This window comes from Periplaneta americana, chromosome 12 (assembly GCF_040183065.1).
Source record: "Periplaneta americana isolate PAMFEO1 chromosome 12, P.americana_PAMFEO1_priV1, whole genome shotgun sequence".
Classification (NCBI taxonomy): Eukaryota; Metazoa; Arthropoda; class Insecta; order Blattodea; family Blattidae; genus Periplaneta; species Periplaneta americana.
In genome coordinates this window covers 50,763,755-50,885,650 of record NC_091128.1, presented here as the reverse complement: position 1 = coordinate 50,885,650, position 121,896 = coordinate 50,763,755, and the positions used below count along the sequence as shown (strand labels likewise).

Below are 121,896 nucleotides of genomic sequence, written 5' to 3'. Positions count from 1 at the left end.
GATCGAAGAGCAGAAATGTGATGGTCCACCATAACTATGAATTGTAAAATTGGCTGATAAATATATAGGCCTATCATATCATATCATATCATATCATATCATATCATATCATATCATATCATATCATATCATATCATATCATATCATATCATATATCATATACAGAATATGTAATTACATAAAATCCGGGATCTGATAATGAAGCAACACACATTCCGTTCAAATGAAGGGAGAGTCATTTTCCTGCGAAATCGAACGTTGATGCATGTGATTTGTAGCCTGTAACGCTAGCGACCGTTACAGTATTGTTAACATTATCTCGTAGCAGTCTGTGATGCAGCACTTGTAAAGCATTGTACGCGGCACGTACGGCTAGAACAATGCTCTAGAAGACATTGTGACGTCACTGTGCCTGACAACCCATACGGCACACACAAGCCCGGTTACGTGATCCCCGGGCGACGGACGATGGACCGGTTCCACCTCGCTCCCTTTTACTTTTCTAGAGCATTGCCCCACCCAGCTCTACTCCTCACGCCGTCTCTTTCCGCCCTTTCGATCCCGAAATTTCCTTCTCATCAACTTCCACGTGTGACGTCACGTAAATTCTCCTATAAGAAGGCGATCGCGAGCTGGGGCCGCAGTTTCCTCTTGCTGTGCACGGTGTGACAGGAGAACCATGGGCTTCAAGGTAGGATGTGCTCCGCGCAGTGTGTTCGTCGAGTGGCAGGACTTCTTGTTTCGTTTCACGTATAACAAATACATTTGGGAATATTAATTCAGTGAGGACGTTAATTTAAAAAATTTCATGAGTAAAAGGACGTTTAATTTAGAAAGAGGGACAAATAAATATGGATATACCAACGGAAACAAAAAATATTTTTACGCGTATTGTTACAACATTCAACATTATTACACACGTAACATAATTTTCTTTTGAAAAATCTCTTGTTACAAAAATATAATATTTTGTGAAAATTTAACTGAAGCTTTTGCATGAGATATAAACACCTTTAAGGTTATTTAAGGTTATTTTTTCACAACTCAAACATCAGAACGTCCATTTATGCCAGATATTTCTTATGAAGATTGTTCATGATTGTATTTCTGATTTAAAATTTGTTGAAACCAGTAAACATTCACTGGTTTCAAAAACTATAAGAAAAACACGTCTGAATTTTTAGTAGAATTTACATATAGTACTTTTGATATAGAGTTAAAATTCACATCTGAATATTGTAAACAATTATAACCTTGGTTTAAGGAATTAAATTGCAGTATATGTATTAGCCCTGTTACAATATGTAACGAGCTGTAGTTTAACCAACAATATTTCTGAAAGTAGAACTTGTAGTGCCTTAAAAACTTGTGATGGAATATTATCGATCAATATTTTATGTAAAAAAGTAAAGTCATCTTCATTAAAGCCAATGCAGGTCGACAGGTTGAGGAAAGTTAGGGTTCCCACTTGTAAAATCGGCTCTAGATGTCAGTCCTACGTGCCCGCCTCCTTTACTCCAAAGAAAATGTCCCTGATACTCATTTCTGTTAAGGGCTGAGTAGACTTCAGGGCCACAGTGCGGCAGAAAGTATTAGATCATTGGAGAAAATCCATGACCTCATCGGGAATCGAATCCGCGACCTTCTGCATTTATTCGACTGGACATTATATATTTTACGTTTATATATATATATATATATATATATATATATATATATATATATATATATATAGGGTTATAGTCAGCTTGATGAAACGTGTACAATTTGTTTAGGATTTTGTGTAATTTTATAATAAAATGAATAGCTATCACATTTTCATTTAATATTCTAGTACTTGTCTGGAGACAAATTCACAGGATTTGTCTGTCCTGTAAACATGAAACTGTATTTCTTAAAATTCTAATAAAACATAACCCTAACATTATTACTTAATAATAACATTATTTATTAATTTAAACTCTTCTGTATTTAAGAAAATTAAAGTCTGGATAAATTATTATTATTATACGGAATGTAGGACTTCTATATAGTCGGAGCGTTGAATTAATTCCCAGTCGGTGTGAAAGATGACGCTTTCCTTTGAAGAGATAAGATAAGAGTTTTCTTACTAATTAGTAGGGCTAGGATTTTGATGACCTATAAATCATGAAAAAATGTCCTAAAAACAATGCATTTATGATCTAAAAATCTTTCAAAAATACCCTTAAAATGCCCTAAAAATTGATCTTACATAATTTTCTTAGTAGGAAAAGAGGTTTTGTACTACTTAATATTTAGACTAGTAATTAAATTAAATTCTAGTATTAACATTTAAGTTTATTTAATTTAACACATTATTTTCTAAGTAGTACGCTTCAATTAATTATTTTACCTGATGTAGTTTCCATGTAGTCTACCACAAGGCCACTTTTATCCGAACTAGCAGGTATAGAGGAGTCTATATTGAAGGAGCGGTTGGACTGATCCATTACATGGGGTGTATGCGTTAAAAGGGCAATATTTGTGTAGAAAAAACGATTAAAATATTATACAAAAAATGGGTATTAATGGACAAAATATGTAGAGGAAAATATCAAAGGAAATAAATATTATTTTACATTAATAATGGGGATTTATAGCCAAAATTAAATGAAAATGCCTAAAAATTGACCGAATAAAACAAAAAATGCTCTTATGAGGTGAAACAGGCAAAAAAAATGCAAAAAAATGCCCTAACAAATGTCTTAAAACACTCGGTTTATCACATAACATATAAATACTAAAGCAGCTATGTTTCTGGCTTACTAGAAAAAAGATGCAATTTCATCAAAATCCTAGCCGTATCAGACTTTCTCAGATGCCGCTCCAATCACAAGGAGCGACAACATATGTCTACCAATGATGTGTTAGCACTTGTAATTGGCCTGCCAATATCATGTATGGAACAACATTGTCACCTCAAGGTGATTGAAGATGACAAAATGTTAGTAATTTTAATTTTAATTATAAGCCATCTTAAAAGTGGATATTGGTGGTAGAAATCAATGTATTGTTATCAGTATAAAAATTATTGTAACTAGGGATAATCTTTACAACGACAATGTGACAACACCGCCTGATATTACAAGCATTGATGCGTGCTAAAAATATATATCCATAATCCAACAATAGCAAGCAAACATTCTGATGGGGGCAGATAAAAAAATTAAATCTTTTCCTTCCACAACGTTAATAATGTCAAAAGAAGTGCTTATACAAATTTTGGCCACTCGACCGCAATTACGAGGCCGTCCAGAAAGTGATTTTCCCTGGGGCCGTTTACAGAAAAAAAAGGACAATTGCATGGAAAGATTTATTGAAACAGATACAGCAATTGTTGCGCTATTTGTCAACATATCCTCCACTGGAATTGAGACATTTGTGATACCATGGGATCAATTTTTGTATTCTTGTGTCATAGAAGTCTGCCGCCTGGGATCGGAACCAGCGTTTGACAGCCGTCTGTACTTCTCTGTCGATCCCATGATATCTAAGACAAATGTCTCAATTCAGGTGGGAAAATAGCTCAACAATTGTTGTTTATTGTTAGTAAAATAACATGTACAAAAGTACAGTCTTAATTCTTCCCTGAAGGAGTAAAAACTCGTCTCAGGGAGTTATCTAAACACATACTTAATACAAACAAAGATAATTATTTGATACAAAGTGGATCAAGGAAACAAAATTATAGGAAAAAAATAACTTTAAAAATACAATTTCAATTTTAACAATTTAAATTATACAAATACATATACATATTAAATCAACATATATTCTTTAACAATTGAATTCCTAACGCTATTTTTGAAATTCCTGATACTAAAATTTTCCAAATTTGGGTATTTTTTAATTATTTTATTATATAACCTTGGACCAAAGCAGGTACCATGGCTAAGAGCAGTGGTTGTGAAACACTTTGGTTCCTCTAGTCGTATAAAATCGGATCTTTTAGTTCCATATTTATGATGATACAATTTGAATTTATTACGATAATAATAATAATAAATAATAATAATAATAATAATAATAATAATAATAATAATAATAATAATAATAATAATAATCTATACTAATAATAAATCTGTAGCCGAAATTTTTCTGGTAATTTTCGATTTTCCAAAAATAATTGGTCCTAACATATATAATTAACACCCTCAAATCGAAAATCGCTTTTTTGACATTTTTGTTTGTATGTATGTCTGTCTGTCTGTATATTTGTTACCTTTTCACGCGATAATGGCTGAACGGATTTCGATGAAAATTGGAATATAAATTAAGTTCGTTGTAACTTAGATTTTAGGCGATATGGCATTCAAATTACATTATTTAAAAGGGGGGTTATAAGGGGGCCTGAATTAAATAAATCGAAATATCTCGCTTATTATTGATTTTTGTGAAAAATGTTACATAACAAAAGTTTCTTTAAAAATAATTTTCGATAAGTTTTATTCCTTAAAAAATTTTGATAGGACTGATATTTAATGAGATAAATGAGTTTTAAAATTAAAATAACTGCCATCTAAGGCCGTGTAATGAATTAAAAAACAAATGACTTCGTCTGTAAGGGGCCTTGGACAGCAACAATCGAAAGCTATGAAAGATAGCCTACAGTTAATGTTTCTGCGTTTCTATGAAGTAATATCGGAAGCTAAATTAACCGATTTGTATAATTAATTATTAATTCACCATTGGAAAGTGTAGTTTCTCTAGATGGACATAATGCTATAATGTTATCACAGTAACTTCTGAGTGAATCGAGGACAGGTAAGATTAAAATAGATTCTTATGCACAGAAAACTTGATAGGCTATTCTGTATATTCGTTTCCTGTATTTCCTAAACTAATTTTTATGACCAAATGAGTTGTCTCTGGATAAAAATGATCGCAGTTTAATTTTTTAATTCAATTTAAATTAAGTAACATAATAAACGATTTATCCTTCTATCAAACACGAATGTTCCCTGGGTCAAATGTCCTATTTTAATTATATAATTAATTTATATTTATTTCTAACGGGTGCAGCGGAGCTCACGGGTACGGCTAGTAATAATAATAATAATAATAATAATAATAATAATAATAATAATATTATTATTATTATTATTATTATTGCTGTGTCTGTTTCAATAAATTTGTCCAATTAAATTGTGTTTTCTTTCTGTTAACGCCACCTGGAGAACTTATTTTTTTACTGCCCTCGTAATTGCGGTCGAGTGGCCAAAATTTGTATAACCACTTATTTTGACATTATTAACATGGTGGAAGAAAAAAATTTAACTTTTTTATCTGCCCCCATCAGAATGTTTGCTTGTAAGCCTGCCGCAGGGTATTAATTGATCGATTTTGCTGTACGAATTTGTGTATGAAACTTCCCCTGATATTACTCGGTTATCAATAATGATGTATCAACTAAGCGCTGGAGTGGTGTTAGTGAAATTATATTTAGCGCGATGACTCCAATAATTCTCCACGAGATTGCTTGACATTCGCCTTGCAGTTGTGAGAAGTCTCGGAAAAATCTCAACCTTACCGCATAGCTAAGAGAAGCAAACAGATTCCAACTCACCGACGTCCGAAAGGAGCACGAGTCCTGCCCCTCATGCTGGTGGCTCTTTTTTTTTACTTGGTTATTTAATGACGCTGTACCAACTACTCGATTATGTGGCGGCTGTTAAAAAATTATGGTTTATTTAACGACGCTCGCAACTGCCGAGGTTATAGGCCTATCAGCGTCGCCGGTGTGCCGGAATTTTGTCCCGCATGTCAGTAAATCTACTGATATGAACCTTACTTACTTACTGGCTTTTAAGGATCCCGGAGGTTCATTGCTGCCCTCACATAAGCCCCCCATTGGTCCCTATCCTGTGCAAGATTAATCCAGTCTCTTTCATCATATCTGACCTCCCTCAAATCCACTTTAATATTATCTTCCCATCTACGTCTCGGCCTTCCCAAAGGTATTTTTCCCTCCGGCCTCCTAACTAACACTCTATATGCATTTCTGGATTCGCCCATACGTGCTACATGCCCTGCCCATCTCAAACGTCTGGATTTAATGTTCCTAATTATGTCAGGTGAAGAATACAATGCGTGCAGTTCTCTGTTGTGTAACTTTCTCCATTCTCCTTTAACTTCATCCCTCTTAACCTCAAATATTTTCCTAAGAACCTTATTCTCAAACACCCTTAATCTCTGTTCCTCTCTCAAAGTGAGAGCCCAAGTTTCACAACCATACAGAACAACAGGTAATATAACTGTTTTATAAATTCTAACTCTCAGATTTTTTGACAGCAGACTAGATGACAAAAGCTTCTCAACGAATAATAACAGGCATATCCCATGTTTATTCTGCGTTTAATTTCCTCCCGAGTGTCATTCATATTTGTTACTGTTGCTCCAAGATATTTGAATTTTTCCACTTCTTCGAACGATAAAACTCAAATTTTTATATTTCCATTTCGTACAATATCCTGGTCACGAGACATAATCATATACTTTGTCTTTTCGGGATTTACTTCCAAACCTGTTTCTTTACTTGCTTCAAGTAAAATTTCCGTGTCTTCCCTAATCGTTTGTGGATTTTCTCCTAACATACTCACGTCATCCGCATAGACAAGAAGCTGATGTAACCTGTTCAATTCCAAATCCTGTCTGTTATCCTGAACTTTCCTAATGGCATATTCTAGAGCAAAGTTAAAAAGTAAAGGTAATAGTGCATCTTCTTGCTTTAGCCTGCAGTGAATTGGAAAAGCATCAGATAGAAACTGGCCTATACGGACTTTGCTATACGTTACACTGAGACACATTTTAATTAATCGAATTAGTTTCTTGGAAATACCAAATTCAATAAGAATATCATATAATACTTCTCTCCTAACTGAGTCATATGCCTTTTTGAAATCTATGAAGTTAATTTGTTACCTGTAACAATTATTAAATTACGAAAGTTTTATTTTTAACTTACATTTTAAATTCATAATTTAGTTTTAAGTTATATTAGATCATAATTGCATTTTTATTTTATATTATTTGCTGAATTTTACTCAATTCTAGCCCTACTGATTATACTTTATAAACAAATGATGGAGTAATGACAAGAAGAAGCTCATTCCATCTTTCACATAAATTCCACCCGACTCTAGGATACTCAGCCTATCTGTAGTAGGCAATGTGAATTTGATGTTAGCCGACGTGGTTCAGAATTCATTTATAACTAGTGTCCCTTTCAAGTTGTAAGTGGTGATCATACGCAACATAGATAAAGGGCAGAATGGATCGTGCTATTGAATTATTGCTAAACGTGTCCCTTGCTATTGCTATTTTCTTTTGAAATTTTGACCAGCGTATGAAACCGTACCCATCCAGTAACTTCCAGGGGCCCGTTTCACAATCCTTACAAATTACTAATTAACAATTTACCAATAACAAGTAAAAGATTACAAGTGCTTGTAAATTGTGTTTCACAATGCTATCTTATTAGTTTGTAAAGTTTGACGAACTTTACAAAATCAGCTAAAGACATTTACAAATACGCATTATTGGTTACACAATATCGCCAACGACAGTTTACAAAAATCGCTAAGAAGCAGAGCTAAAGTCGCTGTAATTTTACTACTATCGATACATGTGTTTATATTTTGTACTAAAATAGATTATTCTAAGCTTGCTGATTCATATTTCACCAACACAAAATATAAAGTATTGTTAAAGAAAATTAAAAGTATTTAGATTTTTATATATTGGCGACAATGGAATTTCCTGTGATGTGATTGGTCGAGTATACCAATACGTCTGTTACTGAAATAACCAAAGTTAGCAGTGTTAGCACCAAATTCAGTCAAATAAGTAAATAACAGATTTGGTCCACGTACAAATATGCAATTGATAAAATAATTACGTTTAACTACAAAATCAGGTTCATTTTTTGTGTTGATCCATCAGTATTTATTAATGTTGCATCCATAACCTCACAAACATTAGTGATCCCAGCAGCAGCATAAAAATTCTGTGCTATAGTAAATAACATTTTGGTGATCAAAAACCTGCCCCGAATTTAACTCTTAACAACATCAACTACCCTGTGGGCACTTTTGCACACTGATATCTTAGAAATTCCGCGCTTATCTGCTAACGCACAGAACTGACAGCTACTATGCAACCAATGCAAAACAATACAATTCTCGCTTTGAGATTAGGGCATCACTTTTCCCTTTTGGATGTTAGTTATGATGTCCCTTATCTTGTAGGAGAGATTCCAGCGAAACGGGACTCGAAACGACTACAGAATACCGCATAAGTAGTGTCGTTATTGCATTATTGAATTATTTATTTTTGGTGCAGGGAACTTCTTTTTTAAGTGCGAGTATTTATTAAATACAGTCTTCGTATATAAATACTTACGCGGTATTCTGAAGTATAGCGCGGGATTCATTCGAAACCTTTCATTAAATTCATATAATGATACGAACGTGCTATTAATTCTTGGCCGGAGAATTTTACGTATACGTTTTCGTTTGATTAGGCCTAAATTCAATATCTTCGTCTAAGTCATTAGAACTCCTTAATAACATCAAAACTGCGTTAGTTTAATTCTTAATATTATCCAGTTACTCAACAATTAATTTAATAAGTATTTCTTTATTGTATTTATTCATAATTTATTGCAATATCAAACTTTACACATCTCAGAGGTATTGTAGAAAATGTGCTAAGTTTACAAGTAAAGTTTACACGTTTGAAAAATTGCCCTTCATTGTGAAACAGAATACTTGTAAAGTGAGCAAAATTTAATTTGTAAAGATTTGATTTCTTTTGTAAAGTTCAACATTACGAACAAAGATTGTGAAACAGAAGTTTACAATTTACAAGCAAAGTTTACAATTTACAAAGATTGTAAACATTGTGAAACAGGCCCCAGAACGACACCAGTGTCCATTCAAGTTTCTTTCTACTATCATTGGGAAGGGGATCATCCTGCTCACCATAGACATGTACTATTACGATGTCATGTCGCATGAACATGTTTGGAAATATTGTCAATGTGTGTGCGATCTGCTTACGCCATTTTGTTTGTCAGCGAATAGTAATAGTAATTTTCTTTTTAAAATTCGAGGATCTACGTAAGGGTTTGTTCAATATACGTGATGTCTAAGGATTGCTTACTAAAGGGTCTGATTATACAGAAAATAGAATCTACTATTCAGATAGCGGAGTAAAAGAGTAATAATCATATTTGTGTATCTGAGTACCACTTTTTAACGGGGCTAAATCTTGCGAAGAAAACAATTGCAATGCTAATGAACTGACATAATATTCAAATAAGAATAACATTATCGAATTGAGTTGTTAATAAAAGTTGAAATTCAAGATAAATTCCGTAGATAAAGTAATAAGAAGAACAAATAAGGCCATCGATCTAGCTTAGCGTGAGTTGGTCTTCTGATCAAAGGCTGCCATTCTAGGGCACTGGTCCTAATTCCGCTTGGGTTGGTTATTTGTTTGGGGTTTTCCCCGGGATTTTCTCCAACTGCAAAGCAAATGTTGGGTAATTCATAGCGAATCCTCGGTATCATCTCGCTGCAACCAATTCCATCGACGCTAGATAACCTTGCAGTTCATACATAGTCGTTAAATAATAAATTTGAAAGTAATCGCAGAAACTAGATAAGAAATGACGCTAGTGATGTACAGTATCTGATGACGAAATTTTGTAGTAATTATTTAACATCTGAACTAAAATGTTTTTCACTTGTATCGTTCGTGTTTACGGACCTGAAGAAAGCTTTTGACAGAGTAGGTTGGAATAAATTTATTGGGATTCTGGAGAAAATTGATGTGGATTGGAAAGAGAGAAGTAATCTGTATATTAAACGAGTCAAAATCAGTATAAGAGAAGAAATGCCACAGGAAAGTGGAATAGGGAGAAGGGTACGGCAAGAATGTTCTTTATCATCTGCCATGTTCAACGTATGTTTGGAGGATTGAATGATTAACTGTTTTCAGACCATGGGAGGAGTGATAGTAGGAGGAAGTGTGGAATTGTATAGGACAGAAACATGGACATTACGATGAAGTGAAGAGAAAAGATTGGAAGTATTTGCAGAGTGGTTATAAAGAAGATGGAGCTTGTAAAATGGACAGACAAAATAAGAAACGAAGCTGTCGTATAAAAAGTGGGTGAAGAAAATTGCCTATATCACTGGCTAAGAAGAAACTGCCTACTGAATACTGGTACTGTCTACTGGTAAGAATGGTGAACGGGAGAAAAGTTGGGGGTAGAAGAAGATATCAGATGATTGACAACATTAAAATATATGGATCGTATGCGGAAACTCACAAGGAAACCGTTCCAGGTCATGCTGCTTGAATTTAACGAAAATGCATATTTCAGCTAATTTTCGTTCATTAAGAAACGTGGTGATAGTCGTTCGTTTCGCTTTTTCCTCGTTTATGAAATATAATTACTTGAAAATTGATGCTACTTATGCCGCTTCTTGAGTGCACTTAGATCCTCATAGTTCCGCGACATCGTATCACAGCTCTGGCATTAGGAATGCTCTAGTCTTATTTTCTTTTTCTCTTAACTCAATCACATTAATACAGTGCCCATGCTGAAATACAAATTCAATTTGAATTAAAACTATGTATTAACTATGTTATTCACTTTAAATATGATAGTGTGGATTCGAAATGAAGAGGTCGGGACAAAGAGCCATTGAACAGTACATAACCACAACTCTGCCACGCGTTTATTAGCATGTCTTCAGAACGGGTGAATGAAACTGGTGATATACAACAGAATATAATGTCATTATGAAGTCCCTATCGTGCAATGTGTCTGGAATGTTTTCATAGATAATTTTATGGCTGAAATGTCTTCGAATTACAATTTTATAGGTATTGCCTAAAAATATACACATCCAAAGGTTGCACAAATCTTGTAGCTTTTGGAGGGATAATTTGTGTTTTAATTGTCTTATTATGTAGACTTGTTTACTTCTTCGTCAGTAAATATATTGTAATTTATCTGACCACTCCAGGAATCCAGAAGTAGTAGTGTGTCTTTCTTAAGGGGTTAGGTACAGCTTACAGCAGCCAATTTTGGAAATATTCAACATTTTTTTCTCTATTACTGGATCTTATACAATAATGAAGATTGGTATGTGCAAACATTGTCATTCTGCTATATGAAGAAAAAAAAAAATTACAATAAAAAAAAATATTTAATTTTTTTTTTTTTCAAAATTCATTTCATTGTGCGGTGACGAAGCACTTCCCACATAACTCAAAAACTATCCAACATACTGTGATGAAATTTTTGTGAGTATTTATGCTTATTATATCTACAATATGATACAAGATCACTTTATTTATTTTAATAGATTATTTCATGACGCTTTATCAACATCTTAGGTTATTTAGCGTCTGAATGAGATGAAGGTGATAATGCCGGTGAAATGAGTCCGGGGTCCAGCACCGAAAGTTACCCAGCATTTGCTCATATTGGGTTGAGGGAAAACCCTGGGATAAACCTCAACCAGGTAACTTGCCCCGACCGGGAATCGACGCGCTAACCGCTACTCCACAAGTGTGGACTGCAAGATCACTTCTCTACATTTGATAGATTGTCTGATAAAAAAAATTCATTTAAAATGATCAATTATCAATACTTTCTTCTAACACAAAATAAAAAAAATATGATTTATAAAGGTATGTAGTTGAAAGAGCATGATATTGTAAACATGAGTTTCAGTAATAAAATAAAAGAGAGAGAACATGAAAAAGCTAACAAGTTTATGAATTATGAGGGTAACGCTTCATCATTGTACAGTGAACTGCCACCATTTTGAATATGTAAAAAGAATGTATATAAATATTTTTTTTTTTAATTGTAAAAATATTTTTTTCACATAGCAGAAGGACAGTGTTTTACACATACCAATTTTCATTATTATATAAGATACAGTAATGGAGGAAAAAAAAATGTTGAATATTTCCAAAACTTTTACTGCTGTAAGTTGTACCTAACTCCTTTACACCCGGGAGAAATACATCTCTTAACAATTTTCTCACGTGATTTTTTGTCAGTTTATCGGAACTACTTGCATCCACCACGACATTAAATGGCGTTGTTTTACTTCAGGTCCAAATTTTCCTTTCGGTTCTTGTCCTAAATTTCCAGCTTCATAGCTATGGATTCATAGGTCTGCGAATGAGTGAAGAGATGTCATGGATTGCACTACTCTTCTATTTATGTGAGTTAAGAGAAAAGAAAAATAGACTAGAACATTAATGCGCGAGCTGTGTTACAGTGTCTTGCAACTATGAGGATCCGAGCGTCCGGAAGAAGCAGCAACTTGTAAGTGAGAACGATTTTCAGGTCATTATATTTAGTAAACGAGGGAAAAGTGAAAGGAACGACTATCACCATGTTTCTTGACGAACGAAAATTAGCTTAAATATGCATTTTCATTAAATTCAAGTACTATGACTTGGAACGTTTCCCTTATAAGAGGAATGTGGAAAATAGGAAAGATTCGAGAATGTTGGGTTTGCAATGTAGGACCTGTTCTTGGGAAGAAAACTTTGAATAAATGAATTATTCTGGTGTGGCAATTCCAAAAATTTACAATTCGCAGCAAATGGAGTAAGTACATCCATTTTTATCCCAAGTAAGAATTTTGCTAATTTAACCTTTGTCACTTATTTAGTGCAGAAGGTTTCGGACATCTGCTAAGCGTATCGACAATTATTGGAGGGTAGGAATTGCTCGGGCTTGTTTTCTTATGGTTGAAATGATAATCCACCCAAGTAAAACAGAATAAACATATTAATTCATTGAATTCACTTGTAATATAAGGAGACCCCAAGGCTGAAATTTCCCTCTGAGGCTGAAACAGTCTCAGGAATAGCAGCCACTATTTCTAATTCTTTCTTTCTTTCTTTCTTTCTTTCTTTCTTTCTTTCTTTCTTTCTTTCTTTCTTTCTTTCTTTCTTTCTTCTCTTCTCTTCTCTTCTCTTCTCTTCTCTTCTCTTCTCTTCTCTTCTCTTCTCTTCTCTTCTCTTCTCTTCTCTTCTCTTCTCTTCTCTTCTCTTCTCTTCTCTTGCAATAGGAGTTGTCAGGAAGAGTTTCAATACAAGCAGATTTGAATTGCAAATGCACTATTAAAACTTGTTAATTACATAATTTTTAGTAGGTTATTTTACGACGCTTTATCAACATCTTAGGTCATACTGAGGATCACGTAAGAGTAATTCCTAAGGGCCGTATTCATAGACATTTTTAGCGCGGGCTTCCGGTGGATGATCAGCGTTTTTCGTATTCATAAACCAGTGTTAGCGATAGGATATGATTTGAATTCTGTACAAGTAACCAGTGGATAGCCGGGGCTAGTTTAGCAGGCTCGTAGCGCGTGCTGCGAAATGTCTATGAATAGCACCCTAAAAGACAATTTGGCCGTTTCTTCAGTGTTGCCAACTAATAATAGATATCATCAAAAGAGGATAAAATCACACAATGCCATGTACTATAATAATAATAATAATAATAATAATAATAATAATAATAATAATAATAATAATAATAATAATAGGCCTAATAATAATAATGTAGTATTAATAATAACGATGTCTTGCTTATTTACCACATCTCATCTTTATGTGGGGAGGTGTTTTCTAAAAGGTTCAATAATTTGTGAAAGAGTATATTTTTCTTCAGCATCTCTCGCACATTATGTTAATAGTTAATAGATTAGTGTGTGTTCTAATATAAAAATATATTTTGTCTGACAACATGAAATTCATTGCTTTGATTAAAAAGTTTACGAATCACGAGATCTAACCTAAAAATGTATTTTGTTTGATCGCGTAAAATGATTAGTATGAATTCCGAAAACGAATGCCACTTTGAAATGTACGCTGTAGAATATTTATTCCATTATTGTAATAAAAGTCTGAACACGAAAGAAATTAATTAAAATGTGAAATGGCATTTCTATCTATTACTCAAGGTCATGTATCATACGAAATATGTTATATTTATTTACACTTAGCCTACCTGACTCTAATCTTGAAATTGTAACCACAACACAAAACAACACGTACAATAGCTATTATGTATTAATATTAATACTCATATTAATGAATTATTAGTATGTTCAAATTTCACTAGCTTCCAGTAATGAGCTCAGAAATTTAGAACAATTTGAATTTTCAGAATTTAAACTACTGACAACGTGTGTCACTGCTGCCAACATAACAGTTATAAAATCACTACCAGTTGTAGTATGTCTCAATACCAAAATTCGAAACGAAGTTGGCAAAAGAAAATTCAATCTGCAAGCTAGAAAATCATCATAATCCAGTAACTTATGTAGTAATGGGGGAAAATGGTTAGGTTTCATCCTTAGGGTATTAAGTAGGCTGACCCGGACTATATTTAGCGTCTGAATGAGATGGTGATAATGGCGATGAATGAGTCCGGGTTGAGGGAAAATCCCGAAGACGACCTCAACCAGGTAACTTGCCCCGACCAGGAATCGAACCCAGGCCACCTGGTTTCGCGACCAGACGCGCTAACCGTTATTCCAAAGGTGTGTACGTTAATTACATAAGTGTAGTGTGTTTAGTCAACTGTCGGAAGACAGGCCTGAACCCACATGGCACCACTTATGAGGCAACCAGGCCAGAAGAAAATGGTCAGTTCCTTTCCTTCTCCATTGCATACATCGCCGATTAGCTACATATTACACTAATCAGAATACAGAGGTATGATTATGTTAAATACTTTTATTATTGTGAAAGCATTGAACTTAGCTGTGGATTGCCCTGACACGTTGCGCAACCCGCTGGAGCAGTCACGCCACGAGATCGCTTTCATTATGATCTGCAGCAGTTTATTGTTCTTGCACGAGGAAGCGCGTTAGGCACGATAAGAAAGCTGAGGCACAACAAAGAACGCTTCCTATAGTCTACCCAGGCAATGCCGCGTTCCCACACTCAGATCGCGAACTTGCATGCAATTACCTTCGCTGTGAAGCCAAGTTTCTCCTTTATTCGTCGACGCTTCGTATTCTTTCCAATTAACAAGAGCATTGCGTTATGAATTAGATCTGACGTAACTTTTCAGCGTGACGTTCAAGCTATTTTGTATGCATTCCGATCCTATTCTATCCAGGCGCGCTGTTAGTCGAATGACTGGTGTCGGTCTTCGATGCAGGATAACAGGGTTCAAATCCTGGTGAATCGGGTATCAAATTTTTGAAAATAAAAGTGTGTTTGGTAAATGCCTACACTGGATATCCTCTACCAGGATTCTCAATACATCACCATCACAATAATGTAAAATATAATCATATCCTTTCGTTCACCAATACGAGTAATAATGTGTATGTCGCAAAGAGTTCTACAGATTGAGCGTGTTGCATGTACAAGGGTAGCCTGTGCTTGAGATAAAATTATGAAGAAAATATCGGATCCTATTGTTAATTTTCAACGCCGAAGACTCGGAGTCAATTATCAGAGAGTCCAAAAAACTGAAAATTAGGATGGTAGACTATGTAAGGACAGATTTTCGCGAGGTAATTTACTATAGTCCGGGTCAGCTTACTTAATACTCTCAGGGTGAAACCTAACCATTTTTCCCCCATTACTACATAAGCTAGTGGATTATGGTGATTTTCTAGTTTGCAGGTTGAATTTTCTTTTGCCAACTTCGTTTCGAATTTCGGTACTGAGAAATACTACAACTGGTAGTGATTTTATAACTGTTATGTTGGCAGCAGTGACACAAGCTATCAGTAGTTTAAATTCTGAAAATTTAAATTGTTCTAAATTTCTGAGCCCATTACTGGAAGTTAGTGAAATTTGAACATATAATTAATTAATGTCAATATTAATATTAGTACATAATAGTTATTGTATGTGTTGCTTTGTGTTGTGGTTACAATTTCAAGATTAGAGTCAGGTAGGCTAAGTGTAAATAAATATAACATATTTCGTGTGCTACATGCCCTTGAGTAATCAAGAGAAATACCATTTCACATTTTAATTAATTTCTTTCGTGTTTAGACTTTTATTACAATAATGGAGTAAATATTCTAAAACATACATTTCAAAGTGGCATTCGTTTTCGGAATTCATTCTAATCATTTCACGTTATCAAACATAATACATTTTTAGGTTAGATCTCGTGATTCGGAAACTGTTTAATCAAAGCAATGAATTTCATGTTGTTTGACAAAATACATTTTAGTATTAGATCATACACTAATCTACACTACTAACATAATGTGCGAGAGGTTCAGAAGAAAAATATACTCTTCCACAAATTATTGATCCTTTTAGAAAGCACTTCCCAACATAAAGATGAGATGCAAGATAAAGATAAAGATAAGCAAGACATCGTTATTGTTAATACTATATTATTATTATTATTATTATTATTATTATTATTATTATTATTATTATTATTAAAGTACATAGCATTGTGTGATTTTATCCTCTTTTGGTGATATCTAGTATTAGTTGGCAACACTGAAGAGACGGCCAAATTAGTCTTTTAGGAATTAATCTTGCGTGATCCTCAGTATATTTCCGCGGCCATGATTATACTAATTCTCCCTTCTGATTACAACCGCCGTGTGAGGAGATGTTCGGCGTCATCAGCTAAAACTGTAGCACACCTTTCGAAATGTTATGGTATGTTTTATTTAACGACGCTCGCAATTGCAGAGGTTATATCAGCGTCGCCGGATGTGCCAGAATTTTGTCCCGCAGGAGTTCTTTTACATGCCAGTAAATCTACTGACATGAGCCTGTCGCATTTAAGCACATTTAAATGCCATTGAGCTGGCCCGGGATCGAACGCGCAACCTTGCGCATAGAAGGCCAGCGCTATACCAACTTGCCAACCAGGTCGAGAAAGTTAAGACGCCATATTCTTAAAAGGCACTTGAGATGAAAGCAAATTGAAGCAACTGAAAATAGAAATATGCTGGTCACATACAAAAGCACGCTCTTTGCAGAGGAGTGGTTTGTCGCCTGAAATTTATGGCGGTCATAGACGGTATTCATTCATTCATAATGTTCAGCCCAAGGGCAGGTCTTTCACTGCAAATCCAGCATTCTCCAGTCTTTCCTATTTTCTGCCTTCCTCTTTGTATCCGCATATGATCCATATCTCTTAATGTCGTCTATCATCTGTTATCTTCTTCTGCCACGAACTCTTCTCCCGTTCACCGTTCCTTCCAGTGCATCCTTCATTAGACACTTTCTTCTCAACCAGTGACCCAACCAACTCTTTTCCTCTTTCTGATCGGTTTCAGCATCATTCTTTCTTCATCCAATCTTTCCAACACAGGTTTATTTCTTACTCTGTCTGTCCATTTCACACGTTCCATCCTTCTCCATATCCATATTTCAAATGCTTCTATTCGCTTCTCTTTACTTCGTCGTAATGTCCATGTTTCTGCCTCATACAGTGCTACACTCCACACAAAGCAATCCACTAGTCTCTTCCTTAGTTCTTTCTCCAGAGGTCCTCAGAAGATGCTCCTCTTTCTATTAAAAACTTCTTTTGCCATTGCTATTCTCCTTTTGATTTCTTGGCAGCAGTTCATGTTACTGCTTATAGCACATCCTGAGTATCTGAAGCTGTCCACTTGCTCTACTGCCTCATTTAGAATCGCAAGTTTACTTTCTTTACTTTTCTTCCTATGACCATGGTCTTCGTCTTGTTGGCATTTATCTTCATCCCATAGCTATAATAATAATAATAATAATAATAATAATAATAATAATAATAATAATAATAATAATAATAATAGTGGTCATAATAATAGTGATGATGGTGGTAATAATAATAATAATAATAATAATAATAATACTAATAATAATAATAATAATAATAATAATAATAATAATAATAATAATACATTATGAGTATATACAATGGGAATTGCAAAATTTTTAGGAACACGATAAATATAGGTCTAATTAAATACGTAACTGGTCCCCAAGATTATAATACGAACTTGTATAATGAATGTAATAGTATATATCAAACATAAAGAAGAATGAAAAAAGTCTGATAAAATAAGCTTCAACATAACCAATATCTAAAACGAGAGTGCAAGTAGATAAAATCCAAATCCATATGTGGCTGACAAAGAGAGGGCATTTTCTTGGGGTAACCGACTTTGATAATTTTGTTTCGGGTGAAAGATAATGAAGAAAAATGAGATATAGCGAAGCTAAATTTTACGACGGTCAAAGGCTGCCGAATTATTGGCAGAGGTCGTCGCCCCTTTGCTTAACGTAAGTACGGTACAAATGTACGAAACTTTTTCCACTTATTCCCAGAAGCTCCAGTTATTCAGAGCTTAAAGTTCGAAATTTTAAATTGAGATATCTTGACTTCAGGAGCAGTCTGATTTTCCTTTTTCTTCTTTCTTCTTTCTTCTCTGTAATGCTATTTTGAATTATGGCTATTAATTATGAAAGTGTTTCCGTATTTTTGAAGTACAATAAAAAAAAGCCGCTCGCAGAGAACGGTTACATAAAGAGCTTGCTATAGGTGATATGCCGCGGATTATCAGTAATTCGATATGCCACAAACTACTGACGTGAAATAGTAGTAAATATAGGAAGTAAAAGTGTCATTTACTCATCTAAATTGAGAAAGGAGATGCTGAAACTGTCTGCATTCTTATTTCACACACTTGTCGCATCTGTATAAAAAGTGACGCATCACGGTCAGCTTACGTTCAGAAATAGACGCGCATTTTTTTTTCTGGTCATATTTCTTAATTCTTCGGGTATTTGTGGGTTGTTTTGTACTCTTAGTCCCGAGAGATCCCAAGAGATAAAAGTCACGTGGGATCGGGGATCGAAGAGACCACACATTCCTACTTATAATTCTATCCTTGAATAGTCGATTGTATGTGTTGTCGCAGAATCCTTTTGGAAAAAGGCAAAAACAGGTTCCCTCTTTATGAAAAATAGCTTAGGTTCTATTAACCAAGAACAACAGTGCTCCTGCAAGGAAGGAAAGACCTGGAGAGAGATGAAAGATATAATATAAAAAGGGGGCACACTTATGATTCATAATACAATCAACTCTGGTTATAGTGAACTCGGTTATAGTGAACATTCGGCTGTAGTGAACCTAAATCGTTGGTCCCGATCCGCATACATTACAAAGTAGGCCTACATTAATATCTCCGTTTATAGTGAACCCTCGCTTCGGTTATAGTGAGCCTTGTATCCTGACAAATTCTTATTTGAAGTCAGATCTTCTTGTATAAAATTGGAAGAATGTGTTAAGAACAACATTCTAAGTTTCTTACTCATTTAGTCAAAGGACAAAGGTAGGATTAGTGATTCCTAGACAATGAGCTGTACTGTAAATCCAGGCAACGCGTGACGATCTTGCCTCACTCCACCGTCGAAGGGTTGTTTTCAGAAACATTTCCATTATGACGAACAGCATCGAAACAACGGAAAATGAAATTACCTTCTTTTATTAATAGAGGACGAACATTATGTCGAGAGTATAAATGAAGGTAAGATTCCGATTACTTTCAAATTCCATCAAAACCCTCCCAGTTTCCATTAAGTGACCGAGGAAATTCCAAGGCTGAGTATGCAGTCTCACCATAACAGCGTTTGTCATTTCTACCTGATCAATATGTTTCTGATGTTCCAACAGTGAATATACTGTATAAAATGTCGAAGCGTAAAGTGTTTTCTTTGGAAGATAAGGCGAATATTACAAATTTATAAGTAACATTGAACGCGATCTTTCGCAAGCGGACATGGGTCGACAGCATAGTTTAAGTAAATCAACTGTAACAGTATACAGTGTAATCAATTCCACAAACATGAACTATTTTATTTTCTTGTTTACAATTCATTATATTTGTAATAAATTACGTAAAACAATATGTTACGTTGTTACTCTAAGAAATATTTTATCAATTAACTGTTTACGTGTAATTTATTTAGCATTATTTCAATCTATATTTATGTATGGTAATATAGGTTGGGGTGGAACTTATAAATCCTACCTTTATCCGTTAATTTTGCTACAGAAAAAAATATAAAAAATTTGTTTAAAAAAGCAGAAAGATTACCCATCTGAGTTGTGGTTTAAACATTTCAAAGTTTTCAACATCAAACGTTTTATTTTATTTTATTTTATTAAAATATTTTCATAGAAATTTTAATAACTTTGAAAGGTATATACATAAATGTAGAACTAAAAATATGAATTCTCTGCGTTTGTTTGAACCAAAATGTAAAACCAATGCAACTTTTTATCATAGCATGAGTCAAAGTCCCAGATTATTAAACAAATTTTATTCCAATAATATTTCAACCACGAATCCTCTCCAAATTAATAAAAAAATAAAAAAATAATGTATTGGATTTATAGTTTGGGCTTAAACATATTAAACACTAATTAATCTATATTCACTCTCAATTTTAATTTTATTGTTGTCTGTATTGGAATCCCCTCCCTCAGGAGGGAGTATCTTTCATTGTATTAATTTGTATTCATTTCAAACTTACTAGCAATTTCTTTAATTTCTTCTGTCATTTAAAGTCAGGGAAGAAACACTTCGGATTTAGTGAACCTCGGATATAGTGAACGAAATATACAAGTCCGCAGAGGTTCACTATATCCGGAGTTGACTGTATAGGTCTGGTGCTCTGTAAAAGTGTCATGAAATATCTTATCATATCAAGTAATGCAAATAAATATTACGATATTATTATTGAATGAACTGTTTGCATGAAGACATACGAAAAGAAATAAGTTACCTATTGTGACAAATATTAGTCCAGTAAAAGAACGATTTTATGTTCTTGACGTTCTAAGACGATACATAATAGAACGAAACGTACACGAATTATATTCTTACCCTTGAGAGTGTAATGCTTTGCGTGAGAGTTCATTCGTTGTTGGTGCAAGTAGAAAGTTTCCCCAGGAAGCGCTATGGTCACCTAGCACACCGAGTGCATCCGAAGGCGAAGGTTGACCGGTGATATTTACATTAAACAAACGTAAGTAAAATTACCATGCCCTTTCTTTCCGTAACCTTTTACTGTCTCTGTAACAAAGTATTGCACCATACAACCCGTGAAGGTTATTGCTGATTTGATTGCTGGGGGTAAAATTACAATAAATTTTACATCACGATTGCTCAGCTTTAAAGGTCTGTCAGAACATTGTCGATACAACGAAATTTAACTCAGCCAAATTTCAGTCTAACCGCATATGACTCCGAAAATGTTGAAAGAATAGGCTATCCTTTACATCACAGTACAAGCTCAGGCAGATATTGTGAAATATGTTGTGATCAAAACGTTTGCTCTGAAATTTCATCGAGGCAAAACAATACCCCGTAACATTTATCTTTAAATTGATTCCTTATCATTTTTCAGTGTTTCATTATCTCTGAACAGCTTTTGTAGCTTAAGAGGAACGTTAAAATAAAAGATTACAAATCGAAGTACAGTAAACTTCGGATATAGTGAACCTCTGCGGACCAGCATGTTTCGTTCACTATATCCGAGGTTCACTAGAACCGAAGTGTCTGTTTTTATACTACTGACGTTGCTGTACATACAGTTAATGCCAGTTTGGGTCAGACCACGTTCAATATCAGTACTAATGTTCGCTTTATCTTCCAACTTAAACACTTTACGCTTCGACATCGTGATGTTCACAGTTCGAAACTTGAATCTAATCTGGCCATGTAGGTAGTAGGCACTGACAGATTTCGCACCTCTTCCCACTAGAGGTATGCTATTGTGTACTCGGCCTTGGAATTTCCCAGGGTTTAGTTTTACAAAGATGCGGAAGGAAGGGTTGTTGACCATTATACTGTAATCCTTCTTGTATTTACCCCTTGGTTATCACTCCACTCCCTTTTACAAAAGGAAACATTTTCTCTTCCTATTCTTCTAATAACTTCTTTTAAAGAAGTCTTAACTAATCCTTCCTTTATCCCTCACTGCGTACACTATTCTCTTTAACATGTCCAGGAAGTTGAACGAATCCTTTATCTTTCAATGCACTTAAGGAGTAGAAGGTTTGACATTTTGTTCTGAACATATTCTTGGAAGTTTAAAGGACAAAGGGTTTCCTAAATTACCATTTTGGTCATTTTAAAATTACATTTTCTTGGTGAAGTTCTAGTGAGGGTTCGCTATAAACGGAAATATTAATGTACTCTGTAATGTATGCGGGTCGGGACCAGCGATTTAGGTTCACTATAGCCGAATATTCACTATAACCGAGTTCACTATATCCAGAGTTGACTGTATCTACATTGCTAAATACTGTACTGCGATTAGGTATTCCGCCTAATCCATGTGAGAAAAATTATAATTAGAAACAAAAATATTCACATTGTTTATTTATAAAGGGTGTTCATGTTATTCGGAAGGCTTACTCTCATCTCGTCCGTATTCGGCATTTTCCCGAGTTATAAGCAATTAAACACAGAATAAATATGGGAAATGCCTGTTACTATTTGGTTGAGAAGCTTTTATCATCCAGTCTTCTGTCAAAAAATCTGAAAGTTAGAATTTATAAAATAGTTATATTACCGGTTGTTCTTTATGGTTGTGAAACATGGACTCTCACTTTGAGAGAGGAACACAGGTTAAGGGTGTTTGAGAATAAGGTGCTTAGGAAAATATTTGAGGCTAAGAGGGATGAAGTTACAGGAGAAATGAAGAAAGTTACACAACACAGAACTGGACACATTGTATTCTTCACCTGACATAATTAGGAACATTAAATCCAGACGTTTGAGATGGGCAGGGCATGTAGCACGTATGGGCGAATCCAGAAATGCATATAGAGTGTCAGTTGGGAGGCCGGAGGAAAAAACCTTTAGGGAGGCCGAGACGTAGATGGGAAGATAATATTAAAATGGATTTGAGGGAGGTGGGATATGATGATAGAGAATGGATTAATCTTGCTCAGGATAGGGACCAATGGCGGGCTTATGTGAGGGCGGCAATGAACCTCCGGGTTCCTTAAAAGCCAGTAAGTAAGTAAGTATTCGTCCAGCACACGGCGGGCCTTCTTGATGTGACATAGCACGACGCCGTGCTTTTACTAATACAACGTAAGGCTTTATACTGAAAATGCTTCGGGCGAGAATCGAACCTTCAGCCGTGATATTTACGCATCTTTAAATCACATACTACACTGTACTTAGTTAACACATCCTTCTGCAGAAATAAATGAAATTTCTTAAAGGTACGTTTTCCTCGGTGCGACTATTGCGATGATCGTTCAACGATGATCGTGCAACGATAATCGTTGAGCACTATTTCTTTGTATTTTCTATGGAGCTGTTTTCCTCCGAGCGACTGCCGCGTCTCTAGAAAATACAAAGAAATAGTGCTCAACGATTATCGTTGCACGATCATCGTTGAACGATCATCGCAATAGTCGCACCGAGGAAAACGTACCTTTACGCCGGCTTTTCTTTCCAGTCCAGTATGAAACTGAAAAGAGGGGGAAATACAGGTTTCTGTTGAGATACTTTTGATTATATTTCCTTTTAATCCCTTACATTATACAAATCAGCTTTCCAAGGCCTGAAGCGATCGTATCTGCTCAAAAGCTGTTTATGCTTATTTTTTAATAACACCAGTGTCTTCTCTTTTCTCCGAGAAGAAGAACGTGATGAGCGTCTTGATAATTATCATCTTTTTCTCATTTCATGAAGCTCTCTAATAGTTCAAGTTAGTTTCTTTTCCTGCTTACATACATGACCACTTTTCTTCGACTCTCGTTATACTCATACTTTCCGTTTCTCACTTTTTTCAACTGATCAACCAATCTATGGTCAAATTTCTACGTGCGTCTTTAACATCCCTTGTTCATCGCCGTCATCGTCATCTTTAGTGTTAATATTATTACTAGGGAACGGATTTCTAGGTGCTAAAAAGATAGATTTACCACTTTATAAAATTAAATTTAAGGGGTTAGATACAGCTTACAGCTGTAAAATTTTGGAAATATTCAACATTTTTTCCTCCATTACTGTATCTTATACAATAATGAAAATTAGTATATGTAAAGCACTGTCCTTCTGCTATATGAAAAAATATTTTTAAGATTAAAAAAAAGTTATTTACATTTTTTTGAAATTCATTTCACTGTGCAGTGATGAAGCTTTTTCCACATAACTCAAAAACTATCCAACATTCTGTGATTAATTTTTTTGTATGTATTTATGCATGTCATATCTATAATATGATGCAAGATCACTTCTCTACCTTTGATAGATTGCCTGATAAAAAATAAATTCATTTAAAAATGGTCAAATATAAGTATTTTCTTCTAACAGAAAATAAAAAAAAAAATTTATTAAGGAATGTAGTTGAAAGAGTATTATATTGTAAACATGTGTTTCAGCAATAAAATAAGAGAGAGAATATGAAAAAGTTCACAAGTTTATGAGTTATGAGGTAAAAGCTTCATCACTTCACAGTGAACTGCCAACATTTTAAATTTTGAAAAAAAAAGTATATATAAATAATTTTTAAAAATATGTTTTTCCATATAGCAGAAGGACAGTGTTTTACACATACCAATTTTAATTGCTGTACAAGATACAGTAATGGAGGAAAAACATTTTGAATATTTCCAAAAATTTTACTGTTGCAAGCTGTACCTAATCCCTTAAGAATTTTAGAAGTTTATATAAAATTAACAATTGATAATTTTAATTTTAGTAAATATTTCATATTAGGCGAAATTTATGCACAAAAAACTGGTGCTGACAAAGAGTGCTACCGAACGTAATACTCAAATTCTTCAGTGAAAGAGACTGATTGCTGATTTCTTAGTTTAATTTCGCATAACGGGAGTGCGTTGACCCATTGACTTTTCACTAAGAGCAAGGCTCGAAGACATACCACCACTATCCACACTCTTCGGGCAATCAGTTCCGCGGATGCAACAGATGAAGTACTTAGGGATCATCATGAATTTTCATCTCACCTTTCGTGATCATGTCCAATCCCTTCTTCGTAAGACCAATATGCTGATATTTCATTCATTGACTGGTTTTCTACGCGGTTACTCCCCCACATAATTTTCGGCATTTTCCAAGTTAAATAAAGCCTTCACTGATCGAAGCCTTCTAACAGCTGGAGATCGCAACAGCCCACAGCCACTAGCACCGGGACCAGTGATTCACTTTCCGCGACCTTGAACCAGAAATACACTCTATGCTCGATAATGCAATTAAATGACTGCATTGCAAGTGTTTGGGTTTCATAGTTCATAGAAAAACTAAATTGATTTTACGTGTATCATTTATCGTAACTGTATTAACCTATAACAGGTAATTTGAGCGAACTCGAAAATATTTAGATGTAGAGCTTTGAATATTGCTTATAGATTCTTCCGGCTCTTACCTACGTGAATTTAGCGTGGTGTTTCAAAGTCTCTTTCCTTTTTTTATGAACTATTTCCGACAAATGTAGACGGTAATACTTCTTGTTCATACAGAGCACACTCCATACTGTCCTACGAAAGCACTTTTGTTGTTTTCATGTGGTGCTGTATTTTATTCTTTTCTTATACAGTTTAGTGTAACACAGCTGACTGACTCTCCTGCGCTTTATCATTATGCTTTTTCCTATTCTTTTTTACGTCCTTTTCCAGTAGGCCTATTCTTCGTTCCTGTTTTCCGTTCCCCATGCTCTTCTCTTTCATGCTTACTTTATCACCATTTGTTTTATTCTCCTTCATTCTCTCTTTCTTTTGTAGAGTAGACCTATGAAATTACTTTTGTTATTGTCATGTATCATTATATGTTATTCTTTTCTTCTGCTTTTTAGTGTAGCAGAAGTGGCTGATCCTCCTGCTTCTTATCATCATATTCTTCCCTATTCTTGTCTTTTCTTTTTACATTCTTTCTTACTATTCCTAGTTCCTGTTTGCCGTCCCCGTGTTCTTCTCTTTTATGATTGCTTCCTCACCATTGCCTCTTTTTCATCACAATGATTTCTTTTTTCTCCTTCATTTTCTCCTTCTTTCGTCATTTTCCTCTATTTTCATGTTCCTGAACCTTTTCCGTATTCTCCTTCTTCCTATACTTATTTCCATGAAACTCAAAGGAGGAAGAAAAACATATAACAGGCCTATTACTATTTACTGAAAATTGACTCTTGTATTTCGTTACATAAAGCAGTTTTCAATAATATTTAGTAGGTGATACATTTACAGTTATAGTTTATAATAATAACTATTGCGATCAATAAGAAGGATGGTGGCGTCAGACCTATTGCCATTGGGAACACTTTCCGAAGATCGGTATCCAAAATAGCTTGTGTTAGCGTCAAAGAAGAAATTAGTGCATATTTTAGACCGAATCAATTTGGCTTCGGTTCACCTCAGGGCTGTGAAAGTATTATTCACTAATTGCGCTCATTCATTTCTGCCAATTCTCACTCTGATAAAATCGTTCTTAAGTTAGATTTCAGAAATGCCTTCAATTGTATTGAAAGAGATACCATGTTGCAAGCTGTCAAACTTAAAATTCCACAACTTTTCCCCTATTTCTGGCAATCATACAGACACCCTTCTACTTAATTTTTTGGTTCTGATACAACTGTATTTCAATCAGGTTGCCAACAAGGGGATCCGGCTGGCCCTTTACTTTTTAGTCTAACAATTCATCCCCTTATTAAGGAACTTATTAGTGATCTCAACCTTTTTTACTTAGATGATGGTTGCTTAAGTGGAGCCCCTTCAGATGTTTTGCAAGATCTTAATAAAATCATTCAATTCGGTTCAACTATAGGGTTAGAACTTAATCCTGATAAATGTGAAATTTATTTTTGTTCTAAGTTAATCAACCTGTTTTCTCTTCTCTTAAAAAACTTGCTCCGGGTATTTTACTAATGTCAAAATCCACTTTAACGATTTTTGGATCTCCCGTCTTTTTGGAAGCTGCCGATCACATCGCTGAAGAAAAACTAATTTCTTTGCAATATTTCATCGATCTTCACATATCTTATTATCTCCTTAAAAATTGTTTTCTAATCCCTAAGATGACTTACTTTATGCCTACCACTCCTTTATGGCTTCTTTCATATTTCCTACATAAAGCTGATGCTCTTTTTCGATCCAGTTTGGAAATGATCCTAAATATAAGTTTTACCGATACTAGTTGGACTCAAGCCTCTCTCCCAATTAAATTTGGTGGTGTGGGCATTCGGAAACTTTCTGACGTTTGTATACCTGCTTTTCTTTCTTCTGCCTTTGGAGTTTTCCGTTGCATCAAATCGCTTTTTCCTTTATACAGTGATGCAGCTGAAATCTGTCATGTGTGTGATGCTCTGACTAGTTGGTATACTTCCTCACAAACCACTCATCCTCCTGCCCATCCTGAATTTCAAAAGCGTTGTCTTTTCCCAAAGAAATTTAGATAAATTCCTTTCTTCTTTCAAATCCGAACAATACATTGCACGTCTCTTAGCCCTTCAAGAGAGTGAGTCTGGAGCTTGGTTACACGCATTACCTTCTCCTCACATCGGCACTCTAATAGATAATACATCCTTTAAAATCGCAATGGCTTCACGCCTTGGTTGTAAACTCTGCCAGCCACACCAATGTATTTGCGGAGGAATTGCTGATATTTACGGCCATCATGCACTCAGCTGTGCGAGGAGCAACGGTCGCATTCCCAGACATACATCACTCAATGATATCATTAAAAGCTCTCTGACTTCTTGTGGCATCCTATCTCTTTTGGAACCACCAGGTATTAGTCGCGCAGATGGTAAACGACCCGATGGTCTCACCTTAATTCCATGATCTAGACTGGAGGAAAATTTTTTAATTTGGGACTCCACTTGCGTTGACACTCTAGCTCCATCTCACTTGCCGAATACCTCCAGACGCGCAGCATCTGCTGCTGAATTAGCCGTGAAAAATAAAGTCAATAAATATGCGCATCTTTTAGATAATTACATCTTTGTCCTCTTTGCTGTGGAGACCTTCGGTCCTTGGAGTCATGACGCTAAAGTTTTGGTATCTCAAATCGGCCAAATTTTGATCTCCATTACTGGTGATCGTCGTTGCACTACTTATTTGCGTCAACGCTTAAGTATTGCTATTCAACGCGGAAATGCAATGAGCGTTTTGGGTACTCTTCCAGAGTCCAGCCCTTTGGACGAACTTTTTCTCCTGTAAAATTTATTATCTCTAGGCCTATGTAAATGTTTACATTTAGTTTTTATATATGTGTAATTGTAACGGTGAAAATATTGTTAATAATATATATATATATATATATATATATATATATATATATTCATAAGTGTATATTATTTTTGGGAGTGTTTTTGTATACGCAGACACATTATTAATTTTGTTATAACTTTTATATCACCTTTATAAAGGTAAACACGCATTTATATTAATTAATATAGATTTGCTGAGATTTTTGAGAAAATTGTAAGTTGAGTCTACATAAGTTATTCTGCAGCCTTAATAGAAGAAAATAAAATTTAATTTTTTTAAAGTCAACGAAAAAGCCATATATCTTTTATACGAGGTTAGGTTATATTATTATACCCATAGGCTACATAAGTTAAGCATGTTTTAATAGTTTGCGTACTTCCTATCACATATGTAATAATTATCAAAGCATTGAACGTCAGCAGGCTTGAAAAATCTCGAATGAAAACTTATTTTCTTTTCGCATTTATATCAAACTAAATAATTCCTTAGGAACTTCGTTTTAATTCAGAGTTGTCCTATGCTCTGCTCTTACTTGGAATGTTAGAAAGGGAAATGTGGGAGTTCTCTCTAAATGTAGAACATTACGAAATAATTTTGCAGCAACCAGCCTTAGAAAGGTGCCAAACCCTCGACGAAAAAAGTTTCAAGTCGATTTACTTGTTTGTCTATAATAAAGAACTGTCTCGGCCCCACCTAAATGGGCGATAGCAACAATGAGCGTCCAGTGTTGTCAGTTTTTTAATGGAGGTTTATCTCGCTGTTTAAAATAATGAAGGAAGCATACCGCGTAGTTTAAACAATTAATAATCAGTGGCGTAGCATGAAATTTTGAGCAGGGGAAGCTAACTCAAGTTGTCTTTCATGTAATATGAGAAAACGTATTACAAAAACACAGTCTTAAAATAAATAGTAGTCAATGTCAAGTCAGCAGTCGAAGATTGGTTGGAACATCGTAAGTAACACCAATAAGGCATGACTTCAAATGATACGTAGTAAAATATGATTTCACGGTTTACACATATCTCTTAACAAATAGACAGGTATACGTATAACATCAGCTCACTCCCTGTCATACTTAGAGAAATCACAATATTAGTATCATTACGTAAGTATGCGTCTGTCTTTTGGTTGTGTCCTTCATTGACAGCAAGGGAGTCGGTCATTTCTTTTTTAAATCACACTTTTGTTCGTAAGTCAGTCTTGATAATACAATTGTCCAAAAAAATTCAAGTAAATTAGTGTCAGAAACTGTTATTTCGCTCATTATTTATTATATCAGCCACAATGCACACTAACACTTAAACTGAACACAACTGACGAAAAGGGATAACTCGGAAACTACTTATTTTAAATGTTAAAGCTAGCTTCTTGCGAGCCTTGCGACTAGGGTAGTTTAGTTAGAAAGGGATGGAAAATCTGCGGGGTGGATTACACAGAAGAAACCAGTCTGCTTGGAAGCTGGTGTGTGCAGGCTTCTTGTTTAGTGCTGCATTACAAATCATCCTGAGCTGCCGCATCACAATACTTAACTCGTAAATATAAATTCTATTAAAATTGATAAATAATTTTGTCCATAAAGTGCAGGTTTATTATGAAATTATTAACTGGGGAAGCTAAGCTTTTTAGCTTACATTGACGCTACGCCACTGTTAATAATACTGTTTCCAGCAGAATTTTATTATTACGCATTCTATTATTGCTGACTGGCTTGGTGATTGTTGGTGCGTTTATATTATTTTAACTTCAGTTTTTAATCTTGTCATATTCTGTTGTTGTGATATAGTATCTCCGTCTTAAGGAAAAATGATTTGTTAGATGTTCTTATATGTGTAACGGACTATAAAAACACATGAGTATTCTGACCAGTTGATTAGCTTAATTTAATTTTGAGTGAAATTGCATCCTTTGTATTTTTTACTGTATCTCTCCAATAGTTGATCTTACACCAAACTGACTATATAATCTAAGACAGGGATGCGATACCTACTAGTATTTCAGAGCGCGAGCTTTTTTAAGCTCTCTCCATAAGCGCGGAACTTTTCTACCTGAGGCACAAGGGTGTACAGCACATACGACGTTGCAGACCATGACAGATCGCAAGCGAGATTACAATACATATATTAATGATAAGTAGAAGGTTCAGTTTTTATATAATGAACATGGCGGTGAAGTACAGTGTTTGATAAGTAAAAAATATGTATACTATATTATTTGTAAAATAAAATGTCAAACGTCAGTACCAAACACAACACAACATAGGTATAGACATTATTCTGGAGAAGAGAGAAATTGATTTCAGACAAGAAATAATGCTGAAAAATTAAGAAAATCCGCGTTTTTGTTTTGTTTTTATAATCATAATTATATTTGAGACTGTTTTAAATGACTTAACCATATAATCATATGGGCCTATGACCACACATGCGGTGCGTGAGTTGAGACGAATTATTATTATTTTTTTGTTGTTTTTTATGCTGTTTTCTCGAATTTAAAATTTTAAGCAGTTTACTGAATGAAAAGCTCCTTGGACAACAGTTATTGTCATATTGGTCTGAAACTTCTCACAAAGATTAATTATGTTGATAAATAAAATTTAACTAGCATTTGTATGAAATATTAATATTAAGTTTCTTCGGGGAATATTCATATTGCACTTAGATTAAATATGCTGTAATGGTAAATTCATAAAGTTAAAAAATTTATTGTGTCTCTCTATTTAGACTGATCTCCAAAGCTAATTAATTTTTATTCCCATGACTATTTTCAAGACTTTGAGCAAATATGAACTAAACATTTTGAAAACTTTGACGCAAGGAGCCTTTTTAGTGATGTCAATATAAAAAATATAAAAAAATATATAATTTCAAAACTATTAGACTTAATGACACCAAATTGTCTACTGATTATATAATATTATAGATCTGTTTATATAGTTTAAATTGCACAAATTTTGGCCGAAAATTGTGGAAGTTTTAAAAATCATACATATCCCCTTAAATGATTGACCTCAAAAATTACGATGGCTCTTCAATAGCATAATTTAATCAGTTCGTGTTACATGCATCTCACAAATCACTCTAAGAAAACTCATTACATAATGACGACTGGAGAGTAAGGACTACATTTTCACAATCACATAATCAATATACTCTATTTCAATGTATATTGTCTTTATTATTTTCTCAACAAATACTCAAAAGTACTTAGAGATCACACACGTCGAGCATGTAGACCCTATTAGTTTCTCCTAACCAATGAAGTGAAGTATTTTACATAATAAATAATTGCTTTTAACAAGAAAATTGTTTACAAACAATTAAATTTTCCTATTTCTCTTTTTTGTTCTTAAAATCCCCTTCCTTTAAATAACTGCATAATTAGCCCTATTACATAGCCAGAAATTTAGTAACGCAAGTTATTGTAATAATCTTTATTCGCTGCATGTGCATGTACACCCCTGATGTCTACGTTACGACGCTATTTAGTGATGCGCTATGCGCTCGTGATCAAGGTCGAGCTTTTCTATCGTAGTTGGGAGCTAATATCGTCTCATCCCTGATCTAAGAGTAGCCCTACTTGAGAATACGTAGTGTTGAAATCTCACAAGATTGAGGATGGAAACAGCCACAAAGCTTATTCTTACAGTGGGTAATAATAATTAATTTGATTAATTATATAGTGATATGAAGTCTTATATGAGCAAAGAGTAAAGGACATATATTTTTTTTCAAAATTGAATTAGTATTTATGTGAATTTATGAGTATTCCAATGGATGACATTGGCTTCTTCTCCAGCAGAAAACCTAACACATTCGATAAGAGAATTACAAACTTTCACTGTCAGCTATGAAAACAGGGAACATTAAACTTGTTTAAGATGAAAGTCAGTTCCCAACAAAATAATATTTCAAAAGAAGAAGATTTTAATCCAGAATGCTTTAAAATATGTGGTATAATTTTGAAAACATCCCTTGTTGAAATTAATAGATTTACCGGTACAGTGTAACATAAGACAAAAATTAACATTTACACTGCTTTAATTCGCAATATCATATTCTACACAGCATCTTCTTAGATACAGAATAGTAAATTACATATGTAACAACTACAAATATATTTTACTTCAAATTGAAATTCGTAAAATTATGAATGCCAGTAACTGATTATGGATAACTCAACGAAGATATTCAACGAAATAGAGAGCAACAAAAAGTTAGATGTAGGCCTACAGTCTTGCAAACTATAACATGCATCGCAGATTCTTGTGTTATCACTATTCACTAAAGACATTAATTTCATAGTAACAAATTCGACTAGAATTCATTGACAATTACACAACGTATGGCCACAGTCTAGTATATACAGTCACGAAGCTTGAGTTGTGAGGATGCTAGGAACAATAGACTGTGCTGGTACTATTTCCCATTGTCTGTAATGAGGCGATATTAGCGATCCTAGTGGTTGGCAACTATCTATGGATGCATATTTACTACGTATTGAGTTTCGCGACTGTATATACTAGACTGTGGTATTGCATCGAGAATTGCTATTGGTAAAAAGATTTCTTCTTCTTCGATATATTTCAATAAACCTCTTAGAAAGAAAATAATAATGATCAAATTTTAAAAGGATAGAATTAGTTTATAGAACTGAAACTAACACAGTGCAATATGAACGTGATGCAATACGGAAGGTGGATTTACGTTACATCAAATTAAATATAATATAATTATGATGATGATGATAATAATAATAATATTGTTATTATTATTATTATTATTATTATTATTATTATTAACAGAAAAATGAGAGAATATTTGTAGTCGGAAAGGAGTAATATCAGGTAACTTTTCCTAGATACAACCTGTTCATCATCAGTTCTACCTGAAGTCGCCGGGATTCGAAACTAGGACTCAATCGTGGAAAGCAGAAGCTTTAGCAGTTCGACTATGATATATCTATAAGATATTACATATAATAATGATAGGGTAATGGAGGATTTAGTGAAGAACTTTTTCAGAACATGGGAGAGGTGATAGTAGGAGGAAGAATGGAGTGATTAAGGTTTGCTGATTATAAGGCGTTGTTGACAGAAGAGGAGACGTTAGTAAGGGATAAGCTACTGGAGCTAAATGACAGCTATGAGTAGTATGGAATGAAGATAAATACAAACAAGACGAAGACCATGGTTGTCGTAAGAAAAATAAAGAAGATAGACTTGCGAATTCTAATTGAGGCAGTAGAGCAAGTGAACAGCTATAAGCAGTAACATTAGCTGCAACCAGGAAGTCAAAAAGAGGATAGCAATGGCAAAGGAGGCTTTTAACAGAAAAAGGAACGTCTTCTGCGGACGTCTGGAAAAATAACTAAGGAAGAGGCTAGTGAGGTGCTTTGTGAGGAGCGTGGTATTGTATGGGGCAGAAAAATAGAAATTACGACGTAGTAAAGGGAAGGGAATAGCCTCCTGAGTTCTGAGAGTTTATGATGTAAGATTTATGTGCAGAAAGCCGAAGTATAGTATAATATACCTGTATTTGTGCCCTAACTGTAACCTGCAGAACTTTTTCCAGCATTTTTCCTCATTTGACTGACTTTTTTTTTGAAGTGTGGAATTACATTTAACTTTAAAAATAATGAAAGAAAAGCAAATGTCTCAGGATTCAGGAAGATAAAAAGCATTTGAAATGTGAATAGATTGGATTATGTGAAATGAACAGACAGAATAAGAAATGAAGCTGTGTTGGAAAGAGTGGGTGAAGAGCGAAGGATACTAAAATTGATGAGGAAGAGAGAAATGAATTGGCTGGGTCACTGGCTGACAAGAAACTGTCTACTGAAGGATGTACTGGAAGGAATGGTGAACGGGAGAAAAGTTCGGGGCAGAAGAAGATATCAGATAATAGACGATATTAAGATATATGGATCATATGCGGAAATTAAGAGGAAGGCAGAAAACATAAAAGAATGGAGAATGCTGGGTTTGCAGTGAAAGACCTCTCCTTGGGCAGAAACCTATGATAGCCCGCGGAAATCTTCCCCGTGCAGTAAGCTACTAGTCCACCACTACTTCAACCTGGACTCGTCGGGATTTGAAACTTGGACCCAGACGTGGAAAGCAGAAGCTCTAGCCGTTCGACTACGGTGTGTCTATATAATATTGTCTGTAATATTTTTAAATTCACTTAAGATGCTTCTGAAGCGAGATACTCAACAGAAAGATATATGTATCCGGAAATTTCTAGCTGCTTTACTTACTTCAGATCCATTCCTCGTTAATGAATTTTGTCGCCACGACAGGCTCGAGTTTTCACTTCGTGATCAAGTGATATCTCAGATCAAGGTATGAAGTCGCTTGTGTAACTTCATAAAAACCTGTTGCTTGCATCACTTTTTGCAAACGCTATTCAAACCCTGTTAGCCTGCAACTGGACCCACGCAGTTACCGATGTAGACAATTCACAGAGAGTTATTTTTACATCGAGTTTGTATCAGAGTAGACCGTATATTACTTTCTTTAATGTCGCCTGTATTTAATATAAAATGCTCTAGTTTATGTAAGCGTAACACAGCTCTCATCTTTGCTCATCTTCGCACATAATTTGTTTTCAGTTTTTAAAACGACTAAATAGAAAGCGACGCGACTTGGTGGTAGTAATAGTTATAGTAATAGTGGTAGCGGCAGCAGCAGCAGCAGCTGTAGTACTAGCATTATTATATTAGTAGTGGCAGACGTAGCAGTAATATTTGTAATATTAGTAGTACAGGGACATCACTTTATTTTTACTTCAATTTTTATTGTACCTGAGATTTTGAATGTACTTCATTCCCACCCCTTCTATTAGTAAACTTCCACCCGTCCTTCACACAGAACCAAGACCGCATATGCAGTCGTCCTCGTCTTACAGTCATAGTAAACAGTACTGAGTGAGTATAGTACGTTCCAGAAATATGGTCGCATTTTCTAATGACGAAAGAGCATTAAATCATATTCGCACAGGTACTGTGCGTCCGTTTGACTACATTGCATCCCTGTTTCCCCCACTCGTTTCTGTTGGCCCCTATGTAAAGGCTAGTGGTTGGACTATCTCAGCTCTTTTCTGAAAACATTTGCTGTTAGGAATTGGACGTCTATGTAATATTTATTATAAAACTGTTTAAAATAATTTTAATAAAAGAGTCTCATTAAGCAACAGTCACGTGATTTCCCCCTTTCTACGACCCTATGACACAACCACTTAGGCCGGAGGAAAAAAGACCTTTGGGGAGGCCTAGACGTAGATGGTAGAATAATATAAAAATGGATTTAAGGGAGGTGGGATATGATGGTAGGGACTGGTTAATCGTGCTCAGAATAAGGGACTGTTGGCGAGCTTATGTGAGGGCGGCAATGAACCTCCAGGTTTTGTAAACGCCATTAGTAAATAATAACAATAATAATAACAATAATAATAATAATAAATAACAGTAGAACCCCGATTATCCGTCACCCTATTAACCGATTGTTGGATTATCCGACTGTCATTCTCTCCTTTTTTGGTTGCAGAAAAAGTATTGAGTACTGCACAATACATTAGTACGTATTTTTCTTATAGAGAGTGATATTACAAGCCTTTGTCCTTACACATTATGATCTACTGTTCGAGTGACCTGTTTAATTTCTCTGCAAAACGTCTTTCAGAAGTGCCAAAAGAATACAGTATGTTGTGCTAAGTATCGAAGAAAAGTGCATATAACTGAGTGGTTTTGGAAAAGAGGAACTGTGGTTCATCTCACTTCGGAATACGAGATTGGAGTTACAACTGTGCGAGATTTAATAAAAGAGAGGATAAAGTGTATAAATTACTTAAATCTATAACATCAGACTTATAGTTTTCCTATCTTTCCACAGAAATCCATCATAGAAAGTTTCTTGACCCTTAGAAACACGTCATTGACATTCATTCATTCATTCATTCATTCATAGTGTTCTGTCACTGCAAACCCAGCATTCACCAGTCTTTCCTATTTTCTGCATTCCTCTTAGTCCTTGCATATGATCCATATATCTTAATGCCGCCTATTATTTGATATCTTCTTCTGCCACGAAATCTTCTCCCGTTCACCATTCCTTCCAGTGAATCATTTAGTAGGCAGTTTCTTCTCAGTCAGTGACCCAGCCAATTCCTTTTTCTCTTCTTGATCAGTTTCAGCATTATTCTTTCTTCACCCACGCTTCCAACAGAGCTATTACACTTAAAACTTCTGATCCACTACCTAATGTGTTAAAACACATGGCCACGGAGGAAATTACGAAACTGCATTATGCAACACTTAATTTATGAAAGTCGTCTTTAGTACGGATTATCCGATTTTTTCGATTAACCGTTCAGTCCACCCCCTTCATTACCACGGATAATAGGGGTTCTACATAGGAAATACTTAGATGCCAAAATAATTGTTATAAAGAGATAGGGCCATATTCATAGACATTCTTAGCGCGGGCTTCCGGTGGATGATCAGCGAACTAACGTTTTTCGTATTCATAAACCAATGTTAGCGATATGATATGAATCCTGTACAAGTAATCAGTCGATAGCCGGGGCTAGTTTAGCACGCTCGTAGCGCGGGCTAGCGAAATGTCTATGAATAGCACCCATAGATTCTGTCTCCAGTCAATCTTTAAATAGACTACCAGAATCAGCTCTCACAAAGTTTGCACTGAACACTGTTTCATACAGGTTGTGGCAACATTGCTGGCGATGGCGACGGTCGCGGTTGCGTACCCCGTGACGTACGTGCAGCCAGGCCCGCAGCACGGCCAGCAGACAGTGTCGCCGCAGCAGTACAGAGTGCTGCTCCAGCAAGCGCAGCCGCAGGTCGGGGCGGCTTTGTATCACCCGCAGCAGCAGCAGCAGCCTCAGTCTCAGTCACTCATCTACCAGCAGCAGCCCATCGGTGTCGAGCCTCAGCCTCAACCGCAACCTCAGCCGCAGGCCTACGCCGCTCCTCGCCCCAAAGCACGCCCCTTGCCTCCCCAGCAACCCGGAGCACAGCCCCTGCAGCAACCGGAGGATTACGACGTGAGTTCTGCTTTGCTAATGAATAGAGACTGCGCGAACTTAAAAGTTATTTACGTAACTCCTTAAGAAGGCGAGATTTTACGAGACGAGTGAGATGTTTACGGACGAGCCGACAGGCGAATTCGGAATATCGTGACGAGTACCGTCAAAACGTTTTCGTAAGGAGCTACGTACAGTATTTTGTTTCATACTATATAAAAATATTTAATATTTGTTGATTATTGTATGTTGGAGATGCACCAAATGTAGGCAGACAATACGCCCATTACAGGGCCCATAGTTCCGGTCATTGAACAAACAGTTGACGAGCATGAGAGAATTGTTGCGAATAATCATGGCAGCAGGTTTAAGATAAGGATATGAGATTTTAAAACAAGTACATAGTTTGGATAAAAAGTTATGGAAACGCTGCTGTCACATGACGATGGTGCGTTCGAGAGCTCCCAGCTGTGTGGACATGAACAAGGACTGTTAGATGAGTTAGTGCAGCCAGCGGCCACAGTACTCTGTCAATCTACTGCAGTGTACAGAGCGTTGACTTTCATAGGGATAGTGCGAGCGCCCTAAGACCATGTTTACAAAACTAGAGCAACGTTCCTGCATCAAAATTGATGTGGCACGAGGTCGTAGTGCAGAAGCAAGTTTTCAGGCACTGCGTGAAGCATGTGGCGATGCAGCGTTGCCATATCGCACAGTGGCACGATGGGTTAAAGCGTTCCGGAAAGGCAGGGATGCCGTTCAGGACAACCTCCGTACAGGACGACCCACGTGGAGGAGAACACAGTTCAACTCCATGCTTCCCTGTTGGATGCTGATCGCAGATGGACTGCGCGTGAGTTAGCATCGGAAGTCGGAGTATGTCACAAAACTGTGCTCCACATTCTGTACGACATTCTGCGTTACCGCAAAATTGCAGCGCGTTGGATACCCCATGACATTTCCGAGGTGCAACAATGGCACCGCTATGCAGTCGCACAGGCCTTGTTGGACCGGTACCAAAGGGAAGGTGACGACTTTCTTGGATGAATTGTCACTATGGACGAAACCTGGGCTCGCTCGTACAAACCAAACTTAGAACGTCAATCAAATGAATGAAAGCATCCTGGTTCTCCTCGTCTAAAGAAAGTGCGTCCTACACAAAGTGCTGTGAAGGTGATGTTCATTGTGGCGTATGACACTGATGGGGTAATACTGCACCACGCTGTACCTCCAAGGCAGATGGTAAATGCAGACTACTGCAGGTTCCTGCAGCACCACCTTCGTCCTGCGCTCAGGAGAAAACGACGACACTTGGTGGTACAGAACCCCATAATTCTTCATGGCAATGCAAGGAGTCGCACCGCTGCTGCTGTCAAGGACCTCATGTGCTGCTGGCAATGGGAGATTCTGGAGCATCCACTGTACTCACCCGATATGAGTCCATGCGATTACGATCTCTTCGCCAAAGTGAAAGAATCACTGCGAGGGACCCGGTGCAATACCAGAGATGAACTTATCCGTGCTATAGGACGGTCAATAAGAAACATTAACAAAGATGGACGCGCTGATGGTGCACGACGCCTTCCAAACATTTGGCAAAAAGAAATACTTAAGGGGGGCGACTATATTGAAGGTACGTAAATGTTGTACCCCTGTGAATAAAGCCATGTCAGAAATATGAAACTGTTGCCATTACTTTTTATCCAACCTTAGTATTAAATGTAGTAAATGCAATTGTAACAATGAAAATTATACAAGACATTTAAGGAACAGTGCAAGAAAGGTGAAACAAGTATTTATGTAAGTAGATTAATTTAGTTTAGTTAGGAAGTTAATGCGAACTGACAGAAATATCATGCGTATGTTTAATTTATTGATTTCAATTAGGTAAATTCAAGCTTATATATAATGCACATTACAGCTGGATCACATCCTATGGCTGCTACACTGCCTGCCCAATCAACGCTTATGCGCGAGTAAACGCTAGTTAGCAGGTAGTGACTTTACATATTATCACAGTCTAGTATATACAGTCGCGAAGCTCAATACGTAGTAAATATGCAAATATTAGATAGTTGCTCACCACTAGGATCTCTAATATCGCCTCATTACAGGCAATGCAAAATAGTACCGTCACAGTCTATTGTTTCTAGCACCCTCAAAACTCAAGCTTCGTGACTGTATATAGTAGACTGTGATATTATACTGATGTTAATAGCGGTCGGCAGGCAGTTACGCAGCTACAGGATGCGATCCAGTAGGCAGTGCTGTGAACTGAAGCTTTCCTATGTTTGTTTTTTCAGAAAAATGATTTGGAGTATATGTTTCGTGTTATGTTACTTTATTATTTTTAAATATTATATGTTGAAGTATAGTTGTGGTTACAGGAATAACATCCAATAACATAGACCCGTCCAAAAAAGTATGTCAAAGTTAAAATTTATTAATTATTTTGAGGAACGTCGTTTGACTTATGATAACGCGTAATATATATATATATATATATATATATATATATATATATATATATATATATATAACACTACTAAGATTTATTTCAAATCATCCGTCCTCAAGTGAGGTTGAGCACTGGGATCCGGAAATAACAAACATAAAAGATAAAGGGAAATGAAGCGAGCAAAATAATGATTCGATTTGTACATTAAAACAAAAATTTAGGTGTTGACATATAAATGATAGTGTAGAATTTGAAGAGAGGTCTTCAGAATTTCCATTACAATCTTCTGAACCTCATAAAAGGGAACTTTAAAGGATTTAAGATGTAAATTTTGGTAAACAACCCCTCGCTCCAAATAGTATGTAAGCCTGTAACATCCCAGTTATAAGCGAAATGCCATATTTTTCACTGAGGTATGGAAGACAAGGTACATATTTAGCTCGCTTGTCATCATTTATCTGCAGTGCCTGATTCGTGTCTCGCTGAAAGCAAATCGTAGGGTCTAAGGCCATCGCTTTCTGGGTTCTTCAATTGATGACAATTATATCCACTCTTCTTTGAGAATCATCTTCACACAATGAATCTCCTCATTTACCTCCCATCCTATGTTTCTTAGCAGGTTGGCAATTGCTGTACGGGCACGATGGTGTCTGTTGTTATGCAGTAGCTCTCCCTTCTTACAGAACCCCAGTACGTGGCCAAGTGTTTCGGTCTCGCTGCAACCGGCATGGCGATAACGGGTAGTACTGAAGGTTCTGCCAGGGACAGATCTCACTGCGGTGACGTTGCAAAACATCCTGATGGTATTGATGTATTCCGAGGAAGAATAATGTAAAATGAATATAGAAACAGGAAATAATGCCATAAAACAAGGAAAAGACTAATAATTAATTGAGACTTCTCATACTGGGTTTATCATGGTGTATTCATATGTTGGTAGTCCTGGAGTCCGGAAAGTAACTAAGTTCCATTTTCCTACTGGTTTGGAGTACGGAAAGAAGTAAAATTCGATATAGTACGAAACAAAGAATAATTAAAGCCTTAGAAATTTTATATATATATCCAGTCTTATATGAAAATAATGTCTACAAATTTCGGATTCCACAGACTTATAACTACTGCATTTGAAAAGATCCCAACAAATGTTATCAAATTCAATTGATTTTACTTCGCTATGGTTTAAATAGTGTCTCCAGCTACAGCTTAAGTGGACTCAGGTTCGATTCCTTGCAGAGGAATGAAAGTGTATCTCCGTTCCCTGGAAATATGTATCTCCTGTGTTTGTGAGGTGTAGTTTTATTTTAAGAAATAATTTTTCGCGATATTCACCACATAAAGAAGAAAATATAATATTTTTTGTTATGTTTAGTATCTGTTCAAAATTTTTATAAGAGTGAGGTACGAAAAGGAATTCAATTGAAGACCTGAGCAAAAACGGCCTAATCCTCATTTATTAAAAGAGGGGGAAAAAAAGTTTTTAAAATGCTATAAGATCAGAGCAATACGGCTCTGAATTGAAACTGTTTGAAACGTGAAGATGAAGTGACATTACGTGGGCGTTCTCCCATGTAATGGTGAAGGACGCTGAACATCTATGTCAGCAATTTCTGTGACTTACTTGCCCCTCCGAGATTAGCGGTTGTAATATCTTGTGTTGGTGGGGTTTATTACCCGTTAAAGGTTGTTGTTGGTGTAATTCTGTCACGAAATGCATCACTAAACACGATCGCATAACGTCTGAATCAGAATGTCGTGAAAAGTCGTCCGTGTTCTCAGACGGCCTTTCGAAAGCGGAAGCGCCTGTTGGAGTCTTCTGCACTCTTGTTGGAGCTAGCAGATCTTTCAATGACGAGACATTTTCATTCCAATGAGATGTTTTGAACACTCTCATTCACGTAACAAGCTTAAATCGGCTTCGTGTTGTATCACATCAATGTGACCAGACTATTGTGCAATCTCTATTTTAACTGTTTTTCACGGATGCATGTATCTTAACGATATGCAGTATACAGAATGTGAGGGTTATAAGTGCCATTATTTTAACTGATGATTATTCATGTCATAAGGAAGACAAAATGTCCTTACAATTTTTTTTCTAATTGCAATATTTAACTAATTATTAAAGTTTACAATATTAGGCGTTTGGCAACGTTGCTTGTTGGGGAGAAGGGGATTTAGAAGTATTCAGTACAGCTCAAGCGGGGAGGAGAGGGTTCAGAATAGGTCTGGGGGCGGAGCGATTCGGTTCGGAGCAGTTACTGTGACGTCATTACTCGGTTGAACCGAGTACAGTACAGAGTATAGGGATATCCTGAACTAGCACCAACAGATAGCGCACGTGTACTTTGAGGGATGCGCTTTGCGTGTGCATTTGTTTTCCGGTATATAAACATTGAGGATTTACGTAGTGTATTAGTACATTAAATACTCTTAAAAACAACTCAAAATGCCACATTTTTGTTGTGTTTCTATATGTAAAAACTAGGGAAAGCCTTTTGTCTTCATTCAAGTCCCGAAATATTCTGAATATATCCTTTAACCCTTAAAAATGTAACTAATTAAATTGCGCCTCGAAAGTACTAGCTATTAGACAAAGTAACTACTTCAAATAAGGAATTGCTGGCTACAGTTTCATTTTGTAAGAGGGAAAGGAAAAATTAATGAAAACATACACAACCTTGACAGCAAGCTATGTTAGCTTAGATTATAATCAGTACTTCTTGGAGTCTCCGAAGTTTACGCCAGCATTTTACGCCTGCAGTAAACTCTCGATTAACTGGGATGTTTATTATCCAGGACGATCCATAGTGAAATCCATTTCGTGAATAATGTTTTAATGTGCTGTAGACTAATTATTAAAACCATGTTTTTACTTCAAATTTTTAAAATCATCCTCCATAATATTCAAAACTGCATGTTCTTAACCTACAAAACACAGGAATAATCCTGATACTACTGCATATATGATCTTATCAAACATTACATTTGATCTTTCTGCAACTAGAGAAAAAAATACGAAGAATTCAATCTCGATAGTCCCTTCCTATAAAAAACACATTGGTGGCTGCAAATCCTGTTTTTAGCGTACGGTACTTACAATACTAATGATTAAAAAGGTAATATTCACCTTCGACAAAGTTCCTATATTTTTTATTTTTTTATTCGTGCATCTCGTTCTCAAAGTTCTCGTTTAGGTTCATGAATATTCAATTTACTCGTATCTATATTTTGGATACTGCAGATTTTCCCATCTATCTCTTAAGGAGAATCGCTCCGTATTATACAAGTTGACGCTATTATTTATTGTAAATTAAATTAAATCATGAGATAAGAAAATATTGAATTACATTAAATTATACTAGGTTACACAAAATAATTATAAATATAATTTTGACACTCATAGAAAGCCAACAAATGGGAGAACGTTATGAACTATAGCATATGACATAATATAGCCCTACAACATGTTGTGCCGCATGGAACGCTCCTGCCATCTAACGGTAAAACTTCGCATAAGATATCCCTATTGTACAAATTTTTGGCGGAAGATTTAAAATTTATATAGACTGAGTCGATTTTAGAACGTACTTTGAAAGTGAAACCAAGCGTGTTTTAAAAGCGTTGTAGTAAAGCGCTTTCGCTTTGCCAATTGACGAGAAAAAAAGTGCTTCTCTTCATTGCAAATTGGCGGTTGCAAATTTCATTTGCGCGATTAAACTATTTGCAGAGTTATTTTGTATGAAATGCCCATTTAACTTTCAGTGTTGTTATATATGACAGACGAAATAATATTGATAAAATAATTTATAATATTAACAGCTAATAAATTAACATGTGAGGTAAACGTTAAACGCTGCAGCTAAGTAAAAATGAAGATAGAAAGAAACAGGCTCCATGAAGCGCTGTCTAAAACACTTAAAAATAATTTACTATTACGGAAAGTGGATAAAATAATCATGAAACTGGAAATTTTAAACTGAAGAACATAATGTTTATTTATTTTATAACATTACTTCCCTTCAATACAACCATGTTCTCTTTGGTGAAGAGTAATGTAATTGATAAATTAAAGTAATAAGGTAACATAATTCGTAGAAATGAATACAAATAAAATGATGACTGATGAGGTCACACAAATTCAGTAAACACAAATAGAGGAAAAATATAATGCACTTCCTTTTTAACATATTTTAATATTAATAAACACTCTAATATGATGGTAATAATAATAATAATAATAATAATAATAATAATAATAACAACAACAACAATACTTACAGCTTTCAAGGAATTCGGAAGTTCATTGCCGCCCTCACATAAATCCGTCATCGGTCCCTATCCTGAGCATGCTAAATCCAGTCTGTATAATCATATCCCACCTCCCACAAATACATTTCAATATTGTCCTCCCATTTACGTCTCGGCCTCCCCAAAGGTCTTATTTCTTCCGGCCTCTCAACTAACACTCTATATGCATTTCTGAATTCGCCCATACGTGCTACATGCCCTGCCTATCTCAAACGTCTGGATTTAATCTAGTCTGCTGTCAAAAAATCTGAAAGTTAGAATTTATAAAACAGTTATATTACCGGTTGTTCTGTATGGTTGTGAAACTTGGACTCTCACTTTGAGAGAGGAACATAGGTTAAGGGTGTTTGAGAATAAGGTGCTTAGGAACATATTTGGGGCTAAGAGGGATGAATTTACAGGATAATGGAGAAAGTTACATAACACAGAATTGCACACATTGTATTCTTCACCTGACATAATTAGGAACATTAAATCCAGACGTTTGAGCTGGGCAGGGCATGTAGCACGTATGAGCGAATCCAGAAATGCATATAGAATGTTAATTGGGAGGCCGGAGGGAAAAAGACCTTTGGGGAGGCTGAGACGTAGGTGGGAAGATAATATTAAAATGGATTTGAGGGAGGTGGGATATGATAATAGAGACTGGATTAATCTTGCTCAGGATAGGGACAGATTACGGACTTATATGAGGGCGGCAATGAACTTCCGGGTTCCTTAAAAGTTAGTAAGTAAGTAAGTAATCATCATTGTACCGTGTAATAAATCTGAAACCGAAAAAGAATGCATATTGTTCAAAATAGACTACACATTTACCTTTATTGGCTGAATAACGCAGTACTAATTAAACATATATAACTTACAATTAATATATGTGTAATCAAATACATGTAAAATCGCTGACAAATGTATATTTGCATAATAGTAGCATTGCTGCATATCTGCGCATGTGTAGATAAGTGAGAGGGTTTGTCATGAACCTCTTTTCCTTAATGGTCTCAGACTTCAATTAGGTCTTTAGACATAATGTTGTACGAACCTGAGTGACGGGCGTGTCCGTTAATATATTCAGTACGGTAATGAAATGGTCCTCGAACCGGCTGACAGTTGGCTCGTGCGCGTTGGGCTGGACCTCCCATTACGAAACAGGCACTAGTCATGTCGTCTAATGGAGAGTGACGACCATGTGAAAGTGTCCTGCTATATTTTTAACAACGAGCATGGGGTTAACAGACTCTCTGTTTTAAACCCGGTATTTTCGCTATAACGCAGCTTAAATCACAGCTTAAAACTATGCTGAATAACTGAAACCCTAACACGATTTTATTATGAGCTTGTGTCCCGGCGTCCCGATAAACTTCCTTGGGACGTAGAATTGTCCCGTATTTTCTGGTTTTGTGTTTAACTTTTTTTTTAATTCTCAAACTTGAAACATGTGATTGCCAAGAAATCGATAGCTCTCGTTCACAAAAAAGTCTTACAAATTGGCAATACTGTCATGTTGCGAAAAAAGTGTCACTAGCGAACGTGACAAGAACTGTCTTACTATTGAAATACGTACTGTTTTGCATGGATAAACGAAAAGAATAGGTTATCTGTAGAAACTGTGAAAGTATGCTCATTGTTAAAGTGTTTTAGCTAGTGCTGTTGACCGATAAAAATATTTAATCGATTAACTATTTGAATTTAATCGATTAATCGATAGATTAATCGAGTTTTGATAGAGTTCAAAAATCTTTTAATATACTGTTAGGCCTACACAATTACTGTTAAATTTAATTTGTGTGCGGTGATAAGCATAAGTATTAAATGTTGTATATCTGTATATATATTGTATCGTTATATTACAAAACAACTATTTTAATTACTTACTAACATATTTATTATGAGGCTTATAATTTATTTTGTCAATTTCTCCTTGAATTTTTCAGACAAACAATTAATACTGCTTCATCAATGATTTTAAACATATGAGCGCATTCACATGCTCCGAATTAAGTGCCGCTCTACATTGTTTCCTGCAACACTAAACACGAAAATTTGTTTTTCTGTCAAGCACTTATCCACGATCGTTCAATTTAAATCCAAACGTTTCACCGAGTTTACCTCTCAAATTTTCATATGACATAATGGAGTTTACACTTTTCACAAACCACAGAAAACTGAATTTTTTTCTTTATCAAACTAAACACACAACCTTCATATACAGTACAAACTCAGTACAGAAACTGCAACTGCAAAACTACAGCGGTCGAAGCAGAAGACTGTAATCAAATTACCAGATTTTAGAAAGAGAAGAAGGTAGTTACGCTCTCACTTGCACACAGTGTAGACATGGCTATTTTGTATGGGATGAGGGGGACGAATCCCAGAAAAGTATGCATTCCATATGCTAGGAAGATGAGCTGACAACAAGGTGGAAGTTACTTGGAAAACCATAAAACTTAATAAGGGTTTCGCATTGTGTTTCAACTTTCAATAGAGGTAGACTAGGTCACTGTCCTCATATCTCCATCTCTTTCTGAACTGTTTGTGCAAAGATTTTTCCTGCGTTATCTGGTTTACAGTTAAAAAATAACACTACTAATGTGCTTTTAAGTAAGCAATTTCCGAGAGAGAAATATTGTCGGAATTTTTAGTATGACTTCGTATTAACAAAATAATAATTTATATCAACTACAACCGATTAATTTTAATCGACTCAATTCGATTAAATAGTTTTGATCGATTAATCTTACAACAGAAATTGATCGATTAATCGCTTAAATCCCACAACATTAGTTTTAACCCTACGATGAATGATGGGGGCCTTAGAGGCTCGATAGATCATTAAATTCCCTTTGAAGTGTACTAAATACTTGAATATAACCTTATACTTTCATGTAATCCTCGGAAATATATTAAATATCATACAGTACATGAACTTTTATCATCGTTGTCAAAAGGCAACAGGCCTTCCAAGCCCCCATATTTTATGATAATTTAGCGATAAATTTTCCTCTCATCTAGTTAATGTTGGTATTTTATTGTCACATAGTGGTAATTATAAATCGGTTAACCACCAATGCAATTCAAATTTCTTTTTATTGTGACAATTACAGGATTTTACATCTCTGAATTAGTATGTTATTCGTTCTTTGAAATGTGTGAATTTTATTCAGTTCATCTTATAGTTTTCTTTATAACATTCAAGAAATATGCAATTCATATAATTTACTTAATCGTTCTGTAAGAGCTATTTGCATTCTAAACATGGAAGAACAACTCATGCTTAATTTTCTACAGCCTTTACAGGTAGTGAACGTGATCCGTAAAGATCAGCTAGCATAAGTTGAAGTGGCGGTGGAAACATTACAGAAAGTAAAGGTAGATGTAATGTTTTGGCAGGTTGGTTAAGGAATGAACTAGTTTCAACGTATGGAATGGAATGGATGGCCCAGCACTGCGACCTGTTGAGATCTATTGCGCTAACCCTCGATATGGAATGAGTTGCATGCCACAGATCCCCTACGTGCACCGCCATAACCACATGACTCCCTTAACGACCGGTTCCTACAGCCGACAGAATCCATATACCATTCCTGCTTCGGCAACTTCCCCCAAGGCCCCTCTGTCGGTCCGAGGCGAAACTCCTCCCCCCGAGTAGGTCCGCCTCGGGTGTCATTGCAGAAGCCATCCAATATCGCTGAACTACATTCTACGGAGGCCGGTCGAGAGAGTCAGCAGCTTCGGGAGGCACCGGTAGAGTGATCTGAAAAACCAGAAACGGGATGATGAGGAAAGGATGATGGGGGAGGAAAGGAAGTGGCGAAGATGAGTGGAGTTCCAATCACCTGAGAAAGTTACCTGATTCATCCATAGGAGTGAGAGGAAAAACCCCGAAAAACCTCACCCAGGCAACTCGTCCTGACCGGGAATCGAACCCAGGACTTCTAGGTTCGCTAAGTTCGGAGTTAGACTCGCTAACCCCTCAGCCACAACGATGGGCAGTTTCGACCTAACTAGACAAGATAAGAAATTATATTTCATAGATGTAACCCAACATCGGAATTATTTCAACAGTACTCGTATATTCATGTGCAATCTGACAATAATTCAAATTTAGCCTACATCCTTCATTCCCATTTAAATAAGGTAAAGATCTAACATCAGAATTAAGAAAACACTCTCATACAATTCAAGAGTAATTATTTTTTATATATTTTTTAATTTATATTTATATATTTAAAAAATGCGAACTCCATATACATTATGGAAGGAAATACCTAACATCATAATACAATTAGTAATATTATCTACATTCAGATTCCATAGTACTTCTTAATATTTACGATTATTAATCATCCCTTCATACATATTAACAGCCAACTTCAATCATTAACAACAAAACAAATCAGAAATAAAATTGTATCTTATTGTCATTCCTGGCAAGAGTAGTTCCCAATGTGCAGTTATTATCAGGACAAAGGTTAAGATTAGCAATTTAGAATTTAGATTTAGTCAAGCCAATCATTAAGTGAAAACATTGTCGTGGCTAGAATTCACAAACTCTGAAATTACTGAGCTACGATACTTAATATCTTACGTAACTGGTGTGGTTACTAAGGTTCTCAAAAGGAGAGGGAACTATCTAGTCTGCTGTCCTGAGCTCGGAGCAACGACTCTTGGCACCTTCCATAACCTACCCTCAAGCTGGAGGCCGAAGCCAACATCGCGCTTGCGCGGAGAATCGAAAAACATATCAAATCGAAGTTCTGACAAATCGAAACATTCACAGACATACCGTTACAAAGTGACACGACTTACTCTAGAGTGCTGTTATGTCTCAGTGAGTGGATGAATATGTTTATGAATATGAATCTAGCACTGAATCAGAGAAGATAATGATCAGGAATATATGCCCACTTAGGTTAGGTTAGGTTAGGTCACGGTGGCTACGGGCGGGTTAGGACGACCCTTTGCACGTCGGCCATACTGAAGCCTATTGTGTACCCTGAATTGTATGGGATGAATGAGGATGAGGTGTACCAGCCCACCGGCTGCATGTGACCCTCACCCACTCACCCACTGGGGGCCTCCTACCCTCTCCCGCTCTGAGTTCACACCGCCAAGGTGACCAAGCAGCACAGGATCCATTCCAACGGCCCTTCCACGGTGTTGAAGCGTCCTTGGAAGTGCTCTTAAGGAATGAATCCTGGCAGAGATATTGCGGAAGGTTGCGGAGAGGACGCTCCCTTCCGTAAGCGGACGAAGACATGTGTCTTGACCTGACTATGTCTATTGAATGAGATGAGGAAGATGAATGGTATGATATGAAATATATATATTTTTTATACACTGAAGGAGAAGGGAAAACGTACCGTGGCAATGAAAATTCCAACCCGGCATTTGCCTAAGTAACTGTGGAAAACCACATTCATTCGATAGGTCTGGGAATCGAACTACGGACATCCCGAATACGAGTCCCATGCTTAGTAACCACTAGACCACCAAGGACAACTTTCGGTAATATCAAAGTCTGTGAATAACGTCTTGTAGTTTCGCGCGCGCCGCGTGTGGGTCATTATGTACGACTGACTAGCCAAAGCTGACACCGGAAGAGATCGTTCACGTTTCGAAGAATCCGAATAACTGGTTCATTGAGAAAGGCTATGCAGGTCGTTGAAATGAAGCTTGTTTACTGCCAGTCAACTATAATGGGTTCACATGCACCGATTCACAATTTCTACCTTATGGCAACACTTCCTAGTTCGTCGTAACAATTTCCTTTCAGTGTTAACTAAGACAATTATTATTGCTCCAAAGACGGTTGCACAATGCTATGACAGCCAGCCCAAACCGGTCCGATTGATTGTATAAATATAATCCTTGTGTACACTAGTGGTATTATGTAACAACTTTACATTCTCGTTGCTTAATTGCATGTATTTGCTACGACTTCTCGTAGAAATGTGTTTATAATTATGTGAATATGTGTTAAAAATTATGTTTTCTACAAAAAACTGTTTGCTGATGTTTAAGTTAAATCGCTGATTTAATAAAGTGTCTAGAGTCAGCAGTGCAGAAATGAAGTGTGGTAGTCTGTGAAAAGAGAATATGAAGAGTTTTTCGTATTCCTTGCCATTGGTTCGTGCTTCTTCCTACATATCATATAGACCAGCGTTTCTCAAACTTTTTTGAAGTGCGGACCACTTTTTTAAGTCGGAACAGTTCCGCGGACCACCTTACTCTTGTTCCCTTCTAAAGCAAATTTATAATTTTTGTAGCATATTTTAATACCAGTATACTTATATTTTAAAATAGAATATTAGTATTAACTAATTAAGCTAATGTTAATATTCGTAGAAGAAAATTCATTTTGTTTCTTTAATAATTCAAGGCTATTAAGTTTAGACAATTTTTAACTTATTAACTAAAGAAAATAAATGTTGGTACTCACATTAATGAAATGGAAGAGCCTGCCGATTCTTGCACAGTTATTCTATATTTTAACGTATGCTGGTAAACGTAAGTCGGAGATCGTCACATACATCGAATCAATTTTGGTAACCTACTTTGTTTTTATTAGAGTTAGTGATGAAAGCCCTTTCTCACACGGATACGTAGAAGCAGACTGAATTATAATCTGTAAAGCACCATTGTATAGTTCACTATATTCTCTTTTCACTTGTGATGAGGTCCAGAAGTTAACCATACCTTCCGCTTGGAATTTCATTTAAGTCCGGTCTCATTCGAGGGTTCATCAATGAAAGTTTGTTAGTTTCAATATCGCAATGAAAGTGATCACGAACCCATGAAAATTCGTCATATTTACTTGGAAAATAAGCTTGAAAATGTGACCTCAGAGTTGTATTATTGGAGTACGACGTACAGTACGTGACCGTTTCAATGTGCCGACTGGGGTCGGCAAAATTATTAAGAAAGTCATCAATACATCAAAAGCTTAGGTCCTCTATTATGAATTTGGGTGGTTCCTGGCTGAGTTACAGGCGCGGTGCCGGATATGCAGGGAAATACCACATTCATAGTGCTTTAAATCCCTCTTGTGTTGTTGAGAGTAGAGTGGGAAGTCGGTAGGCGTATAGGCTAGGTCTAATAAATTTCATGAACTGTCAGTACTGGGAGAAAAAGTAAAAGGCGATTGCCATGTGTCATTTCCAAACTCTTGAGATTTTCAGTTATAAAGTGATACGCATTTCGTTTGAATTTTTTTTCTGCATTTTTTGAAGGATCACAAGGACAGACCTCGAGGACCACAGGTGGTCCGCGGACCATAATTTGAGAAACGCTGAATATAGACTGATGCATGATAAGACTCTCAAGTCTTGACTTCAGCATGACGCCGATTATTAAAAATAATAGTTATGCTGAATATTTGAACGAGACAAATTTAATTTATAAATATCCTACATCAAACAATTGCTTTGGTGAGTGAAGAGCATTAAGGACAAGAAAGATTTTAAGTGAGAAAGTTTGAAACAGTTACATGCAATAAATTATTAAAATGTATACTCAATTGAAGGGCTCAGAGCGACTAACCCACAATTACAAAATGAGAAAATAAGAGTTGATATTAAGAGGATCCTGACAAAAATGATTGGTTTCACAATTTATTTTAATTGGTCTACATTGAATAAATACAAAAAAAAATATTATGAATCTATAACAACAATGTATAGTTTTGAAAAAAGGCTTAATAATGAACAATACAAAATTGTGGGTTGGTCGCCTTTGGCTCTGAGCCCTTCAATTGTGACATTTATTACTCTAGAGACGAAATTCATAGACTTAGTCGCATTTGTGAAATAACAAAGCGTATATTGTGGAAGTTTTAAGTTACATATTTTTACATATTTAGGTGAATAATAAATATTTAGGCATATATTATATATTTTACATATTTTTAAGGAAATTGGATATTTATAAACAATATAAATTTTTTCAAAAATTTTCCCTAGACTTAATTAAAAAGTTGTACGTTTAAAATTGTTTATAAAGCTTGTGCCATGTCTCTAATGCATAAAAATAATTTAATAATTGAAAATAATAATGTATTCTATCAAAAAATGGACATCCGTTTGCCATGGTAAGAGTTTGTATATCCCTTAAGAAGTAAAGGTAAAGAGGTACAAATAACAATGCAAAGGGTGGGTTATTTCCTCATTGTACTGCTACGGTATTACCCTGAGAGTATGATCGTTTAGCACAAACACCTCCAATCAGTTGCTCTGAAAGAAAGCAGCAATTCTTTCAGATTTATTGAGGAGTTTATTATGACATCAGGTGATGTCATGACTGCTATGGGGCCAGTCGCATCTAAGTTACAGTAGCTTCCATGTTAAAAGATTGGACTTCAATTGAATGTTATGCCGGGAGTAATCGGTGAATGTGTTTCAATAAAATTTAATGATCTATTGAAGAAGAACCCAGGATACACAACTTTTCCGCTGTATGCAACATACTTAAAGGTGAGTGTGTCCAGTTCCATGAGAACATTGTTCCGAATATCATTCCTCATCTAAAATACGCACCAGTTACTTCATATGAAGTTGAGAGGTCGTTTTTCATTTATAATAACATTCTAACAGACAGAAGGCAATCGATGACCGTAGAAAATATAGAAAAATATGTAATTATTAATTGCGCCTCCAAATAAGAATTAAATGTGGTTGAATCACATGTGCACCTGTAATTTTTTTCAGTTCTGTTTTCTTATCAGTGTGAAAAAAATATATCTATTAAAACTTAGATTTTCAGTTACATATTTTTATTTATTACTTATAAATTACTCTGAACAACAAATTTTTATGTTTTGTCTTGCCCCGAAATAAAAATAGGTGAATATACCTTAAATCTGAATTTAAAATCCAAATTGTCCCATCACGTACCATTTCGCGGAGAAAATGAATTGAATTTTTTTAAATGAAAAAACTTCTTTTTTACTAATTTTTCACTGCTACTGGTAAAATTACAACACACTAGGGATTCAAAATGCCTCTTAATACTTGAAAAATGTGTACTGGATACAAAAATGAAGTTACATAGTTTACAACATAATAATAAAAATATTTCATGCGTATAATGAGAAAAATTTCGTAATTTGTACTTACAATTAAAATAATTTTCTGGATGACTTCTGTGTATAACTAGATCCGAGCATGCTGGCTGATGATCTTCCTTTATATAGCCTTTTCATTTCAGATATTTCTTGATTAAATCTTTCCTCATGCTCGTCGCTTATCGCTCCAAGGTTAGGAGAAAAGAAATCCAAATGAGAACGTAAAAAGTGTATTTTGAGAGACATATTACACCCCATTTTCTCATATGAACTTGACATTGTTTTCATAACAAGTTCTATGTAATTGTTTGCCCTAGAGTTTCCAAGGAAATTTGAGCGCGCCATACCATTTTTTTTCTGTAACGGAAAGTTTTTCCTCAAACAAAGAGTCAGCCATAACTTTGTGAATTTGTGGACCGATGGAAATGCCCTCTTTTAATTTTCCTTCAATCAAAATGGTAAACTTTTCTTTTAAATGTTGAAAACCACACCCTTGTTTGTTCATTGCGTAGACATTACTTTGAACTCTTATAAAATTTACTTAATAGAAGGAACCAATATCTATTTATTTATTAGAAGTACCAAAGAACATGCCAACAACCATAAGAAACCGGAAATAACTCATAAACTCGCAAAATGCATTAGATTTTGTTTTAGTTTACAACCCCCAACCCGCACCAGATGTTTCTTGGGGGAGCGCTTATCGAAAAGAGAAATCATAGTATACAGTAGCGTGCAAATTAATCCGAACAACGTAATTACTTATGCAAAAACACTCAAACAGGATAAAGAAAAAGGATATAAGACATAACTCAGTAATCTATGTGGCCTCGCTTGTTCCTAATAACAGCTCTGAGACTATTTGGCATGGATTCCACTAATTTGCCACAAATATTCTTCATTTCTTCATCGTGAAACCACACACCAATGAGGGCAGAAATCATCTTCTCCTTTGTAGAACAATCCATTTTTTGCATTCTTCTTTTGCAAATCGACCACAAGTTCTCAATGGGGTTGATGTCGGGTGAGTTGCCTGGCCAGGGGAGTACCTGAATATTCTTCCTGTTGAATAATTCTGTAGTTTTTCGAGACGAATGGCATGGTGCCAGGTCTTGTTGGAAAACACCTCTGCCATCCGGAAATGATTTTTTCAGCTGGGGTACGATTCTGGTTTGCAATAAGTGAATATATTTCTCAGAATTCGTCATTCCCTTGATAGGTATTAATGCTCCAGGCCCTTCATGTGTAAAACAACCCCAAAACATTACTTTAGGGGGGTATTTGGGTGCTTGTTGGAGATGAGCTGCTGTTACTTTTTCGGATCCTTCCCGTACGTAAGAAACACGGTGGCCGTGGATCTCGAAATGAGACTCATCGGAAAAAAGTACATTGTTCCAGTCATTTACTATCCAGTGTTGATGTAATTTTGCCCACATGAAGCGTTTTTTGCACATAACAGGGGTTAGCAGTTGTTTCTTAATAGTCTTACGAACCCTTCGTCCAGCTTCCAAAAGCCTACGCCGCACTGTTGTGACGTGAATATTCGCCCCAGTGGTAGCCATTAACTCGCGGGTTAAGTCGACAGCAGTTAGTGTAGGATTTAATTTACTTTTCCTGACAATTAAACGATCATCTGCAGGTGAAGTCTTCCTTTTCTGGCCACAGTTTACTTTTTTCTGGGGTATGATGGATCCAGTCTCCCTGTATCGTTTTATGATCGAATTAACAGTAGCCAAACCAATGTGACATTCTGCAGCAATTTGCCTCTGTGTCATAGAAGAATGCTCTGCTAATGTTATAATTTTAGACCGTTTTCGTGGAGTTGTATCCAATTGTGAAGACGACAGAATGCACACGGGATTGCAGTACTAAGCCTTCAACACAACCGAAATGTTTATAAGTACAAAACGACAGGCAAAATGCTACATATTATAAAAAAAATAATAACGACAGACCTTCAACAATGGAATTACACGTACTACAGATGTCTATTCAAGGGGTATGAGCAGCTGTGAGGCCAACAATGACAGGAAAATGTAAAAATATGTCGTGTTCGGATTAATTTGCACGCTACTGTATCTTAAAAACCTTACGTGATACGAAGAAAAGAGATGCATTTTCGGATTCAGCGCATACCAAACCATGTGGGATACATTGTTTTAAATCGGAGCAAAATTCTTGTTGTTCAGTGTCATCTACATACATCTGTAGCTGGGAGGAAAAAGGTCTTAAGTAAATTGTTTGTTAAAATGAGATTTTTATATATTCTGAAAGCGGAAACAATTCTCTACAATCTGGCAAAACGGCTAAAGTCAAATAAGACTCCTGACTGGATTTATAGAGCGTTTACCAAATGTCCTAAGTACTTTTTTGAATCGGGCATATACAGAATAAAGGACTTAAGAATATTTAATACTTTATTCCTTACAAATTATCACAAGTTTACTTTCCATGCTTCCCTATTAAACAGGTATAACTTGTATTTTAGCCATTTTATCACATACTGATGCCCTTTCCTTTTAAAACTTTAAGCACCAGGGTAAACAGTCCTATAATTGTTTAAGATCCATTTTTTATTCCTAATAATTTACATTTCTCATTTATTTTGACATGAAAAAGGTCTTATGTTTAAATAGTCCGTTCTACTCAGATTGGGTTCTAGTCTTAAAAGGGCTTAAGTGCGGCTATTTTTGGAAATAATCAAGAAAATTGTTAAATGAGCAAATTACCTATTTTAGAAGGAATATAAACAAATAATATTCAGCAAAAACCTCTTAATTAAAAAACTCTATAAGTGAAACCAATTTCAATCTTTCTGCTGCCCTCCTGAAAAGTATAAAATTTTTACTAAATACCTTTTTCCTCCCGGCCACAGACATGTACTGTGTTTTGGCATTTTTAGCCACATTTTTATATTACATAAAATCTGGGCTCTACTTATGATACTGGTAATACTACTCTCTATATATTATAGGAACTGAAATACGCATGTTTGAACATCACAATGTAAAGGCCATGCATGATTCGCGAACCAGTATTAGAAACGGTGGCAACCTAACACTCATTCCCGTTACATATTTGCAGCGGAACTAGGACACTTGTCGCATGTGCGGAGCAGGAAACGGGGAAAGCAACGGAGAAAGCAACTGAGAGTGAAATGACTTTCTCCTCTCTGCTGTCTGTAGCACTGAACGCTAAGAGAAGGTCTGCACGTTACCCTCTCCTCCAACTTCGCATGTGGGATTCATCACCATTGCAAAGCGACAACGCTAGAGAGGGAGAAATCGGTGTCGTGAAGGTGCCACATACTTTCTGATTATACGTTTTCTGCATTTCCAACTTTTTAATTTCTTACCCTGCTATCTGTGATATTCCAGTTTGACTTCTCTTTGAACTGTGATTCAAAAGACACGCATACGTTAATCTTTTGCTGTGCACCTGTATATAAAGGTAAAGTTATTTTTCCGTATAGCACACAAAATACATATTTTGTAATCCTGAAATGTAAGCTCCTGACTTCATTTATAAATTGTATGATTTTAAGTACACATACGTGATTAAGGCAAGGAGATGCACTATCACCTTTACTTTTTAACTTTGCTCTAGAGTATGCCATTAGGAAAGTCCAGGATAACAGAGAGGGTTTGGAATTGAACGGGTTACATCAGCTGCTTGTATAAGCGGATGACGTGAATATGTTAGAAGAAAATCCACAAACGATTAGGGAAAATACGGGAATTGTACTTGAAGCAAGTAAAGAAATAGGTTTGTAAGTAAATCCCGAAAAGACAAAGTATATGATTATGTCTCGTAACGAGAATATTGTACGAAATAGAAACATAAAAATTGGAAATTTATCCTTTAAAGAGGTGGAAAAATTCAAATACCTGGAAGCAACAATAATAAATATAAATGACACTCGGGAGGAAATTAAACACAGAATAAATATGGGAAATGCCTGTTATTATTCGGTTGAGAAGCTTTTATCATCCAGTCTGTTGTCAAAAAATTTGAAAGTTAAGAATTTATGAAACAGTTATATTACCGGTTGTTCTTTATGGTTGAGAAACTTGGACTCTCGCTTTGAGAGAGGAACATAGGTTAAGGGTGTTTGAGAATGAGGTGCTTAGAAAAATATTTGGGACTAAGAGGGATGAAGTTACAGGAGAATGGAGTAAGTTACACAACACAGAACTGCACGTATTGTATTCTTCACCTGACATAATTAGAAACATTAAATCCAGACGTTTGAGATAGGTAGGGCATGTAGCATATATGGGCTTCCAGAAATGCATATAGAGTGCTAGTTGGGAGGCCGAAGGGAAAAAGACCTTTGGGGAGGCTGAGACGTAGGTGGGAAGATAATATTAAAATGGATTTGAGGGAGGTGGGATGTGATGATAGAGAATGGATTAATCTTGCTCAGGATAGGGACCAATGGCGGGCTTATGTGAGGGCGGCAATGAACCTCCGGGTTCCTTAAAAGCCAGTAAGTAAGTAAGTAAGTAAGTAAGTAACTAAGTAAGTAAGTATGTGTTACATAAATATTCGTTTTGCTTTCAAATCCATTTTTTCATAAGTTTACTTTTTTTGATTCAAGACCAACTTTTTTATGCCAAACGTTAATCAATCTGGATGAAATTTTTACTGAAAGTTTTTATGAGGTAGCTGCATGTTTCTATATAAGAAATGCTACTAGTTTATTTTAATTAATATTTTCTATGAATTATAGAGAAAATAAGACATAACTTAATAATAATAAATTAAGCTTCCCTTATGAAAAGGTTGCCAGATTTGACAAAGCGTATTACATATAATTTGGAAACACACATAAAAGGTAAAATGATTTACATTTGAAACGGTTAGGGAATCGAATAGGCTATACAAAACGTCAGAAAAATGCACACCTAAGTAGCGTTTGTGCTCATTTACAGTTAAGAAAGGGATAGTAGTATCATCAGATATGTTAGAATGATTTGAATGACATATATCGCGAGAAAAATAATAGTATGGATTTATTGGCATTGATATCTAAACCAATCAATAGCCATCGGTTAAGATAACTTGAAATGAATTCTCAACGTCGTCATTTAAGCTGCGATGACATGTTTAGACCGTGACTTCCGAAAAGTGAAGTTATCAAAAAAAAGTGTGTGTTTTGCCCTATTTCCGCAAATTAAATTGTATCAAGTAATTCGTGTGGTTGTAGTAAAACAGTAACATTTATATGTCAAGAAATGTTTAGTCAAGGCATGATTCTGTAGCAAATAATTTTCTATAGACAAGTTAAGTGTCATTTTGCTCTAATTTCGTGCCAGTTTATGTTAATTTTGAAAAGTAATTTTATGAAGACCGGTACGGTTATGTTCTAGTAAATTTTTTTTTCATGAAGAAGTTTTCGGTTGAGCTCTTAATTTGGAAAACAATTTATTAATTTCTCCAACAGAAATTATTTTTGGAGTTAATTTCATTATCACAAGATCTTATATAAGAAATTAAATCACGAAACGAACGATATAACCAATTGTAAGTAAATCTCCATATTTCGTCACTTTTTAAAGAAAGAGTAATTATTGCTTTTTTGTTGTATTTAGGCACGTAATTGCATGTTTAACTTACTCATAGGTATTGAATTCCAACGAAGGAATCAAGTATTTAGGAGAGATATCTCTGTGCATGAACAGGCAGAAAAATGGCATATTGAGAACCACTTTTTTATATTAGGCATTCATTTCCGTAAAAACTCTAGTAAGTAATAAATCAATTTTTTACATTACTGGATGTTCTTTATTTCGTTGCCCTTGGCAACCTAGACACAGGCTAAAGGTTCATTCACAATGAAAATTAAACATGACGTAAACGTTAACTTAAGAATGTAAACGTTACGGTAAAATCAAAAAGTCATACCATCATTCACGATGGGAACATAAACATAACAGCAAATATACTTGGTAACCATGGAAACACAAGCCATTTCCTCATATTCTGTTGTAGGCTATACTTCAGCGCTCCACGATTGTGTAGGCCTACTGTTTGCAAATCACGTAAGCATAAGCATGAAATTTTGGAGTTTGCAAACTTTTATGTTAATGTCTTACGGTAATGTTAATGTCAGTGCTTATGTGAATCATTGTGAATGATCCCATTTGATAACCTGTCCGCAAACTTCTGTGTTTATGTTACGGTTATATTTAATTTTCATTGTGAATGGGCCTTTTAGAGTCAGACTTCGGATATTCTTTTTTGCAGGATGGTAAACTATGCAAAGCACAACATATAGGCCTATCAGATAAAATGTAAAATTCGATAAATTTTGAATTTGGGATGTTTGTCAATTCAGAAAATTCTTGTTTTTAATTGTGGTATTAAATAAATACTATTGTGTGTGATTTATTTATTTACTGTTACCACTATTAATTGCTCTCCTTTATTTGCAGCCTAATCCCCACTACCAATTTGCATTTGATGTAAAGGATGACGAATTCACCAACTACCAAAACCGCAAGGAGCAGCGAGAAGGAGGCAAAATCTCTGGCAGTTACAGCGTTGTTGACTCCGACGGCTTTATTCGTACTGTGAAGTACACAGCAGATCCCCTGGAGGTATGAAGCAAATAAATGCATGCAAAAGCACATTATTTTAATTGTGTAAGTTAGATTAAACTACTTTTTTTACTTGGTTATTTAACTACGCTGAATCAAATACTAGGTTATTTAGCGTCGATGGAATTGATGATAACGAGATGGTATTTTGGTGAGATGAGGCCGAGGATTTGCCATAGATTACCTGACATTTACGTTAGTGTTGGAAAAACCTCGGAAAAAACCCAAGCGCCCTAGCCGACCGAGTTACGGCGGTGGGTATTAAATTACTTACAATCTATTTAAGTAAGTTAACATACACATTTGAAAATGTTATTGAAGATCTGTTCCTAAGGTTTACTGGATTACTCATAATCGTAAATCATAACGATTAAGGGTCGGATTTGTATGATGTTATATTTTTTATCTTGGATTCTTTGTACAAACTTAATTTAAATTAAACATTTCTGGCTCTTCTGAACACGATAACATGGTTTCATAGGTCCTGTTGATGTATATTCTGCTATATTTTCAGAATTGTCACATTTTACCAAAAATCGTAGCCTAAAAGAATATGTTTGGTCATATTACAACCCTTTTAATAGTTCTCCAAATATTATTCACAAGTTTTGTGTCAATAATGGCAAGAGATTTCGTTTGTGTTTGGTTATTTGTAGGGGGCGGATGTTGATGATCTAGCAATCTACTTAAAATGATCAAAGTGACATTTAAATATTATTCACCATACTCGCACCACAACTTCTTAAAAATTAGTCACCTTGTTTCAATGACTGCCCAGCAAATGTCGGAGAGAGGAGGCAACTTTCTGGAATTTGGCTAAGATAAAGAAAAAGGGCATGGAAAAAATGAAGGCTTTAAGGGAAAACTATAGATTTTAATGAGGGTTCACAATGTGTTTCAATCAGTGGTGGTCCATGTCATGCCTTCATTCTCCGTCTCCTCCTACTTCCGTTCTTCACTTTTGTTACCAGATCTTCCAGATCTGTCCCTTTCCTTCCATAGGGACACAACCTCCTGTCCAGGACAGGGCGAAAGTTTCTCCCCTTCCAAACATAAATGCTAAAGACACCCTCGTACCGACAAAAGAACAGTAGCGGTCAAAGCCCTCACTTAAACTAAGCTGTTGTCAAGCATTTTATATTATTTCCGTTGTGTGAAGTGGAGCCTTCAAGTGTAATGAGGGATGGCCTTTACAGTTTGTTTCAAACTATAAAACTCAAACTTCATTGTTATTCACTTATTCAGTAGGTAATCACTACTGACTTAATTGCTTAGAAAAAGATTTAACAGACCTATCGGTAATGAAGAAAGTAAAATGCATTCCAAATTATCTAAAAGTTCTTCAAAGTATTAAAAATTACCAAAAAAATGCCGAAAAATTATAAAAAATACCTTATTAGTTCAAAAGCACCGAAAAATTAAAAAAATGCAATATAAGAAATTAATTTTTTATGTTGATATTAACATAGAAAAGATTTCTATAATAATAGGCGTCGTCCTAATGTGAATAATAAGAAGATGACTTTTCATCAACATCCGCCCCCTAGTTATTTGTTTTAGACTTCCTTACTTTACAAATATTTTGTGGTTAAATGAAGAGTGAAGGTAATTGGATTCGCCAACATTAACTTATCAAAACACAAAGGACAAAATAATGTAGGAATATGACCAGAATGTTGCTGATCGGTCTTACCTCACCTTTTTAACCTCACTCAAGCATTTGACACTTAAGTAGTCCCAACCACTCTGTTGCCAGGTTGTAATTTGTAAGCAGTCCGTGACCCTGTTAAACAAAGTGGTATAAGAATTATTCACACAGAGTAAAGAAGTTGGGCATTATTCACCCTTATTTTCACCCATTTAATTCGCATAGGTTGAATAGTCCTCTATGGTCATGACAAGGAGTTAATATTCACAAAGAGAAAACTAAAATACTAATAATTTTGTAGAATGTTGAATAAAAATATCTTCTAAGTATTTTTGTTACTTTAATTTGTTTTGCGTCATATTTTAAAGTTTTTATTTCATATTTTTGTATTTCTAGGGCGCAAATGCATGCATACTTCAACAACTTTTAGCCCATAGAAATCATAGCCCTAGTGATACCAGGTATACATATAGATCTACTACACGATTCAAATCCACAGAAGTGCTCAACAATTTATTACACACGTTAACAAAAAAAAAAAAGGTTTTAAGTTTTTTAACAGAAAATATGTTGCACCAAAAAACAGCGACGTTGTATAGTTTAAATAACACATTTGAAGTGACCGAAAAGTCATTTCTTGAATTGTTTTTCAATTGAAGAGTCCACTGCAAGAATGATGGATGTCACTTTCTTGTCGAAAATGAACCAAGACTGTCAATGCATAGCTTAAGACATATAGAATGTACATAGAGAGTTATATGGCATTAACACTGATAGTCATTGTCCAGTAATGATCGGAAAATCACAGTTAAGCTTTGAGTGCTAAGCATTTCAAACTTTCAGTTGCTTCTCCTGAAAAATGTATTCCAAATGACATCCATCATTCTTGCAGTGAACTCTTCAATTGTAAACATTCGCGCGAAGTTCTGCTGCTCTAGACGTTATTGTACAACACTGGAAACGGAGAGCTGTGTGAGGTAGACTATATTGTTGACAATTTTCATAATGCATATCTTTCAGGCATCATTTTTGGGGTATGTCGTGGGTGTTAAATTATTGATGAAGTTGAGCCAGGGTCTCTGTTCTGTGGTATAACTTGCAGTCACGCCTGACTACAACGTGCTCAGGATGTTCAGACGTTTGGGATGGGCAACACTTACACCAGGAGGACAGATTCAGAGAAGAATCCATGAGGCCAATGAGTTCTTGTGATGCAGAAACTTCCCAATCGGTACACAACGCCTGTAGATGTTTGAATTGTCTGAGGGTAAAACATCACTTGAATATCAACGAAAGGACACTATGATTTACACTGTAATGTATGAAGAAAATCTGAACTTCAAAGGACTTAGGCCTACTGCAGGTTCGCCTGCTGAATGCGGCACAGTCCATGGCTGGAATGATATTTCAGAGTAAATATAATGCTCCCCTAGCTTCCCTTACATTTTATTCCCGTTGCTGACTTTAATCTGAGTCTGAATTTGTCTGTGAAGTTCGCTGTTCCTCCTTTTTCTATGATGCAGATTTTTGCGGAAATGGAAAAACTGAATCCTAGAAACATGGGATTCCCTCGTGAGTGGAGATCTTTGATGGTCTTCTGGAGTTAATGTTTGTTTCCTACAACATGTCTTACTGTCCTTTCGCAGATATTCACTTTATCATTAGCTGCAGATGTTTTCTGGCCTCCACAGTTGTTGTGTACTCATTTTGAAGAACTTACATCACAAAAGAAAACGGTCATAGTGTTCATATATATGACATAACCTGATCTCCTAGCGTAATTGTTGTCCAATATAAAATTAGTTAAGAGTTCCGAACACAGGTCTGAACCTCACAAGTGATACCAAGAAGACACCACTTATGAGCCAACTAGGCCAGGAGATAATGGAGTAGGGTGGGTAGTTTTTTTCCCTCTCCATTGCATACATCGCCGAAAAGCTACATATTGTTACACTAATTAGATTTTAGTTGTATACAAACAATAAAATTGTTCTTCCTCTGACACATATCGTCAAGTGAGATGTACTGCATGATAATAGATGTACAGGCCCAGAAACAAAAATTGGGCCACTTGAATTTTGTTTCTTAGTCAAACAGAACCTCTATCAGAGAAGTTTAAAGCGAGACGTGTCTATAAATTATATTACAAAGCAGGGACCGCTCCCATATACCAATATCATGAACTTTTAGTTTCTTCAGTACCAAGAGCCATAATTGAGGACTTAATACTCTAGAGTCTGAAGAGGATGTCTGAATGCCACAAGGCTCTGTGGTATGAAAGTTCTCAAGAATAAACTTTCAAAGATTTCTTTTTATTCATTGTTGTAATCTAGTATAATCTAGTAGGAGCAAGCGAAGTTTATGGTGCATGTTTTAATAGGGAAATAACAGAAACAAATTGGCAAAGCTCTCCACAATATTATTATCAGAAACCGGAAGTTCACGAATTGTGAATCATTAAAATAGGCAGGCAAAAAAGCATCATTAATAGCTAAAATAGGCAGGCAAAAAGGCATTATAAATAGCTAAAATACGCAATAAAAGGCAATTACAAAAACCTTGGACTAGACCCACAACCTTGCACTTTCCACAAAGGGATTTCGGCAGCAAGAAAAACTTTACGTAAGTCGAATGCAAATTGAGATTTTCGACTCGATGTTGCAAATTACTATTGGAGATAAAGAAATCTTTTTTTTTTTTTTTAATAATTGAAGTAAACTTTATTGCACATAAATAAATACATTATAGTTGGGAATAACAAACAGAAAAAAAAAAGAAAACAAAAGAAAAAAAAATAAAATAAAATAACTTGACACTTGTTTATGGGTACTGCCCACTGGCAATCCCAAAAGTACCCTATAGCCTCATGTCACTATGCCGTTTTCTTTTTAATCTTCTGTGGGCTGGATCTTGTGGTGGATTAGTGACAATTACTTGAAGTAGCGGATTCATGTGGTTTAGGAAAGAGTTGTACAGTCTGATGTAGCTGTGTCTTAGGACCTCCGTCACCTCAGGAATACAGAGATCATCGTGCAGGTTCTTGTTGCTAATATACCAAGGTGCACCAGACATCAGCCTCAAATAGCGATTTTGCATGACCTGTGTTCTTCTTATTTGTGAAGCAGAAGCAGATCCCCAAATTGAACATCTATATTGCCACACAGGGCGCACGATTGAAATATAGATAAGTCTCTTGTAGTGTAGAGGCAATGGAGATTTGTCTTGAATAATGTGTTTTAGAAGGTACATTCTGTGTCTAATTCTTTTAACAATAGCTGATATGTGGTTATGCCAAGTAAGTTTGCTATCCAAGATTAATCCAAGATATCTGACAGATTGAGCCATTGGTATACTACTGAACCACATAATGTTACTGGATAATTTACACTGTTTCTCTTATAAGTAAATCTGACTAAATTTGATTTTTGAGGATTCATAATTACTCGCCATTGCTTACACCATGTGGAAATTTTTTCACAAAAAATGTTCAGTTGTTCTGCTGCAGATTCACAAGTACCTTTACTAATAATGGCAACGTCATCAGCAAAATGGGCTATTGTTAAGTGATCTTGAGTTGGAAAATCCGATGTATATAAAATATAAAGCAGCGGTCCCAAAATACTACCCTGAGGTACTTCAGATTGAACAATATTTGATTTTGACTGAGCAGATTCGTATTTAACGGAGAATGTACGTTGTGAAAGGTATGACTTGATTATTCAATAATAGGTAGCCTATCTGATACATGATTTTTAAGCTTTGAGAGCAAGCCTTCATGCCATACTTTATCAAATGCCTTTTCTGTGTCTAGGAAGAGACCCAAGCACACCGCCTTTTCCTCATATGTATCTAAAATAGTATCTGTGATCCGATGAAGTTGTTGTGGACAAGAGTGTTTTGCTTTAAATCCAAACTGCGTTGAAGGAATAGTCCCTTGGAGTTGTTTTAAGAGATGAGGTATAAGTAGTTTTTCAAATATTTTTGATAGTAATGGCAGCAGACTTATTGGGCGGTAATTTGAAGGGTTGCTTTTGTCTTTATCAGGCTTGGGGATCATAACCACTATGGCATGATTCCATTGTCGAGGGAAATATGTTAAACGTAGAACTGCATTGTAGATTTGTGTTAGAAGAACGAGTGGTTTTCTAGAAAATTTTTTTAAGGAGAGGTTGAACAATAGGATCGTGGCCAGGAGCTTTCTTCTTTGGAGATCTTTCAATTTGATTTCTGACTTGTACTAGTGTAAAAAAGTTTCCAAAGTAAGATATTTGAAGAGGTTGTGTTAAACTTTCATGAATTTGATGAGCGAAATCTGGGTCAAGACTGGGATTGGGTTGAAACTGCTGATGTAACTGTTCAGAGAATTTTTTACTTTTTGTTCAGGTGTTGAATACCATTGGTTGCCGACTTTAAGTGAAGGAATCCTACTGTCAGTATGTTTTCATCCCAGTAGCCTTGGAAAGTGCATTTTTGTGTTTGGTTGTACTGATGTGTTGCGATATGAAATATTTAGCTAGCTACAACAACGTCGCAATGAAAACTGAAAGAAAAATAGACGCACACTCATTGTTGCATTGTCAAATAAAAACAAGCGATAATTAAAACGTTTACTGTTATACATTTTTGTACGGCAGCACTCATTGTTGCAAAGAGAATATGAACTGACTGAAATACTATAATATACATTCGGTGAAGTGACTTTCATTGTAACGGTTATAGAAATATATGAAAATATACCTGTAGGCAATTTTTAATAATAAATGAATAAATAATGATCAAATAAAGGCAAAAAAAAACATTTTTGTAAATTACGCATTTATATTTAAAAAAGGCAGAAAAGGGCAAGATAAAACTGTGACGTTTCAATCACAAAGGTTTAATTCGTACAAATTTACTTTCAAAATAAAGATAGATTTAACACATTTAAAAAGGCATTCTTCCAAAGTTCCGGTCTCTGATTATTATTGAAGTGTTTCCTTTCTACATTTATGAACTAAATAATACACTTCATCCAACATAATAATTAACAATTAATGAATCAATCAATAAGTGAAAAACTCTTTTATTATATTATAAACTTCATGTTCACGACTGACATCTTGAGGACGTTTATTCAGAGGCGTACAGCCAAAGGTTTTTATTTTCTTATACAGTACAACGGTAGTTAAAATAAAGTTTTTTTTGTTCAAGGTAATTGATCTGAAGGATGTAGCACTTCTCAGTTGAAATTGCGTTTATTTATCGCGTTCTAATAAGGGTAATGAAATGTTTTACTCTAGATTTTATATGATACATGTGTGCCAAATTTTGAATAGGCAGTCTCCTGGCTCTACGACACTAATTTTTACGGTATAATTTGCAGTACCTTGTGTATGTTTGTCAATGATTGCAGGGCTTCAAAGCTCAGGTCACCCGTGAGCCAACAAACATTGTAGTGAAAATCCCAACGCCACCTCCACAACAAGAACAAGTTCAGGAACCACAACAATATGTTGCTGCGGTAAGTCCATTCTTTTATATTGAAATGTAGCATAATGATTGGTCTTCATTTAAGAATATTGCAATTGAGACTCATGCAAAGCTGCAGGTTTGAAATTTAGAAGCACTGAGATAAAGTTAAATACAAATTATGATTTATAAAATAAATCTGAGACCTCGGAAATCCTGGTGAAATGGAGCTTTAGTATAATGGATATAACAGTAAAATTAATCATCTTGATTACACAATTTTAACATTTTATATCACTCTTGAATATAGTTAATATAACCAATTTCATGTGTTAAAATAAACTAAATTGTAATAACCTAGTTGACTAGTTTCAGCTTTATGTTAGCCATCATCAGTAATTATAACTTAGTTTATTTGAACATATGAAACTATTAACTACATTCCGAAGCAATGAAATTAACTTATTTCGTATAATATTAGTTCCTGAAATGTATACAAATATTCGTCTGAAAAAGTAATGTAGACAGATGTCGCATCCTGGACACTGTAGTGTCGTAACTCAAAATACTTATTTGTCAGAAACTAACATTTCAATATTTTTATGTTCGTATAAAACACGAACTTTTCATTACGGACTTAGGAATTTTTTTAAAGAAATAACATTTCAATGTTTAATTTAATGACTTATTAAGTTTGTGCTGAAAGTGTTTAAAAATACTTCTGAATTATGTCAGTTCAGATTGTATAATACTAATGAAAAACAGAATAGTTGTCGTAATATTTGCGACATAATCACCTGCATCATTTTTGTTACTTCTCACAATTACTTTCACACGTGGAACGTGTTTTATCTACAGATATAACATAGGCTATAATAATTGCTCATTAGTAAATAAATTATTAGTTACACTTTTATTTTACAGTTTTAATCTGAATCACTTTGATCTCCAGTTTTTCTTCCTACCATTATTTATTTAGCTAATAATATTGTAACATAAAATATAATATAAACAGAAAAACTTTAGCTCGCCCCTGAAAGAGTAGAACTCATGCTCAGGGGCGGATTCCTCAATTGAAATTAAGAAGTATATAATACAATTTGTCTTACGTCTACTACGCAATAAAAATATATAAATTTAAATTTACTATTTTTCAATTTTTATAAAATCCATACATAACTTTTTAAATTTAATACTAAAACTACTAGAATTGGCAAGATTAGGATATTTAAATATAAATTTGTTATATATTCCTGGGCCTAAATTACTACTATGATTAAATACTGTAGCAGTGTTGCATTTTGTTTCAAACAATCTTAAAGAATTCATACCTTTTGTTTCATAACTATGAGAATACAATTCAAAATGATTTCGATTTTTAAGTATGAATTTTATTAATACAATATAATACATTTTTCTTATTTTAACAACATTAAAATCTAAAAACAATTTTTGAGATGGAAAATCAGTAGGTTTATGAAGATATATTTTAATTATTTTCTTCTGTAATGAATAAAGTGGATTAAAATTAGATTTAAATAAGCTACCCCATCCTATAATTCCACACATAATTACCCATTGAAATAAACTTAAGTTTATAGTGCGTAATTTAACGAAACATTTCGGTCCATTTCACATTTCACAAGCAAAATTAACAATGATGTATCTCTTTTCAATGAACAATTACCGAACATACACAGCCCACTATACAACTTAAATTCTCCTAGCACACGTAACTTCCGGTATTCCAATACACCTCCCTCCTCCAACTTTCAGGCTGGCATTACTTAGTTAACTTGTAAACTTATCGCCCCTCCTCACTTGTGGTTCATCTTTCTACAACACTGGACATACTCTTTAGCTCCACCGTAAGTAAATATATTCAATTAAGCAGTCTCCCTTCCTTTACAGTCGTACATTGATTGTTCAATAGTAATTTTTTAATACAACAAAGTTTTACGTAATTTTCAGACTACAAGACCACACGTGCCTCCAGGCGTTACGTACAGCTATAAGCATGATGCTGCATACACATTATCTTCACTTTTTCACCATTTTATAACTGTGCTAGTGGCTTGTGCAGCAAATGCTGCAAACTAAGTTCATTAGACGTTCAAACAAAAATTTTTCAGATTTATTTTCAATGAAGAATGGCAGACATTTCGAAAGTTATTTGCTTCCGTATTAAAGAAACATACTCCCTCTGAATGGTTTTTTCCATTTTTCTTGAACCTATCCACCTTCAGTTTTTGAGTTTCAACGCGAAAACGCAAGTAACAATGTCAAGACGACCAGTGAGTTTTTCATGTGGGAGTGAAAGAATAGCTATTTCAGGTCATTGTGGATTGTAGGTGAAAGTTAAAAATGTCAGGTTTGCTATGCTTTCGAACAATAGACATAGCATAGCATCTTGGTATAGCTGCTGCATGTAGAGCTTGAAATGTAGAGGGTAAAATCATTTTATCGTGCTAAGAGATCTTCCTGAAATGATCGGAGACTACATAATTTTGTAGGCCTTTTATTTTATCAGTAAGTAATACCTTTTATTCTTTCCTTAGGAACTGTAATTTTTGCGCTCTCTCGAGCCAATACTGAAGAGAACGACGCATATAAATATTTACACCATACCGCCATTAGGTATATGAAAAAGACCCAACCGCACTTGATTAATAACTGAATAATTATTTGATTTTTAATAACAATATTATTATGAAAAATTATTTGATTTTTAATAACAATATTATTATCTTACGTAAGTTTTGTATATGTATAATAGCTGCAACTCAATAAATTACAGAAATGAAGATCTAATTTAATATATTCTCTACATTTACTTATATAACCCCAAAACGTTTCACTTTCATATAATCAATATAGCATAAATATGTATAATTAATGAAATTAGTCCCATCATAGCATTAACAGCTATAATAATATTTCATTTCTAACGGTAATAACGTGATCAAACCACCTCAAGTATTGTAGATTTTAATATCCAATAAACAGCTGTACTTAGAAAATTACACACCGCAGAATCACACTTGTAAATTATTTTTAGTAAGTCTTGAAGTTTTTAATAACCAATTGAATTTCATCTCTAAATATGTCAGCAATCCTGCAGGCCATGGCCTTCGTGTAATAGCCTATTGTTTATTGTAGTGTGTTTGTGTTTTGTTTTATTCTGAAAAGTCATTATTTCTCAAAACTGATGACAGATAGATTTTGGGAAGTAGGAAAATGTTGTAGGAAAATTAACATTTCACTGGAAACTACTATTTTTCTGAAAAATTCTGGGTTTCAAGCTTCAAAATGAAGGATCATTCATTAAAATCCGTTCAGCCGTTTTCCCGTAATTTTCATTACCAGTTCAAATTATATATATATATATATATAGATAGGTATTGCTTTTTAAATGTACATTACAATATCTAGCCATATGGGTCTATATTGACCCATAGATACCATTTGATGGTTAACTTGTGTCTTGTAGATGCAGACATTATGACATCTATTATATACACAAGATACCTTTTACATATAATCGCAAGGAAGCGCATGCTGTTTATTCCACATAATTTTTATATTGGACCCACTGCTTGATTTTAATATTTTAACAATTTTAAATTTGTATATAGTCTACATTTAATGTTTTATGATATTCATTCCTTTGTATGATTTTACACTTTCAACATGATCTGCTTTTATGTACCCCATTGTCTTTCAATGTTTATAATGTAACAACTGTTCAATTTAAAGGTTAATGATGATCTGATGGTTTTTTAAAAAACCGAAAACATTTATCATGAAATGAAATGAAAATATTGTACATATAAATCTTGATTACGCAACTTTTAACACCTTATCACTTCGGAATATGTATTATATGACTTTCTTGCGTTCAATTCTATCGTACCTGCTTAACATATTTCGACATTTTATGGGTCATCCTCAGAACTGGTCGTTGTTGGTCTTGGCACCTCTTGTTTTGTATTCTGTGAGGGTGTGTTCGTGTGGTATAATGTAGAGTCAAAGAGTGTGTGTGTTCTGAAATTGAGTTGTGTGTTGAGAATTTCATTGGAGTGTGTTTTCGTGTGTCTGTATATTTCGTATTGTTCTATTGTGTTTAGTTTCTGGTTTTTTGGTTGGATGTGCAGTATTTCCATGTCTGTGTTGATGTATCTGTGGGTGTGGTTAGCATTTGTGATGTGTTCTGCATATGTGGAGGTGTTTTGTAATTTTGTTATGGCTGTGATGTGTTCTTTGTAACGTGTTTGAAATGATCTGCCTGTCTGTCCTATGTAGAAGTTGTTGCAGGTGTTACATTTGAGTTTGTATACGCCTGTATGGTTGTATTTGTTTGTTTGTGTGTTGAGATGTTTTTGTAGAGTGTTATTTGTTCTGTATGCGATGTTGTAATTTAATTTCTTGAATGAGGTTGCAATCTTGTGTGTGTTTTTGTTTTCTTATGTTAGTGTGATGTATTTTTTGTGTTCTTGTGTTTGTGTTATATTCTTACGTTTTTTCTGATTATGTTTTGTCTTACGTATTATGTTGTCTATTATGTTAAGGTTGTATCCGTTTTCTTGTGCTGTGTATTTGATTGTGTTTAGCTCTTCGTTGTAATGTTGTTGGTTCATTGGTATGTTGAGTAGTCTGTGTACCATTGTTCGGAATGCAGCTTGTTTGTGTTGCGTGGGGTGGTTGGACGTGTTGTGTATGTGTGTTGTGGATTTTCTGTATACTTTGAATGTGTGTTTTTGTCTACTTTTGTTACTGTGATGTCTATAAAATTTATGGATTTGTTGTTTTCAGTTTCTAATGTGTAGTGTAGCTTTGGGTGTATTTTGTTTTTGTATTGATGCAGGTTCTGGATCTGTCTTTTGTTTCCTTTGTATAGTATTAGTATGTCATCTATGTATCTGTGCCAATATATGATGTTGTCTGCGTGTTTGTTGTTGTCGTTGTTTAGTATGTATGTCTGTTATATGTGGTGTAAGAATATTGTGCTAATATATCAAAATCAGATAAGTTTATGACGGTCTTTTGTGAAAAACATTTGATAAATCGAGAGAGGACGACATTTCCAGCATATTCTATAAAGTACGATTTTTAAATAGGGGGGTTAAAGTAAGAGTGTGGCCGACTGCGAAATGCCCAGCCGCCGAGAAGAAAACACCGCGCCAGAGGTCAGTACATACAGTGTGTCCCATTTATGTTGACCACCCAAAATGACTTTGTAGTTAAGCACCATATAAAAATTTTTTCATACAAAAGGTGTACAGCTGAAAGGGGGAAATAATACGGATGGAGAGGCAATCTTGTAGCGTTATTTATTAATGAGATACGCGTACTAACATTGTTTCTTTAAATGACACTACATATTTTACTATTCAATATTTCAATTAAACTCATTAAGACTTTTTCACAAATGTATCACAATGGGCCATTCTGATAAACAGAACGGTAACAAACGGAACGTTATTGTGCCTTGACGGCATAGTTCTTGTGCATAGTATGAAGTGATTTGACTTTAAGTCTGTGTAAACAATACGTAGTACATTGCAGATGGTACTCAGTGTCGCGTAATCCATTACACGTAGCTTTAGTTTTATTCCGCTGAACACTGATGACTGAGTGAGTGGTCTGTGCTACATTTGGTTTTATGTGTTTACTGTAAACCAAAGCTACGTGGAATGGGTTATGCGACCCTGGGTATCTGCAATGTAGGCCTACTACGTATTGTTTACACCAACTTTGTCAAATCACTTCCTTTGTACAGGGACCTCATTTTATTTTTACTGACATTTTTAATATTAACCTGGCTATATCTTTGGATTAAAGGTCTAGCACCGGAAACACCGCTTGCTCCCCCTTCCAAGACTGGAGTTCGATGATACTGGCGTAAAATACAAATCACTTTACTAGGTATAGGAGGGAAGAAAAGTAGTTCATCCATTTATGTAAACTAGGAAATATCGCAATTTTGAGTTTGATAATTTTCACTAGGTTTTTGTTTAATCAAAATACAGTACTGTATTAACACTTAGTGTTTTTACTCACGAATTGAGCTATCCATTCGGACGTATTCATTATGCAGTATATATTGTACTGTTACAGCACATTAGCGTACAATACAGAGAATGAAGTTAAATTGAAAGATAATCATAATATAGACATTTAAACACATTTTTGAAAATGGTGGCCGTTCATTTCGATACAGGCTTCAATTCTTTTGTGCACATTATCCCACTATAGACTATTGTACCTAATTCCAATTACCAGTTTTGTCCTTCGTACAAGTAACTCATGTTGAAATATTTCTATGCCTACTCTATAAAAAAGTACCTTACGTACTATAATTTAATATTCACTTCTGCCCGATCCGAAAAAAATAAAATTACTCAGAAATGCTATCTACTGTCCGTTCAAGGGGTTTTGTCGCAGGGTCGTAGAAAGGGGGGGGGGAATCACGTGACAGTTAATTACTTTTATTGAAGTTATTTTAAACAGTTGTATAATATCACGTAGATGTCCAATTCCTAACAGAAATTAATGTTTTCAGAAAAGAGCAAAGATAGGCCAGCTACTAGACTTTACAGAGGGACGAACAGAAGCAGGTGGGGGAAAACGGGATGCGACGTAGGCAAACGGACGACAGTACCTGTGCGAAAATATGATTCAATATTGAAAGCTCTTTCGTCACTGGAAAACGCGAACATATTTCTGGAACGTACTATACTCACTAACTCAGTACTGCATACGCGGGCATGATTCTGTGTGGAGGACGGCTGGAAGTTTACTAGTAGAGGGGGTGGGAGTGAAGTACATTCAAAAACTCAGGCACAATAAAAATTGAAGTAAAAATAAAATGATGTCCCTGTATTTACTATGCATAGGAACCATGCCGTCAAAGCATCAAATAACGATTCGTTTGTTTAGTAGAATGACCCACTGTGATACATTTTTGGACATGTCTTGACGAGCTTAATTGAAATACTGAATAATAAATACATAGTGCCATTTAAAAAAAACAATGCTAGTACTCGTATCTCAATAAATAACGCTACAAGGTTGCGTCACCATCAGTATTATTTCTCCCTTTCAGTTGCACAGTCAATTCCGGATATAGTGAACCTCTGCAGACTTGCATATTTCGTTCACTATATCCGAAGTTCACTAAATCCGAATCGTCTCTCCCCTAACCTTAAATGACAGAAATGAATGAAATTGTTAACAAGAAAATAAAATACTATAAACAGTAATTAAAGTATTTCATTTTTGTGGAATGGATTACACTGTATACTGTACACTGTTACTGATAGTTGATTTACTTAAACTATGCTATCGACCCACGTCCGCTTGCAAAAGACCACGTTCAATGTCACTTATAATATTCTCCATATCTACCAAAGAAAACACTTTACACTTCGACATTTTTATACAGTATATTCACTTTTCGAACACTAGAAACAGACTGACCAGGTAGAAATGACAAACGCTGTTATGGTGTGACTGCGTACTCAGCTTTGGAATTTCCCGGGTCACTTAATGGAAACTGGGAGGGGGTTGATGGAGTTTGAAAACCATCAGAATCTTACCTTCATTTATGCTCTGGACATAATGTCCGTCCCCTCTTAATAAAAGAAGGTAATTTCATTTTCCTTTGTTTCGATGCTATCCGTCATAATGGAAATGTTTCTGAGAACAAAAGGCAAACCTTTGACTGCGTAGAATTAGAAATAACAGTAGAGTAGTGTGCCTGAGAACAGAATGGCAACCGTTCGATGGTGGAGTGAGGCAAGGTCGCCACGCGTTGCCTGGATTTACAGTACAGCTCATTGTCTAGAAATCACTAATCCTACCTTTGTCCTTTGACTAAAGAAGTAAGAAACTTAAAATGTTGTTGTTCTCAACTTTATACAAGAAGGTCTGACTTCAAATAAGAATGTCAGGATACAACTCTTGTAACTTCAATTTTTTATATTCACTGTAACCGAGTACTTTTTAATGTATGCGGGTCGGGACCAACGATGTAGGTTCACTATAGCCGAATGTTCACTATATCCAGAGTTGACGGTACATCTTTTGTATGAAACAATTTTTCATTTGGTGCTTGCGCACAAAGTTATTTTGGGTGGTCAAATTAAATGAGACACTCTGTATAATAGAAGCCCTGTATTGTACAATTTCGTTGCGATTAATAACTAGATTTTCTAAAAATTTTATATGAAATTATGTGCATGGTTTGGATCACTATAAGATCGCAAGTCGAAAGGATTTGGGAGCCACTGGTATAGCAAGCATGTTCGTTTTCTCTTTTCTTATATTTTACTCTCTTAAAGGTCATGGAAGCTTCGTGTCGACTAACTAATAAAAACTCTATATACAGATGTTTAACTCTCTTATGTGTACTTATACAATGAGTAGCTCGTTTGTAAGCCGTTTGTAAATTCCTTACTAATAATCACTACATACGTCGTGTATAACAGTGCAACTGTTACACATCTACGTCATAGTTTCGTTATTACTTCGTTACGAAAGGTAATAGAATATCTGAGGTTCTCTATTGCATCCGGTAGAACGCTCTAGTGTGCCGTGTTATGTATCGATAGTACAACTGGCTCTGATCGATTACCACACTATATTTTGGTCAAAGAGTACGAGCTACAGCAATAATATTATTCTAATTATTCTGTGGTTTTTGTTTTGTTCTTCTGTTGTTACAAGGCAACCATCATTATAAAATGACAGTCGATACGAACAGCTGTTAGAGTGGCGACCATTTTTTCTCTATATACTCGTACAACGCTTAAACAAGGGGTTTCGTGTATGTAACTACTGCAAACAATCGCTTATGCATGATTTATTAGTAACGTTTTCTGTCTCAGCTCTGCATCAGTCTCGTATAAAAACTATACAGTGTTTATTAGTAAGACCGTAATAGTAATATGCGTTACAAGAGCGGTATGTTGATGTTTTCATGTTCGAGGAAAAGATTGAAAAAGCGAAACGTAGTTGAGACGTGATATACGTCTGTCTTTTTTTCCCCCCAGTCTATAAATGCGAACTTAAAACAATCGGTAAGGTTATGTAATGATTTATTTTTCATTTTAATATTTTAACAATATTATTTATATAACATATTGCAGTAATAACATCGGTATCTGGAATGTTGTTGATTTTTTCACGGCTTCCTTAATGTTACTTGCATCACGAATGCAATAACTTTAGTGGAGTAGTAGAGTTTACTTAATTTTTGCAAATATTTAAACACAATAATTAACAGTGCAATTTAGGTGGTAAGTTTCCAATTAATTAATAATTATTACTATGTTAAACGTCTCTAAAAATCATATGTTAAAAGCCTAAAGCAGTAAAATGAATATGTCTTTTAAGCGGTAAGAAGAGTGAAATTGTTATGTGTGTTACGTTGGGAATACTGAATGTGGTATTTCACACTTACCGCATATTGGTTTTGTGCGGAAAGCAAGCAAATACGCACGATCTCGCACAAAAATATTTGGGCTACGCAAATACCGTATGTTGAACAACATGATCGCTTGTTTCTTTGTAGCGTCCAGCCCCAGCTCCAGCTCGTCAACCATATGCCCAAATTTACAACAGTGTGGCTGCACAACCAACACCAGAACAGTTGGCACAACTGCGAGCTCTAGCCAGACAACAGTTTTCTGCAGTTCCACAGCCACATGCAGCTGGACCTGCACCTGCACCAGCACCTGCACCTGCACCAGTGCAGTACCAGGGAGTGCAGCCACAGCTACAATATGCTCCCCTCCCAGCAGCTCCAAGGCCCAAGGCTGTTAAGGCAGGTGCAATTGGCTTTGCAGCACAACAACCTGCAGGTCCTTCTGTAGTATACCAGGCTTACCAACAATAAGTAAGTGATATGAAGTGTGTCGGAGCAAAAAATTCTGACAAGTGCAATGCCATTACCAATTCTCATTTTAAACGGTATGTTGAAGCCCATAGAAATTCGGAAGTGATAAGTGATTGCAAAATTAAAGCAAGAAATATTAATATTATTTTCTAATTTAGGTTGGCAACATGCTCCTGTCTCATTGTGTAACGTATACATTTTTTTAGTCTCTTGGGCTTATATGATGCATTGCTGGTTACACTACTTACAATATTGGAAAAACTATGAGAATGTTTCTTTTTCTTGTTGGTATGAATATTGTCAATTTTCATTTAATGTTTACATTTTATGTTTGAGAAGAATACAAGACTGTAATTCAGTGTCAAATATTTTGTGTTTGTATGTGGATAATATTTTTAATAAACACTTGCCAATTTTGAAAATAATAGCTTATTCATGCAACCTCATATGTTACTAAGCAGTCCTCTGGTAAATAAATTAGTTGTAAATTTCCTACTGTTATAATTTTAATAAGATACCGCATCTACATCAGCACAGTTAGTCCACCGCTGTGGAACAACAATATGACGTGAAACGAACGAGCCTGGGTTCAAATCCTGGTTGAGGTTTTTTCGAGGTTTTCCCGCAACCAATTGAAGCAGAATTGCTGGGTAATTTTCGGTATTGAGCCTCGGATTCATTTCGCCATAGTAATTACACTTCTACCCATTTCATCATCATCATCATCATCATCATCATCATCATCATCAACATGAGCTCCGTTTCTTTCATAGGTTTCGAGCTTTGCTCCTATGTAGAGTCGACTGAGGCTGCCACCGAACTTGGACCACCTAGATATGTGGTCATTTGTTGTTGGTGGTAGCGCTGTACACTGTGGGCTCATCACTGGGCTCCCGGGATTGAGGTGCAGCGGTAGGGTCTACGCGGAAAGGTATATGGATCATGTAGGCTGTAGGGGAGTACGAAGGGGGCGTGTAGTGGAATCTGTAGAGCGTACATCCATCCCAGGTAGTACTATGAGTCCATCTAAGCGGCCTCCGTACGAGGACAATTCCAGTCCGTGCCCTTCCCTAAAGAGGACTAAATATATAGGAGCTTATTTTTGCATTTCATATATTACTAAGTCCTCCTCTTTTAAATCAATTAGTTAATCATTTATAATTATTATAAAATATCTTATTCTTGTAATTTTAATAACATACCTTTCTGCATCAGCAAAGCTATTTTACAGGAGATTTTCCCTAATACTTCGAATTCTTTATTGTTCTTATTTGAACACTATTCCGCTATCATTTTATAACCTTTGAGTAGTTACTGCACTTTGAAATTGGAGTTGCATATATAACATGTAACGTGTCCATACAACTAAATTAATATAAGTATTTTTCCACATTAGCAGCCTACATTAGTGATAAAGTTTCATACGACCATAAGGTGACATGTATTTATCTAGCCTGACGAGTTTACTTCCTTGGTTTGAATTGTAAATTATTTAAAAATAGCGTGTAAGAGGGCCTTGGACTAAAAATGTTTAGTTTAAATGTAATTCTGTTTATAAGTATGCATAAGGATGTAATTATTTGACTTATTTGAACTGTTGTATCAGTGAAGCGAGGTGAGTCAGTGAAGTTATGGTTTTACAGTGCAGTGAACAGTTCCGATCAGTGATAATTTATAGCGTCAATGAAATGTGTTCTATAGTGTCAGTGAAATGTATTACAGAGTGTCAGTGAAATGTGTGCTAAAGTGTCAGTGAAATGCGTCATAGTGCCACTACAGGGAATGAGATGAGAGTAAAGTGAAAGACTATTGAAACTTATGTAGGACCTATACATAATTATGTAGGTTGTATTGTAAAATTAGGTATTTTATTTGTTTTATTATTATTGTGTTAAATTGTATTGTGTATTCTTATTGTATTGTGTATAAAATTGTATATGTGTTGTAAAATTGTATTGTGTATTGTAAATTTTATTGTGTATTGCTTATCATTTTATTGTGTATTGTTTATATTGTATATACCACTGCCACTGGGTGCTTGCCCACTTGCAGTGTAAATAAATACATACAAGATAGAATCTCTGAAAGATACAGGATTTGGTTTTTATATGAATTTATAATAAATTTATTTGTGAGTTTTTTTATTAACTTTAATAAACTAACTGATAACACATAACTATTAACGGACTATATGAAAAAAAAAGATATAAATTATTTTTAAGTAAAAATAAGGTATTGAAGAGTTGTAATTTTACACCATTTACTTTAAATTCCTGAATTTCCAGTCTCTGATTTTGCAAAAAATTTTATGGGGCACATTAAGGTGACACGTAAGTTTTTTAAGTGATGTACAAATTGAAAATTGGTCCTGCCATCTATCCGCAATATGTAGAACCCGAATCACGCAAGTGAAGTGAGCAGGCATTGGATACACACACTTAATAGACTTGTGATATAAATTACCTTAAAAAGAAATTATACCTACATCACACTTCCCTTCTTGCCAACATTTGAAAGATGAAGAAAATTACTGAAATATCATGCAGTTTCAGGAAATCATAAAAATTATATCAAGGAGGAGTTCAAGAACGGATTCCAAGACACTCCAAAGCCAAAACTTGCACTCTCTAAAACCCTATGGAAAATTACGTGAACTAGGTGCACTCAGACCTTCAAATGGACCTATGTGATTGTTAGGCACATCTATTCTTCCATACCAAAAAATATGAAGTTCCTTAGAATTTTTTGAAATATCAAAAGAACTGCATAAATTCTCGTTTAGAATTTTATCATTATTTAGCAGTACGTATATGTGTGAAAGTGCTTTTTCGGCTCTTAAAGCAGCTATAAATAGAAACCGAGAAATCGTAATGAAAGCACTGCACTAGAATCAAGCCTGAGACATTCCCTCAACGAGCTTAAAGAGGACATTGAGAAACTTGTACCAGAAAAGCAGTGCCAATCTTCACATTAATTTTCCTGATTTTAAAGTGTGCCAAACGAGTGAATTAGTTGAGGTTTCCATGAATGTTTTGTGTTAAATTACTTGTCTGCTTATTAAACAAGTGGACTGTATTTAAATCTTATTTCAATTAATAATAATAATAATAGTAATAATCCGAGGCACGACAGCCCATGAAGGACCATGACCGACCAGTCGTCTGCTGTCCTCACGTCCATATGCCGAAGTAGAGGTGGACGATCATCCAAGCAGGCTGGCGGTATCGTGTAGTTAGCACGATGATCCTCCAGCCGTTATAGCTGGCTTTCGTAACGGGATTTCGCTCCTATCGTAGCTTATTAAGTACATCACGATGCTCGGTGGGTACTGGTCCCATACACTGGCCGAAATTTCATGAGAAAATTTCTTCTCCTATAAGGACTCGAACTAGCGCGCATTCCGTAACGGGAGTCCTAGGCAGGATGTCTTAGACCACGACGCCACGGCGCGGGACTTCAACAATTTGTAATATGTGTGAAATGATTGAATTGAAGTTTCCATGAATGTCTTATAGTGTACCGGTAAATATAAAGTAAATGGTAGGGAGGTACGCTCTAAATATGACCTATAGATTTTTGTTATTGTAGGTTTAATTTGTAATTCAGTAAATATAAAAATATTCTTTGTTCTTAACTTCTATGATAAAATGTCTAGCTTTCATTAATCAGGTAATCTTGTCGTACTTTAATTTTTATTGTAATTGTAATTGTAAATTTAATGTTAATTGTAATTTTATTGTTCATATTATAGTTGTAATCCCCTGGTAGAGGGGCAGAGAAGGCCTGACGGCCTTATCTCTACCAGGTTAAATAAATACTAATACTACTAATATTAATACTATAATGTAAAGTTACACCTATGTGAATACCTCTGTTTTCCTGCTTATATTATTCAATTAGATAATTTTGAAATAATGAGCCGCACCCGGTCGTAAAAATTTTCGTTTGCCCCTCAAGTAATGAAATGTTCCTAAATATGGAATTGCTGATAATAGATTTGTGATTACGGTTGCTGTCCTGCTGTAAAGTAATATACCTTGTTGATGATTAGTCCGATTTTCCCTCACAAGAACGATGTGGAGGTAAATAAACTTTTCACAATTGTATGAAAATAAAATTGTATTACGCAGTCGTCTTAATGTCTGTGCAGAGTCCACCACGCTACAGCACTTACAACACAGACTCCAATCTCTACAGTGATAAGTGTTTCTGTTCATTACTGTATGTTTAGTAAAATAATGTTTATATACTTAGGCAAGTACAAGAAGATAATTTCTTTGTAGGGTTACAAAAGAGCGAGACAAGTGTCGGCAGTACAAGGAATGGTATAGGTTATGTCAAATTTTGACGCAGGTTCTAGTTGTATAAAATGTAAACAGTAGGCCTACGGCCTAAAGGAAGCCCACACTTTAGGCATTGATATGAATTTTGTGGGAATGTATTTGTGATAACTCATATCTGCATTCTGAATATATCACGAATGTCGGTTCACGATTTTAATATATTTCACTTCTGTGGAAATTATCAGTATTCTAATGATCAACATCTCGATAAGGAATTACGAAATAGTACATTATGCAACGAGCCTATAATGGTAGTAATTAAGACGCGAGTATGTTTGTTTATGAAACGAGCGCAAGCTCGTTTCATAATTTTCATACGAATTTTTATGCTCGACCATATTTCTAACTTGAAATTATTCATAAGTATTCATGTTATGGTTATCTAAGTGAGGAGCGGAACTGACTTTCTAAATTGTGAAATGTGCGCAGACGCGAAAGTATTGATTTTTTCCGAGGAACGAATGTCATTGACCTTGCTATAATCTAGAGAATAACATGAACATTAATCTTGATATAACCTGAAAATTGATTTAGAATTGAAAACGAGATGACAAATTGAATTTATTTGAATATTATTTACAATTAACGCTAATTATTATAGTAACAGAACATAACCTTCTGCGACATTATTGCATTTCTAGCCTCCGTGACGTTTCGCTAGTTGTCTTTCGATTGCATATCCGAGAATAATCGATACTTGCGCTTTTATAATGCTACAATGGTGATTTCTCATTGGCTGAACAACTGAACTGTAATGAATAGGTGTACTTTAATGAGGTGCATTAAAGGGCTACTACCAGGTGTATAATTACTACATTTCGGCATGGTCGAGCATAATAGTACATTATGTAACGAGCCTATAATGATAGTAATTAAGACGCAAGTATGGATATTTATGAAACGAGCGCAAGCGAGTTTCATAATATTCATACGAGCGTCTTAATTACCATTATGGGCAAGTTTCATACGACTTTTTATGCTCGACCATATTTCTAACTTGAAATTATTCAGATGTATACATTTTATTTGTATCTGACAAGATCGGAAGTGACCTTGTTCTAGGTCGTGAATTGTGAGATGTGCGCAGACGCGAAAGTATTGATTTTTTCCGAGGAACAATAATGTCATTGACCTTGATGTAATCCCGTTAGACTTGATATAACCTTGATTATTGAATTCGACATTGAAAAACGAGATGGCAAATTGAATTTATTCGAATATTATTTACAATTAACGCTAATTATTATAGTAACAGAACATAACCTTCTGCGACAATATTGGATTTCCAGCCTCCGTGACTTTTCGCTAATTCTCTTTCGATTGCATATCCGAGAATAATTGATACTTGCGGTTTTATAACGGTACAAAGCTGACTTGTCATTGACTGAACACCTGTAAGCTGAGTTGACATTGGCTGAACACCTGTACTTTAATGAGTAGGTGTACTTTAATGACATGCATTAAAGGACTGCTACCAGGTGTATCATTACTACATTTCGGCATGGTCGAGCATAAAAATATTTTAGCGCGTACGTCAACACTAACCAATAGAATAACACACATTATTTGGTACAATGATATGGGACGTAATAAACTACACTCTTTTGTTTACTCCAGTAGATTTTTTTTCTGGAATTCAGAATACTAGCTAAATTGCTGATTGCACACGTATCACGAGACGGTCGATTTCAGAAAGGACTACACGTATTTCAAGGTATTGCTGATTTATAATGTTATTTTAAGTACATAAACAACTTGACAGGTAACCAATAGTACCCTAAAAGCGAACCGTCCACGAAAAGTTGTAAAACAGTAATCTGTTATTGACCTTCGCCTCAACATACAGAAGAAAAGTGAGCCGATGTGTAAGGAAATAAAATATTAAATAATAATTACAACTAATTTTGAATAAATTGCTAATTTTTATTATTTTTATGTATAAAATCCATTATATTTAGTAAGAACTATTATAATTTTCATGTGCATTTTCTCCAGCTGAATTGAATTTCACATAGACCCTACTGAATATGAAGAGGCCAGCGAATAGGGATTATAAAGAATGGACACTTCGCGTCAGTACCTTTGATGTAGCCGGACTGATTTCAATGATCTTCAAGCCAGCTAAAGCGTGAGATTCTGCTTTCTCCCTAGAGTTGGCGCTGACATCACACCAGCTAGCAATCGACACAGCGGAAATATAACACATATAATTAATACATCTAGGTACATTATGTACTGAAATAAAATAAATTGGATCCATAAAATAATAAATCCGTCATTAACTGTAATGTCTAGACTCTAGAGTTCCTTTATAATGAGAGTTGAGACGTTGACCTCAACAACAATTAAAATATGTAATGATTTGATAGCGCTGAAAATGGAAAAACAAAACTCTTACGAGAAGTAAAACCATGTACCTATATTATATTATATACAAATATTAAACGAATTCGATACTTGATTTTATAATGTATTATATTATTTTATAATATAATTTATGATATCTGAAATATAAAATAATATTATTACAACTAGTTTCTCACTGAGAAATAAGGAAAAGCTGTTAACTTGAATTTATTTGAAGCAAAGCGTTACTGAATTATGCAATAAGGTAGGCGATGTTTGGATCTTGTGTCTCAACTCTACGTATACTCAATTATTATCTTAGCGTATGCTCGATTACACTAACCTCTAGCGCTTGAAAGTGGAACTATATGCTGGCGCACAGAGAAACAAAACACAGAAAAATTCGCTCAGTGTCCATTCTTTATAATCTCTATTCGCTGAAGAGGCTGTCCACTATTTAGGAAGTCTGTCCAGTAGTTAGGAAAAACGCTCTACTCGGACGAATATCATACAGATGTTGAAAACGCGTATTTCCGTCAAAAACGTAAAACTGAGTTTTTCAATATTGCAGTACGGTTCTTGGTGTAATGAAAAGTGAAAAGATAACATTAACTACATTGTCTGACTTCAGGGAATCAAGACAAAATAGTGAGAACACAGACCACCTGGAAATTAACCCAAACTATATGTAAGATCCAAAGAAAGTTTCTGATACAGTATCTTTAGAGTTTAGACTGACAAGAGCTAAATGTATGAAGTATAAATCAAGCCAATCATCACTTGTAGCAGTGAAATAATTCTCACAGACAGCAGCATCCATCTTAACAAAGTGGAAACTCAACAAAATAAAGTATTATACTCAGACTTACCACAGAGGCAATTGAAACAACCTCCACCCAAGCTCTTCAGTTTCAATCAATCTACTAATTAAAGAATAAGTAAAACTTTAATGCCATAGCATTACTTCAAGTCCTTTCAGTAGCAGTCCAAACATGGACCCGAAACCATATACATTCCAAACACTAAAAACATGATAAGGTCCAGGAAATTAAAGAATTAAATATTTAGAAGCAATAGATATGACACTAGAAGTAAAAAAAATAAAACCAGTAAGTACCAAATGGCTTACTACTACAATAGTGGAAAGTGACGATAAAAACTGATGACATACTCCACGACTGCCACCTAGCGGTTCGATAAGATAACTAACAGCAGCATCCATGGCAGTTAATATATTTTGGTAAAAACGATGTTTTTCTCTTTTTATTTCTCATGTCCTGTAATTTAAGGAAATGGCTGAAGAGGTGTCATTTGTGCCATATACGACTGTTTTAATTACCAGATTCAAATGAACGGAAATAATTGTCAAGTTTCCCAAATACAAGGGATTGTAAGGACCATATAATGAGGTTATGATTGATTTGAGTATTGTAGCTAATGATGAGAGAAATAGATAAACTCTCTCATCCTTAAAGCTATTTTTGACATTCAGTATAACATGGCTCATGTAAGTTGCACTGAATTTTACAAATTTATGTGCAGTGAAAAAGAATCGATGTATCTTGACCAAGTAAAGTGAAAAGTGGAAATAAATTGTCCTGAGATATCAGAAATATTTGAAAATGATATTCACAAATTTTTGTCTGAAAGTAGCACAGAGGTAATATATTAAACAAATCATTTCTTTCAAATGAATAGATAATCATTATTTATTTTTCTAGTAATTTTCCTTCCTCCCATTTCCTTATTAAAATTCAGATTTTATTTTACAATTCATATAGATGACAAGGGCACAAAAACGAAAAGAAACAGCTTTGAATTTATTTAGTTATTATGCGTCTTAAATATCAAACTAACATTTTTCTCTTTAAGTTTAAATATAGCCTATGTATTTGTTCTCATGGCGAGTCGCTAGATGGCATTGGCGACTCTGTCGCTAACCACATACGTGTTATTAATCATTACTTTCCACTATTGTAGTAGTAAGCTATTTGTAAGTACTCAACAGTAAATTTAATACGAGTATTCGCCTAAATTTGCTACAGTGTTGTCAGCGGAAAGGAAAAAAAAACTGAAATAGTTTCCATTTAAAAGTAATTTTTAATTTATACTAACTAAATTAGGTAGAACTTAACAGTTCACGTGTTATAATATAAATCTTGATACTTATCTGCGAAATTTGGAAGGGTCTGCATCAGTGACGTGGTGAAAAAACAACTAAAATCCCGCATCAAATCTAAAAGATAAATTCAGAGAACAAATTTATCATGTATTTGTAATTTTTTCATAGGCGTAGTGAAGTTTGCTGAAAATTCCTCAAAATCAGGATGCGATTTTAACGTGTGAGAGCAGAGCCTTCTTTAGTTACGAGCCGGAGCATGGGTAGGTTTGGCAACGCAGAGTGGAGGCGGGCGGAGGCGAAATAAAGGCATGACGTTTGACGTTTTAGTGATTTGATTTCGTTGTCACATGTACATTTTCGACATTAATTGATACAAAACTAAGTGCATATGATCAAGATTCAGCGTATTGATGTACGTAATTTATTACGGAATCCGAAATGGTATTTTATTTGAATTTCAGAATACCGCCTAAGTACTTGCATACAGCCACTTATAACTTCAAAAAACCTTAAAATCATACGTGTTTTCAATTGATGGTACTAGGGAAAATAAATAAATACTTAAAGAAATGTTACTTCTACCAAAATAAATATAATAACGACGCACTTTCGCAATACCCTATTCAAATCAATTAACCATTATGTGGCTATTAAATTGACAATGTTTTGTCGCTTTATGTTGTTTCACCTCTGACGTGAAAGGTCTAGAATATCATATAGCCTACATTTTAATTCCATGTGAGCTGTCGTGCTTTTCAATAAATATTTCCGATACCCAGGAAGCTGGTTTTAGTTTGAACCTCGCCAGTCATCATAACAATACTGTTATCCTAAATTATTTGTTATACATTTTTAAAAATATAATTTTAAATAGGCCAAGGCCAAGTATAAAGATCTATGAAAAAATTAAGAAAAATACCTTCAACATACGTAACAAAATACATCATTATCTATTAAGTATGTGCCAATTAGCGTAAACTTAGTGAACTTTAAATCCTGTAAATACGAAGTGAAAAGAGACATGTTTATAACTAATTTATTACAAAAGGAATAATATTAATAAATAAACCTTGAAAACCAACAAAGTGAGTGTATGCATCTACAAATTATAGATAATTCTGACGTATAGCAGGCATTCCGAATCTTCAAAACTGCAACTTATTTTATGGGATCACAAAACAGCTGTTTACAATGAACTTGAAAATCAACGGCGTAACTTTATTGATATAGCAGGCGAGACCCAACAATTTGGCTAGAATTCTGATACATCACAAACAACAAGTAAGACTATAAAAATGTAGTTAATACAATATTTAATATTTACTTTGTCATCACTAACGTAAAAATTTCCAAAGACTGGAACCATTTTTTTTTTCATTTATTGTCTTGATTTTATTGCCAACACGCACATAGTTTATAATACATCAATAATGAACGTTTGGTACGACCGCAAACATAATTCCATTGACACACACTTATATTGTAACATTAATTTACACTGAAAATCGGCATTAGCACAAACACGTGTTCAGTGTGGTAGGCCTCCGGTTGACAGTTAATTACAGTGTTGCCGACGTATGGCTCCGGCTTGTAACTGAAGAAGGCTCTGGTGAGAGGAAATTATCACATCACGAAAAAATATATTCTCTAAAATGTATGCGACGGTATGGAATACCAACACTAGTTTCTATGGCCAGAAAACATACCGTTAGTGAAACATGACATACCGTAACTGAAAAAATGTGATCGTAAAAATTTGTTTATACATTTCTTCACAGCAAAGAGTACTATCTGTTTGCTTCGTAAATCTAAACCACAGCCTTCTGGAACTGTATTCAACATGTATTTAGACACGCTTATTTGATAAGCTCAACCCCTGGAATGCTTACAACGGTAGTATTTCAAGTATAGAAGGCTGTGGTCTGTAGTTTGTGGTGCCATTGTTGCCAATTTAGTGACTGTGTCTTTTTTTGTTGCACTTTTTATTAATAATTAAGTAAGGCACTTTGAAGCTTCAACATTATTTTAAATGATAAGTCTCAAAGGACATTGTAAAATGATCTAGTAAATAACTGAAGTAAATTGAAATTATTTTATTAAGAAATTTAATGTGTTGTGTAAGCTTCAAAGATTCGCGTCACTGACTGCACGAAACAATTTATTGTATACATCATGTATGTCTATGTTGTAAGGCAGGGGGTATGTCTTTTTTTAAATCGAGGTATGCCAGAGGAAAATCTTGGGGTAGCATACCGCCTCTGGTTTTTTCCCACTTCCCTCACTGTATGTGAATATACATTATTGAGGTTATAATACTAATTAATGACGTATTTATCATAAAATTACTATTTTTCAGTCCTCACACACTTGGTACACGCTTATGGAGTGTAGGGAAGTCAATATTACTAGTGATGAAAAGGTCTGCATGTTGAGTGGCATTTTTAATTAACGTCATATGCTCATTTTTCTTTAATTTAACAACACCTATAATATTTAAGAACAATTATAAATACATACAGCTTTTTGAAGTTAGGCAGAGGGAGATAAAGCGTTTCATCCTCCTTTCTAGACAAATAATAAGCCTCATACTGCTCAAAGTAAGTTTCTAACAATCATTGTGAACCACTATAAGAGAAGGTACGACCTATCATTTGAACTGATTTGTGCATAACGTAATATATATCTTTTCTGAAAACTGATTGTAAACATTAGCAAAAAATATGAATACATCTCAGATAAAAATTTTATTAACAAAATATAAGTGTAAAACAACAATAACAACAAATATAAATATAACATTGTAGGAAAATACTTGCATAGACAATTTTCACGGAGTCTAAAGTTTAGTCGACAAATTAAGCCACAGATTTTCTAGTAACCAACATTTCACATGTAGGCCTACTATTGTGTTCAGTGATAGCCAATATAAAAGTATTTTTTTTTGTAATTTTGATGTAGGTTCAGCAAATACATTTCAAGACTGTCATTATTTAAAATAAATAGAAATTGTTTTCCATTTTCCATATTATTTATGTGAGGAAACTGCTTTGGTATGTAGCTTATCAGCGCTCTAGCCAGCATACTGATGACCAACATGGTGTCGCACTCCCCATTTGAAATGCGCATGCTTGTCTGTCTTCACGAATGTGTGGACAGGTCCAGTAACACCGTGTCCACCTCCTCCGTCACGCCTTATTCGGGCATCGTTCACTTCAGACGCAAGGCTGGCTGGAAACATAAACATTAGCTCAGTTTAGTGCCGTAACAACTTCCTCTCAAAATGCTCTTTTACTTTTTCCATCCTTTTTTAAATTACACTTTAGCTTACAATTTCATTAAACACACAACCATAATGTCTTGCTTGGGAAAGTCTCATTTTGTGGGTGAGCAGTGTATATTATTATACTTCGTTCCATAATGTGTGACAGGAGAAGTAAACATTGCCGACAGAGGCAGAGAGAAGTATAACTGCTATTCAACCAATGACACTTCAGAACGCTTCAGACCGCCCAACTTCAAGACAAGCGTGGAATGAGACCTCTGCCATTGGTTGAATAACAGTTATACAGGGACATCATTTTATTTTTACTAACATTTTAATATTAACCTGGATTAACAGTTGAGAACCGAAAACACCGTTTGCTACCCCCTTCCACGAATGGAGTTCGATGATACTGGTGTAAAATACAAACAAATCACTTTACTAAATATAGGAGGGAAAAAAAAGTAGTTCATCCATTTACGTAAACTAGGAAATATCGCGATTTTGAGTTTGATAATTTTCATTAGGTTTTTGTTTAATCAAGATACAGTACTGTATTAACAATAAGTGTTTTTACTCACGAACTGAGCTATTCATTCGAACGTATTCATTATGCAGTGTATATTATATTGTCTACAGCACATTAGCGTACAATATAGAGAATTAAGTTAAATTGAAAAATAATCATAATATGGATATTTAAACATATTTTTGAAAAAGGTGGCCCTTCATTTCGATACAGTCTTCAGTTCTTTTGCGCATATTATCGCACTATAGACTATTGTACCTAATTCCAATTACCAATTTCGTCCTTCGTACTAATAACTCATGTTGAAATAATTCTGTACCTACTCTATAAAAGAGTACCTTAAGTACTGTAAATTCAATTTTCACTTCTGCCCGATCCGAAACGATAAAATTACTCAGACATGCTATCTACAGTCCGTCCAAGTGATTTTGTCGCAGGGTCGTAGAAAGGGGGGGAAATCACGTGTCAGTTAATTACTTAACGAGGCCCTTTTATTGAAGTTATTTTAAACAGTTGTATAATAATACGTAGACGTCCAATTCCTAACAGAAATTAATGTTTTCAGAAAGAAGCTAAGACAGCCCAGCCACATGGGGGAGCAGAAGCGGGTGGGGGAAACCGGGATGCGACGTAAGGAAACGAACGACAGTATCTGTGCAAAAATATAATTCAATATTGAAAGCTCTTTCGTCACTGGAAAACGCGAACGTATTGCGGAAAGTACTATACTCACTAACTCAGTACTGTTTACTTTGACTGCATACGCGGCCTTGGTTCTGTGTGGAGAACAGTTGGAAGTTTACTAGTAGAGGGGGTGGGAATGAAGTACATTCGAAATCTCAGGTACAATAAAAAGTGAAGTAAAAATAAAATGATGTCCCTGTACATCTGTCTTCTTTGCCGACAATGTTTACATCTCCTGTCAGACATTATGGAACGAAGTATAGGAATTTTTAGATTTATCGAAGAGTAAGAGTTATCCCCCTTACATGCCATGATTGTCGTTGGGGAGCACGGAGGTAGAGCTCCATGCTTTCATGACCTCAGCATTGAAATGAAGTGGTATGGTCAGCACCACGCTCTGACCGCCTTTTAGCCCCCGGTATAGACCCGGCACTCAATTTCATAGGAGGCTGAGTGAACCTCGGGACTTTCTGGAAGTTTGGCAACGAGAAAAATCCCTTCATCACCCGGGAATTTTAGTCCATATTCAGTTGGTCTGACAACTGAGCTATCTGACCGCCTATTTGCCAAAGATAACTTCCATAAATATATTACTTTACAACTACATATTTTCTATTTCCGAATTACTGAAAATTAATTTTTATTGATCACTGCTCAATTGAGACATATCCACGTTCGGAATAATGCTCCAAATTATAGTAGGCAAGAAAAAACAGGAAGTGTTATTAAATGAAGCATTCATCGGCGTATAAATTTATCTTAAATAGTCCCTTATTATGCTTCGCGTAACTGAAGTTTCTGTTTTTCTCGAATTTATAGATTAAGCTTTTATCCTAACAATGTTAATTTCAAAGACTTTCCTTTCTCTTCCTCCAAACTCAGTGGAGATCTCAATACTACCTAATGTTTCTTTCTGTCCAATTGTTTTTCTGTCAGAAGTATCCCGGGATTTTAGTTTTATGGACATATTATTTAAACTACTACGTAAATTTTAGGTATCTATAATAAAACAAAGATAACTGTTATTTATTGTGGAATAGTAAGAAGTGTATTCCAAATTCTTTATGAACTATTTTATCTTACTACGCAGTTGCTCACATTATTGATAGAAAATGATTAAGTAAAAACGTGCACTAACAAAGGTTTACAATAGAGATAAATATCAATGGAAACAAATATCCGTTTTATACTGTTTAGATTAGTTGTGTTTAGGCCAAAGGCATAGAGAATTACATGCTATATGGTGTGATAGATTGTATACTTACATTGTCAAGAATTAATATGTAAGTAAATCCACGGAGGCTAGAAAATGAGTTGTAGAACAGAGTATTCAGAACCTGGCCCTTCAAGAGGTTAATGAGTAGAGTATAATATTATGAGAAATATCCATGCTGTAGGTTTTGGAATGTTTATCATTACGATATCATAACTAGAATATGAAGAGAAGTCACAGAACCGCACAGAAGGCACCATATCTAAAAGCGATGTACATAAATAGTTAGTCAGAAGATCTGCAATGCCCAAGTGAGGTATAGTTGAAGTGAGATTCAGAGGCTCCCTAATATAACTTACATGAACAGTTATTCACTGGTGACCACCTGCATATTGACTGCCCACGCTGTGACGAACTCCCCACTTCACATTTCCGTCATAGTCTGTCTTCACAAATGTATATGTAGGTCCAGATGTGCCCTTACCACTGGAACTTAGAGACTCATGAAATTTGTCTGACGGATCATCATAAAGAAGACTAGTGGTTGAGCCGTGAGATGGAGTGAGTGACTTATGTGAGTCACTATACGATGAACCATACACTGATGTAGGTGACTCAGCTGAATCACTAGATGATGAGACATGTGAGGATAATCTGACCGGTATTGGTTGTCTTGAGCTATGTGAGGGAGTTGGTGACTCATAAAAATTATCGGATTGTGACTCATATGTAGGAATTCCTGGCTTTCTTGATGGTGAGTCATATGAAGGATTGGGCCCTCGATTTGACGATTTTGTAGGTGATCTTATGCCATGTGATGATGGGTTGTAAGATGAAGTTGGAGAGCCATGTAAGTAATCAGATTGTGAATCAAATGAAGAACTTTGCGGTTTTCTCGATGGCGAGTCGTACGATGGTCTAGGAGTGTCATCTAAGACTGAGGAATCAAATGTGACAGGCGATCTGGAGCCTTGTGGCGATGAATTATGAAGTGGTGTTTGAAAATTATAAGGCTCATTAAATTGTGAGTTAAACGATGAAGGGTCATGTTGATTTTTTTGTGGTGATTCAAATGATGGTCTTGTTGAAAGGTGTGGGGAACTGTGATGCAAGTTATGTAACGTGCTATGTGACCCATAACTATCATAAGGTTTGCTGGGTAAGCTCCCACTGGACGGTTTGTGTGGTGAGGTACCGTATAAAGAAGTAGGGGGATTACGAGATGGTGTCCCATGAGGAACACCCGATGGTTTACGTGTTGGAGAGTTGTGTGGTGATTTATAGAATGGAGGTGAGCCCTGAGGTTTACGTAATGGAGTGCCGTTTGTAGGTGTTAATGGTTTTCTTGCTGGTGGTCTACGTGGTAGCGGAGCGTTTCCTGGTGGTTTATAGTGGGGCAAACCGTGTGTTACACTAGGAGCTTTACGTTGTGGAGAACTGTAATGTTCTTGCTGCGGTCTGAATGGTCCTCTGGACTGTGGTTTATAAGAGGCATCAGATGATACGTAGAAATCCGTGGGTTTTGGGTTATATGATGTATTCGGTGGTTGAAAGAAACCATTTTGCTGTGAACTGTGGGAAATAGTAGCTGATCCAAGCGAATCTGAAGGTTTCTGGTTATGTGATTCGTCTCTTTGACGTAGAGAACTGTATGTTAAATTGTGCAATGAGTTCAGTGACTCATATGAGTCTTTGATAGGTAAACGTTGGAAAGGATCTTGTGTGTACGCGGAGCCATAGATTTCATTAGGTGGTGATGGTCCTCTCAGTATTTCATAAGCGTTACTTTGAGGGTTTGTTTGTCTCTTATAAAAATTAACAAATTCCGAATTATATTTATCTTGAATTGGCACATATTGATGATTCATCGGACCTCTTTTACTGTTAGTGATCTTCACATTTCCTTGAATTTGTTGATTAAACCTACGTCTAGTTTCTGTAATTGTGGCTTTATCCGATATCAGAGATGGGCTCACTTCATAATTGCCATTTGTCCGTATTGCTCTGCTTCCTTGTCTCGTATTGTCATGATAATTATCATCATTTTCGCTTACACTTTCAGATTTGGTCTTATGCTCAGCAGAAATATAAGTATTTTTGTTAAATTCAGCTTCTTCTTGATTAACATTGCCTACATCACTATTATTCCCACGATTCGTGGGATGACTAGAACTTGACATATCAATTGCGTCGTCTGCATTTCTGTACGATGATTGTGTGTCATATTTAGTTACTGGATGATGGTTGACCACATCACTAGCATATTCTGCTGATATGTCGGACACTATGTTTTTATTCACAAGGCCAGGAATACTAGACGTATTCGGTGAATTAACTGTAGTAAATTCAGAATCTTCGTAACTTGCAGTCCTATGGTTACTTCTACCATCGTCAGCCACTGCTCTGTCTCCGGAAGTTTGTAGAGCTGTCGAGTGTGTTGATATGGAAGTCTCAACTGCATCTGAGAAGCCATCTATTACTTAATTCTCTCGGAAGCTTCCACAATGTTCTGTAGGCAGAAATTTCTTCTGAAATGTTAGAAACGTCTTCCTACGGAACATGGCGTAAGTTTCCAACTAAAATAATATCTTAGTTCATACACATTAAGATTCGACTATGTAACTTACATTATTCAATTACATGGTACTTATACCAAGTACCTTACTATAATAATACCGGACAGCTAGCAGTTCTGCGCGCGAACAACGTTGGTGCTGCTACCTAGACGGCTGGTGTTGAGATAATCGCGAAACAAGCTGTAATCAACTGTAATGCATATTGTTGCTGGGCTAGTTAATAGTTTACAGTGTTAAAATGTCAGGGTGTATATGTGCTGTTTATAATTGCTACAATTACAGCATTACAAATTGCTCCAAATCGTACTTTCGATTTCCGAGAGTTCATAAAACGTGAGTCAACAAAATTCTTTATTAGTCCTAATGCCTTTGTCTCTGTGTTGATAGAACAATAAAAATTAGCTTTTTTATTTAGGCCTAATAAATGAATAGAAGTTAAAATGTATTTGGAATTTTAAGATTTTATCAAATTAAGTTTTATTGTTGTCCACATGCCTTTGCTAATTATTACAAGCATCAGATTACTCTCATTTTTATTTTTGCAGTTGTCAGCAATGGGTATATAAAGCTTTATTGTAAATTCATTCTTAATGTCAGAATTAATTTTGTCTCACTACAGCAAAGAAAAAATACGCAACAATTAATTACGGAAAATAATATGAAGCATGCAATATTTCTCATAATATGCAGCTTTGATATAAAAAATAATGTTACACTAAATACGGTACTATTCAATTAATATTTGTATTTGTGGACGTAATTCCACGCCGCTCTGCTAGATGTCAAGTCCGCGATATTTCGCACTCACTTCAATGCTGCTAGTATACAGCTGTCCGGTATTATTATAGTAAGGTATTTGCTTATACCTTCTTTAGTAACAATGTAATAGAATACCCTGTTGTTACCTTCTTCACTGATTACGAGAGTTACCCTTTAAAACATTACACACTTTGTTTTTAATTATTTTATGACAATTACAGCAATGGATACAGTATTAACAAAATTATTAGTTTAATAACACAATTTCATGTACCAGCAAACTTAAGATGACGATTTTTGTGGATACACATGAAGTTGCAATTACTTTTTATCAATTCTTCATTATCATCCTATTAACACTGCCCATGGTGGACAAACTTCATTTTATAATTCACAATAAGATAACTTCTAGTACACAGCAGAAGTGTTATATGTGACTAGATAGGTATCTAGTTGATATAAATGTGAATTAAAGTTGATATAAATGAATGGTGAATTTGCAAAACGACTTTTTGGGGATTTTGAGTTGAGAGCATGATTATTTTTTATTTCAGTAGGTTATTTTACGACGCTTTATCAACAGCTAAGGTTATTTAGCGTCTGAATGGGATGAAGGTGATAATGCCGGTGAAATGAGTCCGGGGTCCAACACCGAAAGTTACCCAGCATTTGCTCATATTGGGTTGAGGGAAAACCCCGGAAAAAACCTCAACCAGGTAACTTGCCCCGACCGGGAATCGAACCCGGGCCATCTGGTGAGCATGATTATGTTACTGTGTGCAAGGGTTATCGTTTAGTAGCAGAAAGACTTTAATCCACGACGTTTGCATAGTTTTCCTTAGCAGCAGAATGTTTGGTTAAGGGGTAAAACGACTTTATTTATTTATTTATTCTGGTGTAGTTAAGACCATCAGGCATTCTCTTCCACACCACCAGAAATACAAATACAATAATAGAAATAAAAAGGAAAATAAAAATACCCTATGAACAAAGTAAAGCCACACAAAAATATACACAGGTTGGAGTCACACAAACTTTAAACGAGTGATTAAGTATCATAATTAATTGTATCCTAACTAATTAACTAACATAAACAAGAAACTTGCAATTTTAATCTAGTCTAGACTTTAGTCCTGGACTTAAGTTGTTTTGCCTGTCAAGTACTGAAGAACTTTATATAATATGTAATTTTAATTATACAATCAGCTGATAAAATGTTTTTTGTCTGTTGTCAATGGTAATTCTTTAGTTGAGAAAATTTATTACGTTTGAAGAAGAGAGCATGAAAATGAAAAGCAATATGCTCTGTAATTGTGCTAAACATGTAGCTGAAGTAAAAAGTATTGCAAAATGGAGCGAAGTTAAGTATCGAGAGAGAGGATTTTCTTGCTGTCACATTTGACTACATGAAAAATGTATGCTTGCCTAAACACCAGCTCAGGATATGTACTACTATCGCCAGCTTACCGTCCCAGCTTTCTCTGTTCACAACATTAAAACTAGTGAAATGTCCTTTTGTTCTACCATGAGGGACAGGCCAAGAAAAGTCTTAATTAGGTATGCAATTTTCTCCTGCACACTACTTCAATAAGTATGTTCCATCCAGTATACTAAGAACTTACTGTGGTTGTTTTGTGACAGTTGTCCGGGACAAAATAAGAACAACACACTAATCAAATTCTTAATGGAAATAAGTGCTCAGAAACATTTCTTTAACATCATACTTTTCTTCATCAGACGTCTGTGCTTCTGTGTTTAAAAAATTGTTCAAAATAATGTTGTTAAAAAATTGCAATAAGGTTATTTTATGATTTTGGTAAAGTACATTTAGTTAAACATGTTTATGTGTCAGTAACCTAATAATTATGATGCAAAATTGAAGTTAATTTGCAGAACAACTTAAGTCCTGAAGGTAATTAAATTTTTTACGGCCTGAAGAAGAGTACAAAAGTAAGAAATTGTATACTAAAACTATTTCTCTTACATATAAAAAATTATATGGTAACAATATATGGTTCAGCGAGGCCAAAAACAGTTTTCTTTAATTTTCTCAAAACTACTTCTAGGGACTTAAGTCGTTTTGCAAATTCACCATTCAAATATGAATTAAAAGATGAAGACTTTCATTCCTAACTGAGTAAGCCAACGAATAACTAACTACAATTTTTTTAAATTATGATAAAATACTCTTGAATTAAATAACTTTTAATAATTAGATCACACAAGCAAGCAATTTCTTATCTCCACATAGAGATAACTCTCACAAGATGTCTGTAGTGTTGTCATTAAAGATAGCTTTCCTTTACATTAATATGATGATCATTGATAATTTTATCAAATGGTGTTACACTAGCAGAAAAAGTAACAACAAACAGGAATATTTCACGAGAACTTATCCTGAAAATTGTCTATGTTCATCAGAAATTCCAATTGGATTTAAATTTGTCTCTTTGGCATGGAATTTATTGTTATTATTATTATTATTATTATTATTATTATTATTTTAATTTTTAGGCTATATCAAGAAAAATATTGTCTACAATATAGCCTATAGGAAGTATATCTATAAAAATATGGCATATTAATCGTAACTTTTTTATATTTAGTTCTAGATAAAATGCTATAACTAAAAGTTATTGGAAATAAAACAATTAATATTATGCCAGTTTTTTAAAATAATTTATTATGTTATATCAAGTATGACAGAAAATTATTTCTCAATCATGCAGTAAATTAAATGTTATTATTTGGAATCTGTATTATATTATATTTATGAGATGTAAACATTTCAATAATGTTACTGAATATTGACAGAATTTTTGAAATGGTCTTAAAACTATAGGGCTGTATAAAATAAATAGATGCATTCGTGACGAGTAGGCTATTAAAATTCGGAAAGATGAAGCGCTAATAAAATAAATGATTTTTTTTTTCATTCCTGAGCTTAAAATTCATTATGGTTTTCTGCATTGAAAAGAAAAGAAAGTTTTTTTAACTCTGCATACAATTTCAAAACACAGATCGCACCTCTATGTATAATCAGAAGGTGATTCCTTGGTGGAATATCTGTGCCATAAAATTTAGAAAATTGGACAGCCACTATGCTGCAAAGGGTTAACATAAAATGACTACTAAATAATTAAATGTATTAGAAAAGGCAGAGTCATGAATTGAAATCATAACCTGTGCCTGAAAGTGACTTTTCATAACTTAAGCGTCCAATTCCAAAAATGTCTAAATCCATTTTTTTTTAAATTGAGGTAATGGCGGTTTTGTCATCTACCTAAATGTCTCTAGCAATTTTCTAATGAATGTTATGCCTAAATTCCCTCTTTCCTTCCATAAATAAGCTTCAAATATGACGAACACTGCAAACAATTAGGAAAAAAGTTATCAGTGTTGGCGTTTCCTGAAAATTGTTAAGAATGGATGTAGACAGCTTTGGAATTGGAGGCTATTAGTTTTCGTTCGTTTTGAATGCATCATATACTTAAAATTATCATGTAATGAAATTCACAAGTGTAAGAATTATTGTTTATCGAAAATGAGACTCGCCACAAATACGTTTAACAATGCAGTCAAAATCAACAAGGAATTGAAATTTGAATTTTAGTTTATTTTTAATTGGTGCAATTAATATGAGTGACTTAAAGTGGTGATACAGACTCTCACGTATCAACAAGTAACCGAATGTTTTAATAAACAAGAATATGAAAACATCATGATTAATTCAGTTTTTTTTGGGACCAAACGATAAGAAGTCCTTTCACTTTGGAAATATTAAAAACTCGTTTCACTACTTTCGCGTCTGTCTATTACGCCTGAGGTGACCCACTCTATTTAGCAGTAAAGCGTAACTCAATTCTCACTGTGACAAGAAGATTCTCTGACAGTTATCTGTACTTAAATCTGCCATCTGTCGTGTTTGTGTTGAGATTAACTTGTGCCTACATGCTTTGAACACGTATGACCCACATTCGATAGAGGTACTTTACTATGGGAATGTTGCTGCCGGATACTCTATAACAACAATAATAATAATGTCATGTGATCTATGTGCTTTCACAGCTAGTCTAATCAACAGAGACCGGAACTTTGGCAGAATGTCTTTTTAAATGTGTTAAATCTATCTTAATTTTGAAAGTAAATCTGTACGAATTATACTTTCGTGATTGAAACGTCACAGTTTTATGTTGCCCTTTTCTGCCTTTTTTAATATAAATGCCTAATTTACAAAATCAATGCTTTTTGCCTTTATTTGATTATTTATCTATAATTTATTAATTTATTATTGAAAATTGCCTGCAGGTATATTTTATTTCTATAACCACTATAATGAAGTGACTTCACCGAATGTATATTATTGACTTTCAGTCAGTTCATATTCTCTTTGCAACAGTGAGTGCTGGCGTGTAAAAATGTATAACAGTAAGCGTTTTAATTATCGCTTGTGTTTATTTTGACAAGGTAACAATGAGTGCGGGTCTAACGTTATTTTTTACGGTTATTTTTCTTTCAGTTTTCATTGCGACGTTGTTGTAGCTATAGTCCCATGGCTCTAGTTTCCGGCAGCCAATCGCGTTGCAGGTCGGCTACATTTAAACGTGTACGTCTTGTGATTCGCTGATGACGACGTTATTAATTTCTTAAGGATCGACAAATACTTAATATAATCGCCCGCCATTTTGGCTCTTTCGTTGGCGTTCGCAGAAAGCACACGAAGACGTTCAATTATTTGCTGAATTACAGTGCGTTTGATTTATTATCATAGGAGCTACGACATGATAATGTTTAACGGTGTGGCAAATAGATTCCTCGTATGGTAGCTCGACAACGAAAGAACAAAAATGGCGAACGATACTACCTACCTAGACTTTATAGAGCCTTGACTTCCTAAGACGTAAGCAAAGAGGAGGAGTCACGCCGGGAATAACAGCGTCGCGACTATAGCTAAATAATATTTTCATATCGCAACACATGAGTACAACCAAACACAAAATTGCACTTTGCAAGACTACTGGGAAGAAGATTTCTTTGCTTCCAACAGTAATTGCAACATCGAGTCGAAAATCTCAATTTGCATTCGACTTATGTAAAGCTTTTCTTGCTGCCGAAATCCCTTTGTGGAAAGTGAAGGTTGTGAGGTTTGGTGCAAGGTTTTTATAATTCCTTTTATTGCGTATTTTAGCTATTTATAATGCCTTTTTGCCTGCCTATTTTAGTTATTTATGATGCCTTTTTGCCTGTCTATTTTAATGATTCATAATGCCAAAACTTCCGGTCTCTGCTAATCTGATGTACTTTCGTAGAGGGTGGTGTTACAGGGTCTACCACAAATCCGAACAAGCCATCTTTCCTCTTAATTCGTGATAAATTGAAGAAGTGGCTATGAAGGAGCTATTTCCTCCAGGGAGTATTAACTTCCCCTGAAGATAAATTTAATGATTTACAGTCAAATATTAATTTCTTCCTACTCCGAACACTTATTATTTGTAGAAGCTGAAACTACTCTAATAATATCTAAAAGATAGGTATTCTATAATAACGGCTCTGATTTGTATATGGTTTACTTTGGAAAGTATATATAATATTGTAGGAATGCAGTGTCTCATAAAATAGTTAAATGTCTGCAATTTTGTTAAAAGTATCATTATACATATGCGCGGACTACTGTTTGTTGAAATCGCAGAAAGTTTAAAGCTTTTCTGCGTGCTAAATTTCGCAGTAGGGCCTACATCGTCGCGACTGTTCAATGTAATTTTCAACGCGAATTTCAACAGGATCCACCTCCGGAAAGTTCCTCAAACGTTGCTACAAGAAATTCGGAAAGGAGGGGTGTATCTATAAGAGCAAAAGCACTGGACGACCATCCACTTATAATGAAACAGTCAAGATGGAATAGCCCGAGATAATCAGTTCACGGAGCAAGTAGGTAACTGCTATAGTTCCGCAATCAACGTGTGTTGAGAAAGAAGTTTAGAGTGAAACCATACAAATTGCAGGTAGACTACTACAAGATGAGAAGAAAGCTAATAAACGCATTCGATTTGAGTTATGCGAGGAAATTGTGGAGAGACTGGAGGGTGATGAACAAATTCCCGGTTTACATAATCTTTAGTGACAAAGCCTCTTTTCACCTGATGAGATGAACCTCTGTAACATCGGAATAACAGATACAGGTTGCCATCTAGCACGGGAGGGATTGTCCCAAAATCAACGATTTCTGTGCTATTTAGAAGAAGAAATTCTATGATCCTTTCTTTTTTTTTTCTCTCTTTTTTGTGAAGTTGTCATTAAAGGAGGAATTTATCTCGAAGTGCTTCAACGTTGGCTGATGTTACAGCTGCAGAAAGAGAAAGACGAGTTGATTTTCCAGCAAAGTGATGCATAATTTCACTTCCACCATCATGTACGTGAGTATCGCAACGAGTAATTCCCTCGATCTCGGATTGACCTTTGAACTACCGGTCACCAAAACTTCATGAGGTGGCCTCATTATACACATGACTTGACCCCTTGTGACTTTATTCTGTGGAAGTAAGTAAAGAGCAAATTTTACGTTGGAGTTTTGCCAATAATTTGCAGAATCTACAATACAGTGTCGCACCACGGATGCAGATCGGAAGATAGATGGCGACATGCTGCGCAGAGTGTGGGAGCATTAGTAGGACTATAATCAGGATGAGTGTCGTGTAACCAGATGTTCAAATATCGAGTAGTTACAAGATACTGAATAAAGCTTCCAGAGAATATATATATATATATATATAATTAGTACATTGTTCTAGCATAAATAAGTACAGATATAAACCAACGTGAAACTGAAGCAATTATTTTGAAGAACCCTATTTCAATCAATTGTAAAATTGGTGTACGCTTATGTCTTTTGTAGAATTACTGGTCAAGATAACCATCTCCTTAGTATAGCAAAACATCTCAAGAATGACAGTTTCAAGAATAATTCAAGGGCTGAGAGCCAAAGGTGACCAACCCACAATTTTGTATTGTTCATTATTAAGCCTTTTTCCAAAACTATACATTGTTGTTATAGATTCATGATATTTTTTTGTGTTTATTCAATGTAGACCATTTAAAATAAATTGTGAAACCAATCATTTTTATAAGGATCCTCTTAATATCAACTCTTATTTACTCATTTTGTAATTGTGGGTTAGTCGCCTTTGGCTCTGAGCCCTTCAATTAGTATGCAGATCTTGTGTTCTCTGACCATTATTTTAACGAGTTATACCAGGTGAGCAAAAAATATGGAATACTGCTTATAGCTTTTCTAGTTTTAATTTTATGGAGAAACGCTATATAAAAAAGTTACAGGAGGTAGAAAAAATAATATCTCGAAAACGTCATAAAAATAATGTTTATAATATATAAAGAATGTGGTAACGAGTCCGTTTTTTCTCCATGGCACCATACACTTATTTTTTATTTTTGGGTTATTCAGGCCTCAATCGTGAAAAAAAAATATTTTTTACAATTTATGAACTGTTATTTCGTAAAATTTGTCTTAAATTTATAATCCCATTCTATGTGCACTTAACAAAGCACAATACTTCAGTATAACATATTGACATTATAGAGATCTTTGGCTAAGGTGTCATCAGTAGGCAATGCACTTTCCCACAATAAGGCCTCTACGATCTCCTGATCTCAATCCGGATAAATTTTGGTTGTGGGGTTACCTACAGAATGAGTTTTCGTGGCACACCGAAAATCATACAGTACCTAACTAAAAGACGCTATCTCACAAGAAAATGGGAATATTTGAAGAATTTGTCTGTAAAATGCTGTGCATGATGTCGCAGAAAGAAGGGTGTTTGGTGAACAAGAGAACGGCGGACATATTCCCAATGTTTTGTGAAAACAAAACCACATTGTTTGCCCAACACTGCGATGTTGTTTTTCTTTCTACTTCAAATAAATCTGCTATAACATATAATGCTCTAAGGTTTAGAACTCTTGAATGACCTAATACTTTTTTTGGTACATTTCATTCAAAAACCGTTTTGAACATATTCTTCTTCTAAGTTCATTATTCTACTTTCAGTAGGCTAATTGCATTTTAATTTATGATATTTCTCATGTGTAAAATTTCTTCCTATGATGAGATATATAACCGAATTAGACACTGTTTCTAACCGAGGTGAGAATTTGTGTGGAGATTCCATGCAAGTCTAGACTGATAAATAATCAATTTTCTATTCAAATGTGATTATTTTTAAATATTTTTGCATTGACAATCATAAAAGATGCACTTAACATAATGTTCTTTTCACTCATGCCTACAACATACGATATTACTTCTTACTGTAATATTAAGTCACATTCGAGTAGCAATCAGAACACTGCTGCTACACAAGCCTCACCTTGGTCCTCGACACCGTCGTCCAGCAGGTACACCTTGGCAGCCTGGACGTGCACCAGGGCCAGCAGAAGCAGCGCGCACACCAGCATCTGTGCACATGTAATGCATTAATACATGTTCACTGGAACATTGAATTTGTATGGTGCAATGATCTATTTTAATCTCGTTGTGTAATGGTGAGTTTAAAGCAGGATTTGAGTAATTATAATTTTTATTTTAGGTTGGTTCCTTAACCCAGATAAGCCTGAAACTTTTTTTTACTATGAATTTCATCATATCCTTATAAAATGTACTTAAAATATTCGTTTATATTGTTTTTTAACAACCACTGTGTAATCATGGGATTGGTTTTTGAAATAGTGGCGTCCTACATATAGGTCGGTAGGATATAGGGAGAACATATGGGCAACATGCATTAGTTGTCCGAAATATAGGAGCGAATGCAGATAAAACGAGTTGTGATCTCAATGTAAATCAAAACTACAATAATGTAGTGCAACAATGTAATTTTAGACTGAATACTTTAACTCATTCTTGTGATAGTATGTTATAAACTGTAAACACAAATTGTTTTCTCTTATATATTCCTGAAGTGAGCAAAGTAATAATATGAACATTCAGTGTTCATCACTGTGAATTGCAACAAAATAAATCCACATACATAATTCAGAGGTAAATTGTGCAATATTGTAAATTGAAAATGAAAATTAACTAATCACAGTGATGACAGAAATAAACTGTCACATACATGGGAAGTTCTGAATATTTACTACACATTAGTGTGATATACAAGAAAACACTTGACATGTAAGCCAATGCCACACTTCCTTCCTACAGGACGTCTTCTGATGACACAATCTACACCTGGTTTGACAGTTCTGTTAGATCACCAAATGTTCGAGCCTGTCGTATCTCGAATCTGCATGTTCCATTCGCGATGCCTTGCTTGGGCCTCTTTTTGCTGAGCGCTTATTTGTCGTCTGAATGCCAGATGATCCAGCTTTCCGTCATTATTTTTGTGGAGAAGCCATGCATTTTGCTCAGCCATGTCAATGCACTGCATGATTATAGGGAAGTACCATTTTTACCACGAATGACAGTTCTGTACAATGATATATTCTTATTTGCACGATCATCTCCAGCCATGTGTTTGTTGCAGATAGATGTATTTCTGGGCTGAGAAATATGAATTTTCTTTTTCTCATGTCTTGAATATCTAGAGACACTTTGCAGTGGGTTCACAGGCACGGCATTTTATGCTACAGTAATGACACTGTTATCGTTCCACTTGCAAACGACAACTTTTGCTTCAGCTGTTTGGAAGTCATAAGATCCTCTCTATCTTTTCTTCATCTCAAGAGTAGTCACCAAGGGGCAGTTTAACTTCCTGTTGTCTCGAATTGTAGCAGTAGCTCTGATTTTTCGCTTTCCTAGCTCCACAAATAGAGGAATACTGGTGAAAAATTTGTCGAAGAAAAAGTGATAGGCTGCATCAGGGTGCTCAAACCTTAACACGTCAGAATACTGTAACACGATGCTACCTCCCAAGTCTTATTGTTGATAATCTTCTTTTATTGGGGTTGAAGCCCCTTGATATGGCTGAAACCAAATGACGAATCCACTCTCTGTAGCGCCAAGCCAAAATTTGAAGCCATACCTGATGGGTTTATTCTTGATAAATTGTTTGCAGCCATGGTGCTCTTGAAAATCTGCTCTTTTATTCACTATGTAACATACATATTGCTGGATTACAGAATTATAAATATTAAAAAGACAAAATTATTTTAACAGAAATGTCCTACATATAGGTCGCTTCAGTTTAGCCTATTATAAACGCGAAGTAATCACAGTAAATTGCAATCTTACTTAATAATACGTTGTATTCATGTCTTATAAGTGTACAAATAAAATTACAAAGTTCTAGTTCAAATTAAAAGTAATGAAAATAAATTACACTTACAAAGTGTTTGTCATGGTAAGATACAGACAACTTTCAAACACAAGTATACTAGAATATGAACATTTGCAACATCGGCTGTCTCATCAACAACTAAATAGACGTCTGTAACATTAGTAACAGGACTGCCAACTTGTAGGAAGTCAAAGAGATAGATTTAAATTGAGAAAATATATGCCGTCCTACATATAGGTCAGTAGGTTTATCTGGGAAGAATAAACTGCCGTACTGTACCCTAAGCAGGAGAAAGTCTCAGCGGTCTAAGGTGTGCGAGGGTTTGTTTACTTACTTATGGCTTTTAAGGAACCCGGAGGTTCATTGCCGCCCTCACATAAGCCCGCCATCGGTCCCTATCCTCATTAAGATTAATCCAGTCTCTACAATCATATTCCACCTCCTTCAAATCCATTTTTATATTATATATTATCCTCCCATCCACGTCTCGGCCTCCCCAAAGGTCTTTTTTCCTCCGACCTCCCAATTAACACTCTACATGCATTCCTTGATTCGCCCATACGTATTACATGCCCTGCCCATCTCAAACGTCTGGATTTAATGTTTATAATAAAATGATGTCAGGTGAAGAATACAATGCGTGCAGTTCTGCGTTGTGTAACTTTCTCCATTCTCCCGCAACTTCATCCCTCTTAGCCACAAATATTTTTCTAAGCATCTTATTCTCAAACACCCTTAACATTTGTTCCCCTGCCAAAATGAGAGTCCAGTTTCACAACCATACAGAACAACCGGTAATATAACTTTCAGCTTTTTTGAGAACAGACTAGATGACAAAAGCTTCTCAACCGAATAATGCGAGGGTTATTTGCTGATAATATTCTACTTCACACGCGGTCCCACGCGCATCTTATCTGACGCAGCATAGGCCTAAGCTTAATATATGAATATACTACGTATTGATAAAATTTGATATATATATATATATATATATATATATATATCTTTCAATCTTCTTGTTGCTGTTCTCCCACTGCGCTTTTCTTTCCTCTCAGACGTCCTGTCCTATGTTCATATGCCTTTTGGACGCCCTGTACCATGACGACTTGGTATTTTTATATACTATACCTATTATTTGGTTTCATTATGTTAGTCCAATGTGTTTTATATGCTTGGCGCTTTCTAATTTGTATTTTTGATATCTTTTTTCTTATTGTTAGTTACATATTCTGCTTAATTTTCGTACAAGACTTCGGTCTTCAGTGTTGACTGAAATTATACTTGTGATGGACAAGGTCGGAGGATAAAATGATGAAGCAGAACAGGCCGAATTTCAGCTTATAAATACCACAGAAATATCTAAGACAGTTTTCTAACGGTCACCAGAATTAACGGTCTACCTTCTTGTACCAGCATATCTCAATAATTGGACATTCCCTATGGATGATTCTCCTAGTTACCGCCATCAGTCCACAGTCGCGAGCGTTGTACCTCAGACTGACATTCTCCATCTGATATCGTATAAGCAAACATCCTTCTCAAGGGGTTATGTACAATAGATCGGTTAACGGCAGTATAGGACAATTTCTTTCGCTTCTCCATAGCGAATTAAAAAAAAAATAAAAATTTTGCATGGATGGATGCAGGGCGTAGTACTGGGTGTATACCATATGCCAGGTATGCTCATTCTCTGACTCCCGATTACGTTCTGTAATCAGAACTTTCCAATGTAGAGCGTGCTGAAGCTCAACGGATGACTGCGGAAAGCAGTTCAAGTACTTAGTAAACGTACGAACAGTGCGGGACAATGACACAGTCAAAACCTTTTGTAAGCAAACGATCATTCCGTACAGTGTGGGAGGAAGACTATTTTTGTTACGCGTTCGGTGAAAATGTAAAGTTGTACTGTGTTGTATACTGTCAGGAATACTACCGAGCAATATAAAACGACATTGTAGACTCTGCCATCCAGAACATGCCGAATGACAGGGAAGATGTTTTCTGTAATATGTATTCATACACCAATGTTATTATTATTATTATTATTATTATTATTATTATTATTATTATTATTGTGATTTTATTCCAACAGAAATACATGTTTCGATAAAATAATTTTTCAGAGGTGCAACGTGCACTACAGCTTCAAGAATTGAAAGCACTTAATGAAAGGCCAAACATTGAAGAGAGTCGAACAATTGAGAGTCTATGTTTAGGAGCAAGTTATGTAGTATGTTGGGAATTAGCTAAGGTACTAAAACCCTTTACGGATGATGAACTTGTAAAGAGATGTATGGTGCCTAAACAAAATATATGTAGTTAATTATATGCGCCACGGTTGGAGTTTTAATCCTCAAATGTGCATTGGCAGCGCCATGAGACTAGAGATTACTGCAGGTTGAATATTTAAGTGCGCCCCGGCACCTAAACTTGTTTCAAGTGGACATGAGTCTGGTAATACTGGAGATGTTATGTCAGCAGTTCAAGGCAATTCAGAATTTAGTTAGTCCATAATTCAAATGGAATGATTAACTTACCGACAGAAATACGCTTGTTCGTAAAGACAACACAGTGCTGTAATCATGCTAACTTCCGAATAATAATTGAAAAGAAGTGGTTGCCCTATAGGCTCTGATTGATTGTCTTCACGAAAGCCGAACTCAGACGGAACTATGTACTTAAGTTCACATTGGCACATTGTGCTCCGCCTTACAGTCCGGGTGAGCTTACTTAACATCCTAAGGGTGTAACCTAACCATTTTTCCCCCATTACTACATATGCTAGTGGATTATGGTGATTTTATAGTTTGCAGGTTGAATTTTCTTTTGCCAACTTCGTTTCGAATTTCGGTACTGAGAAATACTACAACTGGTAGTGATTTTATAACTGTTGTGTTGGCAGCAGTGACACAAATTGTGAGTAGTTTAAATTCTGAAAATTCAAATTGTTCTAGATTTCTGAGCCCATTACTGGAAGCTAGTGAAATTTGAACATATTACTAATTAATTAATATCAGTATTAATATTAACACATAATAGTTATTGTACCTATGTGCTGCTTTGTGTTGTGGTTACAATTTCAAGATTAGAGTCAGGTAAGCTAAGTGTAAATAAATATAACACATTTCGTGTGATACATGCCCTTGAGTAATCGATAGAAATACCATTTCACATTTTAATTAATTTCTTTCGTGTTTAGACTTTTATTACAATAATGGAGTAAATATTCTTAAGCATACATTTCAAAGTGGAATTGTCTCGTGATTCGTAAACTGTTTATTCAAAGCAATGAATTTCATGTTGTCAGACAAAATGCATTTTAATATTAGATCATACACTAAACTATTAACTATTAACATAATGTGCGAGAGGTCCAGAAGAAAAATATACTCTTTCACAAATTATTGAACCTTTTAGAAAACATCTCCCTAACATAAAGATGTGATGTGGTAAATAAGCAAGATATCGTTATTTTTAATACTATATTATTATTATTATTATTATTATTATTATTATTATTATTATTATTATTATAGCACATGGCATTGTGTGATTTTATCCTCTTTTCGTGATATCTAATATTAGTTGGCAACACTGAAGAGACGGACAAATTAGTCTTTTAGGAATTACTCTAACGTGATCCTCACTATACATGTGATGTAGTTCCATTCCGATGCTGACACTGACCATTCTGCCTCAGCCAGGTCACGAGTACCTCATAAACCCTAAGATCCAGAATCAAAAGGCTTTAAATCCTATATCAGCATTGAAGACCCGTGCTATCCCAGTCCACTTTACTATTGAAGATGATTGATAAAATGATGGGGAGATGGGGTGTGTCGGTGAAATTATAGAGGGAAACGGGAGTACCCCGATAAAACACTCTGAAACGCCTACTTTGTCCACCATAAATTCCATGACGACCCGGCCGGGAATCGAACACGGACCGCGTGGATGAAGAGTCACTGACATGGTTTGTAGATTGTCACGTGCTCCCATATGTAGTCTCCGCTCTGAACCTCAAAACGCATATCATCACGACAGTAAACAATACATGAATGGTGAATTTGCAAAACGACTTAAGTCCACATTTTGGGAGTTCTGAGTTGAGAGCATGATTGTTACTGTGTACAAGGGACATCGTTTAGTAGCAGAATGACCTTAATCCACGACTTTCGTACAGTTTTTCTTAGCAGCAGAATGTTAGGTTAAGGGGTAAAACGACTTTAGTCCTGGACTTTTAATCATACAATCAGCTGACAAAATTTTTTTGTCTGTTGTCTTTGGTAATTCTTTAGTTGAGAAAATCTAATACTTTTGAAGAATAGAGCATGAAAATGAAAAGCGATATGCTCAGTAATTGTGCTAAACTTGTAGCTGAAGTAAAAAGCATTGCAAAATGGAGTCAAGTTAAGCATCGAGAGAGAGGATTTTCTTGCTGTCACATTTGACTACATGAAAAATGTATGCTTGCCTAAACACCAGTTCAGGATATGTACTACTAACTAGTGAAATGTCCTTTTGTGTCTACCATGAGGGACAGGCCAAGAAAAGTCTTAATGAGGTATGTAATTTTCTCCTGCACACTACTTTAATAGCTATGTCCCATCCAGTATATTAAAGAACTGTGGTTGTTTTGTGACAGTTGTCCAGGACAAAATAAGAACAACACACTAATCAAATTCTTAATGACAATAAGTGCTCAGAAACATTTCTTCAACATCAGAATTTTCTCCATCAGAGGTCTGTGCTCTTGTGATTAACAAATTGTTCAAAATAATGTTGTTCAACAATTGCAATACGGTTATTTTATGATTTTGGTATAAATTCATTTAGTTAAACATGTTTATGTGTCAGTAACCTAATAATTAGACTTCGTTGAATTGCCACACGCAGTATGCAATCAGGTTGCCGATGTACGGTAGTATAGAGGAGGTGAGCGACCGCCCGGTCTCGTAGTATAAGCAGTTCATGTTAAGAGTTGTGAACGGTACAAATAGATAGAGCAGCTACAGCTAATGTATATCTATGTAAGCACTTTTGTTTGCATTACTGTGGTTGAAATAGTCAAAGCTTAACATTTGTTCAGTGCAGACAAGAATTCAATCAAACATACTACAATGAGAGTGTTGCTGTTCCAAATAATTGCCCCTGGAATACCCTTACCCCCGCAGCCAGTCTTGACCAATTTGAAAACGTGGTTGAATGCTGTTAATTATTATGCAGAATATTACGGCAAAATAATGGAGGTAACTGATGCATTTGATAGCACAGAAAGTTCCGCTGTTGAATCTGTAAAATCATTGCCTTCTGAACAGCTATTGGAAGATATTCTGTTCATTGATTCTAATTTTAAAATCGTGTCCATGTCCATGTTAGAATCGTCTAATCTACAACTCTTAGAAGCCCTTAATGTAGTGTATAAAGTATCACAAACCGTTATCCAAAATAACAATTCACTAATTTCAGAAAAAGTGAAATGTAAGTTGAGAAACATTATTGCTAAAAATTCTGCCTATTCACAACTTCGTATCATAAATGATGTACTATCAGGTCACGACAAGACATCTGAAGTTGGTGTATTAAAAAGTAGTGATTTTCCGTTCTTCAAATATGCACCTATCACATCGTGTGATGTTGAACGTACATTTTCCCAATATAAAAACTGTTTGAGTGACCATCGGAGGAGGTTCACTTTGCAGTCGCTCAAAATGTACGTAACTCTTCATTGGAATGCACATATTCAAGGATGATGTGAGTATATTACATTACATTTTAAGAGTTAATATATCTCGCTATAAAATAATTGTGTACTTACATGTTTAGACATTTCCTACTTCAATGATCATTCATTATATTTCTTGAATGCAGGATACAGGTTTTATTGTAACCGCAGTATACTGCTCAGTGTTTACATCAGAGGCATACTCCAGCCTTTGCATGCCCCCTTCTCATACAGTCTATACCGCGTGCTCAGTAAACCTTTCGATTCTCGTGGCAATTCCACGAAGTCTACTAATAATTATGATGCAGGATTGAGTTAATTTGCAGAACAACTTAAGTCCTGAAGATAATTAAATTTTTTACGACATGAAGAAGAGTACAAAAGTATGAATTTTTATACTAAAACTATTTCTCTTATATATAAAAAATATATTGTAACAATGTATGGTTCACCGAAGCCAAAGACAATTTTCTTTAATTTTCTCAAAACTACTTCTAGGGACTTAAGTCGTTTTGAAAATTCACCATTCTATTGAAGATGATTGATGAAAGATGGGAAGATGGGATGTGTTGGTGAAATTATAGAGGGAAACGAGAGTACCCCGAGAAAAACACTCTGAAACGCCTACTTTGTCCACCACAAATTCCATGACGACCTGGCCGGGAATAGAACACGGACTGCGTGGATGAAGAGCCACTGACGTGGTCTGTAGGTTGTCACGTGCTCCCAGAGGCCTATGTAGTCTCCGCTCTGAACCTCCAAACTCTATCATTCAATATTTTTTTAGTAGGTTATTTTACGACTCTTTATCAACATCTTAGGTTATTTAGCATCTGAATGAGATGAAGATGATAATGCCGGTGAAATGAGTCCGGGGTCCAGCACCGAAAGTTACCCAGCATCATTCAATGTTCATTGCAGTATCTTCAATAGCGCATTTCATCACGACAGTAAAAAAATACATGCATTAAATTAAGTGTAAAAGGAACACCACTATCGCACTAATCTGAAGAAGTGATATAGCCTGTTGAATTAAATTCGTAAAAGCGTACTCTTATATCTAATATGTATTCCCTTTCATTTAATCGTGACCAAAACCACTCGCGATTTCCAGTCCGTTGTTCGACCGCGAGACGCAGCGCCTGGGGCGGTACCGTACTCACCAGTCTGAAGGAAGCCATGGCGATATCGTGAAGAGCAGAGCTGTGATGTGCCGGAGTGGGCCACCCGCTCTTATAAGCTGAGGATCCCGCAAGCTGTGCTGGTCGGCGCGGCGCTCCACTGCCCCACTTCGGCCGCCCGCGCGCCAGTGAGCGATACCAGAGAAAACCGAGCTCTTCAAGAAAAACAGAGACCAGCCAGGTGGAAACTGAAAAGGCTCCTGTGCACCACCTGTCACATGTACATACAAATTTGTTTTGCAGTTCAAGCAATTAAAAAAAATAAACAAAAGAAATCCGTGCCCTCCACCCTCTAATTCTGGTGTGAGTGTAATGTCAGAAACCAAATAGTCACCTTTCACTAACTCCTTTTTGTTTTAGTTCCGTTTGTCTGTTGCTTAGAATTAGATTGCATCGAATTTCTTTTTAACTTTCTGTTGCCGTAAGGCTATAAAATGAAGCATGATTAAAAGCTGGCTTTGTTCTTCTCCATTATTACCCCTACCAAATTACACATAAGACGTTAGTGAACTGGTTTCGGCCTCACACAATAATATTACAAAAAATTATTTCTTCACTCTGGAAACTTTTGGTCTTTGACCTACCGTAGAAAAAAAATGGAAAAGAGGTTGATATGTAATGCTCATTCCATACAAGAAGACTCCGCGTATCCATGAACATAACGCAAAATCCTTCCGCGCCCCAACAGCCGACTGATTCTATGTTCAAGCCAGAAAGTGAGGCATGTATCGATACAAGGAAATATACTATTTCTGTTCTACTAATTGATCCTAAATATAAGGTATGAGACATACTACTTACTTACTGGCTTTTAAGGAATCCGGAGGTTCATTGCCGCCCTCACAAAAGACCACCATCGGTCCCTATTCTGTGCAAGATTAATCCATATCATATCATCATATCCCACCTCCCTCAAATCTATTTTAATATTATCCTCTCATCTGCGTCTCGGCCTCCCCAAAGGTATTTTTCCCTCCTGCCTCCCAACTAACACTCTATATGCATTTCTGGATTCGCCCATACATGACCTGCCCATCTCAAACGTCTGGATTTAATGTTCCTAATTATGTCAGGTGAAGAGTGCAATGCATGCAGTTCTGCGTTGTGTAATTTTCTCCATCCTCCTGTATCGTCATCTCTCTTAGCCCCAAATATTTTCCTAAGCACTTTATTCTCAAACACTCTTAATCTCTGTTCTTCTCTCAAAGTGAGAGTCCAAGTTTCACAACCATACAGAACAACCGGTAATATAACTGTTTTATAAATTCTAACTTTTAAATTTTTTTACAGCAAACTAGATGACAAAATCTTCTCAACCGAATAATAACAGGCATTTCCCATATTTATCTTGCGTTTAATTTTCTCTCGAGTGTCATTTATATTTGTTATTGTTGCTCCAAGGTATTTGAATTTTTCCACCTCTTCGAAAAACAAATCTCCAATTTTTATATTTCCATTTCGAAGAATGGCTAATAACCCATCACCGTAAAAAACAGCTTGTTACGAAACCTTACATGAGATATATTAGCCTACGTAGATTTAATTATAATGCACAACTAGGCCTTATAGAGTGTGGATGTTTCTTTAAAAATTAGGCTACTTTTTAATATTTTCTAACTTATGGAGGTTATAACGTTTTTGGGGTGACCCATTCCATTATGAAACAGTTCATTGACATAGGAAGCTGGATAAGTGCGCCAAATAGTATCCTTGTCCCTCAGAAATTCTATTAGGAATTGACAAGATTGGAATATATAATTCTTGGTATAAATATCAGAATCTTTAACTATTTTATCATCGGTGTATTTAATTGGAGAAAGCACAAAGTCTGAAGTACGAGTAGTAAGGTCTGGGGGAGGTTTTCAGAACGAGTTAATTGTGCCTCCAGTAAACAAAAGTATGCACCTCGATGGTGACAAGCGTGTTGGATGCCTACACGACTCCTTGGAGGTTCTCTAGAATAGAAACATAAGGTAATGATTTTCACCTTTAGACATCATGAAGGAACACATGGGAAAAAGTGGCAGTGGTACATGCTTTCATGACCTCTGCACTAGAATCAGATGTGGTCACAGCCATTCTACGGCCGCCTTTTTCTCTGTGGAAAGATCCGGTACTCTATTTGGCTCAGGTTGGCTTTACCAGAACTGAACCCGGGACAGGTCCGTACACTTAGGCACGGTTTGGCCCTTTGTGCACACTTATATGTGATGATTGTCCAAGTCCGACAAGTGACCTGGATAGCATTCGTGAATCCGACGCTGACAGGTGGGCCATCCTACATTAGTCCCTGATAGTAGGGCTGGGGACGGAGCGGTTCGGTTCGGAGCAGTTACTGTGACGTCATTACTCGGTTGAACCGAGTACAGTACCGAGTACAAATTTGTGGCGGCAGATTTAAAATTTAGATAGATTGAGTCGATTTTAGAACGTACTTTGAAAGTGAAACCAAGCGTGTTTTAAAAGCGTTGTAGTAAAGCGCTTGCGCTTTGCCAATTGACGAGAAAAAAGTGCTTCTCTTCATTGCAAAATGGCGGTTGCAAATTTCATTTGCGTGATTACAACTATTTGCGGAGTTATTTTGTATGAAAGGCCTATTTAACTTTCAGTGTTGTTATATATGACAGACGAAATAAAATAGATAAAACAATTTATAATACTAACAGCTAATAAATTAACATGTGAGGTAAAGTTAAACGCTGCAGCTAATTAAAAAAGAAGATAGAAAGAAACGGGCTCCATGAAGCGCTGCCTAAAACACTTAAAAATAACACACATAATTGTTTACTATTACGGAAAGTGGATAAAATAATAATCAATAAAACGTGGAATCTTAAACTGAAGAACATAATGTTTATTTATTTTATAACATTGCTAGCCTTCAATACAACCATGTTCTCTTTGGTGAAGAGTAATATTATTGATAAATTAAAGTAATTAGGTAACATAAATCGTAGAAATAAATACAAATAAAATTATGTCTGATGAGGTAACACAAATACAATAAACACAAATAGAAGAAAAATATAATGCACTTCTTTTTTAACATATTTTAATATTAATCAAACACTCTAATATGATGATGATGATAATAATAATAATAATAATAGTAATAATAATAATAATATTAATAATAATAATAATAGTAATAATATTGTTATACTATAATAATATATTATTATTATTATTATTAGTATGTATAGTAATATGTTCAGACTGTCAGTGTTCATTAGGCCCACTTGACAGGTCATATAATAGGATGAACTCCTCTTCAATACAAGAGGCCTTTCAGCCCGCCTTGGGGATAAGAAAATGATTTATCCTGCAGCAGAAAATATTTAAATACAACAGTACCTAAGTTGTTGTCTGCTAGAATTAAGTAAAACACGTGAATTCTGTTTGAACATTTGAACTGACCGGTAACGGCTACGGTTAACCGAGTAACTTCGGTGCTCCGCTGCCAAGCACATAAACAGATAGAACCGAGTAACTCAACAGTTCTACTCGCTCCGTCCCCAGCTCTACCTGATAGAGTCAGGTTCCGCATCGCGGATGAATAGCCTGGGAATCCCCAAGCCCTTCCTGTTATCGTCGGCTGACAGGTGGGCCATCCTGCCTCAGCCTCTGATAGAGCCAGGTGCCCTCCGCATGCGAGTAGCCTAATAAGCCCCATGGCCCGGAGCCCCAAGCCCTTCCTATATCAGCAATGGAAACCTGTACTACCCCAGGACTTCACCCCAGCCTATTTTTACTATTACAGATGATATAATATGAAATGAGGAGGAGGTGGAGAGTGTTGGTGAAATAATAGAGGGAAACGGGAGTACCTCGATAAAACTCTCTGCAACGCCTGCTTTGTCCACCACAAATTACATCATGACCTGGCCGGGGATCGAACCCGCGCCGCCTGAATGGAAGGCCAGCGGGCTAGTACTTCAGCCACAGACACGGCGGCACTCTATTTGAAAGTGGCTTTAAATATAGGAGATTTGCAACGAGAAAATATCGCACGATCCGGAATTGAACCCGAAACCTTCAAATACGTAGCTATTCTAGTAATTCAGCTGTTCTTGATGATGATGTAAATCGCACAAAAAATTGCAAAAATATTTTGTTTACATATAGTACTTATTTGTAAAAACAAGTTTCAATGTGTCTGAAGTTTTTGTCGAATAATCTGTGCCCTCACTAAATTTTAATTATTGCAATTATGCGTCACATACTTTAATTTATTCCATATAGAGCCTATCCTCAGAAAAATAAGATGACCATAAAAGTTCAAGAAAGAAAACATTAACCATTAGGGGAGAGTCGGGTAGTATCGGACATCGGGTAATATCGGACAGTGAGTTTCTTTCATCTACCACACGATGATAGTACCTGATTGACATGGTTACGTTTTTGTGATTTCGCATAAAGAAACGTAACCATGTCATTCAGGTACTACCATATGGTGGTAGATGAAAGAAACGCACTGTCCGATATTACCCGATGTCCGATACTACCCCGACTCTCCTCTAACAATATCTGAAAAAATAAAGGAAAGAAGAAAGACAATAATATAATAGCATAGAAATTCTTATTTTATATATTATGTAAGAGATTAGAAATTGTTAAAAAGATTATTGTTTAATATTATTTCTAAAATTCATGTTCGATGTTCACGTAAATTTGACTCGTCTACTTACGTCAGTTATTATTCTTGTATGCAAAATATTATTTTGTATTCTTGGGAACCCAGGATGCCTGGACAGATGATTGTTCTGCCCATGGGCAGATCTTTGACTGCAAACCCAGCATTCTCCAATCTTTCCTACTTTCTGCCTTCCTCTTAGTCTTCGCATATGATCCACTTATCTTAATGTCGTCTAGCATTTGATATCTTCTCCCATTTACCATATATATAGGACTTTCATTGCAAAACTTCCCAGTCTAAATAACTAATTGTTTAAATTGAATTCAATTTAAACAAAAAAGACGTCAATTTAAATATTGAGGGGGAAGTCTGAAACCAGACATAATTGCATTTTTAGATTTCAGCCCCATCCTCCAGCCACCTCCACTTTGAAATTTCACATAGCACCCTACATTTTTGTACTTTAATATGAAAGAGCATTCAATTGTTTATACACCTCATTCATTTGTTTTTGCAACTTTTGTTTTCTATCGTCTCCTGGTAACCTCGATTGTTGTTATTGTTGATTAGAGCTGAAGAGAATAAAGCTACAAAAACTTATTGAGCATTTCATGTAACAGTTGTGTTTGTGTATTAAATTATTTTAAGATGGTGTATAGCCTTCAAGAGAGAACATAAATAATCCTTATTGATTAAATTTAAAAAAAATTACACAAAATGAGCTGTGTTTTCATCCTAAAATCAACTGATAATAACAAAAATACAGGTTGCCAGGCGACGATAGAAAACAAAAGATGCGAAAACGAATGAATGAAATGTATGAAACAATTGAACGCTCTTTCATATTTAAGAATAAAAATATAGGGGTGTCATTTGAAATTTCAAGTGGAAGTTGGGGTGAAATCTAAAATGCAATTAAGTCTGGTTTCATACTTTCCCCTTAATATCTAAATTGACGTGTTTTTTTTGTTTAAATTAAATTAAATTTAAATAGGCCTAATTAGTTATTTAGATTTGGGAAGTTTTGAAATGAAAGCCCTGTATATATATATATATATATATATATATATATATATACAGTATATATGAAGCCTACTGAATTCTTCAAAAGAATTGAAAGAATTTCCTTTGTTGGTGTCGATTCAATCTCACTAAAGTAAGAAGATCCATTGCTCAAGCACTGCGTAATACCGGGTTTACTGTTTTCGAAGAGGTTCATGGTCTATCAACCACCGGAATCACTCGTAGGATAGATATGATCGCATTCGAAGACTACCGGTTGATCCTACAGTTCGTTTCGAGACTGAATATATCGTATGAAATTTTTTAAGGATAAATATAACTTAAATTCTAAGCAAACTGACTCACATTTATCAAGATATAAAAGTTCTAAAAATTTTGTTCTTTAAGAATAATGTTGATTTTATTTTCTTATTTCTACCTGAAATATATTTCCTAATCAAACTAATAGACATACACAAAATAATGTGCGTCAATTGAATTTATGTATTGTTGTCAAAGGTATTTAAAATTGAATCCTTGTATAATTCTATAGTTAATGAGCAAATGGTACATTTGCATAAAAATAACAAAATATCAACATTATTTCAAAAATTAAAATACTTTTATAATTACAGATAAAATCTGCGTCAGTTTGCTTAGATACCTTGTATCTTCATCCAGTAAAAATTTCAGTATTATATATTCATTAGCATAAAGTATATGATTATGTCTTGTGACCAGAACAGAGTACGAAAAGGAAATATAAAAATTGGAAATTTATCCTTTGAAGAGGTGGAAAAAGTCAAATATCTTGGAGCAACAGTAACAAATATAAATGACACTCGAGAGGAAATTAAAGGCATAATAAAATATAGGAAATGCCTGCTATTATTTGGCTGAGAAAATTTTGTCAGCTAGTCTACTTTCAAAAAATCTGAAAGTTAGAATTCATAAAACAGTTATATTACCGGCCCTGGTATAGATTATAGTCACATCGTTGTTTTTTCCGGCGTAACTCCTCCTCTTTGCTTACGCCTTAGGAAGTGAAGGCTCTATAAAGTCTAGGTAGGTAGTATCGTTCGCCATTTTTGTTATTTCGTTGCCGAGCTACCAGACGAGGAATCTGTTTGCCGCACCGTTAAACATTATCATGTCGTAGCTCCTATGATAATAAATCAAACGCAATGTAATTCAGCAAATAATTGAGCGGCAAATAACATCCTCGTGTGCTTTCTGCGAACGCCAAGGAAAGAGCCAAAATGGCGGGCGATTATATTAAGTATTTACCGATTCTTAGGAAGTGCATAACGTCATCAACAGCAAATGACAAGACGCACACGTTTAAATGTAGCCGACCTGCAACGTGATTGGCTGCCGGAAATAAGAGCGACGGGAATATAATAAACGTCTTTCATAATAGATAAGCATTATGTTAGACTAATAAGCCATGAGAATATTCAACTAATATTTTACATATACCATAAACGTATGTTTTGATCATGAGTAGGACGAGATATATGCGGTACTTAATTTGGCTATGAGGACAAAAAGGAGATATTGTAGATTATTGTGTAGTCAACTGTCCGAATACAGGTCTGAACCTCATAAGAGATACCAAGAAGACACCACTTATGAGGCAGCTAGGCCAGGAGATAATGGGGTAGGGTGGTCAGCTGCTTTTTCCCTCCATTGCATACATCGTCGACTAGCTACATATTACACTAGTCAGACTTCAGATATAAAGCTAAAGTGCCTAAATAATGGTTACTGAAAGGGACAAGCTTTCTCTCATTAATTTACTGCAAATAGAAAGTTTGTTTCCTTTAAACTGAAGAAAACACTTATAATATACAACTCCTAAATTTACATTTATAAGCACTTAACATTTCCACTCGCTCCATGGCCCTAATTTTTTTATATTTACGAAAACTTCACACCATTTTGCGACTTTCTTGGTGTAGCTTATCTAGAGAATTATAAAAAATGTGATTCAAAGTATCTGTGATCATTAGTTTTAATTATTCAATTTAGGGGAAGGTGCATTTAGTAACACAAGTCAAGCGTGCTTTATTCCATTCCCTACCGGAACAGGACAGGGAAGGATATATTTAAAAAGGGATGGCCCATTCAATTTCCCGAATTCGAACTCAGAATATATAATATAGTCATCGTATTCGTAGATCTGGGCCTACTTAAAATTAAGTCAATACTTCATTTCTTCCCCACGTGCGAAGATTTCGACGTCTACTAAAATTTGCAGTTCAGAACTTACAGATCCACCTGCTTCATTGCTTGGTGAATCTACATTTTCCTTTAAAATTCTCACCGTTAAATTTAAATGGATAAAAACGAGTGGTATACTGCTTTATTTTTCTATTGTCACAATTATTTATACCATCAATGTCTTCAATACCCTCTGTACTTATTAAATAATCGTTTAAATCTACCATTCTTATTTATTTATTTATTTAACCTGGTAGAGAAAAGGCCATGAGGTCTTCTCTTCTCCTCTGCCAGGGGATTACAACTATAATATTAAGAATACAATTACAATTATAATTACAATTAATATTAAATTTACAGATACAATAAAAATCAAAGTACTAAAAGATGAACTGATTAATAAAAGCTAGACAGTTTATTGTAAAAGTTAAGAAGAGAGAAGCATTTCTTTTATTGATTAAGTAAAAATTAAACCTACTCTAGCAGTAAGAAAATGCTTAATAAGTTTGCTTTTGAACGCTGCTAAATTCCGACAGTCTCTGATGTCACTGGGTAGAGTATTCCACAAGCGCGAGAGCGAGATTGTGTATGATGATGAATACGATGATGTCTTATGTGTTGGTATGGCTAGTATGCGGCTATTTTGCGTGCGTGTGAAGAGATTATGATATGATGACTGGTAACTGAAACGGGAGACAAGATAGGCAGATGTAGAAGTGTGAAGGACTTGGAAAAGGAGAACAAGAGAATGAAAATTTCTACGTTCGTTAAGCCGTAGCCAGTTTAGAGTTTGGAAGGATGGGGTAATGTGATCAGCGCGACGGACATCGCAGACGAAGAGAACACAAGAATTATGAACACGTTGTAATTTTTGCGACTGGTTGACATTGAGGTCAGTCAGTAGAAAATCACAATAATCGAAGTGAAGCATTGCTAGTGTTTCCACTAGTATTTTCTTGAGTGATAGCGGAAGGAATTTTCGAAAGCTGTTTAAGGAATGTAGGAGGGAAAGCACTTTTTTGGTAATATGGGTTACTTGGTTATTCCAGTTTAAATGCGTATCAAAGTAAACTCCAAGGTTTTTAACACAGGAAGCAAAAGGGATTATTGTGTCGTTTAACTTGACTGGAAGAGCAGGAGTAATATTGCATAATAGACGTTGATGTCCCACTAGGATTGCTTGTGATTTTCTTGCATTGAGAGTCAAACCGAACTTTCTGGCCCATGCAGATATAGATTCAAGGTCCTCGTTAAGAGTTTGTATTGCGTCATTGAGTGAGTCAGGGGTTGTATGGATATAGATTTGTAAATCATCTGCGTAGAGGTGATGCTTACAGTGCTGTAGAGTCGAGGGGATGTCATTTACGTAAATAGTGAATAGTAGTGGTGATAGAACAGATCCCTGTGGGATTCCAGAATCAACGATACGCCATATATATACGCTATATAACTATCTTTACAGGAGTTACGTACCTTAGTTTTCGAAAGTCAGGAAACAAACGATCAGCTGTTTACGGAGTCGGCCATCTTGTCCTTCAATGCAAGGCTTACACTAGGGTGATAGGTTGTGTAACGATTATCATGTGTAATTGTGCCCCTCTTATATAGCCCTATAGAATAGCTTATACACTGTTTATTAGTTACGTTTTACGTTTCAACGGTGTGTAAGTTCTGTATAAACTTTATACTGTACATAGTTTATTAGTAAAATGAAACTGTATAGTCTATCTAAAAAGAAGTTGTTATTCATATATAATACTTTTTAACTACTGTGAGTATACATGCATTATTATTTCATTAAGAAGTCATTTCTAAGAAGATAGAATGTCAGTTTTAAGAAAGAATGTAATTTAAAAAAAAGTCTACTTTCAGGTTCCTGATGGATGTCGTTTTACGTTGTAAGTTGTTGCTATTGAAGATAGGTAACTGTAATATCTGCATGGCTCAATGACGTGATCTGCCTTTTATATCCAAAAGCCGCAGCCATCCTCCCACAAAAAGAACGAAACAAATCAAGCCTTCGGTAAACCGAATAATAAAGCAGTCCGCATGGTGGAAGAGTTTTGCACACTGCCTACACCGCTAGGCGCTGAATATCGTTGTACAATCAGTTATATTATTATCAACCGGTTTTGCAGGACTCTAGTGTCTAGTGTAGGACTCTTGTATACAAAGAATTTTGATACCTGAATTTGAAGTCTGTTTTGCGTTGAAGTGAATACTTACAATAATTTTC

General features: G+C 35.3%; 2 protein-coding genes across 3 annotated transcripts; one reads left to right on the top strand and one right to left on the bottom strand.

Moving 5' to 3' along the window:
- Positions 1–559: 559 nt before the first annotated feature.
- On the top strand, positions 560–77,192 carry Cpr66D (Cuticular protein 66D). The gene is made up of 5 exons (XM_069841295.1): positions 560–691; positions 37,027–37,368; positions 59,609–59,773; positions 66,814–66,921; positions 76,444–77,192. The coding sequence occupies exons 1-5, from the start codon at positions 680–682 to the stop codon at positions 76,765–76,767; spliced, it is 951 nt and encodes a 316-aa protein (XP_069697396.1). The 5' UTR covers positions 560–679; the 3' UTR covers positions 76,768–77,192.
- An 11,111-nt stretch (positions 77,193–88,303) lies between these two features.
- LOC138710407 (uncharacterized protein DKFZp434B061-like) lies at positions 88,304–111,912 on the bottom strand. Of its 2 annotated transcripts, none has more exons than XM_069841293.1 (4): positions 111,782–111,912; positions 102,983–103,070; positions 91,626–93,739; positions 88,304–88,806 (listed from the first exon to the last, which is right to left on the bottom strand). In XM_069841293.1, exons 1-3 carry the CDS (start codon positions 111,797–111,799, stop codon positions 91,638–91,640), a joined length of 2,208 nt encoding a protein of 735 aa, XP_069697394.1. In that variant the 5' UTR covers positions 111,800–111,912; the 3' UTR covers positions 88,304–88,806; positions 91,626–91,637. The 2 variants fall into 2 exon arrangements, with proteins under 2 accessions (XP_069697394.1, XP_069697395.1); XM_069841294.1 differs by having other exon boundaries at positions 91,626–93,727.
- Between the last annotated feature and the right edge of the window lie 9,984 nt (positions 111,913–121,896).

What these genes read in the sequence shown, in the direction of transcription:
- Cpr66D (XM_069841295.1), top strand. An exon ending in AGCAACCGGAGGATTACGAC is followed by an intron (nt 37,369 to 59,608) that starts GTGAGTTCTGCT and finishes CTTTATTTGCAG; the next exon opens with CCTAATCCCCACTACCAATT. An exon ending in ACACAGCAGATCCCCTGGAG is followed by an intron (nt 59,774 to 66,813) that starts GTATGAAGCAAA and finishes CAATGATTGCAG; the next exon opens with GGCTTCAAAGCTCAGGTCAC.
- LOC138710407 (XM_069841293.1), bottom strand. An exon ending in CGACGGTGTCGAGGACCAAG is followed by an intron (nt 93,740 to 102,982) that starts GTGAGGCTTGTG and finishes ATTAAGTAATAG; the next exon opens with ATGGCTTCTCAGATGCAGTT.